Source organism: Alosa sapidissima, chromosome 2 (genome assembly GCF_018492685.1).
Source record: "Alosa sapidissima isolate fAloSap1 chromosome 2, fAloSap1.pri, whole genome shotgun sequence".
In the NCBI taxonomy this organism is placed as follows: Eukaryota; Metazoa; Chordata; class Actinopteri; order Clupeiformes; family Clupeidae; genus Alosa; species Alosa sapidissima.
In genome coordinates, this window is record NC_055958.1 from 6,859,316 (window position 1) to 7,002,798 (window position 143,483).

Here is a 143,483-nt window from a genome sequence, read left to right on the forward strand (position 1 = left end):
TTGGTCTGCAAAATGGAAATGCTCAGACTGTCTCCTTCATAGCATCTGGGAGGCTGGGCTCTTTGCTATGGGTCCAGGGTGGGGAGTGGACTCTGAGTCAAATGATTTTCACTGATTTTCACTAATTCACCGATTGGGTTAAATGCAGAGACCAAATTTCCCTCACGGGATCAAAAAAGTACTTATGATTTGACAGCAGGGTAGACTCTCTCTCTCTCTCTCACTCTCTGTGTCTCGTTCTCCAGTGAGTGCCTCGTGAAAGGTTCCTTTCCCCTATGTTTTACAATTGAACTGAACAGGCCAAACCAAAGACTGTATACTGTGACCTGTTTGTGAAAACAGAATAAGACAGAAAGTGAGATAGAGAGAGAGAGAAAGAGCGAGAGAGAGAGAGAGAGAGAGAGAGACATACTGGAGAGAGATAGCGCGAGAGATAGTGATAGATAACCAACGCATGTTTGTTTGTGGCTGTCAGTGTACGTTGACTTTGTCCGTGGTTCTACCGAAAAACAAAGTCCTCTGCCTTAATGAGAGGGTACCATGGCCTGGCTCCAGCAGTCTATTTAATTAACTACACTTATATCCTTGAGGAATCCTCGCTGCTCGCAGTAACTCACGGCTTCCAATCAATAACTTTCAACAAGATGACGATGACGTATGCCCTGTCTCGTTTGGAGGGCCTTATTTACAGCTGGTTGGGTGCCGTGTCTCTGCTGTCGGTGGGTCTGTCAGTGAAAACGAAGAGATGGCACCGATGGGAGTCCTAAAACAGAGCTGTGCTGTGCTGTCCTCCCCACATCAGCTGGAGACAGACACTGTGAATCAAACAACTCCAATGGTGCTTTGTCAAGCAGCTCAGAGGGCACTAAAGCAGGAGAGACTCGGGAACCAAAAATAATAACACAGGGTGTCTTTCATAAAGACAGCACAGAATGTGTGGTTCGTCGAGCGGATATATGAAAATAGTCAGAGGATATTGCCCATTGTGGGGTGATTACTAATTAATAATGTCTGCTCTTTGTCTCAGCAGGGGGGAAATACAGAGATTTTTTTTAAAAGGACAGTGTGCGATTCATCATGATTTCAATGGGTCCTGAATTAAATATAAAACACATTAGGGAGATGATATCTTACTTCTTGTCAATGTAAAAATAGCCATCTAATTGAAGAGTGAACATATTCAGTGTGTAATGAAGAGACCCACCAACCTGTGACTTCTCCCGCACTGAATCACTGTCAAGCCACTGACGGAATTAGTAACATCCTAGAGGGATGGCTCCCAGATCAATCTACTGTAGGCGTTCCTTCAGATGGTGCCTGACGACTTATGATCAGCGTTAAGTTCAAACCACCACTACATCTCACCCACTGGTCTACAGCAGTGGTACTTGAAATGGGGGTCACCAAAAATATTGGAGGGGTCGCAAAATGATTTGAAGTCTGGATTAAAGACATTTTTCTAAAGGTTTTTAGTCAAAGGCTGCCATTAACATAATGCCTTTGGTGTTGACATAGCCTACCTAGAGAAGACATTTTCTGCTTCTGCTTCCAATGGCCATCTTACAACATTTCAGAACCAAATTCCGCCGGTTAGAGAGAAAGGGGTCGCAAGACTTGGGCCATGTTTTTTGGGGGGTCGCCAGACAAAAAGTCTAAGAACCACTGGTCTACAGCACAATGGCTGTATATACAATCATTGCTGCAGGAGAACCATGGCCTTCATATTATCAGGCCTAGTGAAGTCCATTAAATGGTTATGTTTGAATTATGTATGAATGCATTTTTTAGAATGCAGTCATGTTGACACAATTACATTCTCATAAAGGCCCATTTGAAAAGAATTAGTCAGTGGCAAGACAGATAAACACTCGACTGTGTAAAAGTGCAGAGGATGTTGCTGCTTTGATGGGGCTTGGACTCTGCTGACGGGCCTTCAAAGCTGACAGACGTCTCCGCTCACACCACCACCAACACCACACGGCCATCGCCTCAGGCATTTTTCACTATCCAGACATAATTAAGGCCTACGTCTAAGTGAGTCACTACATTGTTTTCATGTACCCTGATCAAGTGTGGGACAATTATGTAAAAATTAAATATTGCATAATGATTACATAAGCAGGCTTTTGCTTTCTAGAAACAGAATTGGGACGGGTGAAAAGGCCTGCTCCTAACTGGTTTTAATTGTGCAGTCGAGAGGTTTACGAAACGGATAACCCTGTTATAGATAGATAGAGAGATAAATAGATAAATAATTTATTGATCCCCAAGGGGAAATTCAAGGGAATTCAAGTTATCGCACTCTCCCTAGGAGAAAAGTGACGACATCTAAAGAATCTGTGTCTATTTTCTTCCAGATACTTCTGTAAGGAGTGATGCGACAGCCATTCATCCAAGGGCTGATTTTGGGTGTGATTCACTGTCCACCTTGACGTCCAAATCAATCTTTTCCCATTTTTGCCTTCGCCCCAGGAGGGTGTAATCACCTCATTACTCCTGCAATTTGTTAGCGCCCTGGTCAAACCTTTGATTAAAATCCTGTTACACATCAGAATGGTTTAAAGGCCACCACTAATCCCCACGTGACCAGGCTTGCTTACGCTTCTTGATGACGCCACATGGAGAGAGATGGGGGGTGGGGGGTGGGTTGGGAAGGGGGGGGGGGGGGGGGGGGGGGGGTAGGTGTGTGTGGGGGTGAGGTGCTACAGAGAAAAATGAAGAGATAAGTTAATGAGTGTTTCATCTTGGATCAGCTGGGGGTGACTGGCTAATTCTGTCTTATTAAAGGAGCCGAAATGTCAAATGCTGAAGCACAGTTAGTCGGCATGAAGATACTGGGGAATTTTGTAGACCTACCCAGAGGATTAGAGTATAGTTCAGCACTGGACAAACATGATCTCCATGTTTCACCTACTGGAGACAGGAATGGATTACTGAATGGCCTACCGGGCCCAGGCTCAGGGGGCCCTCTGTGTGAAGTCACTACTACGTTCTCCACCCCTGATATCTGAATAGAGCCCCTCAGTCAAATAACACGGGTTATGTTATGTGATATGTCTTAATAGGGCCCCGCAATCATATACTATGGGGGATGTTATTCACTCCTGATATCTGAATGGGGCCCCTCAGTCAAATAACAATGGTCACACTGGGCCCTATCATGACATTCTAAAGTGCATTGTCACTAGTCAAAAGTTTATTCAAATTTAGTAGGATGTCCAGTTCATATTGGGAGGGGTTTCGTTATCAAACGTGGAGCACATGACGCAACAAGGTGTTCCTAGGTTTTTTAATCAGTCATATGGGTGTTTGGGGCTTAATATCAATTAAACCAATGAGAATGACAAAGCGCGATATGTGAAATAAATGCATCGGTATTTTGGCATTCAACAGCGCATTTGAAGGAGGCTGCTTGCGAGACCGTATGGAATAGTCATTCCTAAACCATGCTTTACTAAAACCTAGCATAGCCTTCACGCATTTGCACTCTATTATTTGAACTCATTGGCAAAGTGAAACTAACTTCGCCAAGGTGTCAGTCAATGACAAAACAGTTATATGCAGTTACTTTCACTATTGACTGACAATGGGTTACCATCGAAAACATAGGCTGGAAAAAGCAACACTTACCCTCCTAATATTGCTCAAATGACTGAATAAAACAACATTTATCCTGCAGAGGAGTTGCTTATATCTCGTGACAGTGCGTCTTCAGCTGTGCTCCATACGTGTCTCTCGCCTCTTCCCTAATCACTTTTAACCATCATTACCAATTTGAAAATGATGGTGAATAACTACTCATCATGAGATGTACAGTATTTCGTAATATCTTTATTCAAATTATGTTTCCCATTGTAATTGTGTAATTTGTAATGTTTTGCATGGACGTGCGCTGGTGTGCGTTCATGAATGATAGAAGGATGGTGCGTGCACCTGCCAATATGACAATGCGACAATATGACAATGCGCTCTTAAAATAACATATAAACAACTCGCCATAGACTTCTGACAAGGTGTACAATAGCGATTTTTAGACAATACGCCAGGCCCCTCCCTAGGTTGTTAATTGCCACACCCCTGGGTGCATTGTTTAAAAAATAAACGTGCAAAATACCGAATTAAACTTTGCGCGGGTGGAAAATTAGTTTTACGCCATGCGCCAGTGTGCAAAATACAGCCCACTATGTGTGATAATAGACGATGCAAAATCCAGAACGATCTGATTAAGGTCACTACCAAACTTTTCTCAATTGATTCTATAGTACTTTTTCACATAGAATCCATTTCTGCTTGGGACATTTTTATATCACGCTTGAGATAATTTGCATATTTGAATACCTTAGCGAATATAAATGCATAATAAAGAAATGTATTGATAATATGGCTAGGTTAATGGCTTTAGGCCCAAATACTGTAATATTCAAATTATATCAAATGTAACAAATGATCATACAAAAGTATGTTTTTAGATAGGATATTGCAGTTACATTATGTAAATTAGGTCATTTTTTACCTTTTTCGTTCATGTACAACTTCACCTTTACAAGAACATCATGGCAAAGCAATTATGGATGTTTTTACTTAATTAGTGTAAATATACACTATGTGCATTATTTTGTGAGAGCTAATTGCATATGGGTATCATTGTATCAACTAATTTGCATGCAGGATGGGTCTGTGAAGAAATAGATCCTAATTTTGAGGCTGTATTGTAACTGATCTTCTCCTGCAGTTGTCCACTGGTTTTAGAATAATAAATAGTATATAAAAATAGTATACAGTAATAGTAAAATAAAAAAATAAAACATTTTACTATTCAAGAGCTTGCTATGTGCTTACTATGAGTCTGCATTGGCATTTTTGTTATATGTGCATTATTTATGTAAATTCACTAATATGAACATGACCAGAATTTACACTGCAGATAACTTTACACCTGAAAGAGATAGAATATTCTTTAACTAATCAAAAAATTTCACCCAAACATAAATCCATACCCTTTATTTCTGCTAATTAGTCAAAATATGCAAAATAACTCATTAACTATGCGCGATATAAAAATGTGGATATAAAAGAATGGATATCTACTATTACTGTATACTATTTCTACAAGCTATTTACTATTACTAAATTAAGTGGACAACTGGAGGGGAAGATCAGTTACAACACAACATGAAAACAATATTTCTTCACAGACCCATTCTTGCATGCAAATTAGTCAACAAAATGATACCCATATGCAAATTAGCTCTCACAAAATAATGCACAGAGTGTATATTTGCAGTATAAGTAAAAACATTCATAACTGCTTTGCCATGATGTTCTTGTGAAGATGAAGTGGCACATGAACAAAAAAGGTTAAAAAAATCTAATTTGCATAATGTAACTGCAATATCCCATCTAAAAACATACTTTTGTATGATCAGATAGATAGATAGATAGATAGATACTTTATTGATCCTCAAGGGGAAATTCAAGATCATGAATCAAGATGATCATTTGTTATACAATTTGAATATTATTTGGCCACAAAGCCATTAACTTATCTACTTACAACCACATTATCAATACATTTCTTTATTATGCATTTATATTCACTAATTGCATATTCAAATATGCAAATTATCTCATTAACTATGCATGATATAAAAATGCCACAAGCGGAAATGGATTCTACACGAAAAAGTACTGTAGAATCAGAAAAAGTTTGGTAGTGACCTTAATCAGATCGTTCTGGGTTTTGCCCTGTCTATTATGCTTTGTAATTGGCATTTTTTTCCACCGCATGATGCCTTAAATCCATTTCCACAAAACTCACCAGAAGTCACCATTTAAGGGGTTTTCCCCCCCAAAATGTTCTTATGGGGGAGCATGCCCCCAGACCCCCCTATTACTGAGTTACTAACTTTCTGAGGTGGGCAGGGGGGCCCTTTTCATGTCTGTGCCCAGGGGCCCAATGGTTCATAATCCGTCCATGACTGGAGACCCTGCCATTCTTTTTGCTCTCTCACAGTCACATGGTGAAGAAACAGTATAGACCTACAGGACCCTTCGGAGTTACACTGAGAAGGATTTTCTTAACCATGAATATTGCTGAATGGAAACAACAATTGAAAAGTGTGTTAGGTATCATTATGTTAAAAACTGAAGAGTTGTGTGCAAAGTTTCAAATGTTACTGTGTTACATGTTACTCCAGCTAGTGTATCAGAGTCCGCACTCTATTGCAGACAAGTGAGAATTCCGAAGTCTCTTATGATTGAAGGGAGACACCTGGTGGGCAAAATGCAAACTGCAGTCTGTCAACCCTTCGATGCTCAGAACTATTTCTACTCATATACATCATAGCAGAGATACTAACATTCTGAGGGGCAGCCTGACAAACAGCTAATCAAATCGAGGATTGCATAGCATTTAGGCTATACCATATTTAAAATGAAGTTAATTCATTTTGATCAAATTCAGTTACTAAAATAAATGGGCAACACAGAAATATCTTCAGCAAAACCTACAAAGGATGTCCTCTGCTCCCTCAAGTGAAATAAAATGCAGGCAGAAATGAAACTCATAACTGTCAGACAGACACTGTTGTACCTTTTCTTTTTTAGACCTCACATCAAAAATACTCCACATCAAAACTATTTGGTCTTCGCTCAGAGTGGGAGAATGGGATCAGTGATGTCCAGTCAGCATCGCATGGATGATGATGACACTGAAATGGGCCTGTAAGACTGATGCTGATGCAATACCCCAAGTCCTACTTCCCCCTATGGACTCACACAAAAGAATAAGCCGCAGTACTGTCTGGCACAATTACCAGGCCTATTGTTCGAAGGGACTCTCCTGATCATAAAAGAAGATGACGTGGGTGGCTCTCACTTGGCACTTAAAAAAGAAAAAACTCTGTCTGCCATCACCTCACCTCTTATTTGTTTACTACCACAGTGAGGGTCCACTCATCATATAGCATACACATGCAGAGGTGCGTGTAAAATGGCGTGATGGAGTTCTCACTGAAGGTCATCAGCCACTAATCAACCCCTGACTGCGCTATAAGGTTGTCATGGAGGATGTGATGAGGGTGTGCTTGAGCACCCCAGCTAAATAAATAATTGCTCCGCCTGCGTCTCGGGCTTGTTGCACCTCCATCATGCACATCCCAGTGGACCTACAGAGTACAGGAATAGGCAGCGTGTGTTTGCAAGCAGGGTGTGTGTATGTGTGTGTGTGTGTGTGTGTGTGTGTGTGTGTGTGTGTGTGTGTGGCGTGACTCTTAAAGAGCACTAAATCTGACATGTACTCCGCACCTGGCAGCCTGACGTCTCACATGTACCGGCGGTAAGAGACAACCTCTAAATTACCCGTAAATACCCATATAGGTGGAGATCATTAACAACACCGAGACAGTCATTACTGCTAGCTGACCAAGTGTCGGTGATACTGAATAGATTGCAACATCAATTAACACAATCACATGAACGACACACAGACGCTATGTCCTGTCTTGATAACACTTGCGGTTGGGGTGTCTGGAGCGTGTGGGTATTTCTTGCTCAGACACTTTCCATTCATTAAGTCGTAGGATGGTGACAAAAGAGATTCAATGTTCCTGTTTTAACAGTGTAAAAAAGGGTCACAATTTACTTGTGGTTTCTTACTTATAAATACTTATAAATATATCTAAATGCTTAGTTTGAAGAGACACTCTGTTACTGTAACGACAATTGATCTGTTAACACTCTGTTAACAACAGTTTGTGTTTACGGTTAGGGTAAGGGGTTGGGTTTGATTAAAGCGATATTCAATAACTGTTCAACAACCATTTTAAAGACTGAACTTGGATTTCAACAAACCAGCTGTAAAGTCACTTGACAGACTATATCCATGTAAAGTGCAAGCAATCAAGCACAGAAAGATAAACATGTTTTTCTTTGGGCCTCAACGACATGCAACAGCGACAGCACAGACTACCACTACGGCTGAGGTGGCAAGTGATTTTGGTGGCACCTCCCTGGAAAAATACAGTGTAGATTGACCCTGCTGGCTCTTATGCTAATCTACCATCTAACAGCTCTTCACTATGATTGTGAAATAAAGGGCCCTGAATCCATGGCTCTTAATTATGCTTCATTTGGCTATAAGACAAAATCTTTAATTGCTTTCGTTGCAGCCATCCAACAGCTCTGGCAAGCAAAACAGAGGACAGCAAATTAGGGCTCCAATCTGCTGAGCACAATCTACTGCCCAAAGAGGCCTAATAATGAATTCCTCGGCTTTGTTCTGCCCACTCAACCGTGCGCTTCCAGGGGGCTTGAAACAAAATAGTAAGATTTGGTTATTATGATGCTCTCGCTGTTTAAAAAAAAGGATAACTGTGTCATAATAATATTCTGCTTTTTGAAAGCTTGTATGTTACCATAACAAGGGGTAATGTAAATGCTGACCTAGTGGCGTCATGCATCTCTTTCTGGTCCTACATAGTGTATGTAAAACAGCCCAGACTTGTCCTTCTGATGGAGAATAATTATTTTCTCAGCTGAAAGCTGACTTATTCTTGCATATGTCATTTAGTGCATAATGTGTGTTGGGATTCACAGGATGCTATGCAATGTAATTATATATAGGCTATTCATGATACAAATCCACAGTGATGTGTCAGTTGCAATATGTTTAATGCCAAGAGATAATGTGGTTACTATGAAAACTATTCAAACTTAAATGAGTATAGCTTTAGCCTATTTCAAATGTGTACAGTATAGTGATTTTTCTTCCTCCTGATGTCTGGCAATTCACTATTAGATTAAATCTTCGTTGCTTAAATTCAAAAACAGTACCCCAGAGATGATTTTCCTCAGTTCACTGTCACCAAAGTAAAGTCCACGAGCTCGCCAGCGATCAGCCTCCTATGAGATTTTATCGTATGTCTCTGAGGAGTGATACATTAGGTCCCCACTGTGATTCTGCCCCTACTCCCTAGCCAGTTTTAAGAGAACAGAACACTGTTAGAAGATACCGTAGAATACGACCAAAACTGCTAGTACTCTCCTTTAGTCCGAAAGAGACCGGGTCCCAGGTGACAGCCTCCCTGACGGAGCAACTAGGCTACTGAGAAAATAGTGGGGCTTTCTCGAGAGAGTAAACCACCTGTGAATAATCAATGCGAGATCCAACTATGTTTTTTGAAGATATGCTATTTGAATATTGCAAAAATATATCAATTATCAGTTTACGTTTATAAAAAAAATATCACTTTTGAGGTGTTTGGCAAAACACTAGGCTACTTCTGCGTAACACCTAATCCAGTATCAGATTTAACTGGAGAGTGGCCAAGATGCCCAAACAACTAACATGGAAGACAAACGAAATATGAAGCAATGAAAACGACGTTGGACACTTGCCTTCCTCTGAAATGAAAGACACCTTCTGAACTTCTCGGTTGACACTGCGAACATCATTTGTGATGACAGTGCTCTGCTTGTCAGCTACGTTGACGCTTGTTCGGCCATCCGGTGCCCTCTCTTTGACAGCAACTGATGCAACTTTCCTCCTTGCGAGCGTAGAAGAGAGAGTGCCCATGTAGAAACACAAATACCTCTCAAAACTGTCAACAGCATGAGAGCCGCAGCTGTTTAGATATACAGATTATACACCAAATATATGCTCTTCTTCATATTAGAGTCTTTTCTTTGCCCTTTTGCATCTAAAATAAAATCGCAGAGGGTGTGCGTGTGAGAGGCTTTGTCAGGTCGCCTACCACTCTCAGACGACTCCACGGTTGATGATGTAGATTAAATGCTGTTAGCATGTGCAACGCAGGAGGCACTGTAATACCAAATATCACGATATTGTAATCAAAAGTGCAAATTAATATTTTATGAGATAGGCCGACCAAGAGACTGTTAATACGCAAATTGTGGACGTGATGACGCACCAGAAGTTAAATCTGAAAATGCAATGCAACTATAAAACATTTAAACTGTTTTAATTTTAATCTTTTAAGCAATTCAGCTTTGAAAATTTGAGCATTTATACATTTTCTTTTTATGAAAATGTATAAATGCTCAAAAAGACTGTTGCAGAGTGCATAAAACAAAACCCAAATTACTCTATTCCAGTGCAGGCTAAAAAAAAAGCCCAGCTAAATAAACACACACACACACACACACACACACACACACACACACACACACACACAAATGCAACAATTAAGTCCACACAAGGCTGTTTTGTGTTATAACCTATAGGAACAAAATAAACTACAGTACAAGGCTATGTGACCGTGTTCATTTAACATTGGGGAATACACATAAACAGCTAAAGAAATAGGAATGGAAAATGGTAACTTTTAAATCTGTATATGCATGAAGCAGAGAATAGGGTTTCAGGATAGAGAATATAAGCAACAACTAACAGCCATTAGAGACTAGTTAAGGCTTCAGGACTAACAGCATTGTTCCTTTCACACATAATCAAAGATTTTGCAAAAGTGTAGTTCAAATGTTTTATGAGTGACAAACCAAATCAGTGAAACCCTTGTATCATAACACAGGATTAAAAATAACAACAACAAAGCCAATATCCAAAGTTGCTTAAAAACTTCCAAAATACTAAAGCAAATATAAAACAGTAAAAAGCCATTTGGTGCATTTGATTTGAATCCATCAACAATCAGTCCAGCTACAATTTATTATTAAATTACATTTCACAAGGTATGAAGAATTAATTTAAAAGACAGTTCAAAGCCCTATTCATTAATATATGAATAAAATCAACTTGAAACCAAATACACTCTTTAAGTTAGCATTGGTATTAAACTGGAATTGGAAAAGTCAAGAAACATGATCAAATATCTTTATGATTCACCTATACTTTAAAGTAGGCCTAAGCTGCGTGAATTTAGGAACAGAATGATTATTTGCAAAACATTACTAATGTATGCTAATACTTGCTTTGACCAAAGAACCATAGAAAGAATGGCAAGACTGCAGAGCTTAAATTCGGAAGAATATATTTGCAATATCCTAACACATTAGAATTATACCACTGTAAAACAAAAAAAAAGATACATTAAGCCATAAAGCCTACCAAAACTATGAACTGTTGCAAATAACAACATATCTACTTCTGTCAAGTGGCCTTACCCAGTATATAACATGGTATTTGTGCATTGTATGAATTATGCTATTTTCGAGCAGTTCAAACACAATAATGCAACTCTGCACACTCATGCTGGCAACATGTGTGCATCATGAATAGACTGTCAAGCTACAGAAACACATAGAATGTTCAGTGACCATTTATATGTGTGCTTGCTTGTGGTTTATAACTTCTCAGTTGTTCCATGAAGCCTGGGTTTGGACAGGAGGCCGCTCGCGCTGACTTCACAAGGGCAAGTGCGTCATTAAATGCCTGGCCCTCTCTGGACATGAGGTATCCAATGACCACAGCAGCACAGCGAGAAACGCCAGAGTTGCAGTGGACCAACACAACTCCTCTCTAAAAAATGGGAAAAAGAAGACTCAGTGGCAGGGATGTCTAATGTATGCGCACTTGCACATTGCGATGACACTATACCCAGGACATCAGCAAGAGCCAGAGCACTCCGCTTCATTGAGCCTCTCAGGTTGGGGAAAAAACTATATTCAGTGCCAGTGATGCCCGATCCGATAAACTATATGGTATGGAAATTCATGAAACAAACACCACTAAAGGTTAGTCACTCACAAGGTAAGAGAATGGGTCCCCTCTCAACTAAAAGCCTCATAGTTTGATTAATTAAGGGAAAGCTACTCTCCGTATCACGGGTGAAACGGGAGGCAAGAGAGCAAAGAAACTACTCACTCATTTTATCCCAGGAATGGAAACTTACTTTGAATAGGCGCTGTAATCATAAACCCTTGTGAATTTGCATCATGTGACAGTGTCAGGTTGTGGGTGACTGCCTCATCTATTTGGTAAAGAGGTTGTATGACAAACAATGGCCGGTAGTGATATAATCTTTCTACAACGTGCTAAATAATGCATTGTGAAAACTCAACATTCATTATTCACAATGCAGTGTGGTTACCTAGAATAAGGGATGCTGGCCATTGGCTAGCTTTTGAGTATCAGGTAGGCATTAAAATCAAACACTCAGGAAATTCAGGAAACTCAGAACACTTTCATGGAATAAAACATCCCTTATATGATACACTCGAAGAGCGGATAAGATCTTTAGCCGAGCGTACGGAGGCAAATATATTTCATTCTAACCATAAGCTCTACCTTGTCACAAGAAACACCATAGTACAGTATCAAAACTTACCTCTGCTTTGGCTTGTTCTATAAACTGTGTGCACTCCTGAAGATATGATATGATGTCTGTGTCAGGCAGATCCAATATGCTTAGCGTTTTATACACAAACAGATCTGGAAAAGCATTCTCAACACCATAGGCCACATTCAATATATGTGTGACCTGAAAGACAAGAAATGAACATAGACAAATCCATGTGATGTGTTTGATATAATGAACTACATACAACATCCTATTTAGAACAAATTTAACATGAACTAATTTTGACTTGCATCCTTCGTATGATGGCAAAGTAAGAACAGTTACTCGTACCTTGAATTTCATCATAGTCCCAAAGTCATGTGCTGCATCTTGGGAGCCTGAGAGAATAAACAGACCACCCCAAATAAACATAACCGAACTCACAACTTTAGATAGCATAATAACCCATTGGATATGGACATGTTATAGACTACAGGTTAAGAAATGATTTAATCTATAATGTCCTTTAGCCTATTCTTGGTTTACAGAGTGAAAAATAAACAGGTGTTTGTCCATGTAAAGAGTATGAATATCACAAACTCACCCAGCAATAAGTGTGGTTTAATAACACCAACTTGAAGGTCCCAGTTGGTGTCCTGCACATAACCAAATGTTGTCTCTGGCTGTACAGTATCTTCAACAACATGCACAGTGGATCCTTTCCAGGTCTCAATAATCCGCCTTCCACTCAGAGTTGTCACCCTGGTGCATTGTTTTCTCAAATTAGTTTTAGAGAAGGATTTTATTTCTTGGGCAAGAGACTGCATCACATGTGTCTGATGGTTTCCCCACGGCAGAAAAGTGAAGACCCTCTGATGCTTGCTTGTCCTTCGACGGAGCTGCGTGCTCTATCACTGATACCGGTCAGCTGATACTGATGTTCACTTAGCCTGCATTCCTTTCTTAGGCTTTACTGCCTGCAACCCAACCTGTAACTGAGAGCACCTCTTAGCCTACCTGAAAAAAGGGTCACTATTAGCTTTGCCACCCATAGTGGGAATTGTAACATCAGCAGCACCTATTGGTGATGTTGTGTCTGTTGCTGTTGGGTTTGGGTTTGGGTTTGGGTAGCCTATAGTCACAAGTATTTCTTCACTTTTAATTGTTTATCCCATATGTGTTTTTTATCAACCTAACACAATTTTCTAAACTGGTCACATTATTTTATGTAAAGTACATGAACAAGGTTTGCTCTTTTGGGGAGAATTTGGGGAAAGTATAATTCAACTTTTTGGTATTGTTGTATAGGCCGACAGGGGCATTCTACCAGAAACTTACATTTTCACTTCTAAAATTGTGTTTGTGTTAGGAAATCATTCTAACATGTAATTTGTACATGTTAGAATGATTTCCTAACACATTTCTGTGACACAAATAACATTATCTTATTGATCACATGTCCCTGATTGTAACAGTGTTTTTGTAACCCCCATAAGAAATATAAGCAATTTTACAAACATAGAGGATGTTAAGCACATAATAACTGTCAGACACTCATATTGTTGCAAAATAACCTTTACAAATAAGATTTTTACAAACACACAATATGTGGATATATACCCCCATCTTCATCATACACAGTTGATGAAATGAATTCATCAATATTTTATCAAAGTCAATTTTATATCATAATGTTTCGTGTGACAGGGCTGACTGTGGTGTGACAGAATTTACTTGAAATTGAATTATTTAATTATTTTAATTATTTAAACAGGGAGACCTGTTTAGTTTTGAAATGCATTAAATGCATTTTCCATGCAATAAAGGTAATACAAAGTAAAAATAACATTTAATTGTCAGGCCGTGTCACATAGGGCAGTGACACAACCTGATGTGACAGGAACTGACAGTCAGCCAATTTCAGCTGCCATTTCTCTGTCTGTAAACATGCTAGCATCAACTTTTAGTAGCTACGTCAAGATACTCTTCATTGACTTCAGCTCAGCCTTTAACACAATAATACTGGGTCCTCACCTCTCCTCCTCCCGCACTCTCAGCACTGCAGGCTCTCCCCAGGGCTGTGTGCTGAGCCCACTCTACTCCCTTTACACATCCGACTACCGTCCCACCCATCCAGAGAACATCATTGTCAAATTTGCTGATGACCACGGTGGGGCTGATTACAGGGGGAAATGAGGCGACCTACAGCGATGAGGTCCTGAAACTTGGGGAGTGTGCATCAAACAACTTGGCACTACCCATCAACAAGACCAAGGAACCACAGCGCTGGTCAAGAAGGCCCAGCAGCGGTTTCACATCCTGAGGGTGCTCAGGAAGGAGCAACTAAACACTCATCTGCTGGTGACCTTCTACTGTTCCACCATCGAGAGCTTGTTGACCTACGCTCTGACAGTGTGGCACTCCAGCTGCACGGAGGCCGACAGGAAGAGACTGCAGAGGGGGGCAAACACCACACAAAAGATCATCGGCTGCCCTCTGCCTTCCTTGCCTCAGCAGGGCCAGAAACATCTTGAAGGACACCACCCACCCCGGCTTCCATCTCTTTAACCTGTTGTCCTCTGGCAGGCGCTTCAGGTCCATACGGGCCAGAACAGACTTCCCCAAAGCTGTCACCATACTTAATGCAAATTTGCACTAATGTAAACTGCACCGACAATATTTGCACTGACCACTGCACCACCAGACATACCTCTATCGTCAATACTCATTCAGTCGCTCTTTGGACTCAAGTCTGTGCTCATTATATTCTGTTTGTCTGTTTGTGTTTTTTATATTAAATACTGTGTATTTATATTATTAATTAGTCTTTTGTGCTAATTATGTGTGCACTTTTACCAAGATGATGTTTTTGTTTCACATATTTTAATGACATGGCCTGAGTCGTAAGCTTGTCCTTCTAATATATATATATATATATATATATATATATATATATATATATATATATATATATATAAATCATCTAGTCAGTTGAAGACTTTTTTGATAATACAAGTTGTATTCATTTTAACAATTACAGCCTAATGGTACAATGTCCAATGTCCATGTACAAAAATCCTGACCAAAGCTGAATCACAGAAAAACCTTAACATTAAATTATTTGACATTGTAAAAAAAACGTATACCTATCGTGAAATACATTTGAACTAAAACAATATTTTATTCTCTGCCTAGCATGAATTTGGCCAATAGGTCAAGTATGAAATGCCTTCCAACGCACAAATCTTAAGGATCAATGTGTTTAATGGGTTGTGTGTATGAACACCAATCAAATATAAAGAGAACTTGCGTTTGGTGTCCAGGTACTCAAATGAGAATGAACCTGATGTTATAAAACAAATATCTGGGAAAAATATGACTGGGAATATTAGGCGGAAATACTGTCTCTGCTGGAGGAGGATGCTAGTCACGTGACGTGCGTTGGTGTTGCAGGAAACAGCCTCGTTCTGATAGTTAGGGCAACACCTAGAAAAAAAACAGGGAGTCGGAGGAGGGGAGTGTGGAGTTGACTAGGATTTTAGCCCATAATATGGGCAAATTTTAACACTAAAACATTTGTCTGCGTCTTTATTTTGTAACACTACATTAAGAGTTTTTCGATCCGTTTGGATTCGTGAAGCACATTAGCTAAATTGTCAGCATGTCGCGGGGTGTGTTACAACCAAGCCAGCAAAAGCTGGCGGAGAAATTGACCATTTTAAACGACAGGGGCATCGGGATGCTCACCCGCATCTACAATATCAAAAAGGTAAGGTGTTTGGAATTGAGGTTAGAGACTGATTTCGTCAAGGTTTAATGATATCTTAGTGCCCTAATAATAATGTAAGCTATCATCATCTACCTAAACGACACAATTCCCAGTGAAAGATGACTGCAGCGATAGCATACAGGACAGCAACAGACAGGAATTCAGGGAAGGCCCTGACAGAAAGGCTTCAATATCGACCTTATCGTTAATTTGGATATTCTAATGATGACTTGGTTATTGTGTCTGAAATATACATATACATAAACGTTGAATTAAGTGTTCTTTTCTGGAGATATTATAGCAAAATGGTGGTCCATGCTATTCTTCCCTAGGTTTTGGTTGTGGACATTTCTCCCAGACGTTTGACGATAACGTTAGCCTGCTCGCTAACTGGTTAGCAAGCCAACTTAACCTTTACAGCAGCAGCTTTTCATAAATTGGTAGTTATATTTAAACTACTGCACCATTCATTCTGCGTCAGCTCAAACATTGCCATTGCCAGGGATAAGCAAAGAAACAACAGATATTCGGACGCTATGACATGCCTCTAGCGCTCTATCGCTAGCTGCTAACAAGTTAGCTTGCTGGGTAGGTTTCCTTTTCAGACAGTCAATCCACTTACACACCGTGCTAACGCAAAGGATAGTAGTATAGTAGTAGTGAGTCATTGCTAACCTGCTTGTCCGCTAGCAAGGAATTCTATTGGCATTTACACCACTTCCACAAAGAGGATGCCTGCACTTCGGCACAAGGGTATTTTATTCATGTCCGTTTTGTGCGTTTTCTGTTGACATTGTGCATGTGGTGTTAACGTTATATCCAGCAGGATTGTTGTAGCTCCAGGGCACCAACGTTCTGCGCCCTGTCAAATAGCGAGCAACAGCATAATCAGAGGTAACAGGGATAATCCCGCCCAGACACCTCAGCTCTGAGAGTTAGCTAAGCTTCCCCTGAAATCAATTATTTGGACAGTTCGTGTCAAAATAGAGTTGCCAGCCAATTTTGCGTGGACTGCACGCATTAAAGGTGCGTCAGGTCTCATGGTCTGCTGACTGGAGCGGGCGTTAACGTGAACATGATTGACCACAGAATGATTTAGCAATGTTGTTTTCCTCACGCTTCATACATCAATTGTACCTCCCTTTGCTGCCACAATTGAAGGCACGTTTTGAAGCCTGAGTTCCTGGGCACCATCATAAATCTGCTATTTATCTGATGTTTTTTTTGGAGACGTACAGTGCTGTTTGAATGTCTTATGAATGCCTTATTCATTATAGACACGTATTTCTAAATAATCCCCGCAAGGGCATTAACAAGTGTTCATGAAGCACACTGATTGCTTAGTTGCTCAGAAATGAGTACATGGACAGCGATGTTGAAATAATTTGACCATAATAATGTTTGATGAGATACTAAGTCAGTTGTTGCTTTTCGTAGTTTCCTTGTGGTAGCCTAGATTTCTAGTCTGTTGGTAATTGTGGTTTATATTAAAATATGTTCCTCAGAGGTGTTGCTCTCAATATCCAAGGTTCAAACACCTTCCAATTCCTCCAAAAGTAGAGTTTTGTGTTTGGATGTGCTGTGACTGTGGTCTGTGATGCAGGTGGTTGACAGCATCCTAGAGCTGGCATAAACCCTCAGCTGCACACAAAGCAGAACCTGTCACACCTCCTCTCCTGCTGGACCTGTCAGTGTCATCCCTTTGTAGCTGTGCTCGCTGTGAGCATAGGGAATAATATTCCTTCCCTGGGTTTGACACTCATCTCAAAGATGGAGGCTTCACAGTAAACGCTTTGGCAGCCTGTGAAACTGGCAGTGAGCGTGCTGGAAGCTGTCCAGCGTCAGCCAGCAGTAGAAAAGGAGGCTAGCTGAGAACTGTGCTAGGCTATCTGTTCGCATCCTTTTCTCCCGCCCCCCTCCCCCTGCTCTGACAGCCCACCCCCTAGTCCCTCACCCTACTTGCTCTGAAGGCCTACTTTCCCTCTAGGTCCCCCCCCCCCCCCCTTCTTCCTGCTGTCCCATCTCGCACATTGTCACCCCGAATCGGGTGGCAGTGCACCCCGCTCCAATGAGGGATGCATATTCATTGCAGTGTGTCCCTCTGCCAATTAGGGCACAGAAGTGGCTCTATGCTGCGAAAATGGGGGGAGTCCACCACCACAGAAGTTTCAGTCTCAACTTGAGGACACTGAACAAATAACTACACAGTCACTCACTCTCACTCACTCTCTCTCTCTCGTTTTCCCTCCCCATCCAAAGGCATCCGACCTCATGCATTCAGTCAGCACCACCGACAAGTCTCCAACCAAGTAGTGATTCTCATGTGTTCCATTTCTGTGTATCCCCATGAACGCCATGCCCCATCCCCGCATTCCGCCGTGTTAATCAGGGCTGTTTGATTGCAGATAGGGCTGGTCCATGTGGACGAGAGTCGGCATTTCAGCAGAGCGTGAGCGAGCAGAGCGTTACATTTAGGTTTTTCTGTTGCTTAGCAACTGTAAAGACATTGACATCAGCACTGTCTAGATGCATTGGAAATTGCAGCAATCTCATTCAGTTGTTGCTGTAAATCAAGTGGTTTGCCTGCATTCAGTCATTGCCTGCCTTAGCCAGTGAGATATTTCATCAAAGCATTTAAAAATGAGATGCTTTGATTGAAAAAAAAAAAAAGAGCCAGATCGTTGATTAGGACCATTCTGATGTAACATTGCCACATTTATAACTCGCTGTTCTATTCATGCTTAATGGAGGAAGTGCATTTTGCGCATACAATGACCATTTTGCCCAGAGAAATAATGTTATCATTAGATAGTTTAGTGCCAGAATGACGTATGTGAATATGGGAGCGGAGTTAAAAAAAACTCCACAGGAAATGACACTAGGAATCCTCAGAATAAGAGCGGAAGTGCATGTTGCTTATCTCACTGGCATTTAGACTAACTACCCAGCCCTAGGGAAGGGAGTCTTATTCACCATGGCCATGGAAGTATCATTGAAGATCTGCACTGAAATATCAGTGTTTTAGGTTTTCACTGAGAGTAGGATGCACCATGTTTAGTGGACCCACATAGTAGTACATACAATGCAATAGCCTAAATACAATGCATAGCCTGGACAGTGCCTCATATAGGCCAATGTATTTTTTATGGTGTGGTAGGCTAAACGACAACAATAGGCAGGCATTAACCTTTCTGTATGAAGCCTTTCTGCAAGACTTCATCTAAAGGCCACGGGGAGTGTGTCTCATGAGGACCAAGTCCTGCATATCCTTGACCTCAATCTGTTACTTCCAGCCATCTCTCGCTCTCTCTGGTTGGCCCAGGGCAAGTCTCCACTGAATGGCAGTCTTGCGGATCAGAGCCATAATTAATTGTGGAGAAAACATTTGGGCTACCCATGGCCCGTTGATGTCACTGTTAGTGAGACTCAGGTGTTTGATAGCTCGGATCACTCCGATCAGTTTGTGGTGCCCGCTAGTTTATGGCCCATGCTAGCATGCTAGTTTGTGGTGCCCGGATACCTTGTGTGATCCAGACATTGCTAAAGCTTTACATGTTTTGTGTTCCGGTGTATTCCCGTAGTGGGATCATCCAACTGGCTGCCCTTTTTTGTAGCGAGGTTGAGTTGGGAGCCCACCTAACGTGTAGCGGAATTGTCACTGCAGATATTGCATGGGGTGTTTCCAACATTTGATCTGCCTGGTGTTTTTTCCTTTTCTAATTCCCTGTTAAATTCAGTTTCAATATCCTTTTTTTTTTTTTTTTTTTGGTTCAGTTTATTTGGTTTCAAACAGTCCGCTGTGAAATACGTTGGTTTATGTTGCATTTCTTGTTTAATTAAATTTTAAAAATAATTTTGTTTATTTATTTATTTATTTATTTATTTATTTATTTGGCTTGCATGACTATTTTTTCCTTTGAACTAATCACATAATTCCTGGTCTTTTCTGAAAAACGTGAAACTTGAATCCTTGTAGTAGCCTCCTGTCTCCCTACCCCTGGAGGAGTGGACTCTGCATGGTGTGTATGTTAGCTCTGGGAACGCCTCGCAGCACTTTTAACAGATAGCCACCCAGTAACCCCAACAATGTCCCTCTCAAGGAGAACTTACCTGTATGAGAACTTACCTGTATGCGAAACCCGCTATAGGACCGTAACAACAACTGACTAAGCTGAATCTTCAAATGACTTATAAAGCAAAATATATATATATATATATATATGCAGTAGTTATATAAGAGGAGAAATATACTCACACATTAGTTCCCAAAGCTAATCTTTATTTTGGACGTTAGACATGCATGGTAGACATTTGGAAACCTGTGTTTTATGTGTAATTTTCTCTCTTTCTGTTACAATGCTTCCCCCCAGCAAGGACAAGTTTGGAAGGTTTGCACAGCTTTTCACCTTCCCTACACCCCTCCCCACCCCGAAATCTCAGTCCTCCGTCTCCCCCACCCCCTTTTTTCTGCTTTCCTTACCAGCTCATGATCCCATAAACTCTGTATCAACTCACAATGCTGTAGCACAGTTCAAAGAAAAGGCCGTTCCCCTTTCCCCTCCAAAAAAAAAAAAAAAAGTATGTTAGTGCTATCAGGGATTGATTTGTTATAATTGATTTGTTTGTTTGTTTTAATTTATTTCCATTTATTGGTTTTGTGTTTGTTTGTTTTGACGTTCAGTACACATGCATACATAATGTAGTAGGTTCCATGATTGCTCTAGGCTACTCTTATTATGGGTCTTTGGAATTTTTATTTACTTTTTAAGACACAGCTTTAAAGAGCACCCAGCTAGTAGAATTATTTATTGACCCTAGCAGTTATGTAGCAAGCACTTATGTAGTAGCCTTATGCCTCTGTTTTACAGGTGTAACAGTTAATTGGTGACCTCTGTATTTGTATGATATTTGTATTTAAATGTTTCAGATAATTACCACTGCTTACAGTTGTATTACCATACTCCATTACCCTCTCATTCAGTTTTGGCAGTGGGAGTGCTATAACCAGGCTTTTGTGTTTGCTGGTAAGCAGTGGAGTTCCAAAAAATTGAAGGAGTGAACTTTCTGGAAATTTTGTTGGGCATTTTGTTTTGTAGGCTACTCGCACTGAAGGCCCTTTAGTTACAAACTCTAATGGGGTTATGATGGGAACTCTAACTAGACATCAGTCCTAGAAGTATGTATAAAAGTAGCTTTTTGTTTTGTACCCTGTAATTCAATAAAATAGAATATCCCAGCATGGACATCTATTGTTGTGTAGTTCAGGATTTATTTGATTTGACCATTAGGAGGACGCTTTTTGAAGGTGTTACCAGGCATACTGTAGGTGCATGCCTTGCATCATGTTAACCATGTAATCATTCAACACACCGCCCTACCTCAAATTGCACGTCTGCCGACTTCCTCTAGCCCCGTCTAACCTCTGTAAGCCCCTCACCGCTTACAGAGTGACCAAGGCAAACGCACCGGCCAGTGGCTCACCTTTCTGTCCCTCCCACCCCCCACCCGTAGGAGTGCATCCGCCCATGCACTGCCGTCTCACTAACTGCCCTCCAACTTATCATGCAGCACCTTGTCCGTCGACAGAACATGTCTCTCTCTCTCTCTCTATCTTTCTATCTCTCTCTCTCTCTCTATCTATCTCTCTCTCTATCTTTCTATCTCTATCTATCTCTCATTCTCTCTTTTTCTTTCTTTCTCCTTTTTTCTATCTATCTTTCTCTATCTATCTATCTATCTCTCTATCTCTCTATCTCTCTCTTTCTATCTATCTATCTCTCTCTTTCTCTCTATCTTTCTATCTCTCTCTCTCTCCTCTCTCTTTTACATTGCATTTTTTAGCTGTGACAAATTCAAATCAATTCCCTGCACTTTGCCTTCTCATCCTGTTCACCTGTCGTCTGAAAATGTTCCTTCTGTTTAGTTGTTTATTTTTTGTAATCTCTGGCCTGTCGGATGTTTTCTGTGTTTACCATTTTGTCAGTGGCAGCTGTAGCATTTTGAGTTATCCCTTTTTCTCTCTCTCTCTCGCTCTCTCTCTCTCTCCCTCTCGCTTTCTTCTCTCCTCCATCACAGGCATGCGGGGACCCCAAAGCAAAGCCCTCGTACCTGATCGACAAAAACCTGGAGTCCGCGGTCAAGTTCATCGTCCGAAAGTTCCCGGCCGTCGAGACACGTAACAACAACGTAAGTGTTCGTCAAGTATGTCAGTGCAGGCAATTCAATGAGAGAGGCCAATGTGTGCTAGAGTGTCCAGAGAGACCTGGTCATCAACAGTGTTTGAGGCATCTGATGAGAAGGCCTAAATGCACCTCTTAGTGACATAAAAATCAATGTCAGTTACTGTGTCTCTTGTGTAATTAGGTGTCATTGTATTTGGGTGACCATGACTGTGCTTCGACGTTTCAGCAAGTTATGCTAAAGGAGGACAGTGACAATGACTATGTTTAGAGTCAGCTTGTGAAATTGAGCTGTGCGAGTATACTGAGTGATGGAGTGTGTGTGGAGGAGTGGCTGCTGAGTGTGTGTGTGTGTGTGTGTGGAGAGAAGCGGCTGCTCAGTGTGTGTGTGTGTAGAAGCGGCTGCTCAGTGTGTGTGTGTGTGTGTGTGTGTGTGGAGAGAAGCGGCTGCTCAGTGTGTGTGTGTGTGTGTAGAAGCGGCTGCTCAGTGTGTGTGTGTGTGTGGAGAAGCGGCTGCTCAGTGTGTGTGTGTGGAGAAGCGGCTGCTCAGTGTGTGTGTGTGTGTGTGGAGAAGCGGCTGCTCAGTGTGTGTGTGTGTGTGTGTGGAGAAGCGGCTGCTCAGTGTGTGTGTGTGTGTGTGTGGAGAAGCGGCTGCTCAGTGTGTGTGTGTGGAGGAGCAGCTGCTGAGTGTGTGTGTGTGGAGGAGCGGCTGCTGAGTGTGTGTGTGTGTGTGTGGAGAAGCGGCTGCTCAGTGTGTGTGTGTGGAGGAGCAGCTGCTGAGTGTGTGTGTGTGGAGGAGCGGCTGCTGAGTGTGTGTGTGTGTGTGTGTGTGTGTGTGTGTGTGTGTGGAGAAGCGGCTGCTGAGTGTGTGTGTGTGTGTGTGTGTGTGTGGAGAAGCGGCTGCTGAGTGTGTGTGTGTGTGGAGGAGCGGCTGCTGAGTGAGTGAGTCTGTGTGTGTGTGTGTGTGTGGAGGAGCGACTGCTGAGTCAGTCTGTATGTGTGTGTGTGGAGGAGCGGCTGCTGAGTGTGTGTGTGTGTGTGTGTGGAGGAGCGGCTGCTGAGTGAGTCTGTGTGTGTGTGTGTGTGTGGAGGAGCGGAGCCCTGCTGAGTGAGTGTGTGTGCGTGCGTGTGTGTGTGTGTGGAGGAGCGGCTGCTGAGTGTGTGTTTCAGGTTCAGGAGCGTGTGTGGTGTGGCTCAGAGAGGAGTTGTCTGTCTGAGTCAGTCGCTCCGCTCCTCTGCGCCCCTCTAAGCCACCTGTGTGTGTGTGTGTGTGTGTGTGTGTGTGTAGAAGCGGCTGCTCAGTGTGTGTGTGTGTGTGTGTGTGGAGGAGCGGCTGCTGAGTGTGTGTGTGTGTGTGTGTGTGTGTGTGTGTGTGTGGAGGAGCGGCTGCTGAGTGTGTGTGTGTGTGTGTGGAGGAGCGGCTGCTGAGTGTGTGTGTGTGTGTGGAGGAGCGGCTGCTGAGTGTGTGTGTGTGTGTGTGTGTGTGTGTGTGTGTGGAGGAGCGGCTGCTGAGTGTGTGTGTGTGTGTGTGTGTGTGGAGGAGCGGCTGCTGAGTGTGTGTGTGTGTGTGTGTGTGTGTGTGTGTGTGTGTGGAGGAGCGGCTGCTGAGTGTGTGTGTGTGTGTGTGTGGAGGAGCGGCTGCTGAGTGTGTGTGTGTGTGTGTGTGGAGGAGCGGCTGCTGAGTGTGTGTGTGTGTGTGTGTGTGTGTGTGTGTGGCGGAGCGGCTGCTGAGTGTGTGTGTGTGTGTGTGTGTCTGAGTCAGTCGCTCCGCTCCTCTGCGCCCCTCTAAGCCACCAGTGTGTGTGATGCAAACGGCCTCACACAGGAATGTAGGCGTGTGGGGTGGCTCTCTCTCTCTCTCTCGCTCTCTCTGAAATTCACTCTTCTCTCTGGCTCTCTCTGACTGACTCTCTCTCTCTCTCTCTCCCCCTCCATCTCTCTCTCCCTCCCTCCCTCTCTCTTTCTCCCTCTTCCTAAACTCTGTTCTATCTCTCTTTGATTCTCTTTATCTCTCTCTCGCTCACACACACACACACACACACACACGCTCTCTCCCTCACTCTTTGGTCTTATCATCCCCTCTCCAGGCTCAGTGCCTCTCCCTTTCATTGCTGTTTGTCTCTACACCCTCTAATGATGAAGGTGCCCCATCCCCACCCTAAACCCCCACCCCTCCTCTAAACTATGTCCTTCTGTCAAATCTCTCTCGAAGCCAAAAACTGATTGTGATTTTTGCCCAGTAATATCCCATCATGGTGTTCTTAAACACGCATTTCATGACTCCAGTGTAACATGTCTGTTCTCTGTGTGTGTGTGTCTCAATAGTTATCAGTCACCATTCCTGTGTAAAAACAAATGCTTCTTTTTAAGCTTTCTACTTTTAGTCTCTGCTGTGTGTTTGTGTTTTAAAATGTTTTTTCAAACTGCTACTTGGAATGACGTACAGCTTCCTCATGTTTAACTGTGTTTGAGTTCTTTCTTTTTGTGTTGTTTTGTATTTTTATGTTGTGCATTTTTGTTTTCTTGCATGCTTAACATGGCTATTTTCTGGATTATTCTTTTTGGTAAGTTTTGGACTCCACCGGAGCCCATTTGCTTTGTTTGAGCGCCTTAAACCACTTACTCATGGGTTTGAACATTTTAGTTGTTCTCACATATATATCTGTATTCAATCTTAAATACTGGGCAAAGGAATCTAAGAATAACACTTTTGATTTCATAAGAGGAAACACAAAAATGAGAGATATGACCGTTAACGCTGTGGGGTATCCAGACCATTGTCAACAACAGGCTAACTAATAACATACAAGTCTAGTCCAAATCACTATTGAATGTCTATTCTGAGATTCCTCAATAGGGAATTGCATGCCTATACCTTTCTAGACCCTCAACACTCTCTTTGTATGTAGTGTGTAGTTTCTGTTCAGGAACAAGGTGATTTCATTGAAAAAGAGTACAGCGGATGTTGTAATAAGCATTAAGAGAACACTGCAGCAAACTCTTTTTCTCTGTCTTGAACCAATTATAGACTACATTAGTAAAACTTTGAAATGGGGTGTTATGTGTGTGAGTAAAGGGATGTAATGGGTATTTCTAGAAATTATGCTCACTCTCTTTCTTGAAAGCATTGAATGGTAGTGATGGTATTTCTTGGTTGCTATAGCCCTTTTTAACATAGAGAACTTGCAGTGATTTGTGTAGTGAAGTAGATACTAACTTGGTTCCAGGGCAAATCTGTACTGCTTTACAAGGGAAGAGATGGGGACACAGCTCATGTGAAGTAAAGCGTGTCAGTGTAAAGGCACTGCATGCACAGGATTCATGTTTTAACAGTGTAGCTCCCAGGGACCCTCTTAGACCATGATGCACATGCTTGGAATTCCTTATGCAAATCTGGCTCATCCACTTTGCAGTTTGACATGGGGTTCATTGATTGACTGATCGGCTATCACATTCTATCAATGCATTAAATTCAATGAACACAACGTTTAGCATTCAACAATGCACTGGCAAACATTCAGTAACATAGCTGGTAGACTAAAATAGCCATGATCCATTGTATAGCAATACCAGCAAATTATCAACAAATAAAGCATTCGAAACATAAAAATACCGAAGACAAATATGACAAAACATGATGTTCAAATGGCTGTGTCCAAGTTGAGACCATTGAGTCTCTTGCAGTGCATATTTGTTCTGTGGTCGCAAATCTCATGCAAGTACCAACAGGGAGAGGAATAGGGGGCTTGTCAAGACTTGATGCAAGGTTCATTCATTTTAACGTCAAACCTGATGTTTGTATTTGAAATCTCGGGGCTCACTGACATTTACACGTTTTAAAACGGCCATCACAATTTTGTTTAGGTCTTTTCCTTTCATAAAAATGCACACATTTATGTGATACTGTAGTTTTTCCAAAATGCAGACTCCCACAGTAGACACAGGCCTTAGAGAGGATTAGAGAATACTTCTGGCCGACCACAGTGAATTAGTCTTGTTTGCAACATGGACAAAGTTGAGACATTCTAGACCACTAATGAGTCTATAGTGAATGAACCTTGCTGACAGGATTTACAATAAAAAAACATTGTATGGTCGTATGGTTTTCTGTTTACCAGCATTTACATTGTCGTCATTGTTTTCCTTCCACAGCAACAGCTTGCACAACTACAAAAAGAAAAGTCTGAAATACTAAAGAATCTAGCTTTGTACTACTTCACATTTGTGGATGTTATGGAATTTAAGGTAAGACTGAATTGTGTTATGTTTTTTTTTTACGTACTGTAAAAAATACAGGCATCTAAACCTTGGTTTAGAAATCTGGTTTCATAGTTCAACCATCACTTAATTGGCTTAAATAATTTGTGTTTGGACTTTTTGGTCATTTATTCTGCTCATTCTTAATTGAATTCCTTTTTGATTCCTGATTGTAATATCTTCTCTTTTAGAAGATATTACAATGCTCATTTTCTTGGTAAAGAGATACAAAAGTAAACAATGAAATAAACAACTCATCAGAAAAGTGGACATTATGCCTAGTAACATTTCATTAGCTATTCATTAGCATTTCATTACCTCTTAAAGGTGCTCTAAGTGATGTTGGGTAACGTCACTTCTGTTGACTTTTGAACAAAACAGAGAACTAGCTCACCCCTCCCTCCCCCTCTCTCCCTTGCAACTGAAACTCTCCTGAACGCGCATCTCGTCGGTGATTGGCTGGAAGAGTTTGTTATGTTTCATGGTCCAGGCTGGACCATGCTGTTTTTGCTGCTGTTTTTGGAGCCTGGGCAGTCCACAGAGACCACGTTTTTTTACAGTGTATTCAGCGGACAGGCAGCTAGTGGATGTTGAGGAGATGTTTGCTGTATGTGAGAAAAAATGTTTTAGCTTAGAAATGGCGTAACATCGCTTGGAGCACCTTTAAAGGGAATAAGGGGAAGGGAAGTTGGAGACCGATATAAAATTACCAATTATTCTGCCGAATGAGAAGCATGTCAGGCTACACTCATAGGTCTGGGCATCCAGAAGAGTTCAATATTAGACCTGCACACATTTGTAATATTGGAACACACGCTTTTATTTCATCTGAACTGCATTAGAATCCTGTTTGCTCTCCTTGAAAGCATCATAGGCCTAGAAGAACAAATGTCAAGCATGTTTGATACAGTATGTGGTCTGCATGATGTCACTGCAGTGTTCTGTGATTAATTATGCTAATCTTAGCCTAGTTAGCGTTATCCATCCAATGAAGCCAGCTTATCAATGCTGATGAGATTCCAATACAGTCATGGTTGAAATACTTGTTATCCCAAAGTAAAAAGATCACAAAATGATAATTTAGTCTCAGTTTTTTTTATTATAGCCATCAGTGTGCAAATTATGGGGAGCTGTGGACAAATTTCCACACTTTATACCCAAACTTGCACACAAACTGATTAAACTGGTACAACTGCTGGTCTGTTGTTGATTTATCACGCATGATGACATATAAAAGAATCCGTGAAAGGAATCGGTGACCTCTGAGGCGTACAACTTTGATGATTCATACAATGGAACTGGTTCTCCATAGGAACCGGTTCTCGATTTCCATACCTTATCATTGTTTGTAATTGTTTGTGTTTGTTCATATTCATAAGATCAAATGTGAAAGTCCTGCTTATGAAGCTAGTGCTGTCCAGACATTTGAAAGCAAACCTCTCTTCTAAACTGCTTCAGCTCTACTCAGCTATTGATTTTATTTTTACTTTGATTGACATCCTGGGAGGCCAATCCCTGATTTTTTTCTGAGTCTATGATTGATTAAAACTTAAGGCTTGCTATGCAACTTAAGCAGGAAGTACGTCTGCTAGCTTGCTTGGGGTGTTCACTGACACTAGATGAAGGCAACCTTTAGGATCTGTTTCCTTATTGATAGTTGGAGCACATTTCATACTGTAACATAACCTTACTTTATCCTAGATGTTATATGTAATAAAAGTTTCCTAATTGTCTGTCATTTCTCTTTTTTTCTCCAAGGACCATGTTTGTGAACTGCTGAACACTATTGACGTTTGCCAAGTTTTCTTTGACATTGTAAGCAGAGACTAAAACCCTATTTCCCTCATTGTTAACATTTAACAGAAATAAGCAGAAAATTAACAAAGTTTCAATGTTTACTCAAATAGAGCAGATGTCGTCATTAATGTTTATGTTAAACAAGGTTTTCCTGAATATTCTGCACAAATTATTGTACTATGAAAAGTATATACTTGAAAATAATACCGGTATTTGAAATTTTGTTTTGAAATAAAACATTATCTTTGCTATGACAATTGTGCATATCTACCATAGTTCTACAAAACAACCCTATTTTTACATGTCCTCCTTTTTTTTCTCTACAGACTGTAAATTTTGATCTCACAAAGAACTACCTTGACTTAGTCGTGACCTACACTACATTAATGATACTGCTATCCCGAATCGAGGAACGCAAAGCAATCATTGGCCTTTACAACTACGCACATGAAATGACACATGGCTCAAGGTAATGGAAGCATGCTTGTGATGATTTAATAGACAATACTGATATGCAGTTTACAAAATGTTTTTTTTCTAGTCACAGTGTTGTAAGACGGCCTCAAGTCTCACACTTCTTTCACCTGAGGCCCGGTCATGTCAGACAATTAAAACATTTTTCACAAAAAGTTTTCAATGAAAACATGCACTTGATGTCTGATGGTTCATTCTAATTGCCAATGCAGTTACAGTGCTTTCGGTGCATTGCTCGGCATGGTTGCATGATGAAAACTCCCCAAAACCATGGCATCAGTGATATGGGAGCAGTCTAGACTGCAGCCATTGTTTTGGGAAGCTGTCTTCATGCAAGCATCACACACTGATTGGAAAATGGAGAAAATATTATGCTTTTTATTAAGTTTTTGTTTGAAAAAAAAAGCAGCAAACAAATTACCAGCTTTTGTATAACTTAAACAGCAGAGCCAGTTGCCGGTTTCATGATGCCATTCATTTGTGCCGCAAATGATCAGGTGTGACAGAAGCACCGGGCATAATTAGACTTTGTGCCGGTCCATTGCCCATAGTTTGAGAAACACTGTTGTAAGAGACTATTTTCTTTTTTTTATTCCCACAATTTTATGGCTTGTGTCTCTGTTTTTCGGTTTCAGTGACAGAGAATACCCCAGGCTTGGACAGATGATTGTGGACTATGAAAACCCATTTAAGAAGATGATGGAGGAGTTTGTCCCTCATGGAAAGGTGAGGAGAAATGAGATGGCCGCATTGCACCACAGCACTACAACTTGACACATCCTGCCAGACTCATTGTGCATTTGCCTTGACTCATCGGTGGGTGTGTGGTGTTTTTTTGTGGCTGCAGTCCTTGTCGGACGCCCTGATCTCCCTGCAGATGGTGTACCCTCGGCGCAACCTGTCCGCTGACCAGTGGAGGAACGCTCAGCTGCTGAGCCTCATCAGCGCCCCCAGCACTATGCTCAACCCCGCACAGTCAGACACGGTGAGGACGACACACACACACACACACACACACACACACACACTCAACCCCGCACAGTCAGCCACGGTGAGGACGGCACACACACTCATTCAACCCCGCACAGTCGGACACGGTGAGGACCACACACACACTCACACTCACTCAACCCCGCACAGTCAGACGGTGAGGACGGCACATGCGCACACACACTCACACTCACGCTCACACACTCAAACAACCCCGTACAGTCAGACACGGTGAGGACCACACACACACTCACACTCACACTCACACACTCACTCAATCCTGCACAGTTAGACACGATGAGGACAACACACACACACACACACACACACTCACACACACTCTCACACTCACACACTCACTCAATCCTGCACAGTTAGACACGATGAGGACAACACACACACACACACACACACACACACAGTCACACTCAACATGAAGAACATAAACATACAAATGCGCACACTTTTATGCTCAACTCAACACCCCCCTCCCTACCCCCACCCACCCCCACACACATACATGCAATCTTAATAATTATTCTTAAATACTATCCAAGATAAATGTATGACCATAAACTGTCAAACCCTTTAAAAGTTTGGCTAGCATCTGTAAGGAGGTTATACTGTTCACTTACACAATGCAGTTTTTTTGTTTTTGTTTTTCATTTTTTGTTTTCATACTCAGGAACTGGTCTGGCTAGAATTGAAATTCTTTCTTCTTAATTATCAAATGAACCCAGATCTAATGAACACATCATCCATCTGCACTGACAATGATTCAAAAAGCTATTTGACCAAGTGCTATGAAGAACAAACAGTGCCTCAAATTTAGTGTAATAAGAGCTTGTAGGCTGCAGATCACTAGCATTTTCATTGCTGACAAGCAGTGACAACATATTTGCTTAACAAAATTGATTGAGTTTATACCATGTGGTGAAATTGTGACCCCATGTGGGGGAAAAGGGTACTTGACCAGTTGTGCTTACTGCTGGTGCATGAAGGACAGACCAATGTATTGCCTGCCCTGCACATCTTGCCCGTCTGGCGTCCGCCGTAAAGCGTATGTATTTTTATTGGGAATCTACACAGCAAGCAAAACCATAAGCAAGAGTGAAACGTTGCCTCTGTCTCTTAAGGTGACGTAACAATGTGTTTAACCCCGTGTTTCTCTATGTGTATGCTTCATATATAATCTAAAATTAGAAGTTAAGCATAAAAATATGTATATATATATACCTCTACTTTTAACTGCTGTAATACGAGCGTAAATTGATACTCTGATTTTAATGGAATTTTGTTGCTGACAATAGACAGGTGTCAGGCGGGCGTCTGAAAAACCCTTGAAAAACGCTCCCCCTGTCTAAATTCCCAGTGAGGGTCAGAGAGCAGACCCAATGATGAGCTGAACGAGCCCCAAAGGTGTCTGAGATGAACCTAACGCTTTGCTCTTATGTTTGTTGTAGATGCCCTGTGAATACCTGTCCTTGGACGCCATGGAGAAGTGGATTGTGTGTAAGTTTGTGCTTTAAACACTTCTGGACAACATGTCTGTTTCAGTCTGCTGTCATCAGGGTACGTCACTGGTGGTGATAATATACAGATCTCTGTTACCCGTGGGTTAGGCAGATGTCCTCATTTGGACTTCTGTCGTACCTGGGTGGCTTTTTTTTTTTTGACTTGGGATTGCCGTATCCCATTTTATGTTGGGTGTTGTAAGGCTTAAGCTCCTCCATGAACATGATATTAATTTGCATGAAACATGCTAAATGGTAAATCACCCCAAACAAAGCATCGATCTCCATCTTGTAGGCATGGGCAGTTCGCGACTGATTCGGTCAGAAAGAATCAATCCCGAAGGTGAACGACGAGAACTGATTCCCAAAACAAGAGAACTGGTTCTTTTTAACATACAAAAATATGGTCACCTAATAAAAGATACAAACGAACAGAGCTTCATCTCCCTCGACCGTATATCGCGATTGAGTCTAAAACGTGAATGAGAGTACTACAGCTGGTGGCAACCGCGTTGCTATGGGTAAACAAATGATAGGCCTGGCTTTACTTACGTGCCTGCCTGCCTGCCAGCGCTAGAACTTGGAAAAACGCCATATGATTCTTACTGAATTCCATTCAGTATATTTATGAAAAAAGGCACTTTTGTGCTTAATATTAAGCTTGATATTTACATAAATGATGTAACACACCATATGAGATGGTGTTTTAAAGGATATTTGACTTAAGACAACCAAGACGGTGCTGAAAGGAACTGAAAGAACGAATCAAACGAACGATTTGTGAAGGTGAAGGGAACTGAAAGAACTGATTCCCGGAATAGAATCATTTGGCCCATGCCTACCATCTTGACAGTGTATTACTGAATTGCTCATTGTACTTTGGTGAGAAATGTTAAACTGTTTTTTTGTGTGTGTGTTTGTGTTTGTATGCATGTGTGCATGCATTTGTGTGTGTGGTTGTTTGTTTGTGTGTGTGTGTTTTGTGTTTTGTATGCGTGTGTGCGCGTGCGTGTGTGTGCGTGTGTGTGTGTGTGTGTGTGTGTGTGTGTGTGTGCGTACGTGCGTGCGTGCGTCCGTCCGTCTCCCGTCTTTCAGTCGGGTTCCTGCTGTGCCACGGCACCCTAAACAGTGACCCAGCGGCGCTGAGCCTGTGGAAGCTGGCCCTGCAGAGCAGCTCGTGCCTCTGCCTCTTCAGAGACGAGGTCTTTCATATCCACAAGGCCGCCGAGGACCTCTTCGTCAACCTCCGCGGGTAAGGCCTTCCACCAAGGGCAAGACCACACTCATACACACACACACAGTCCGCATACAAACAAACACACACATATATACACAGACACATACACTCCCACAAACAAAAACACACACAAACATGCACACATACTCACTCCATTACTTTGATACACACATGCATTCTATTTTTGTCTTTGTCGCTCTCTCTGTTGTCTCCCACACACTCACACACATAGTTCCACATAATCTAATTCAGAACAGTAAGCAGATGTTTATTGAGGGAACCTTGCAGTTGTACCATAGATCAAACTTTTCTTTGCTCAAAATAAACACACTCTGGTTTGCATTTCATTTATAATCTGTTATTTTTTTCCCCTCTCCAGCTACAACAAACGTGTCAATGACATACGAGAGTGCAAAGAATCGGCCCTTTCTCACGCGTAAGTACATCTGTTGCATATTGCATTGCCAGCTGGACAGACTCGCATATTTTTCTGTCAATTGGGGACTCGGCCTGAATTTCAACTGTCAAATGTTTCACCAACGTGTTTTGTGTTATCGTTTTCTTTAAAGGGGCTCCATGCACCGAGAGCGCCGTAAGTTCCTGCGGTCCGCCCTCAAGGAGCTGGCTACGGTGTTGGCCGATCAGCCCGGCCTGCTGGGCCCAAAGGTATCGCAATGTTCCGCTTCTGTTCACATTTTAGGTTCGGTATGTCTGTCGTGTGTATATCAGTGGGTTGAAGGAGACAAGCAAGTTCTTTGCTCACTGTCATTCTCTTTTTTCTGTGTGTGTGCGTGTGCGTGTGCGTGTGTGTGTGTGTGTGTGTGTGCGTGTGCGCGCGTGTCTGTATGTTGCCAGGCGCTGTTTGTTTTCATGGCCCTGTCCTTTGCCCGAGATGAGATCATATGGCTGCTCAGGCACGCAGACAACATCCAGAAGAAGAGCACAGATGATTTTATCGATAAGTAAGAATCCCGCGCCTTCCCATCTTCCCCTCTCACACGCTCTCTCTCTTTCTCCCTGTCTTCGGTCGGAAACTCCTGAATACACCTTGCGAAAACGCAAAGTCTGTGCAGAACTGTAAACTGTTGAACATATGAAATGGAATTCAAAGCGTTGTACTTCAGTTTACGGTTACTTACTGTAGATAGATAAAATATATGATATGTATGTAAACATTTATTATTGTAAACATGCAGAACAGCAGCATTGCGTCCCTATGCTTCTGCAGTTAACCCTGGCATTGTTTATGTACAGTAAGAGCCATCTGACTTTGCGTGTCCATTGTAAATCAGCCCTGTTCCTGAACCAAGAGGTGGAACTAATGATTTGTAATAAACTGTCTGGTTGTTCTGGGGGGGGGATGAGTCACGGTAGAAAAACCTGTATTTTCAGAACACTTTGTTGTTGTTGTGTCCCCCCCCTTCCTCGCATCACTGGACGAGGAATCCATGCTCAATGTGTACCGCTGTGTGCGTGTGTGCGTGCGTCTGCGTGTGTCCCTCAGGCACATTGCAGAGTTGATCTTTTATATGGAGGAGCTGAGGGCCCACGTGCGAAAGTACGGCCCAGTCATGCAGAGGTACTACGTGCAGTACCTGTCTGGGTTCGACGCTGTGGTCCTGAACGAGCTGGTGCAGGTGAGTGCCCTACGGTTATCGTCTCCAACACAGCTGTGGATGGGAAACCGTGTAAGTCGCATCCCTGAAGCAATAGCTTTTATCTTTAGCCATGTGTTTGGGATGACATTTTAGTGTGCCTTGGGGATGTTTTGTTGATCTCTAGCTGAGCCAGAGTGGCGTTTTGTCTAATTGTGTTGTGAGTGACAGCGCTAGGTGATAGTACCGGGCCTGGCCAGTAGATGGAGCCCAAGTATTTTGACATTGTCTCAGCCGTTGCCGTGTGCTGGATACTCATTGAGAGAGATGGTAGTGTGAATTTAGCCGATTTGCAGAGGCCTTTGGGTCACAGACTGTTCTGTTTGTCCCCTTCTGCTTCCCTTCCAGAACCTGTCTGTCTGCCCTGAGGATGAGTCCATCATCATGTCCTCCTTTGTGAACACCATGACTTCTCTCAGTGTGAAGCAAGGTACTCACTCTTTCATCTCTCAATGTCACTGGACTACTCTCTTATTAGTGTTCCTCATGTTCTTTCTTTCTTTCTGTCTTTCTTTCTTTCTTTCTTTCTTTCTTCATCCCTTTATTGTCTTTCTATTCAAGGATCTGCATGTCATCTTCATCTTAAATTAAGTTCAATTAAATGAAATTAAGCTTCGCTCTTTTATCTTGGGACAAAAATGTTGTTTTTGTTTTTTGATGATGATTAATAATTCATTTTCAATCCCATTTCACAGTGGTGCCAACACAGACTTTCAGTTTGCCTTTGTCTTCTAATCAACCAAGATGTGAAATGAATTGAGTAAATGCCACTATGCTTAAGTCTGTTCAAGTGTAACTGTTGTCAGTTAGCAGCAATGTGTTAAGTTGTAACCCCCATGTAACCCCCTCCCTCTCTTTCATCTTCTCTCTCCCTTTCTTTCTCTCTCTTTCAGTGGAGGACGGAGAGGTGTTTGATTTCAGGGGCATGAGGCTGGACTGGTTCAGATTGCAGGTAAGCCACCACGAGCAACCTGAGCCCTGACCTTTTGGGGGATAGGTGGACATGATGGCCGGTAGTGCTGGTGTCCCTTTTCCCCTTGGCCCCTCGACTGCCCTGACTGTCACCCCGTTCCCCGGTCCAGACCACACCGAACTGCACCACACCACACCACACCACACCAGACTGCGCCGGCGACCAGGCCGTGGCCTTCGACATGCGAGCCCTGCCAGCACTCAGTTCTCTGGGCCAGCGAGTGCAGTGTGAGGCCTCACAGAGAGGATGAACTTCCCCCTCCAAGGTTTTAATGGGGAAAAGATGTTCTTCAACACGAACACGACACATGGCCCTCGTCATTGGTGATAAATGACTGTCAGGTTTTGTTTTTTTTGTTCGGGGTTGTGTACGCAACGCGAGGCTGGTCACACGACGACGAATGGCGTCCAGAGCGGAGTTGTGTCAGGGGTGGAGAGTTTGGATACACAAGATATTATGGCGGATCAGCCCCGGGACACGCAGGGCTTTGGCCCCGAGAAACGTTTGGGGTGAAAACCACAGTCCTTTTTGAAGGCCCGGGTCTGATTATTTAAACCGTTGCCCCAGCCTTTTCATCACGACCGAGACCAAGCATAAGCGGCTCATTATTGTGGAGTGCGGTACTGGCTCGGACCTGGGTTTACGGAACTGGGCTAGCGGTAGCGGCGTTCCCGGCGATGCCACAGATCCGCTGCGCTCCCCGTGACCCGTCTCCGCGTCCGGCTGAGCGCGCCCACAGCGTTGTTCCCGACGCGCCACACCCGTGTTCGCTTCCAGGCCCCGAACTAGCGTTTGATCTCCGTGGGCGCGTCCCACTCCCGCTTGGAGGAGATTCCTCAGTTTTAGGTTTTTCGGTGGAGACTAGAGGCAAAGAAGGGAAGAAGGGATGGGTGGAGAGGTCCGTGGTGGTGGCGGTGGTGATGGTGGTGGGGTGGTTGTCGAGGGGTGCAGAAGGGGGGGGGGGGCGGAAGGGAGGTTCTGAGAGTGCGAGGAGAAAATCTGCCATGCATGCAATGGGAACTGTTCTTACAGCTGAACAACTATTTTCTCAAGTCCTGAAAGCTTTCTCGACTAGCTTCCCTCTTTCACAGCCGACCCCATCCCCACCCCACCCCACCCCTCCTTTTGTGAGATACACGGCGCAGACACAAACCCGGCGGAAAGCGCAGACGTTTATTTGCCGCGTGTGCACACTCGCGTTCACTGTTTGCTGGGCCTGAGCAAATTCTGGAAGTATTTAAACAGCTGGTTATGGAGCAGCTGACAGAAGTGTGCACATGTGTGCGACGGCACGCAGCAGTGTGTGTGTGCCATACATTTTTCATTTCTTTTGTCACGTCCTAAAAATAAGCCCTCGAGTTAAATGTCAGAGAACTCTTTGTTGCCCCCCCCAGCACACACACACACACACACACACACACACACACACACACACACACACACACACACACACACACTCCCATATTGAAACCAGTTGCCATTAAGTCCACATGTTTTGGTCGGAGAAGAATCTTTATCTGTTACACAACCATGCTTTGGTCAGAAGGCACACATTCATATTCTCCTCAGAGCTCTGCTCAGAGACATAATCCCATGGAAACCATCGTCGCGGCTCAAGAATCCTGCTCTGTTTTTGTTTTTTGGAGCAATTTTGGCCATGGAAATGTATTTTTTTCTGTGTGTGCGTTTGCGTTTCTCGTTTAGTCCAACAGTCCTCTCGCGGGGGGTGATGGCCGAGCCGTTAACAATATGAGAAGGACAGTTACCCAACCTCCCCACCCCCTCATCTCAGTTCATTCAGTTCATGTCTGTCTATCTGAAGTGAAGGATTTCCTTAAGCTTAAAGGGCTGCCTGACCGAGACAAATTATGCCACCAACAGTCTATAGAGTAAGCAGGGGTGGGGAGTCTAAAAATATGCCATGTATTTCAGCGCTCTCCTTTTTCCTCACTCTTAATTTGACTTTAATGCCTTCTGGTATGTTTATTGTCCTGCCCTTGACTCTTGAACCGCAGGCTTTGTGAGTTTAGCACCTGCTGAATGTCTTTATGTGGCGTGTGGTACCATCCTGGCACAGGCTGTTCTTTGACTTGGCAGCAGTTTAGATGATGAAAGCGGAGAGGGCCGCGCTTCAAAAAGTCAACGCTTTCACAGCGTTCTCGCACACTCGCGTAGTGGTCTGCACTTCCAAGAGAGACGGAAAGGGGAAAAAAGTGTGTGTGTGTGTGTGTGTTTTAAAGGCATTTCATGCCGTATTTTCAGGATCTTCGTCAGATTCTCCCAGGTCAAGGATTGTACAGGCTCGGGCAGCTGTTTTGTCAGCCCAGAAATCACTCTGTGGGCTGGTAGAAGCTATGTGTAGCTGCAGAGCGGTGGCCGGGCCCCTCTAATGTACCTCACTTCTTCAAAGTGCTCTTTCGCCCCACAACACCAGTGTTTTGCATACTGTCTTCATTTTATCCCACGTCTCAGGGAAGGAAACTGTGTAGCTTGGCCATTGTCTGAATCAACAGTATCAAGTTAAAAAACAGAATACTTCCCAGAAAACGTCCTCAGAAGTTAACGATATGGTGGAGCATCAAACCACACGTTTGCCTCTAAACCCCGAAGTCCAATTTCCATTTGGATCGGATTCTCTTTATTGCCTGAGGTTTTTCTCCTGGTGCAGTCTAGGCCAGATAATTTTTCGTTGTTTCTTGTTTTGTTTTTCCAAGCCCTCCGTAGAGTTCACGGGACACATTTTGGCTCGACTAGGTCGGCTCGGTTAACGTCGACGTGGCTAACGGTGCATGTTTCCGCAGGCCTACACCAGCGTGTCCAAGGCCTCGCTGGGCCTCGCTGACCACCGGGAGCTGGGCAAGATGCTCAACACCATCATCTTCCACACCAAGATGGTGGACTCGCTGGTGGAGATGCTGGTGGAAACCTCGGATCTCTCCATCTTCTGGTAAGTGGCTCCCCACACGGCTGTCCCCTTGTCAAATAAAAGCCGTTTACGGTAATTCCCCTCTGGTTAATTGCTTGCATAAAAAGGCCTTTCAAGCCCTTATATTTGATTGCCAGAAGCTCACTTAGCAACTGTCTGTTGTGTCTGTTTGGAGGGTTCTGGCAAGCTGTCTGGACAGGATGTGTATAGGCGAGCTTGGACAGATAAGATTGGAAAGAAAAGACGAGTTGCCAGTACATTCATCTCAACCCCCCTCCCCACCCTCTCTTTCTCTCTTTCTTTCTTTCTCTCTGTCATCTGTCCTCGGTCTCTATCTATCTATCTATCTATCTATCTGTCTTTCCCTATCTGTCTGTCTGTGTCTTTGGGGTTTGCCTGATAGCTTTTACAGTCGCGCATTTGAGAAGATGTTCCAGCAGTGCTTGGAGTTGCCGTCGCAGTCGCGTTACTCCATCTCCTTCCCCCTGCTCTGTACGCACTTCATGAGCTGCACCCACGAGCTGTGCCCAGAGGAGGTGAGTCACACACCACACACACACACACACATTCACAGTCTCACATATACACACCGCACACACAGTCTCTCTCTCACACACAGACACACACACACACACACACACACACACACACACACACACACACACACACATATACACACGCTCTCACAGTCTCATATTATACACACACACACACACACACACACACACATACACTCATACACCTGGGACCAGTGTCATGGAAGGGGAAAGTTTCCTGTGGCCAACATAAGAAAAATAACATTAACATTTTGGGGCGGTTTGGTGTTGTTTTAGAGCAAGCCTGAAGTGTTTTTCAAATCAGTTTGTATCCATTCATGGCAGAGTCGCTTAAAGAGTGCACTTTCACGCTGTTTCACCACCGATGTCCACTCCAAGTCATGTAGATCAGGAGAACATATTTATTTACTGTCTAGTTAGGCCGCTCACAAGGGTGCCCTGTAAGAGTGCCTCTAAAATCAACAACGACAAAGACCAGGTGGGTGGGGGGAGTAATCCCTGCAGGTTAATGCTTTAAGACATGCCCCAGTGAATTTAGTCTGTGGAGCTCCTGTGTGTGTGTGTGTGTGTGTGTGTGTGTGTGTGTGTGTGTGTGTGTGTGTGGTGCTGAATGCTGGGAAAGTAGGTGCTCTCTCACCCGAAGATCTCCTCCGCCGAGCAGGAGGGCCCTTGTGGAGGAGATCGGGCAGGATGGAGTCACACTGAGAATTCGGAAAATGGTGCAAATTCTCCACCTCCACCCGACCCCTTCCCCCTCCTCTACCCCTATCCTGGAATGTGGGTCCGTGTGCTGCGGTCCGTGTATCAGGATGTGTACGGAAGGCCAGACGCTGAAAAGCATGATTTATTAAATATGTAATTGAACCATACACCGGTGCGACTGCGGCCCTCCCTTCTGACCCTTGCTACCGCTCCGTCCATCCCCCCCACCCCCGCTCTCGCTCTCCTTAGACCCCAAGGGGAGTTAGAAGGCCTCGAGCAGCACACACACGCCACACAACAGATTCCTGTTCTGTCGGCTGAAATACGCCAGGTGCATTCATGAAGTGTTTGTTCCTGCAAAACATCCATGGCGTCCCCCTCCTCGTCCACCTCCGCCTTCCCCCTGTCCAATATCCCGTTTAATTTTTTGGTAAATAACCACGTATTTATGTACCTAATTGGTCGACAAAATGGTCCCCCCAAAATAAAGTGGCACAATGAGACTTCTTATGTGGGTGTGCTTCCCTGGTCAAAGGAAAGCCTTAGCACAGTGCTGTCTGAGAGCACTTAGAGGAATAAAAGAGATTTATTGAGCTATAGAAGGCTTGGATTTCCCTTATTCAAACATGAAACTCCCTCTCTCAGCATGTCTCTGAAATGTTCCTCTTCCTACGTCCACTACGCGCAGCTTTGAACAGCTGCAAGCTATATTTATGTTGGAAAAGCACTAAAAGTTTCCAAGAATATTTCCATCCCTTGCACAGATTTTTTTGTTGTTTTTTTACAGCGGTTTATAGTAACAGTAAAAAGATCAGGGCAGCGACAGAAAAGGTCAGTATTGGCATCGTGGTCCTCGATCTCCGACGCACAGGACAATACAAAAGAGGCAAACTCAACAGTTGCGTTTTATTTTCGTTCTTCGGGTCACTGTTTGAGGGGTATGATGCCATTTGAGTAATATCCAAATGACAAAGGGGTCGGTAATTGGAATCTGCTGTGCGGGAGTACACAGCTGAGGCCTGACGTGGCATGTCTAAGCGCTGGCCCTCAATGCACACGCAACCCGATCGCCGATGCTCTAACTAACCGTCAGTGTTCATCTCCTCCTCCGTGAATGAAGAAAGGCTCGCCTCTCCCCATCTATGGAGTCTGTCCAAGGGACACACAAACACCATACTCAACGTGAATGACACTCCACCCCCCCCTCTCTTTACGCTCCCCCTCACACAGGGGCAAACTTGTTTTGGATTCGTCGTTTTTGAGAGTTTGCTCTATTTGCTCGGCCGGGGGGCCTGCAAAGGAAGCTTGTGTGTCTCACAAAGAGGCTCGCTTGTCCTGTCTGCTGCTGCTGCTGGACGGTCACAAACAGCCCTTCAGATGGGACCTGCCGCACCGCACCACGCCGCACCGTGCCACGCTCTGTGCCACAGCCACAGCCACAGCCACAGCCCATCCTGCCGCGCCGTTGCTGAGGCCTCTGGGCACAAGTTGCAGAAATGACCAAATTAAACGTCCGACCTCCAAAAACCTAGCTGTGGGCTAACTTCAATGTGTGTGTCTGTGTGTGTGTCTGCGTGTGTGTGTGTGTCGGTGTGTGTTGTGTCTCTCCAACAGCGTCACCACATTGGCGACCGCAGCCTGTCCCTGTGCAACATGTTCCTGGACGAGATGGCCAAGCAAGCACGCAACCTCATCACAGACATCTGCACGGAGCAGTGCACACTCAGTGACCAGGTGAGGGCAAGACAGGAGAATGGCTGTTGAACCCCCCCCGCACACACACACACACACACACACACACACACACACACACACACACACACACACACACACACACACACACACACATTCTGCACATTTTTGGGTGTGGACTACTTCTTGACAGTTTAGATTGGTTGCCAACACTTCAGAGGCATTCACACCAAGAACGATAACTATAACGATAACTATAGCCATAACGATAAACCCGTCCACACTGACCAACGATAAGAAAAGTCTCTCCTTGTGTTAATGAATGTGATGGCTGAAATGTAATGGGTTCTGATTGGCTGTTAGCTTTTTATCATTCACAAAATCGGTCTGAAAGTGATCCCCAACGATATTGTTCTTCACGACGTTATCGTTATAGTTTTGTGTGAACGTCGTCATTCATATTAATGAGAACAATATTTTTTTTATAGTTATCGTTCTTTGTGTGAATGCCCCTTTGATACATTAGTTTCTCTGACCTGTATTACCAAGGTTACAATGACATGACATAGTTGACAGAAATAACAGAAATCACGTTTCTGACATGTTGACCAGGTAACAGAACTTCCGTGTCTGACATGTTGACCAAGTAACAGAAATCACGTTTCTTTTGACCAAGTCACAGAAATCACATTTCTGACATATTGACCAAGTAACAGAACGCATGTTCCTGACATGTTGACATATCAGAGGATAGACACACATGGGCTTCCAGCAAAGTGTGAAGTCATTTAAGCGTTGCGTGTTTATACGAAATCTGTGTCCTTAAAGATGAGCTCACTTAGCATGAGAGCAGAGTTGTTGTGTGCAAGAACCCAAGCTGGAAAGGCCACTTCGCACGATTCACTCATCAACAGCCCCCAATGTGTGAGCTGATAAACTACTGCCTTTGTACAAGGCTATATTTTAGGAAACTTTCCTCGCGCAGGAAGATGAAATGTTCCTCTCCACAGCAACAGTAAATTATTCGTTTGCTTAATTATGCCCTCTTGCCATTCACTGACTAAACCAACAGCTTGTTGCACACATGGAGTTTGTTTAAAGTCCAGCTGTTCAGCATTAGGTCTATTTAGAGTTTAATCCCATGCTAATGTTTTTTTTTATTTTATTTTATTTTTTTTATAAAAAGACAATAGATGGTATTCTGTCCAACTTTTCAATTCAAATATTGACCATTCAAATAGGAAATCCTAAATGGAAACACTTTAAATATGCATTAAAAGTCAAATTAGAATTTGATTCGGTCAAGTGGGATTACCTACCGATGTACCTAGGGTTTAATGCAAGAAAGGTTGATGGAAATGGGTTTGTTTGCATAAATTAGCATTTGTTTTGTTTTTTGCAATTTTTTTTTTTTTTTAGCAATTTTTATCCGGCATATCCATGAAACCTTAACATATCGATCCCACATCTGTTCACATTTAATCCCTTGATTAGAAGAGTGGTCTTGATTAAAACCAAAATACACAGTCAAGGCGAACAAAGACTCGTATAGTCCTCAGCCAAATGCTCATGAATAAGTTTCAAAATATGAGTTGGATAGACACCCAACTTAAAATCAATACTGTAGAAAAGCAGTTGTTCCTCCGCGCTTCTGTAATTAACTATCTGGTGCGTCAACGGGAAAGGACTAATTACTACTAGACTCTGATGACGTGGCAGAACGTCGAAACGTTAGTCCCTTATGTTGGCACATTTAACAATATATATTCAATATGCAAACACTAGTATCATTTTATGAAAACTCATTGATAGAATTAGATAATGTATATCACAGTTAGATGTCATGTTATCCCATAGTAAACCTTGTCCGTGTGCTCTGTTCTGTCCTGTTCTAAGGACAATGTTCCCTACATTAAGCAGTCCGTGTGTTTTGTTCTGTCCTGTTCTAAGGACAATGTTCCCTACAGTAAGCAGTTGGAGCCAGGCTGTTGGGGAGGAGGTTCTAGCCCCATGCTTTTATGATGTCATGACGTAGCCTCTCTCGTCTCTTGGGCGGCATATGTGCACGTTTTACGGCCACACACACACACACACACACACACACACACACTGTTCCCGTTGGCATAAGCGTCTCTGTAGGATAGAGTGAGGGGCGTTTTGTCACCTTTTTCCTTGTTTGCTTATTGGTGTTAAGAAAAGGATTTCCCCCTCTTCCTCAATGTGCACAGCTCCTGCCAAAACACTGTGCCAAAACCATCAGTCAGGCCGTGAACAAGAAGTCCAAAAAGCAGACGGGGAAGAAAGGCGAGCCGGAGCGCGAGAAGCCAGGCGTGGAAAGCATGAGGAAGAACCGGCTCCTGGTCACCAAGTAAGTTCCTCCTGTGCCTCTCACTGACTACTGAAGACCAATGTCCAGATGTGCCGGCATCAGGCCTAAGGATTATGCCGTTTTGTGCTTCTTGCTTAATAGAACTTTAGGACTTCTATCACAAATAGATGAATCCACATTGCCCTCTAACTCGGTGGTTCTTAAACATTTTGTCTGGCGACCCCCCAAAAAACATGGCCCAAGTCTTGCGACCCCCCTTCTCTCTCTAACCGGCGGAATTTGGTTTGAAAATGTTGTGAGATGGGCATTGGAAGCAGAGGCAGAAAATGTCTTCTCTCATAGGCAGGCTATGTCAACATCAAAGGCATTATGTCAATGGCAGCCTTTGACTAAAAACCTTTACAATGCAAATCATTTCGTAACCCCTCCAATATTTTTGGCGTCCCCCCTGGGCGTCCCGACCCCCAGTTTTGAGAACCGCTGCTCTAGCTGAACGTTGCAGTACAGCTCCCAGCTGTCTTGCACAGTAGCACCACACACAGCCCTACTCCTTTAGCAAGCTGCCTTTCACTTGTTGTCTTGTGAGTTTTCTGGTCTGAACTGCCATATTTGAACTTTCTGCCTCTGTCGGTGTCAGTCCTGGATTAGGATCAATTCAGGATTCAATTTTTGATCGTTGCTAAAAGATCACATCGTCACATCCAGTTCAGATATACAAGTACATCTGCAGAGTTGCATGTTTGTTTACAGACCACCCTCATGGTGTTGACCACCTCAAGCCAGCCTCTCCGTCTAGCCATCATCTGTTTTAACATCATTTGTATCTCTCACGCAGAGACGTCTCCTATCATAAATTGGATATAAATCTAACCCTAGTCCCAGTGCATTAAGTACATGTCTGAAGAGCAGTAACATCAATTGTGTGTGTCTGTGGTTGAGGTGATGTTGGTCTGTGCCAAAAAGAAAAACATTGGCAGTAGTATATTGGAGGTTAAGCTGTCTGCCTAGTCACTGATCCACCTCTTTAATCTCGAGGAAATGAGTTTCTAAATACCTGCGTGTGTGTGTGTGTGTGTGTGTGTGTGTGTGTGTGTGTGTGTGTGTGTGTGTGTGTGTGTGTGTGTGTGTGTGTGTGTGTGTGTGTGTGTGTGTGTGTGTGTGTGTGTGTGTGTGTGTGTGTGTGTGTGTGTGTGTGTGTGTTCAACCCCCTCCAGCTTGGACAAGCTGCACACTGCCCTGTCAGAGCTGTGCTTCTCCATCAACTACGTGCCCAACATGGTGGTGTGGGAGCACACGTTCACCCCGCGGGAGTACCTCACCTCCCACCTGGAGATCCGCTTCACCAAGTAAGTATAGCCACACAACACACACACGACCACCAACAGCCACTTACAGGCAGCTCTTATATTAAAATAGCACTCTCACTCCATCTGTCTGTCTGTTTCTCTCTCTCTCTCTCTCTCTCTCTCTCTCTCTCTCACACACACACTCTCTCTCTCTCTCTCTCTCTCTCTCTCTCTCTCTCTCTCTCTCTCAATAAGTCAGCATTTTCTCTCACACAGCCCATCTTTCTCTTTCCCTTTCACTCAGATTCTCTTTCTATGTTTGTCCCCTTAGCTCTTATGTGCCGTACTGTGCGGCACATCTGAAAGGCCTCTCTGCAGAGCAGCATAAACTCTTGCGTCCTTTGCGTTCCTTTTCACACACACACACCACCACACAGGCACACAATCTCCCATGATATCAATCAACTGATGGGCCAATAGACAGGAGGGGTATGTTTTCCTTTCATGTCGGGCAAAGCTGTCATCCAATTCTCTGCCCGCCTATTAATTAAACTAAAGATTGGGGGGAAAATGAAAATAAAATAGAGGCCCTCGCGGGTTTATTATTTGATTTCTTGTGATTTATTGGTCCAGCGGACGGAGTTTGGGTTAGAGCGATTCTTGAAGCCGTTCCAGATTCGAGCCCCGTCCAACTAAATAAACATCAGGGCCTGAGGAATAACAGGTATTTTCCACTGTGGGAGTCAGGACTCTGACGCGGGTTGCCTTGGCCGAGCCCCGTGCTTCCCATGCCGTGAACCCCCCCAAAAATGGCCGCCCCTCTCCCGGCGATGAGAGGGGGTGCCTATTAGCAACGCTCGCTCGCCCGAACCGCATCAGGGTCCAGGTCAGCGGAGGATAAAACTTTTACTGCCCTTTGGTTCCCAGCTTTTCCTCCTGCGCTTCGGACGCAAATGCGGAGACGGAATTAAATATGTGCCATGTTTTTGTTTTGGAGTAAACCGCCTTTAATGACCGATCAGAGTGTGAAGAACCTCTGCATCCTTGTGAAACGCCTGGTTAAACGCCGGTTACGTTTGATGGCGAAAGCACCGCTGCCCAAAACAACACCACCACCACCACAACTCTCCACTACCGTCGTTTGCCACTACCATTAACGCCAAACAATTAACCAAGAGTGGAAAAGTTCTCACAGCAACAATACAGAGTGTTCAACTCAAATGCCATTGCTCTTTGTCCAGTGCTTTGATTCGCCTAACCCCACTTCTGACCAGATGGCCATTGAGTTGAGCCGTAGCGTGACTTTAGTGGTAGCCCAGGAGGGCCCAGGTTTGGGTCCGACCTCAGGTCATTTCCTGTACCCATTCCCCATCTCCCTCTCCCACTCATTTCCTGTCCCATCAGATAGTTAAAGACGAAATGCCCAAAAATGCAACTTTGTAACCAAAATGTAAAATGTAACCAAAGGTCATTGCGTCACATTCTTCTTCGATGACCCTTTCAGGTCTATCGTCGGCATGACCATGTACAACCAGGCCACGCAGGAGATCGCCAAGCCCTCAGAGCTGCTGACCAGCGTGCGTGCCTACATGACGGTGCTCCAATCGGTGGAGAACTACGTGCAGATCGACATCACACGCGTCTTCAACAACGTGCTCCTACAGCAGACCCAGCACCTGGACAGCCACGGAGAGCCCACCATTACCAGCCTCTACACCAACTGGTCAGTCAGAGTCACTCAATTACCAACCTCTACACCAACTGGTCAGTCAGGGTCACTCAATTAGAAGCCTCTACACCAACTGGTCAGTCAGGGTCACTCAATTAGAAGCAGGATTGACAATTGGTCTAGAGGATGTCTTCAGCAAAGCTTTTTGAAAATATCTAATTATGCTTACTGGCTTCATTTAAACTAATATTTCACCGTTTGACAGTTTCTCTGTGTACTGACCTGTTTTGCAGTGTGCTTGTTTTGATCACATGGTTGTGTTATCCTAAGGGCGTGTCACTTAGTGCACTTCTTGCTGAATCTTACAGGTATCTGGAAACACTACTGCGACAAGTCAGCAATGGACACATAGCCTACTTCCCAGCAATGAAGGCCTTTGTCAACCTCCCTACAGAAAATGAACTGACCTTCAATGCAGAGGAGTACTCTGATATATCTGGTGAGTACCCTCAGATGCGATATTCTTTTGTTGGGTATGATGATATTGCAAGTGAGGGTTGTGCTAAAGCTATAAACCCCAAGAACAGCAAAAGGGTGTTATTAGGCAGGACATGAAGACAGATTGATTTTCCTCCATGTTTACCAGGATATGCAAACTCGTAGACAGGCCATGAGTGACGCCTACACAAGTCAATTGCCAGATCTTATGAATATTCCAAATAAATATGGCTAGATGATTGCGAGTGATATGTGTGCTACATTAATTCCCTTTTTTCAAAGCCCCTTTTCGTCCAAAGAAGTTGAAAAGAAAAATGTTCTGATGACATACTGTTCACAACATTTTTTGGTTCCTAACAGAAGAGTTGATTGAGGATGATTGTGATTGTGATGAATGTCTATCCGTCTGACTGTCTGAATGGCGCCTTCTTCCTCAGAGATGCGGTCACTGTCGGAGCTGCTGGGGCCGTACGGGATGAAGTTTCTCAGCGAGAGCCTCATGTGGCACATCTCCTCCCAGGTGGCAGAGCTCAAGGTGAGGGGTCAAGGTCATAGGTCAAACCAGCAGTTTACTAGTGAGATAGGGATGGTGGTGTTTGGTGTTTATCTTAAATGTGTTTGGTTTATTACAGACGGGCTGTTTCATGTGAAAACGCTTGACATACCAAAAAGGATTTTTCATACGTAGGTGCTCATTAGAGCACCTTGGACATTTTTCTTTCTTGACTCATGCATGAAGCCAAAGCCAATTGTTGCAAAACTCCCTAGTATGAGTCTGCCTTGAATGTGGCCGTTCTGTACATTACAGAAGCACGCAGCCCTTTCCTCAGAAACTGAAACCTCGCATTTAACATCACCTCTGTACTGACCCTACTGGAATATGAGCGTTAGAGGTCAAAAGGTCGCTGCCGTAGGTCACAAGGCGCACGCACTCACTTGGCTCAGACTGCTGGCAGGCCGAAGCGGTGGGAGCTTCCAGTAACGCACTGTTAGCCGGGAAACAGCCTGAGAGCAATTATGCTGGAATCTTTTGTTTTGTTTTGTTTTTTTTTGCGTATTACTTCTTAATGAGGTGATTCCCAGGGCCCGTGTGAGGCACTTACTGGTAACTGGGTTTGGACCGTGCTCTCTAATTTAGTATGATGGAACAGACTGAGACAGGAAGGAGATGGGGTTTCTCTCTCTCTCTGTCTTCCCACCCATATTGTACTGTAAACTAATGTAATTCGTAGCTGAAGGACTGAGATTGCGAAATGGTAAGGCCAAAGAGCTTGTTTCTTTGGTGATGGAGAAAAGGTCGTGGTATAGACCTCTGAAGTTCGCCTACAAAAAGACTACCATCTTTGCCCAAATAAGGAGGTCCGGTATCTTGAGATTTTTTCTAGGGGAAAATAACATGGGGATTTTGAATTATCGGAACTGTTAAACTCTCGCTGGGACGAAGAAATTGGAAATGCAGACGTTTTGCTCCACACAGTTTTGTCCTCTGACTTCGAGTGGATACTGTGATCTTCGGTATGTGAAGACACTTTGATCTTTGCTACCCCAGAGCTAACTTACAATGCAACTTGCCATAGGTAGTTAGCTTCAATTAACACCCGGATCTCCTTATATGGCCAACGATGGCAGCTTTCGATCCTTTTTGTAGGTGAACTTCAGAGGTCTATCTGTTCAGGTAGGCATGAGGTATGATCCCTCTAAAGGCCATTTACTGATGAAAGTCGGTCATAACACATGATCAGCCGTAGACCATAACAAGCTGTGGATTATGAAGGTGCTTGAAATAGTCCTGCACAGTTCTAATAGTTTCTTTGTTGCCCTGTGTAAGAAACAGCTCTTGGCTTCGGCGTGTGATGCTCCAGCATGCGAAGCTCACCCCCATCTGAAAACAATTTGAGTGAGAAAATAAAATCTCCTATCTGACTCACAATCAGCTGTGGCCTGAAACATGATTTTTTCCCCCCTTTTTTTTAAAAATCGATCCAAGTCCACACTTTGTCATGTTCATCAAATGGCTTAACGTGGAACATGTTTCCCTCAAAGCATCACACACATACCATCCACTCTGTGGTTTCAAAGCCTCCTGAAACAAGCCCCCCTTTTTGCCAAGACGTCAAAGTAGCAATTGCACAGCATTAATTGACTTTTTTTAAGTGCAGAATAATGGAAACATCTGGTGGTCATGCTTGTTTCTTCCTGTGTGTGCCTGTGTGTGTGTGTGTGTGCGTGTGTGCGTGTGCCGCCTGAGTGTGTGTGTGTGTGAGCATGTGAGTGTAGTTGAAAGACATGGAAACGTTGGGGCATAGCTTGGTTTTGGATCCACTGTAGCTTCATGATTGACTCCACTCTTCCCCAAACAGAAACTGGTGGTGGAGAACGTGGAGGTGCTGACCCAGATGAGGACCAGCTTTGACAAGCCGGAGCAGATGGCTGCCCTGTTCAAGAAGCTTACATGTGGGTACCGCGCCAGCCTGTCGGCGCTCCTTTTCCTCCCCCCGGCAACATTGGTTTTGAAACAGTTGTTTGGAAGAGTTACAGTCCTGCTTTGATGGCCAGGAGAAAAACACACAAGTCGCTTTCCTCTGGAGGGGTCAGGGGGTGGGGGGGTGGAGGGGTGGGGGGGTGGAGGGGTTGGAGGGGGCGCTTGTGGTTTCTCTCATGGCTGCTGTTAAAAACCTGCTGCCTCTAAAAAGCAAACAAGCGAATGACCGCCATCAAGTTAGCGGTCATTCGAGAGGTTTGTCAGAGGACAAGGAACAGTCAGCTCACCCACAAGGTTATGAGATTATGTAAGCGTGACTTTTCTCTCGCTTTCTCTCTCTTTCTTGCTCTCTCTTTCTCTCTGTTGGTCTTTGCCTTTGGCTCTTTCTCCAGCGGTCGACAGCGTCCTGAAACGAATGACCATCATTGGAGTCATCCTCTCATTCCGCTCACTAGCACAGGAGGCTCTCCGAGACGTACGTTACCCCTCGCCTCACCTCTGCACGATCACCCAACACCTTTGTGTCACATGATTTCATCGCTCTCTTATGTTCTACTTCACAGATTCTTTTTTTCTCTCTTACCATTTTCGGCGTTTAAATGAAGTGTTTGTGTAGCATGGCGTCATTCTCTAAGCAAGCTTTGGATATTGTGAGCTCAGCCTTTTCACACACACACTCTCTCCCTCTCTCCCTCTCTCTTCCAGGTGCTGTCCTGTCACATTCCTTTCCTGGTGAGCTCAGTAGAAGACTTCAAGGACCACATTCCCCGAGAGACGGACATGAAGGTAGGAGACTGCCTTCCTGGTCTGGCCTCCCTCCCAAGGGTGTGTGTGTGTGGGGTTGGAGGGGGGGGGGGGGGGGGGGTTGACATGGCTGGTGGCACGAGGAAATGACTTGGATCTGTGTTCACTTCTCTCCCACCCTTCCCATGCCCACCCTCTTTTCTCCTTTTGGCTCTTCTCTTCTCATCTCCGCTCTCTTACCTCTTCGTCACTCTCCTCTCCTCTTCTCTTGTCTTCCAGGTGGCCATGAACGTGTACGAGCTCTCGTCCGCAGCAGGCTTGCCCTGTGAGATTGACCCCGCACTGGTGGTGGCGCTCTCCTCTCAGAAATCGGGTAAGGCCTAGACACTCACAGCCCCAACCCCATCTCACCCGTTGTATTTGTCTCCCAATACCAAAGCTTGAAGGAGCAACACAGAACATATGCTATCGCAATGCCGTTAGATGTTGATCTATCGGGCATTAGTCTGGTAGTGGGCGTACAGTAAACATTCAGCAAATACCAGTGGTAGGTTATCTAACGAATTACACTTTAAAAAGTGCTCATCTGGACAGCCAGTGAGGATAGATGAGTTTCTCTCCACTGGAGGTTTAGGCCTCTGTTTTCTGTGTGACTCATACTTGGGCTATGACTGAATCAAAACCTAAATGAATCAAAACTCCAGCTGAACTTATCAAAACGCCAGTCGGAATTTGCTACTTAAACAGCCCTGGCAGACAGATATGTTTATGTAGGAGTAGTGCAATGTCAACTCCTCTTTGCCGTTTCCCACACTGCGGTGTCCACTTCGGTCTCTCCGCTGTATCTTGGCTCCATCTCGTTCTGAAGAGAAAACATCATTACACTGCTTGGACACCATCAAAGGGCTCGGGGGCGGATGGGCTCTTCGCCCAAACACATATTTCTCTTACATCCTCACGATAACGTTCGACTGTTTGCTGTCAAAACAGCGCAGCGACTCCAGCGCGGGCTTAATTGAATCACTCTTCCCAGTGTTGGGGTCTGTTAACACAAATACGACTTAATTGTTGGGCTGTGCTACCGTTTTTCTTGGCTATTCTCTCACTGCAAGCCCAAAATGTCTCCGCTAGTTGTGTTTTGTTTTTAATTATTATTATTTTGCTTGAGCTCCGTGTCATGTCAAAATAAGCTTTGCCTGTGTAACTCACCAAGTCACCGTCGTCTTGTTCATCATAGAGAACATAAGTCCAGAGGAGGAGTACAAGATCGCCTGCCTGCTCATGGTGTTCGTGGCCGTCTCCCTGCCGACCCTGGCCAGCAATGTCATGTCCCAGTACAGCCCTGCCATCGAAGGTATCCACCGTCCAGCCCTCATGTATATTTGACCCTTGTGTATAGTATACTAATAATACATGTAAACTTAATAGATGTAAATATGTGTGGACACATGGTACAGGTACATAGTGGATTATAGCCACAGGGTTACTGTTTACTGAAGATTTCTTTCACCATCTCATTGTGCTCCTGTAGGTCACTGCAACAACATACACTGTCTGGCTAAGGCCATCAACCAAATAGCTGCCGCCCTCTTCACCATTCACAAGGGGAGCATTGAGGACCGACTCAAAGAATTCCTTGCTGTAAGTTCTTTCTTTCTCTCTCACTTACACTCTCACACACACACACACACACACACACACACACACACACACTCGCTCTCCCCCACAACATTATTTTGTGTAATTTTCTTCGCATAAATAAATCATATTTGCATCATAATAAACTGTGCTGTCACTCGAGCCCTGTGACTTTGCCCCGTTGTGGCGTGGGAAGCCCTCACAATTTATTTGTGTGGTTATTTGTGTAAAATGCAAATATTTGTCTTCAAAAGGGAAAACCGTAAAGGGCATGTCAATCTCAAATGGACAGACAAACACAGACAGACTGGCCCTTGGAGTTGTGGTCTGCTTTGGTCTCTAAGAGAACCATCTTTTAACAGCTGCCCTGAAACACATTATTTGCCCATAAATCATTTTGTGACGTAAAAGAAAAAGGCACAACAACAAATCAAACATGAATAGTCTTTTGTCTTTTGCACACTTGGCTTGTGCAGTCAAAGAGCAGCAGTATTATCTGCTAACTGGCCGAGCTGTTGCAAGAATGTATTCATGCGAAGTCCATGCCTGGACTGACCCTCACCTCCAGCCACACCACCATTACGCTCCATCCCCCATCGGCAGGACCAGATCTCGGCCACTGTTCAGAGCACTGTCTGTGGGCCCCGATTTGGCTGATCGTTTAGGGTGGAAATGAGAAGGCCTAGGTCTAGGGGCCTATCCATTTAGTGCCCTTGTCATTCCTACTGAATCCCAACTGGTGACACCCTTAGCCATTAACAAATGTTGCCAAAGGTCATGTGTACTGAGGGACCTATCTACAGATATTTGTAGTGGAAGAATTTTGATTAAAGCATGTTATTGACCGTTTCAAGAGAGTTCCATTATCACCATCATAGTGGTTCCCACAAGGCTTCCGTTTTAACATTCCATATGTAAGGGATAATGAATGCTGGTCATTATTGGGAAAATAAGTCCCGACAGGGCGAACCGGACCCCGACGCATTAGTGGAGGGGTCTTGCTTCGCCCTGAAGGGACTTATTTTCCCAATAATGACCGGCGTTCTATACATTATCCCGCTTATTATACGGCTACTTGCCAAAACGAAAAAATAAACTCCATGATATGTCTCTTTACATTTATTTGTTATCGTTTCGTTGTGGCTTTTGCTGAGAAACAAATAATTCTCAACACACACTGAACTTCTTCAAACGTTCTTTAGAACACAGCTGATCAACCGTCTGCCTTCACTTTCTTTTGAATGAGATCCGTTGCCATTGACCGCGGTCATTATTTAGAGGTCTTTAGGCGAAAATAATGACCAGTAGAACTTTGGGAAATCCCATTCAACTCAATAGAGCGTTCTACCTGCATTGTAAAGAGCCATATACTGTAATAAGTTATCTTAATGAAGCGTAAGTAGATTGGGAACAAAATAGAACGTTCAATCATTGTTTTTGTTTTTCTTGTTGAAAGGTCTATAATGTTTTAGATGGCATTGGCCCCTATAGACCGGTTCTATCTAACCACTCTCAGCAGGAGATTTAGGCAAGGGTGAGACTGTGACATCAGCGTTTTCAAAAAGTTGTGATTTTTGGCTATCTACACAGCAATGCCTGAGTGGCATTTCAAAGAAGTGTCCACTCTGAAACCGTTTTTTGCAAAAGTGTGTTACAGAGCTCCCAAAACACTGATGTGGTGTGGACGAAAGGCCAAAACGATACAAAACTCTTGTGCTACGTTTTGACCTAAGATATCGTTTTCATGGTTTTCGTGTGGATGGTTCCTTAGAGCCTCATACACCATCTCTAGCCCCCCTCTGGATACGGTCGCCCCCTTCAGAACAGGGCTGTGGATTGTGCTTCAACAGTTCCCCCTATTTAGACGCCCCAAGCCCCATCAGCAAGTGTGTGTAGAGGTGATTATCACTGATGGTCCTATTAAGATGTCTGGGAGATATCTAAATAAGCCATTTTTTGCTAACCTTCGGGAAGGTTAACTTTAGCTCATAAGCTAGGATTACATTCACATCATTACAAGCCATTCTTTTATTCCAGTTAACATTTTATTTCTGTTCTTTGCCAGGAGCTGTGTATAGGTGGTTGTCATGTGGGGTCTGTCTCCTGATGCCTGTAGTGGATTGTTTTTTGTGCGTGTGTGTGTAAGTGTGGCGAGCATCTAAACTTGAGATCAATCTGTCAGACTTCATATATTTTCCCATTTACATGAACACCTTCAAAATATGTTGAGCTAAGATGGCCGCCGGTTGAATTGTAAGCACAGAACAGAACCCTGGGCCTTGCTGCTGCTACCGCCAGTAGTCGAGTAGGGAGGAACAACTTGCTTTGTACAAGCCTGGGAACTTCTGTGAAGAGCATTTCATGACTGAATTGCAGTCAATTGTGCAGTAGCTGTTTCCCCGAGTGACCAGGCCTGGATTAGCAAAGCAGGTGTGGGACAAGGAGGCTGAGGAGCCATAACTCACCTATCTTTCCATGACCACTGGCACAGGAGGACTTTAATTTAATTAATGCTTCAGTGGTCAAACCACAACACTTTTATTGCGCGTGTGCGCGCGTGTGTGTGTGTGTGGAAACGTCTCGTTGACGTGGTGTTGCTGTTTCCCCTCCTCCCTCACAGTTGGCCTCCTCCAGCCTGTTGAAGATCGGCCAAGAGACCGATAAGACCACGACGAGGAACAGGGAATCGGTGTACTTGCTCCTTGATATGGTGAGTCAACGCAGCAGGCAGGAACACTTAGGCATTTCCTCTCCAAAGCTTTTATCTCACTCCCTGTCTCTTTCACTCCACCTCAGTTCATAGGAGAAACATGAATACCTTCCCTTTATGGGAATTTCTAATGCGATATTTAAAAACTGTTGTGAAGAAAAATATGAAAATCTGACCTGTATCCTACTTTTGAGCAGCAAAGACAAAAGATTTCTCAGAAAGTATTCTCACTGTGGTCTGAAGTTCATATTCTGTTTTCTGACTGTCAAAAGTCTGTCTAGACCAATACATAAGGAAAAAGGGAAGGGAAAAAAAAACCCTGATGTAAGATGCGATCAGCATTGGACTTGTGCGCATGCAGTCATGCATATCTGTACTCAGGGGAGCCTGTGTGCGAAGATTTGTCTGTGGGATTTTTTTGGGCGTCTTTGAAGAATAATCCGCAGCAGTCAGTGCTGTGAGTGCAGCGCGCCGTAATGGAAAGGAGGAGCCCTCTTTATCTCGTGCGGGACAGATGCCTTCCCAGCCGTGCCGCCAGGGCTGGCTTCAGCAACAAAAGTTAGCTTTTAATGCCACAGGCTAGGCGAAGCTCACTGAAATTGCTCTTTGGAAAAACTTGTTCTCTGCTCTCACACTGTTTTGTGTGTGTGTGTGTGTGTGTGTGTGTGTGTGTTTTCTAGATTGTGCAAGAATCTCCATTCCTGACCATGGATCTGCTGGAATCATGCTTCCCTTACGTCCTGCTTCGAAACGCATACCACGCTGTCTATAAGCAGTCAGTGTCTGCCTCTGCATAAGACCCCCCCCCCCTCCTCTTCTTCTCCCCCCGCCTGGTGCACCCTTGGCATGTCGAGCGGGCAACGCAACTTGGCTCCCATTCCATAGACCTGTGTAGTTGTCTTTTAACCTTATAGTCTTAAGGCTTTTTGTGGGATCAGACCTTTCATAAAGAAAAAAAAAACACCAACACAAACAAAAAAAATAACATAATTGTATAAACAACCTGTTTATTGAACATTGAAGGTAAACAAGTTTGGTTGTCAGGGACTAGTCGCACTACTTAAAAAAAAAAAAAGAGAGAGAGTTTTTGCGCATTTTTGTTTCTCAATTTGACATGGAAATGATGGAAATATGAAATCTGTATCTGTGTGTGTGTTTGGGATGGGCTGGGGTGAAATCATAAGTAATCTACATCATGCTAAAAAAATGCTTGTTTAATGACAGATGCCTCTATGATACACAGTGATTCTTTTAGATGTCGTTCTAGATTTAATCTGTGTGGGTTACTGCGTGCTTTTCTTTCTGTGAATTTGCATTTTATTTTTACACTTTGAGTTTCTTTTGAATTATTTGCCAAAATATTGAAATAATAGCATCTCATTTGGTTTGAAACAGCAGAACTGTGGTTAACTACATGTTATTAAAAAAAAACAACCAATAGCGTTGTTTGTACAAAGCATAGTATAATTTTTTAACTAACTCATAATGCCAAATCGGCATTACCACTCCAGTGTACCTGTCTATGCGATATAATAAACATTCGTACATATTTATTGAATGTTTATCAGTTGTTCTCCCCTAACCAGTTTTATATGTTTTGAATTTTTGGAAATGACCATGTATCTTCCATAACATGAATAAACATCAGGTCATATGCATTAACGAGTTCCGTCTGGAGTCGAAGTCCTGTACCGTGAAATGAGACACCATTTGAAAGCCAAATGCATTTCACGTAGACTGGCAACACCAGCTGTGATCGTTCTCTGAAGTTATCCGTTCTGACGTTCTCTTATTAGATTAAGCTCGCTCAGCTGTGTTCACATGAGGTCTGCGCTATATCTTAGTCCAAGAAATCACGCTGTCTGGAGACATTTGTGGGGAGAGGGCGGCCACACATTGAATGCGCAATACAAGTCATCTCATAAACTCCACTTAGCGACGGAGGAACACCTGCAACGGAATTCAAGTGAAGTACGCAGTCACACTTGGATACATCAACCGTGTTGCCGCACTGGTTGCGTAGGATAACAATTACTATGATGACTGGCACGATTAATCACGAATCTCTTTGATCAGATTCGGGTGCTGTTTAAATCTGTGTTCCCCTTCGCCTTTACAAGAGGAGCGGATTTAAACGGTATTTAAAGCTAAGGCGCTCATGCGAGTTGCTACAGTTTTGTGCCTTATATTAACCTCCCCCTTACACGAAAGGGAATGGGAATTAACCACTGCCGGGCGAAAAAAAAGTAGTACATGCCAAGAACTTGCAGTCCTGTTCCAAATGTTCATTTGAACCTTTCAGATACTGACACTTCGAACCTGATGCCCTCTGTTGCTGTCAGTGCACTAAGACTTTGGTTTAGAGATGTTTACCCTCCTATCTGTTGGCTATAGAGACATTTGTAACAATTAACATGTATTTCTACTTGCGCTAATTAAACAAGTGGAGTCCTCTTAACTGAGTTCAGGGGCGCGTAAAAGGCTGATGCACACTGATCGGTCTTATGTGGGACATGTTTAGCCAAGTGTTTCTTCCACACTACTGAAAAGGCAAGTCTGCGCGTAATGACAAACCCCGATAGACACACCTTTCCAAAAATGTCAGCGAAATAAATTCATCGCTGTTTTTAAAAAAGAGGTAATAGCCTGCTGGTCTTCATCTCTGCCTCGACCCTCGCGGTGAAGTCCGTGTGTGTGTGTGAGTGAGAGAGAGAGGGTGGGCAGTGGCTGCAGCTCCCAGGCTAAAAAGGAGCTGATCCTGCACGGTGAGGTCACTTAACTATTGGTACAGCTGCAGGCGCTTGCAATCACCGAATCGGGCACGGGCAGACGTGGAGAAAGTAGTACTGCCCACCTACAGTCAAGAAGCATGAAGGAGTATGCACGCACTGAGTGAGGAACAAGCTATCAAGTCTACCGCATCGGGCTCTCCTTGAGGAATTTTTTCGTTTGCGAAACAGAAAAGATGACCTATTTTCTCCAGGTGAATGACGCAAATCTCAACATGTCAAAATAGGCAGTTTCAGAACTTTTTGTGGCTGTGCACACAAGGCTTTTTTAAGAGCTGGGTTGAGTCCTTCACGGAGTCTTATCTATGCTGACAACATAAATAGGCTCAACTATCCAATCTCTTGCAACTGATTATCGCGCCAAGATGTTTTCTCAAAAGCTGTACATTTATTTCCTCGCGCTGGCCTATTTGGTGAGGATCCCGCGCGCCACATCCGCGGCATGTGAGCCTATCCGCATCCCGATGTGCAAGTCCATGCCATGGAACATGACCAAAATGCCTAACCATCTTCACCACAGCACCCAGGCGAACGCTGTCCTGGCCATCGAGCAGTTCGAGGGCTTGCTGGGCACCGGGTGCAGCCAGGACCTACTCTTCTTCCTGTGCGCCATGTACGCGCCCATATGCACGATAGACTTCCAGCACGACCCGATCAAGCCTTGCAAGTCGGTGTGCGAGAGAGCCAAGTGCGGCTGCGAACCCGTCATGAAAAGATATAACCATACCTGGCCGGAAAGTCTAGCGTGCGAGGATTTACCAGTCTATGACCGAGGAGTTTGCATATCTCCGGAGGCTATCGTAAAAGCGGAGGGACCAGGTAAATTATTAGAAGTGTAGTATCGGCTAAATTAGTGGTAGTAGTAGCCTAATGTTAGTTTTATTATAGGTTAAATATCTGAGCTAAATAAATACCTAATATCCCCTTAAAAATATTTTTATGCTCATTTTTAAGACAATCCATACCAAGACCCCTCCAAGTGCTCCCATGGTAAGAGTTCTGATGTGAAGAGTTTTTGTCCCCTTTAGGGGACTTTTAAAACATAAACGCTGCACTGCTAATTAGAGACTAACACCAGTCCTGTTTTAATTTAGAATCAAATCCTGACTTTCCAATGGACTCTCACAATGGTAACTGTAAGGGGGCCGGTGGTGAGTCTTTAAGTTTTTTAAAAGCAGCCTGTGATGTATTATGGAGTAGTCATTTACCTGTCCGTCACAGGGCTATGTGATGTATTATGGAGTAGTCATTTACCTGTCCGTCACAGGGCTATGTGATGCATTATGGAGTAGTCATTTACCTGTCTGTCACAGGGGCCTATGGTGTATTGCCCTGGCTGGTGTCTGGTTGGTTGTTACTAATAGTGGATGTATAATTTGTATTTCAGATCGATGCAAGTGCAAGACTGTCAGACTTGGTTTAAAAACCTATTTGAAGAATAATTACAATTATGGTGAGTAAGTGCTCTACGTTGACTCCTTAAGAAAGACACATTTTATATTTTCTGTGAGAAGATATGAAATCAAAACATTAACAGATAAACAACTGTCAGATTTATGAGATATGAATTGTAGACACATATTAATTAATTAATGGCCAATTGTGTGTGGTGAAATTAATGATGTGATTTAAAAATGAATTATGCTCTTTACAGTTATCCGTGCAAGAGTCAAAGAGATTCGGAATACTCGGAATCATGACCTGAGTGCCCTTGTTGAGGTCAAAGACATTCTGAAGTCATCGCTGGTGAACATTCCCCGTGATGTTGTACCCCTGCACTACAATTCTGGGTGTCTGTGCCCTGAACTGGTAGCCAATGAGGAGTACATAATCATGGGCTATGAGAATGAGGAACGCTCAAGGTAAAAAGCCTTGCCACTGGATTGGATGGTTGCTGGTTGTATATGGATACATTTTGTATTCATATTCAGAATCTTAGATCATTTTTTTTGTATTTGGTTTATTTTTCATTGACCAATTTTTGTATTTGTTTTCTTTTGTATAGGCTACTGCTCATAGAGGGTTCAATTGCACAAAAGTGGAAGGACAAGATGGGGCGGAAAGTAAAGGTAAGGTCAAACCTTCAAAAGCTACATTCTCATTGTAATTATGAAGGTCAGATGTGACTGAAGTGTGTCCTATTTGGGGGAAAAGGGCTACAAAATCAACTTGTACTGAATCAGGTATACTGATTATGCACTCTTGCAATGACCATGTTGAAAATTAAAATAATACATTTTTGGAATACCCTTGTATTTGCCAGCTTTTCCATGACCCTTATTTAATTAACATTAGCGTGTGCATAAGAGAGGAAATTATCCTCAGTGTCCTCTCTGACACATGGCTGGAAAGGCACTAAAGAACAGAAGTGTTTCCCACAGTCGGGAGATTTACACAAGGGTTACTTACTCTGGGACACTTGAGGCCTAACCGTGATTTCTTTCTCTACGCTCGGTTGCCGTTTAAGTAGTATAACCTTTAGCACAGAGCGAAACAGGATGCCAGGAAAGAGGAAATTGGCTCAGTTCAGTGAAATGTCACTTTTGTGGGGAAAATGTGTGAAAAGCAAAAGGAAGGTCAACTTTGAGGGGGGGGGGGGGGGTTCTGTGCATCTGTCTCGCAGTCAAGTTTCTGATGCAGCAAACGTTCCTATGACTAACATCTTGTGGAAGTGAGCTGTTTTCATTATATTTCCCTTATACTCACTCTCTTTCCTCTCTCTCTCTCTCTCTCTCTCTCTCTCTCTCTCTCTCTCTCTCTCTCTCTCTCTCTCTCTCTCTCTCTCTCTCTCTCTCTCTCTCTCCATCCATCCTGTCAGCGTTGGGACCAGGTCCTCCGCGAGACGAGCAGAGGAAACTCGGGCAGGAGTAACTCAAGACGAAGCAAGCACTGATCCAAGCAGGCCCAGAGCTGGTGAGACCCACAGAGAGGAGGAGAAGTGTTCCATACAACTGAACAAAAAAAATTGCACTATTGTATGTTCTTTTCATTGTTGTCATTTATGAGTTGTACCCCTAAAAAAAAAAGTAGGTTTATTTTAGTTTGTCGCTTTTTTGTATTATATTGTTTTATATTCTTTTTTACGACTCATTGCCTTTGCAATTGTGAATGGTTTACGTAGCAGTGCTCTCTGCATACTTGTGGAGTGACTCCGTGTGTGAGGTTTGCTGGAAAGGGGAGCTGTTTGTGGATCAAAATTAAATGGAATGAGCAGGCTTTTTTTTTCTTTTGAAAAACGAGAGGGACGGATATTTATCTAGCACCGACACAATGGGATGGAGTCCGATGCCTTTTCGAGATGCCAAAGTACTTTGTTTGATGCTATGCAGTGCTCCGTCTACAGCTTTACACTTTGAAAGAGGGGGACGAACACGCTTTAATGGCGCTGCAGCTGCATCTCTCGCGCTCGCTCTCAGTCCTCCAGAGGATTGGAAAGACTCTTCAAAGGCGGAGCAAGTCGGCAAAGGGTGAACCATCTTTTGGCAAGCCATGGAGAAGTGTCAGGATGATCCAAGGCTGTGGAGGGAATGCCATCAAGGAAGGAAGAAAGAAAAGAGTGTGGGGTAAAAACAGTTGTTGGGGAGCTCATTAAAAAATTATGTTCATTTTATTGGAGCATTATAATGCATAACATGTCTGTAGTGCTGTTGTTAGATGTCCCTGATTTGATTGATTATTTTTCTCTTTCATTTGTTCATTTTTAATTAACTGCTCTTTGAATTTTGTTTCTGTTGTTTTTTGTTGTTGTTTTGTTTTGTTTTTTTGTTTTGTTTTTTCCCCTCTAAAGATGGTTCATACAGCCATCTTTTGAGCATCTGCATTTTTCAATGTGCCTGGACTTTGTCAGACTGGTCATATAAACTATACACTACATATTACAGGAAAAGCATCAACCATTTGCTGTTTGTTAACCAGTTTTCATCCTCCATTAAACACTTCTGGACCATGTCAAGAGCCAGTTATTCCCCTCTACCCGCCTGCCTGCCTACCCTTTGCGATAGCTCCAGCCCATTAGCCCCCATGACAGATTTGTCTTGTCCTGTCAGTGGACAGCATCAGTGGCTTGTCAGTGAGTTAGCAGCTATCTGACCAGGCCAGCTACAGAAGTGCAGTGAATCTGGCCTCTGTCAAATCAATCTCACTCTCTCGCGCGCGCGCTCTTGCTCTCTCTCTGAAAGCATTCCTCCCAGCAAGAGCGAGAGTCTGTTTATCCTCTCATAGCTCTCAGCCAGAGCTCTGGCCTGATGCAGAGTGTTGTCTGTTCAAGCTTAAAGCGGGGTTTCTCTTTGTAAACACTGGTATCTATTTCGACCCCCTCCATGCCAATGGGAGATTGCGGCAGGGACGGACAGAGAGTGAGGGAGTATAGTTGGAATGGGGGTGGGGGGGATTTGGGCCTTGGAAAAGCGTGGATTTATGGGCTGTCTCTGCATCTCCGAACATGCATATCTAATTCGCCTTTGAGTTTATTGGACCACACAGTGATGAGACATCACTTTGAGCACTGCTTTATGCTCTCCATCAGAAGTGAGAGATGGGCTGAGAAATTAGTTTGGGGAACAAATTTATGGCTGTGTGTGGGGGTAGGGGGAGAGAGGGGGTTAGGGGGCTTGAGGGACAGGGAGCACCGAGGGACAAGCTTCATCATGGATCAGGGAGTTTATGGCAGAATTGACTCAAAATGGGATATTTATTATGGCATAAAAAATGGAGCGACCAGCCTCGTCCACGTTTTATTTGCCTGCGGCCCGGGCCTGTCTTCGCCGCTCCTCTGAGCACAGTGCGGTGTTTTACAGCCACCTGACATGCAGAATAAAACACCTCCACAATCAATCTGTCTCGCCACCCGCACATTTAAACTCACTGAAATTATGCACCATGTGGGAGCCATCAAACAAGCTCGGTGTGGATGTACATCTCCCTCCTCTCTCACTCTCTCCCTTTATCCCTCCTTTCCTTTTTCTCTCTCTCCCCTCGTCCCTCCTCTCTTTCTTCTCTGGGGCCAGCAGAAGACATGGGTACCTCTCTGTTCAATCAGCATCTGGTTTTGCATCAGACCCACGGCTGCCCCCTTAACAGGGCCTTGACTTCATAAAACATATTTAATGACTTCCATAAGAGTGCGCTTGTGGTCGTAACGTTAAGCCTTAGTCAGTGTCTCTCGGTCAAGGTCTGAGAGCTCCAGGTCAGTTAATGCTCATTACTAATGACTACATATATTTCTCAGCCTTTAAATCAATATTGCCAAGTAGCTCAAGACTTCTTTCACATATATTTTCTTTCATATATATATATATATATTTAGTGAGTAGTGCTGCTTCTAGAATGGACCGGACATAGACTTACTCTTCATCCATACAGTCTCCCTGACCCTAGATGTCTGACCATCTGAGGTGGCTTGGTGAGTCTGCCTCTCCTGGGAGTCGACCTGCTGTCCGGTCTACTAATGCCTGGGAAAATCTGCTGATGACAGTGGGCCTGGTTCCCCAGGACACCAAACCCCCCCCCCCCCCCCACACACCCACACACACACACACACATACACTCACACACCATTCTCAGTGGACATCCCCTGCTCTGCCACAGCCAACGATGAGAAAGTGCCTGAAAGAATAACTGACCTGTGTATTTCACACCGTACGGAACTGCTGACAAGAAATACTGTCCTTCTGGGTCTCTTTTCTTCTCTTTGCTTTCATTTCCTGTGACAGGCCCGGGTAAGCTTTCATGAATATGAGGCGTGATCAAAAACACATGTTTCAACGTGTATGAGAAAACCTGCGGATATGGTTCATATTTGAGGTGTACAGTAAAACTAACACGGAGACAAAAAAATCATCCCCTTAATTGTTTGCTGATAATATTTCAAATAATGAATGCACTCCGTTCCAACAAAAGCATATGCAAAATGCTCAACGATGTAGTTTGTGAAATGAAATCAGAAAAGATAAAGTACAACCTAATTAGTATAATTCACTGTAATCTGCATTGAGGTTATGTTACCATAACATTCATCAACATTTTCCCCAAACTGAATTCAGAACAAACCACATGTTATGGATAATCTGCGGAGCTCTATGTTCCTCCGACCTCATTTACGTGTTTGCATGGGCTTGTGTAATCTTATATTTTTCTAGTGGTTTGACTGATGTGATCTTGTGATGTGACATATAGACATATATATATATATATATATATATATATAGAGAGAGAGAGAGAGAGAGAGAGAGAGAGAGAGATGTATTTAGAGATGTCACAAACAAATGTGAAGATGTATTTAAAGATGCCACAAACAAAATGCTATTCAAAGTTAACTTAAGCCAATGCTAAGACACTGGTAACAATTACATTAGGACAATTTCCACAGAAAGTTTCACCATCCCAGACCTCGGAACTCACAGGAAGTTCATTGACGTTGGAGAGGTTTTTATTAAAAGTACTGTTGACCTCCAAAAGATAACTGCAGTAATTGTTAGCACCCGAGTACAGCTTTATCATCTGTGTCTCTGCCTCCATGTCTGCTTCGGCACTGATGTATTTGTTCTGGTCATGATGGCCACACCGTGAAAAGGAATACGTAGCACAGGGATTGGCACGCCATGAAACAAAAGGTCATGAGTGGGGAAACCGAGAGGAAAAAAGAAATACTTTCATGATCTCCCTCCAATTAGGCATCAAAGAAATCCCCCTGAATGTACAAATTGTTTGCGGTTATGAAACTGTTTGTGAAAGTGCTGAGTGAGGGAAAAGGGGCACTGGAGAAGAAGTGGAAAGAGAGAAACAGGAGAGCGAGAGACAGTGAGGGAGTGAAGGGAAGACGGGGGGAAAGCAAAACAGGGGAGAAATGGAGAGGAGCAGAGGAAAAAAGGAGACCGCAAAAGAGACGAGCAAGGGGATAGCAGGGCATTGGAGAATGTGTGTGTGTGTGTGTGTGTGTGTGTGTGTGTGTGTGTGTGTGTGTGTGTGTGTGTGTGCGCGCGTGCGCACATGTACATGCGTGTGTTTGTGTGTGTGTGTCTGTGCGTATCTAAATCCAGTCATATGGCACGAGGAAAAGGCCTCCCAGTGCAGGCAGGTGCATATCAGACATGATGAAAGGCCGCCTAGCTCTTGGGCACCTGGCTCAAACACATCACAGATGTCCACTGCTTCTCGCCACGCCAAGGAATGGCCAAACAGCTGCCTAGGCAGAGCTGGATGAGGACGTGCGGGCAGAGGCATGGGCAGCAGCACAACAACCCGTCCCTCAAATGAGGTAAAAGGCCAGTGTGGGTTTTACTGAGTTCTTCCCCTCCTCTGCAAGGCCTGCACGAATATTTTGTGAGTAAAGATGGACATTTTATTGACCGGCAGAGCCAGGACAGGACAGGACAGGGCAGGGCAGGACAGGGCAGAGCAGGGCAGAGCTCGGGCGCGCTACAGGATATGGTCAGTGTGCCAGGCTGAGAAATTACGTGCTCTGGCTCACGCAGGTGCTGCGCTTTGCTGTGCTGTGCTCTGCTGTTCTGCAGGCAGGCAGGCAAGGTCCGGGGAGACATTAGAAGTATGCCAAAGGAGGAGAAGGAGAGAAGGAAGATGAGAGAGAAAGTGAGAGAGTGTGAGAGAGAGAGAGAGAGAGAGAGAGTGAGTAATGAGGGAGGGAGGTAGTGTGAAGCCCCAAAGAGGGAGAGAGATATGTGAGACCCAAAAAGAGTAGGATTGACAGTTGTGATGTGAGACTGAAATGAAGAGAGAGGATTAAGATATGTGAGATAGTGTAAAAAAATGTAACAGAACATCGAGTGAGTGAGACAGAGAGAGAGAGAGAGAGAGAGAGAGAGAAAGTGTGTGTGTATGTGTGTGTTGTGTGCCTCGAGAAGAAGAGACACTGAATGAGAAAAAAGAGAAATGAGAGTATTGAAGAGGGGATAGCACTTGGGGGGCCCTGGGAGACAGTTCCTCATCTCCTTCTCCTGTAAAGGATTTGCTACAGCCGCTCCATCCATGCCCCTCCACCCCACCTCCACAGAACTCCCACTGAGGACTTTGTGACGACGTCTCTCTCCTGCAAAACAAATCAGAGCAGGCCGGTCTCCAACATTGACCCGCTAACAATGGCTCGTTTGTTGCCTGCCAGCCACCGCAAACTAATTGAATTATCAGCAGAGGACAAGCACACGCCCAACCCTGTGTCAAGATGTTGCTAATTACTGATTAACAAAACATCACAATGAGTGGCTGGCACCTTAAGCACTCTGGTAAACTCTGCACCTAGCCATGGGCAACCCTATAACTGGCCACTGAGCAGAGACGCAGTCACTGTTAACTGTTTACACAGTCTTAATTATATGTTTGCTAACGTCTGGCTCCTAAAAAGGTAACTATGGCTAAATGTTTTATCAGATGGCATGTTCTTAGACGGCCTGAAAGCTGACTGACACATTAGTCCCCTGGTGGGCAACAGAGAAAATATTTGCTCACAGGTTGTTGCAGTGTGTAAATAAGTGCACTGGTCAAACATTCTTTCTGTATTTTGCTGTTTTTATTTTTTTTATTTCTTACTGTAACCATGCACAGTGCTGTGTTTGTGTATGCTTGTGTGTGTATTTTAACTATTTGCTTTGCTTCCTATAGGTTGAAATAAACAGAATAAAAGGAGTTATATCCTAGTTGTCACTTGGCATTATAGGACCTCATCCAGCCATCCCCTTTTCCATTACAGTATAAGGATGTAACTTTAATTTTGTACTCCCATGCAAAGGACATGTGACTTGTCAGTGAAGTGATATAAACATAAGCGCTCAGTGATTGCCTGGGCTAATTTTGTATATTTAGACAAATGCCCGTGTGAGTAGGCCTAGGCCTCCACAGTGAGGCTGAAAGTTCCATTTTAAAACCAAAGACGTAAGAACATAAGATGTTGTGTCCTTCCTAGAGACAGAGTCATTTTAAATGTGAAATCGCTCAGCCTCTAAGACATTTGGCTACAACAGACCTGACAAATACCTGACTGATGGTGAACCAGCAAACCAACCCCCACCGCCCACATTCACGTCGTTTTTGAAGACCTGTATATAAACGCCTATGATATTGCTGTCAGTCACTCACTGGCTTTTTAATTATAAAGTAAGCCTGGCACCTGGAGGGAAACCATTAGGTTTGCCTGAGGACTCCCGGGTAGCAACCGGTGAGACACATTTAACAGATAGAATAAAGGCCACAGGGGACTCCTAAAACGCTTTTGCCTGTGTTTGTTACCCCCACCACACACTGTTCCATGCGAACTATATTATTTTCCACAAATGGCAACAAAACATGATCAAAATGAACTAAACCGGCGGGGAATGAGAGCGTGTGAGTGTTTCCCCTGCTCTTTTTTTGGTCGGTGTGATATTTCATGTAATGGACCTTTAATAACAATATAAATTACAAAATGCATCTTTTGTTATTGTTTCATATGACGTGCGCATTTTAAAGTGTATTGTGTGTTTTCCGTGAACTCCAGTGTTCCCCTCGTAAAAACCACACTGCGGTTACAAGGTGTTACAACTCGCTGACGCCAGAACTGGTGGACGCGCTGCCAGCCGCGAACCTCTTCCAGTGGCCCCAGGTGGGATTTTTCCACCTCGGAGTGGAGGAAAATAAACACAGTGCAATCATTCAGTCACCCTGAACTCGGGCCGCACCAGCGGGAACTGGAGTTCTTGGAGCCGAGTTGCACATGGGCAGTGAACGAGTCCACAGGGGACCTTCTACAAGTCTTTTCACAGGACTTCTCAGTAGTAACATCCTGTCTTTTATATTTTCAAGATAAACGTTTCTGTTTCTCAAAACGCTCGTCCCATTTGGGAGTGCGTTTTATCCCGCCTGCCTTGTTTTTGGTCACTCTCCATCCACTCTTGCCCTGCTTGACCCATAATTTCGCAGATGAAAAGGTTGGAAGCTGATCACCCCGCTGATGTCAGTAGGGTCCAGTGCGGTCATTCTGCTGGAGGAGTTTGTTCCAGTGGGTGTGAGCGAAAAAGGCCTGTGTGATCCCTTGTCCAGTGCAAGCAGCCTTGGTGTCAGCGATGTGGCCACCACGGGTCGTGTCCTGTTCCATCCGCCGTGCCAGGACACACACTAAGCGCGCCCAGGGCTACGAGGAGAGTTCCTGACGGCGGGGGAAACGGGGGCTAAAGGTGGCGGTGGTGGGGGGTGGGGCTTAAGGTGGTGGTCGTGGAGGGTAAAGGGTGAGCTAATGTGTTGTTGCCGCGGCACTCTCATCTCTGTGTTTTTTCATCCGACCCACATCTTCAACTTTCAGGCAGAGGAGAGAACCCCCTTCACCCCACCTCTCTGGCCTGTCAGCAGAGATTCCCATGCTATGGGGTCATCAAAGGGAAGAAAGAGAGAGAAGAGAGCGAGATGAGCAGAGCGAGTCAGGGATGTGAGTGAGTGTGTGTGTGTGTGTGTGCGCGCGCGAGCGCAAGGAAGGCATAAAAAGAGAAAGGGACTGAGTGATTACCTGAGAGACGGAGTTGACTAGATGACAGAAGATGGTGTGCAAAGATTCGAGATGGAACACACCGCGCAGGCACTGTCAGAGATCACTTACTGTATATGCTCTGCTCAAGATCAGACCCTTCCATGCAAATGACAGCAGGAATTATTCATGCGCACAGTGCCGCCTCCCACAGGAGACAGTAGCACTGCGCGACAGGTCTGGGAAGAACAGCTGTGTCTGGCTTTTAGAAGAAACTTTACAGGGTCGTTGGAAAGCGACGTCAAAGTTAGCTTCATGCCCATTGCTGTCTGGAATCGAAGCCCTTTCATCTCTCTACAAAAAGTTTAGCTTTTGAATTGAACATATAATACAAATACTTTGACGATATCTTAACTAGAAAATGTAATTTCGAGGAAATTACCAGTGCATGAAAATATAAACATACTGTATATTAACATAAAATGCAAAACAAACTTTTATTTGATAACAGTTGGCAGAAGTCATAGTTGATAACAACTGACAGTTGAAATGGCTAAATAGTTGAGTAGTTTGAATAGTTAAATTATTTAATAGTGAATTATTGTAGTGAGGACATTTATTTTGAAACAGTTGTGGGCAGAGGAAATAGTAGTCTTAAGAGAGCCAGATTGTATGCTTAAAGCCTGAGACCGAGTATATAGTTTAAAAGTTGAATGTAGATAGTGTAATGGATGTTGATAGACAGAAAGTTGAATGGATGTTGATATGCAGATTGTTTAATGGATGTTGATGTATAGTTTAATGGGTGGATGAGTGAATGGTTTGAAGAGGATGAATGGATAGAAAGTTGGATGGAATGTGCCTTATATCCTTGTAGAATGGAGAGACACAGAGAGAGTTGGCCTAGTTAAGCAGAAAGCAGTTGATACAGGTGCAATCAGTTTAATTGGCCCTTTGATGGGTCCTAGTAGTGAGCAGCTGGAAGTTGATACAGGTGCAAATCAAGTTAATTAGCCCATTGTGATGTCATCAGCCCATGTTAAAGGGGTGGTTCAGGATTTTGGACATAGGACCTCATTTCCAAGTGAGCAAGTGTGATATTTATCAGTGGAGACCGTTTTCAACACGTTTCATCCAGTCCTTCTAATTGCAGAGTTCGCAGGTGCTAGGCTAGCGCAAGTCAACGGTATGTGCTAGCCTGCCACTAAAGACAGTCTTACCCACTCCAAAGTACACCCGAGGCAAATAAATTATAACGCCAGACTATCGATGTAAATGTCTGTATTGACAGTGTTATTTCTAACGTTATTCTATCCTTGCATTTCAACGATCGCATTACATTTTGAGGGACTAGTTTCTTAGCAGCGGCGGAATTATACTTGCTCCGGTTAGTAGTACTGCGCCGAAAAGTAAACAGTAAAGCGCACTCCAATGGGGATACCTAGTAGTAGCCTTGGTAATATCAGTCCGCCGCTGAGTTGCAAAATGACTACTAACAACTTTAGAGACCAAAGTATAACTATTGCAACGCGATGCAAGGGTAGTTGTATTTCTTACACTATTCTATCAACACAGACATTTACATCGATTGTCTGGAATTTGCCTCAGGTGTACTTTGGAGTGGGTAAGACTGTCTTTAGTGGCAGGCTAGCACATACCGTTGACTTGCGCTAGCCTAGCACCTGCGAACTCTGCAATTAGAAGGACTGGATGAAACGTGCTGAAAACGGTCTCCACTGATAAATATCACACTTGCTTACTTGGAAATAAGGTCTTATGTCCAAAATCCTGAACCACCCCTTTAAGTCTATGGGGAAAAATAAGCTTGTTTTTTATTAATATCTCAAAGTATAAAAGTTTACAAAAGTGAAAAATACATTCCCCACGTGTCCTTTTCAAGACCTATGTTACAAAGTTTGAACAAAGTTTCTACGTTAAGCGGTTAAAGCTGAATTAGATGCAGAAATTTGGTGATTTGGTGAAATTTGGCTAGGATAGACATGGTGGTTGCATAGCTTAATAAAAGTTGATAGTTTAAAAGTAGACTGTTTAAAAGCTGAATGTAGATAGTTTAAAAGTTGTTGATAGACAGCTAGTTTAATAGATAGTTTAATGATAGTTTAAAAGTAGACGGTTTAAAAGTTGAAGGTAAATAGTTTAAAAGTTGTCGACAGACTGGAAGTTTAATGAATGTTGATATTTAAATAGTTTAATGGCTATGTATAGGTAGATATTTGACGATAACTGAAAGTTGGAATGGCTCTAATGTTTGCTAGCAGTTATGCTAAGATTTTTAACTATGCTAACCATGCTACTTAGCTAATGCTTTATAGCAGTGCTAGCAATGCTAACATGCTAACCATGCTACTTAGCTAACTTAGCTAACGTTTTCTAGCAGTTTTGCTAAACATGTTAGCAATGCTAACTATGTTAACCATGCTACTTAGCTAACTTAACTAATGTTTTCTAACAGTTTTGCTAAACATGCTAACTATGCTAGCAATGTTAACTGTTAACCATGTGACTTAGCTAACCTAGCTAATCATTTTTAGTAGTTATGTTAACTATGCTAACTAACATGCTAACAATGTTAACATGCTAAGTATGCTAACCATGTGACTTAGCTAACCTAGCTAATCATTTTTAGTAGTTATGTTAACTATGTTAACTAACATACTAACAATGCTAACATGTTAAGTATGCTAACCATATGACTTAGCTAACCTAGCTAATCATTTTTATCAGTTTTGCTAAAAATGCTAACAATGTTAGCAATGCTAACATGCTAACCATGTCAACTAGCTACAGTGGGTAGGAGTCATAGTTGATGACAAGTGTTGACATAGTTGATGACAAGTTAAAAGTCGTTGATAGACAGCTAGTTTAATAGATAGTTTAATAATAGTTTAAAAGTAGACTGTTTAAAAGTTGAATGTATATAGTTTAAAAGTTTAAAAGTTGAATGTAGATAGTTTAAACGTTGTTGATAGACAGCTAGTTTAATAGATAGATAGTTTAAAAGTAGACCGTTTAAAAGTTGAATGTAAAAAGTTCAGTAGTTTAATGGGTTACATTGTTTGACAGTGGATTATTGTAGTAAGGACTTTTATTTTGAAACAATTTTGGGCAGAGGAAACAGTTGAATAGGATGTGTAGTCCTAATTGACCCAGATTGTACACCCTGAGGCTGCAGGTGGCCTGAACACCTGCCATAGGATTCTAATTGCTTAATGGCCGTATTATGATGTCATAATCGGCAATGTTAAGTCTATGGGGATTTTTAAAAAGTTTTTCTTTAATAGTTTAAAAAGTATAAAAGTTTCAAAGTTGAAAAGACATAGCAACCCGATCTGTTTGAAGACCTACGTTACAAAGTTTGAATGAAGTTTCTAAGTTAAACTGTTCAAGAGAAATTGCGTGCGGAAAAAGTGGTAAGCGGAATAATAATAAGAAGCCTAGGAAGAACAGTACAGTGCATTTTCATGCACTGTAATAAGAAGAAGAAGAAGACTTCGGATAACAGAATAGTGCATTTTCATGCACTGTAATAAGTGTTCGATAACTTCAAAAGGCCAGCCTAACATGTCACTTGCAGTAGGCAAATTTAAGGTAGGGCATAATTAAAAATAACACACATTATATCATACTGTGTGTCCTAGTAAAAGCAGTATTATACTGCACTGCCCCCCAGTGGAACAGACAAGGAACTGATGCTTCACTGAGAAGCATTTAGGCTGAAGAGACATGGCCATGATGACCAATTCAATATAACCACAAAAGACATTTTTGTTTTTAAATGTTTTTTTTTTTTTCACTAAAAAGCTCTGTGCAAGTAAACCGAAATAACTAAGTGATATCTAAGAGTGTTCTGTAAAAGTGACACAGAAGACTGTAGCCTATAGCTTATGTTAACATGTTTCTACATAGAGGTGTCACATTTTAATAACCAGCGTTATGGTAGACAACCTTTAATAAGCTTAGGCACACTGGGGTGTGTTCTGGATTCTTCATGCCAAATAAATAGTGGTTCCTGTAAAAAAAAAAAAGTAACGTTGTGTAGTTCTGTGCATTATGGTAACAAATCTCATTTTTCCATTTTCACACACAGTATTCACTTCTCAACTTCATTACAACACTAAAGCCAGTTGAGATCCTCAGATAAAAAAAAAAACACTTACAGTTATCAGATAAAAATGACAGTAGCTTTTGCCCATCATTGTTGTACAAACTCATAAATATATCACGACATGATCAAACAGTACATTCAGATTATAAGGACAGATGTCCAGTGATTTGGACAGGCATTGTATGAAACACTGGCATCCTCTTCCTCAACCAATAACGTTTTTTTGGTGAGACGTCTTCTGCTAGGCGAGGTGTGTCAATTCTAGGAAACGCTTGCTCCCAGATGATGTTGGAACAGACAAGAATTCAAATGGAGGATTCTTATCCCATGATCCTTTGCGGTAAACCATAAACAAACCTCTGAGCAGAGTCTTTTGTTTGAATGTGTGCATTTGTGACTTCTTTTTTTCATCTCTAATCCATTCTGTCCCTAGGTGTCTTATAGTTCATCCTGTAAAGTGTAAAAAAAGACAAATGTTTAAAAAAATATTACATACAGTACACTTCAAAACAACATGTCCAAACGAACAGAAGAACTCAGCACATGCTACACAACAGCTCTTACTCCAATGACCTAGCAAAATGAAAGCGCTGTACAACATAACTTAGTAAAAATGTCAGGAAAAAAATAAAAATAAAAAAATAAAATCAACATTGCTCTTGATGTGAATGTGATATTTACCAAGTCATTTAAATCCAAGACTTTGCTAACTGCTTACGAGCCTTTACTTTCCCCGCTCTATTTTTATCCCTAGTATGAGGCTCAAAGAGCTCCAGCACCACTTGTCTTCACCTTACTTCACCCTGCCCCATCCCCTCCACCAGCACCGCACTGGCTCGTCATCTCCTTCATTAGCATGCTAAGCCCTGAGAGTAGCGGCCTGACACAAACTTATAACACCCGCGCTCCGCCGCACACAGTCCTAGATTTAAGGAGCCACCAGTTATTGCAAAAAGAAAATTAAAAATAATATGAAAAAAAAAAAAATCCTGTAAGAAGCTTATACCTTGAGTTTGGAAGACTTGTCCTGTAACCATGGCGATAGCTGCTGCAGGCGCTGCCGCAGAATGTCGGCGATGACGCCAGCGTCGCGGCTGTTGATGTGCTCGCCGCCCTGGTCCCGCTGTTGGAGAAACACACACAGAGGGGAGAGGAGGGGGATAGTGGATTAGCGATGCTACACTACGCACACTGGCAGCACCACAAAAAAAAAAAAATGTAAAAAAAATCACCACGCCACAGCCAGTCGGTAATAAAGCTAACAGGGGCCATTTTGGGCTTCTCTGGGTCCTAAAAGAGGATTTACAATGAAAATGCAGGCCTGGCTGAGCAAAAATTACAGCCAATTATACAAATATTGGCAGAGGAGTGAGTGCCAAAAAAGCAGTTAAAAAAAAGAAAAAAAAACCTTTTCAAACTTACCGTAATTATTACAAACAACTGAACCAAAAGAGCAGTTGTGACAAATACAAATACTACTTGGGAGGTTTACAAAAAAAAAAAAAAAAAACATTTAGCAAAAATCAAAAACTGGCTGGAGACTAGTCAGAACATTGCATGTGACATTAACATGGCAGCTCACCCTCTTGGTGCCCAGGTGTGGGTAGAAGCGGACGGTCGGGTAGGCCTTGACTCCGGCGCTGTGGCAGGTCTGATAGTGGGCCTGACAGTCCACTTTCCCAGCTCTCACTGTGCCCTTCATCATCTGCAAAACACCCAAAAGACCCAGATGTCAGACACCCTCCTAGCAGAGAGCCACCTAATCACTGGTTCACACTGCAGTGTCCCACCCCCACCCACCCCCTATCCCTTCTAGCTCAGACATGGCCAACATGCTGAGACAAGACAAGACATTTTTCTTAGCCACTTAGCCTCAGGGAGACATGTGGCCTTTTACAGTGGGTAAATGATAGCAGGTTTTGAGTTGGAAGAGGGAGGGAAGTAGAGAGGATGCCATACCCGTGCGAGAGACTCAAACTCGGGGGCGAAGTGCTGGCAGGGCCCACACCATGGGGCGTAAAAGTCCACCACCCAGTGCTCTGCACCCCCCAGCACATAGTTCTTAAAGTCCTCCGGGGACAAGTCCACTGACGCTCTGGGCAGGAACCTGTAGAACAGGAGCAGGGGACACTTAGTATTACATGACATTATTAGGTATGAATGGCTTTCTGAGGGAAGGACTGGACTAGTAAACAAACACATGCACTTGCCACATCATAATAAAATAAAACTGAATTAATTACCCCATTGCCCAAGTGCGAAGAGAGTGTGCATCTCTGTGCCAGCCATTGTAACTACTGTTTTTGAAAAGAAATGAACAAAAACACAATTAAACCGACTCATTACACACACTTAGGCCTCTGAACATGTTTGTGTAAGTGGAGAACAGGGGCACGTACTGGTACTGGTCGCGGCGGTTGCTGCCGTGCGAGTAAAGGCGGATCTCAGGATAGGCCCGGACACCCTCCCCCTGGCAGAAGGAGTGGTGCTTCTGACAGTCCACTGTGCCCACGCTAACCATCCCGTTCAGCATCTGAGGGGGAAAACACAATTTAGTTGACCCGTTTTTCTTATTCATTCATGGTTCTATTAGCATACACAAACATCACTTATTAACTCATCTGGGGGGGGGGGGGGGGGGGGGGGGGGGGGGGGCGCTGCCATCGGTAAACAATAGAGAAACTCATTTGAGCACTCTCCATGATTACCATCGTAGTGGAATTTAATTATTTTATTCTTAACAATGTTTTTAGAAAGACCATGGTAGTTGCTCAACAACAGTCCTTGATAGAAGCTGAATCAACTTCTAACAGACATCTGCAAAGGTGGAGAACATCAAACACAGAAAACGCCTTGTGTCAACCAACTCAACTTGCCAACAAACACACACTTACAGAAACAGGAAGTTAAGCAACCCAGCTGCACACCTATTTCACAAAACCTAGAGCAGATTAAGATGGGATTTTTTGGTTATCCTGGCTGAATTTCGCCTTGACTTGGTTTCACAAAAGCAAAGGCACACATGTTACCATGGGGATTTATTCTATGCAGCTAGTTTTTTTTTGTTTTTGTTTTTTAAATTTCATTCCATGTACCTATGCATACTATTTGCCATTTTGACTTGTAGACACCATAAATAGTTTACATATTAGGGATATTATTTTAATTGGGATAGTTATTTTATAATTATTTACGGTATATTCATTGCTTGCTTCTTTTGTTGATAGATGTTTGAAGAATAGCCTACTGCAGTGGTTGACTGGACATGGAGTTTTCAAAGGTGTTTTCAAATAATTTAGAGATAAAGATGGTATAGTCATATAGTGTCATACTGTATGTATTCCTTTATAGTGCCATGCTCTTTTTTCAATGACAAAGCATTCCTAGACGGGGAAACACTCACACGTGGATCAGGTGGGTGCACACGTAAATCTGCATTCAGTTGGTCTGCCACGTCTACACTCGCCGTTTTAAAAGGCACACTATGCAGGTTTGTTAGCTTAATATGAACGTTTTTTTTTAGCTTAATTTACCTCATTTAACAGCTTCAGAGTCATTGGAATGGTTATATGACTGATGACGGGTTGAATGGTGGCCGTCTCGCTTCCCTCTAGAGCCTGTGAGCGGAAAAAAACACCCTTGCAACTGTGGGCTGGCGGGCCGACGGCCTCAGTGTCAGGAAGTATAACGAGTGTAACGAATTGCTTTACTGCATTCAAATAAACATATACGCCAGGCACCGGCTAGAAAAAGGTAGCGATGGAGTTTCTCAGACATTCGTCATGACAGAGCCAGTGAAAAAGAAGCAAAAACCAAGAAAACAGTAAGGAAATTGCCAATACTGCATAGTTTACCTTTAAAAAAAAAACTGCCGTTTCCTCAATAAAAAAGTATTCACTTCACTTCCTTCTATCAAAAGCATTTGCTCACTTGGTGTGAATTATGCTATTTTCTGCGTCTTTGTTATTCCAAGAAATCTATGCATTCTTCTGAGGAAACCCGAGAATGTGCATGTATCCTGAATTAATTACATCTGGCCTGAGCTAGTCACTCCTACTCATCCTGACTTGGCATTCATGAAACATGTTGAGCTAGGATGACGAGACAACACTAGCCTCACTTTATCTCTTATCTTGGATTTTGTAATTCTGCTTTTGTGAAATAGACCTCTGGGCTGAATCAACTCAAAACAATTACATGGTTTACTGCCCACCTCAGAATGTCTGGTTGCAGACAAGTGTTTTACAGTTGTAAACAGTTAAACCAATTTTATACAATATAAATAACAAAATCTATTCCATTTCTTCCATCACTGCAAATGTGCACCAATAATGCAGAGGTGCATTTCATGACAATAAGTTACATTAAAATAAACAAAAGTGGCAGTCTTTTGGTAACCTGATCAGGGACTGGAATATCCAACTTGCTCTTTCCAATTCTATGACTAAATGCATTATTCCATCTGTGTCACCAGTTCTGTGCCCGTTCCCTCTCCCATACGCACCCTTGCCCCTCTCCCATACGCACCCATACGCACCCTTGCCCCTCTCCCACCCTTGCCCCTCTCCCACCCTTGCCCCTCTCCCATACGCACCCTTACCACTCTCCCACCCTTGCCCCTCTCCCATACGCACCCTTGCCCCTCTCCCATATGCACCCTTGCCCCTCTCCCATACGCACCCTTGCCCCTCTCCCATACGCACCCTTGCCCCTCTCCCATACGCACCCTTGCCACTCTCCCACCCTTGCCCCCTCTCCCATACGCACCCTTGCCACTCTCCCACCCTTGCCCCTCTCCCATACGCACCCTTGCCCCTCTCCCATACGCACCCATGCCACTCTCCCACCCTTGCCCCTCTCCCATACGCACCCATGCCACTCTCCCACCCTTGCCCCTCTCCCATACGCACCCTTGCCACTCTCCCATACGCACCCTTGCCACTCTCCCATACGCACCCTTGCCCCTCTCCCATACCCTTGCCCCTCTCCCATACGCACCCTTGCCCCTCTCCCATACGCACCCTTGCCACTCTCCCACCCTTGCCCCTCTCCCATACGCACCCTTGCCCCTCTCCCATACGCACCCTTGCCCCTCTCCCATACGCACCCTTGCCACTCTCCCACCCTTGCCCCTCTCCCATACGCACCCTTGCCCCTCTCCCATACGCACCCTTGCCCCTCTCCCATACGCACCCTTGCCCCTCTCCCATACGCACCCTTGCCCCTCTCCCATACGCACCCATGCCCCTCTCCCACCCTTGCCCCTCTCCCATACGCACCCTTGCCACTCTCCTCCACTCAGGCAGCAGGGCCTGGCAGGGGCCACACCATGGAGCGTAGAAGTCCACCATCCACAGCTCGTCAGACTTCCTCCTCTTCACCAGCTCAGAGAAGGTGTCCGGGTTCAGGGTGACCACTACTGGGTTGACCAAGTCCTGTGTGGGTACAGATAGGCCACAGGGAGAGGAGTTAGGGATGGGTAGTGGGGAAAACGAAAGAAAGAAAGAAAGAAAGAAAGAAAGAAAGAAAGAAAGAAAGAAAGAAATCAATGCAAGTGATTGAATACAAAAGAAAGGCAGATGAAGGGAAAAGGGCATCATTGCAAACACAAGGGCAGAAGCCACAGAGATCTTCAAGGCCTCTCAGTGCCAGTTAGTGTGGCGGAGCGAGACTGAGTCAGACATTAAGCGCAAGCTGCACTGCCCTCACCTCAATAAACTCAAGGATGCCATCTGCCGAATGGTGGCCCTCATACTCGTGGATGCTGGTCTTGTTGAAGATGACGGTGGTTGGGTAGGCTTGGATATTATACTGCAAACAAATAAATAAATAAAATAAAACAAAAACAACACTTCACGGACCAATATCACTGCGGTGACTCTCCCCATTATCTCCATAGGGGAGCCCATAAACACACTCTCACAGGGAGGCGTTAAACACCGGATCTGTTTACGGTATTAATATACAATTAACCATCACGACAGGAGCCATTCACTAGTAAATGAAGGCTGCAATTACCAGACGCCTCGAAATTTATTATTATACTATTTATATGAATAAAAAAAAAAAAACACAACACTGACTACAGAAGCGCCCAGCAGTTTGCAGTTCAATTATCTCGCCGCGGCTTCCGGCGTGTTCCCCCAGCTCCTCGGCCTGATCGTGTGGCCATCTGTGCCTGTGCTCTCAGGCTGGGGCCGAGCAGAAGGCCGGCCGCCACCATCACAAACTGCTCCATCCTGCCTCCATTCACCCCCACCTCAACCACCCACCAAGCTCACCATCACAAAGGCACAGAGATGACTCAATCAATCACTCACTCTCCCTTGCAGGGCAGCAGGTGGTTGGGTGTGGAGGGTTGTTTGGGGGGGGGGGGGTTAACCAGAGGCGACCCACAACAAATCGCTGCTCATTCTATCACAAGGGGTGGTCATTTGTGGCCCCTGGTTTACAGCTCACATCGCTATTGGCTAAACAAATGTTTCCCAAAATACAACCGCCCACACAAAAACAAAAAAAACACATGAGATTCTGGAAAGCCGTGTCGTGATCAAGCTCTGTGTTTACTGGAAGTTGAGCTTGAACTGGGAGGCTGGCAGTGGCTCTCGCGTCCTCACACTCACCGTGCTGCATAGTCCATCGTGAATGGTGCAGTCCAGCGTCCCAAACTTGAGCTGCCCCGCCAGCTGAATGGAGGCCTTCCTCAGCTCAGGCAGCAGAGCGCGGCAAGGAGGACACCACTGCAGGGGGACAAACACGTGAGTCAAACGTGCACACTCAAACAAGATCTTATCTGGCACTGCAACCAACAGTAATGTTTCCACAAGCTTGGCAGATTCCTCCAAAGAGACCAGCACTGACATCAAACCCAACCCAATCCCAAGAGACTACACAGTAATCCAAGGACTCACTAAGTAAATACGCACATAGTGGCATCACCCTTGCTAAGTGCTGAAACACTCAACACTCTTGAGGGGCAGCCGTGGCCTACTGGTTAGCGCTTCGGACTTGTAACCGGAGGGTTGCCGGTTCGAACCCCGACCAGTAGGCATGGCTGAAGTGCCCTTGAGCAAGGCACCTAACCCCTCACTGCTCCCCGAGCGCTGTTGTTGCAGGCAGCTCACTGCGCCGGGATTAGTGTGTGCTTCACCTCACTGTGTGTTCACTGTGTACCGAGTGTGTTTCACTAATTCACGGAATGGGATAAATGCAGAGACCAAATTTCCCTCACGGGATCAAAAGAGTATATATACTTATACTTATACTCAAATAAGAATTCACCCTTACTGTTACAGAAAAATAGTCATTAGACATGTGAGACTCACGGGGGCAAAGAAGTCCACCAGCCAGGGCTCCTTCTCGTGGCTGGGGAAGTTCTCTGGTCTCAGTGTGGTGACGTGGGCCTTCACGCTCTCCTTGGCGAAGGCCACAATGTTGTACAGCACATCCTTGCCTATGAAGCGGAAAGCATTAGCGCTAAGCTGGCCGTAGTCATGGAAAAAAAAACAACAACATGTGCATGACACAAGCTAAGACCCTGCCTATCCGGTTTTATGGTCGCTATGACTGCTAAAAGGGACAGCATCTTCTCACCATGGTGAATCTCGAAGTCATGGATGCCAAGGCCTTTGAAGACGGCGATGCTGGGCTTCTGAATGTAAATGGAACTGCACAGCTCCGCCTCAGCGAGGCAGTCGACCTTACCGACCTGTGCAAAGTCAAAAGTCACCGTTTAATAATTAAATCACCCTCCCATACAGTTAACACTTAACATAAATCACGGAAACAGCTATCTCCACAAACAACCTGTTATTCTCCATAAATACATGACAGATACAATGACATTTAGATCTGAGGTAACATCAATAACAGTGAACTATTAATACACACATTTTCAGCACATCTGCTTCCATGGAAACAGAAAACTCTTACATAGCACCTTTATGCAACTTCTCTAAATATTCTGTGTGTGTGTGTGTGTGTGTGTGTGTGTGTGTGTGTGTGTGTGTGTGTGTGTGAATATACAGCGTTCAGTTCACTCATATATTTCAACCAAATATTTATTTACTTATTTAATATTTCATTTACCTGAATATGATCATCTTTCAGAAGAGCATTTAGCTTCTTGTATTCATGAGAGGCCAACCCAGTCTGTCCAAATGTGAAGCTAACCAGCCAACGATGATGGGCCAGCTTTGCCTATCAATCATGAAAACAGATTGCAAATGACTCAGAAGGCTAATTCACAAATCAAACATTTTCACTGTGGCCCTGTGCATGAGGACAAGCTACTCGTGAAAGACACATGAAAAGAGTAAAAGAAGAATAATGAAAAGAAAGAGAGTGAAAGAGATTGTCACCTCAAAGGAATCCTTTGAGAGGGTCTCAAGGTCGGGGAGATGCTGCAGCACCTGGGCATAAATCTCCCTCGCGTCCAAACTCTGGAGATACTGTGCACAGATTGAACATGGTGAGTGACTACATCTGTGCGTGCTGTACACATTCTTCACTTTGTAAGGGCCTTGGACATTTTTAAGAGCTTTACAGGCTCAATCAAAGGGACAAGTGAAACACTTGTAAATATGTTGGCATTGTCAGCCATGGCATTGGTTTTACCTACATTTTAAGATGATTGCTAGAGTCACAACATTTTAAAACCAAATAAAAGGCTGAAACAAAAGTAGGCATGCAAAAGCAGTCTACATGTTACCTTTTAAGGTACTCAACCATTTGTAGCAGCGCCACGTCAGTGGATTTTTTTTCTCATCCGGTTGAGCCTTAGGTGTTAAAACTAGCTACCCAGATGCATCAATAAACAGACAAAACAGTCCTTACCAGCACACTGCCTTTGTCTTTCAGCATGCTTCCAGGCGGGAAAAATGCTGTTGTGCTCGAGGTCACCTCGAAGCTCTCACACAGCTCGGCCTGTGTGGAGCAGTCCATCCAGCCAACATGAACTAGACCCTCCTGCAGTGAGCAGAAACGCAAACAAGGGAAACTTGTTTCTGAATTCTCAGCGCACAAACCAGAATCACCACTTCAATAATAGTCAAATAGTTCGATGGTCTCGTGCCACTTACCAACATTCCAGCTAATTTCTGCCTTGTTTGAGACTCTAGGCAATCTGCAGAAGAAATATGCACAAACGGCCATTGTGACAGCGTTACATGTGGAATACCTGCTAAGATGGTTTTTGGTACTGTTGACATTTTCAGTGCACTGTGCCTTACATCTGAGACTTTCTTACCTCCCGTGTCTGCACAAAAAGTAATCAGCCACCCTATTCGGGCTGCAAATGCACGGTCGATCTCATTGAAGATGTTTCCTGCGAAAGGAAATTAAAGCCCCTTGAGGTTAGACAAGCAAGACACCGAGAACACTATACTCAGATACTTATCAGATGAAAACGTTGACATTTATCAAGCATTTGATGTAAATTTACGAGTGGGGAATATACAGATACAAACTCTGACACCCAGAAAGCACGGGCACGCAAACAGACAGTTTGCTTGTGCTCACCTTGCCAAAGCTCAGTGACTCTGCTCTTCACAAACTGCATGGCAAACTTAGTCAAGCTCTCTTTCGACCGGTCTCCAAAGTACTTCTCGGCATTCTGTTTGGAAGAAGAGCATCTCATCAAATGAAAATCCTCACCACAAAATGAAAGAACTCCACTTGAACACCCCGTATAATGTGCTTCACTCTCACCATTCCAGCTTTGAATATGTAAAGGCTAGGATAGCTGTTGACGCCTTTGCTGCGGCAGAGTCTCCCATTATCGCCACAGTTTACAGCACCGATCCTAATGACTCCATCCATTTCTTTGGCAAACTCCCTCCACTGTAGAGGCGGCAATACATGTGAATTAATGCAAACAACACATTCAAATAAACAATATAGAGTCAGCATGTGAATACATGCCCTGAACATCTCAAACAACACATCTCAATTCATTCTCACCGTGGGGGCTAGATCATGGCAGTGGGAACAACGAGGGAAGTAGAAATTTACGAACCACAGCTCCCCAGAACTGACAGCCGCATCTGAAAAAATAAAACAAGGAAGCACGACAGACAAAGCAGCAGGGATGATGAATTCACATTCAGGTGAAATCTCTCTCTTGCATTTCTTTAGCTTTTGGGCGTGAAGGCCAAATATCTCGTAAGAATATGAACTCACATAATAGATATACGAGATGGGGAGGTGAGAAAGAACTTACCGAAGTCTCTGTCTAAAGTGATGATCTCCAGATCATCATCATAGATACCTGCAAAGTGCACATACAGAAAGATGCAATTGTGTCACACAATACCCCATTCCTACCCATTATCTGGCATTCTCTGAGAGAGGATGTCTCCTGGTGAAATTACCAAAATCGTATCTGTAAAAGTTCCAGCTTTCATATCGTCCCCCCTGTTGCTCGTCCAGTCCCTTCTCTCCGTACTTGTCATACTTCTTCCTCAGGTCCTCATCCTTCAGCACCTCATAAGCACGGTTGATCTTCAGGAACTTATCATGGGCAGTTTCATCATTCTGTGGGAATGGACCACGTTATGAATACAACAACTAGGCCTACACAGACGGGATCATCTTATCAATTACTAAATTAGCCTAGGCATACACTTACTGGATTTTTGTCAGGGTGCATGGTGAGGGCTAGCTTCTTGAAAGCCTGTCGAATCTCTCTAGTACTTGCTTCTTTGGATACACCAAGTAATTTATAATAATCCTCATCAGACGAAATTGTAGCAACGAGGCATAGTACAATGCAAGATACAAGCAGCACTCTGCTCCAGGATGTCTGACTTAACTGGAACTGCTGGCGGCTTATCTGCTTGCTGTTCATCTTTGCAGTCTTCACAAACGACTCAGACTCAAACTTTGTGTATTTCAAACTCGTTCATCTTCAGGAAGTGTATCCTGAAGAAACACCGTATTTTAGATTTCCTGGTAGAATGAAAAAAAACAACAACAAAAAACAGTTTAAAAACAGACATACGATACGATATAAGTTGTCGCACAAAAACAGTTGATCAAACACAGTCCTAACAACTTATTTGTAAGTATTTACATTAACAGTGATTTTTCAGGACAGGACTGGCGTTAATTGACCAACCTCTGCTTCCTAAATCCAAATAGCAACCCTTGATATATCACAAATCACATTAACATCAGCAACAGTGGTTAACCTATTCAGCGTCAAAGGTATGATATCGTAACGCCCAACTTAGAGGAATTAGCCCCTTAGCAGAACAATGAGTGAGAAACAGAGGCATTGGAATGCTTTAAATGTACAGCCAGACATTACGCTTTACCATTACAGCTCCAAAACCGATTATGCAAACATTGCTCAAAGTTATGTTAGGTAACGATAATTGGCTGGCTAACATGGGCTAACTTTTCAATCTAGCAAGCTAGCTAACACTGTTAACAATAAGGCATGCACATTCACCTTTAACACCTCAAGAAGCTCCTAAAATTCTTAAATGAGTAATGCAACTTAATGCTATTCAACCAATATCCCTATGATGAACCAGACTTCTATCCGGGTTTAAATCCGGGAGCAGTACAACTGCTGACGCTTGATAAGGTTTATTGGCTATGTTAAACGCCGGTGGTTCCTGCCTATCCAAAGTTGCGTGTGTGAACGAAATGCCACCATATGACATGACGTAGACTAGAGCAGGACTCGCCACGTTTCCCCCAATTTGCAAAATAAGCCAATTACAAACTCAGATCATATTCTTATCTAATAATGACATTGAACCGATTTAACAGGATGAATATGTTCTGAACATTTGCGCTGCAGTGTCCATCTGTTTATCAAACATGGAGCAACACAGTCAAGCTTGTAGTATCGACTGATATTAGATACAAACTGATCGGTTAATTATCAATAAATATAACGCCAATGCATGTGTTCCATTTAGGTTCAATGAAATCGTAAACAAGCGACATTGTATGCTTTCTGTTTTCAACGATTTTATTATGCAGATTTCACGTTACGTGCCCAGTTGCGTTTGGTTCGCTGCGTAACGTGTGTAGGCCGCACCCCCGTGATTTTTTCAGCACGCGCAATTTCCGCCATTATTTGAAAATTTTGCACCAGTGAAGAAGACAGAGCAGGTCCCACGTTAGTTCCCGGGGATTTTAGATTGTCACTCGTCTTTGTCTCAAGCTATGGAATTTCAAGGTTGGTAGATTGCTAATCAGTTTGAAAGAAAAGTGTTTTGGTGCCAAGATCGCTAGTTGACAGTGGTGACAAGCTAACTAGATAGCTAACTAGCTAGCAAGCAGCTAGCAGAACCACCAAGTTTCAGATGGAGTTATCTAGCTAGCCTCATAGCCGGTACAATATTAACCTAACCACGTCCAGAAAAGACGAATAGAACGATTGTTGATTCAATTACAGAAACCTTGAACATGATTAAAACAAATCGGTCCGAGGCCTATAAGTAAACGTTAGCGCAATGTTGAAATACTCTCTAACGTTAACTTACCTCAGTTAGCCCGAAGTCATTGCTTCTAGGTTCTAGCTAGTTCTAGGTTAACTGCCTAACGTTATGTGAACGTAAACGCCTTGCTAGCAAGCTAAAAGCTAACTACAAGTGTTGGACTGTCTATGTGTCAGCTGAATTTCCACTTAGTCATATACATTTAGATCATGAACAAGAGAATGAACGTTTAGCGATATCTGGCCAGTATATGAAATGTCGTTTATTGGTAGGCGACTAATTTGATGCCATTTTTTACTGAAGTAGGCACAGAACCAATGACGCTTGGCTCACCCACTTCCCCCAAGCCCGGAACAGGCGCCCAGTTTTTACCCGGGTTTCTGATGGGAGACCTGCCAGCACCTGTCACACCCCAGCCTCGCACTTTTGGGGTCAGCGGTGTTGGAACCGAGACGAGATCGCCTCTTATGGCAGGTATGGAAAATATGCTCCTGATATCAGTCATGTAACGTTAGGCCTACTATTACTAACGAGCAGTGTGTTGATTGATTTGAACTCCTCTGTACAATAGGAGGCTCTCCACCTCAGCCTGTGGTCCCTACTCCCAAAGACAAGAGTGGGGCACCTCCAGTCAGAAGTATATATGACGACCTAGCCAGCCCAGGGGTTGGCATGTCCCCTCTCAGTGCACGGAGACAAGTGAGTACATCTTTACAACAATTCTGATTTCAAACAGAATCTGAAAAAGTTGTGCCTGAAAACTGCTCATACCTTTTGTTGTCTTCCACAGCCATTTTCTGTCTTGCAGTCTCCTTTGCCAAGTTTTCCAGGAACCCCAGGAACAGGTGAGCCTCTTAGCATCGTTGTATTAGCAGATTGTTTCTTTGCTACCCTGTCTTGTAGACCTAACCCCTACGTATGTGTGTCTTTTATAGTCTCTAGTGTGTTTAGTCCCGCCAGTTTAAGCCAACAGAGGAAGTCCGTACTTTCTCCAGCACAGATTGACCCCTTTTTCACTCAAGGTGATGCACTTTCGTCTGAGGACCAGCTTGATGACACATGGGTCACTGTATTTGGGTAAGTGTTTTGGCGGCATGGCTTTTCAGTATGGTATACAGTAAGTTTCATAGACCATGTGAGTAGGATATGCTTGTTATGTGAGGTTTATGAAACGGCTTGAAAGAGGTGTGTAGAATCATCCTGTTAGTTTTTCATGTCCTCATGGACATATTCCCAGTTAGGAGCATTCCCACGCTTGTCAATCCAGTATTGCTCTCAAGACCACAATAGCAAATAGGTTTTGGCTTTATACAGTGCACAGTACACTGTTGTTTGATCTTCATCTGTGTGGTGTGTATAGGTTTTACTTTGGAGTTGTTATGAAGTGTCCGGTAATGCATTTCTACATGATTTTCTTCCTTTTTACACAGGTTTCCTCCTGCTTCTGCCTCCTACATTCTTTTACAGTTTGCTCAGTATGGGAACGTTCTGAAACATGTGGTGAGAACCCTGGTCTATTTGTTAATGCATAATCCCTGTTAATGTATTGTATATATTACAGAATATATATATGTATATATGTGTGTGTGTGTGTGTGTGTGTGTGTGTGTGTGTGTGTGTGTGTGTGTATGTGTATATATATATATATATATATATATATATATATATATAATCACACACACACACATATATATATATATATATATATATATATATATATATATATATATATATATATATATATATATATATATATATATATATATATATATACACATACACACACACACACACACACAGATGCTTTTGTCCAAAGCGAAATACAAAACAATATAATACTTAAATTTAACAGGGAACAATTTAAGATGTTGGTCAGACTATATTAAGGAGACTAGCAATAATAAACAAACAATGCCAATTCAGTCAATAGCCTAATGAAATAACACACACTATATTTATATATATTATATAATATATTCTGCCATGTGAGTGGGAGAGAGGGATGCGGTGGGATTCGGGAAACGAGCCAGACTCGAGTATATTTCTATATTATGTACTGTTCTGTACTGTACACATGGATAACTGTAGAAATAGATAAATAAATAGTTTTAAAACAAAACTGGGGAAATGACTTGTTTTATTTTCACTGAAGGATATCCACATTTAAATGTTTTGACAGATGATTTCCCAGAGTCTTAGGCTGAGCTTTATTTCATTTGATTTGACAACCAAAATCAGTGCCAACTGCTCATTTTACCAGATGTCTGTGTGTCTTCAATTACAGATGTCCAACACCGGCAACTGGATGCACATTCAGTATCAGTCCAAACTCCAAGCAAGGAAAGCACTCAGTAAAGATGGAAGGATTTTTGGCGAGGCCATTATGATTGGTGTAAAGCCTTGTATTGATAAGGTGGGCCACTTTTAATCAGACATGTTGTGGTTGTTCCTGTGTCTTGATGGTGATTTTGATACCACAGATGAATAGAGACCCAGTCAGATCAATAGTATGAAAAATCAGGAACAGTTTATTTACAATGATGCGCATCAAGGGAGAGACAGCATGACTTCACCTAAAGATCTATCAGCTGCTCTAACTAGACAAGGAAATAGTTACGGTTTAAGTATACTTCCAGGCTGACGGGAGATGGTGTTGGTCATCCCATCTCACGTGGACTACACCGAATCTGATTAGTGGAACCTGGCAATCCGGAGCAGATAGCTACTGACGCAGCCATGCAGAACAGTGAAACACTGCAAAGTCATAATATTCCCGCTTATCTCTAAGTACAGTCACACACAGATATACACAGGGACAGTACATATAATCATACAGTCATTACATAGACTCATACTTTTAGTGTCAAAGTGACCCACTAATGAGAAATGCAGAACATTAAACCACATATTGGAATAATGGACATACTGTATTCCACTTTCTCTCAGTCTATATGCATATCTCTGTATGTTTTCATATCTTTTTACTTTAAGCAGCCTTACAATAACTAGTATCAGTATGTTAGTATGGTTGTTGGTACTGGTATTTTGATATTCTGTCAAAGTTATTGAATGAGTTTCAAGGGTTGTATAAGCACTGCAAAGTAGTTTTCTTGTTCATGCTGTCACTTGGGTAAAACTCTCAGATAATAAAAACCAGTTTCATACAGTTCATAAACAGTATAAAAGTGCTCGTCACTGCATGACCAATATTGAACTGCGTGACTCCTATTGATTCATGCGTCATAGTCAGCACCTTGGGTTACAAGCATTTGCATGTTTGTTTGTTCCCCTCCTTCTCACATATTGAGCGTGTGTGTATGTGTTTTGTTGCTCCCTGTGCAGAATGTGATGGAAGGTTCTGCTGAGCGGGGCAGCTCCTCGGCCTCTGTGTTTAGCACCCCGGCGAAGGCCAACGGCACCCCCAGCCATCCCGTCTCCACCCCCCGCTCCGCTATGAGGCCCCTCAGCGCTGCCTACAAGGCCTCCAGCAGCGATTACCAGGTACAACACAGCCTTGGAATGGAGCTCGAACACATAAGTGGAGTGGAGCATGGAGCTTGGGACTAGTTTGTGTGTGTGGGGAGTAGGGATCGACTGATATGTTTTTTTCAGGGCCGATATCAATTATTACCAAAACAGGAGGCCGATAACCGATATGTAAAACCGATATGTCAGTTGTCAAAAAGGAGGGTAGAGGGCCTAAGGGGTAACGTCCGCCAAGGTGTCCCGTTATTCACAATTAATGGACGAGGCGGAGGCAAAGAACTCTCGATGCGCACACCCGAGTTTGTAACTAGTAGGCTAAACGGCATACTAACGATGAACTAACGTGCATCAATCGGGAATTCGCTAAATGAAGGAAGTGGGAGCCTTACTTATTGATCCGGATCAAAGAGACAATAGCTTACAAAGTGGTGTTTTTGTAACTTCACTGTAGATGATTGTGATTCATTGCAACTTCAGCAATGTAAGATACCTTCCTTAGGCTACCTTCGAAAAATAGCTCCGTACAGCTTAAGCCCAGTCAGTCTGCCTCAGTGAGAATCCTAAACTTTCAATGTGTTCAGTCAAAGTCCTGATTGGCTGCATTCGTGCTAACTAACAAATCAGACTGTGTAGTGGGCGGGACAAATGCTCTTGACCACAGATTAGCAAATGCAGGGAGTGAGAGATGCTTTACAGACAAAGTAGCACGTTTCATTCTTTATCCATTTCAATATCGGCTTATCGGTGGGAAAAATGACCGATACCGATTATTATAAAAATGCTAAATATCGGCCCTAATAATCGGCCCGGCCGATAATTGGTCGACCCCTAGTGGGGAGGGGTGTGTGTGGTGCAACACACAAATGAAATGAGTGCAGATTGTATTCTGCAGTAAGCAACTCTTCTATTGGCTCTGCATCTATTGACTTTGAAGGTATTGCCCCTAATTGATTCAGCAAAGCACAATGACCGTCAAAGATTCACCTCACACTGGAAGCTTGTGTTGAATGCATTCACTGTACTTTGCTGATATGTATGAACTACCCTCTCAAGACCTGTCTCATAAATGTATGTTCTATCTATAGGTTGTTGCGGACCGACAGACCCCAAGAAAAGACGATACTTTTGTGTCCAAAGCCATGGAGTACATGTTCGGCTGGTGAGCGTCTGCCTTTCTGTGTAACGTTAGGACTTGACCACCGCCGCCACTACTACTAGCTACTAGCCTTCAGTGGCCCAACTAAGGGCTTGGGACTGGGCACCTGGACAATGAGAACACAATACGTGGGGTGAAAGCAAAAGCACTTTATCAGGTGAATGACTTTAAACAAGTCTCTAGGTATTTTTGGGTTCAGAATGCTCTTGGAGGAAACACCGTCTACGGGGGGTTGGAGTGCTACAAAGCTCTCGATTATGTCTTGATAACCGTCACAAACACAAAAAGAGACTGCTGTGATGTCTTTAAAAAGATCTGTTGGCTTGAAGTTTGCAACACTGCAGGGCTGTCCTAAGTCTATTAGTTAATTATGCACTGGCAGTTCTCTGCGAATGATTCATTTCAGATTCTTGAATATGTAAGAGCCTACATTTCTTTGGCCTGAAGTAGTGCTTAACATTCAGTCTTTTCTAGCAAATAATCAGGGTGCTATGTTTTAACAGCGCACTAACTCGGTGATGAAATATTCCTACATGGCCATAGATGAGGTTGAAATGTCAGTCTGCTGTGATTGACGTTTTAAGTGGCTGTAATGGTATTGGTTTTGAGTCCTTTGACCAGAGACATTGGACAGCTTTCTGAAAGACTGTCCTTCTTGAGATCCAAGCCTTACATTGAAAACAAGTTTGAAAGGAGCTTTCATTTATTGTGTGGGGTTGTTTTAGGTTGTAGGGTTTGATACAGACATTTTTTATACAAATATAGCAAAAGACAAAATCAGTTTTTAAAAGGGTGTGTGCTGGCCAAAAAAAACTCCAACAATATTGTACAGAGAGAAAATGTGAATTCCTTCCCTTCACTGTTTGAGTGATGTCTTGATTGAAAGAAAGGCAGTTATCAGTGTGTTCATGACCCTTCACCCCATTCAAATACTGTGCTTTTTTTGTTGTGTGTTTTTTTTTTTTTTTTTTTTTTAAACTTACCCCTTTCTTGTCATAACAATAAATAAACAGGATTGTTTTCTCTGATAACTTCACGCGCCTCTGTCGTCCTCGGTCTGTGCACCACTTGAAATCTCCAGTTATTAGTTTGTTTTGTGCGTGAAGGCTGTTCATTGTGCAGGTTGCCACAATTGATTGGCTGTGACAGAAAGAGTGATGAGGTTGTAGGTGTGAAGGGGTGCTACTGCAGCTGCAGGAGGAGAGTGAGTCAGGGGCTGAATGCCGAGCTGATTAGACTGCCAGGTGGCGGTTAAGTGCAGACTGGAAGTGCTAAAGTCTTCACTTAAAATGCTCAATTAAAGATCCACTAACGAGCCCGCTGATTGCTGTGTGTGTGTGTGTGTGTCTTTCTGTCTGTCTATCTGAAGACAAAGCTTAGCCATGCTAAAAGGCAAGTCTTTTTCCATGGTGATTTCCTATAATGATCCTTAATTACACACAGGATAACTGGCTGGTCTGACTTGATTTCTGATGTGTTGGCTACTGGGTTTAGAGAGACCTCCACTCTAGCTGAGCTTCAGTCAGTCGCAATCCTGAGCCGAGTTGCTTTATGTTGACCATCACAGTGGAGTCATTACACGAGAGGCTTACTCACTGTCTCAGCAGTGTGTTTCACTGAGTCCTGGATTTGGAGATGACTTGTGTTGAGCCTGACTTTAACCTCTTAAGATTGAAAGATTTGTAGTGTAGGAAAGTGTTTCTCACCTGTACTGCCTGCAGATGTGTCTCATCTAGAGTGCATACAACCCAAATCCCAGAGTCCGTGAAATTAATGAGTGCCTTGGATTTCTGCAATTATATGGGGAATTATACAATTATACTTGCTGGTATTAGCTCCAGATTGAGGACACAAAGGTTGAACACTTCTCTACATTAAAATTCTGAGCATCTGGCATCTAAATAAACACCAAATCGGAGAACAAAACAACAGCAGTAGTAGCCAGCTATACAGCACAGTGGGCCAGATGTCAGTAGCATAAGTAAAGTGTTCTCACAAACCTCCATAGGTGCGAGGAAAGCACCGGGGTGACAAACACGAAGAGGTGCTACTACTCCCACTTCAGTACTAAGGTGCTCTCTCTCTCTCTCTCTCTCCCTCCCCAATATGCTATGCTACATTAGGGTCCGTTGTTTTCCACCCCTGTGCTGCTCGCTGCTTTTGAAGGTCAGGCAGGTAAGTCTGCAGGCGTCAGTGGAAGCGAAGAGAGAAAAAAAAAATCCCCGAGACGGACGTCGGGGATAGGAGCCAGCCTTGCCTTGCCCCCCCCCCCGCTCCCTGGCACAAGGTGACATGGATCCGTGCTCCGGAGGTGAAGTTGGCCTCACCTCTGGCTCCACTGAGGCTGATGCGAAGTGCCAGCGTGCTGTCTGGCCGATGAGGCTCAGGGATGCAGGGTGCCCCCAGGGTCGGCCCAGACATAATCCATCCTGATCAACTGGGCCTCTCCTCAGGCGTGATAGACCTGTAACCTTGGAGGAGACGAGGAGAAAAAACAACAACTCTTTTTTTTTTTTTGTTCTCTCCGTGTGTGTGTGTGTGTGTTTTTGTTCCCCAGCTCCCGCTAGCCCTTGGTGTGAATGCCAAGGCAGATGAGAAGTTGTGTTGGGTTTTAGGTGTAACCTGCTGACGGGTGATTCAGCCCTTTCTTTTTCAGATAGATGCACCTGATTATAGCCACATAGGTGGACACAGATGAAGGTGATTTTATCTTGATGCTAGCTAGATGTTAACCATACGGGAGCATGTGCATTGCCAGTAAGACACTTTGACTAGATTTCTGTTTATTATTACACTGGACACAATGAATCATTTCTATCATATCAGTGGATAATATAGCCTTGGTTGTCTGTCTATCAGCATGTTTATTGCATTTTTATTATTGTGCAGTAACATAATAGAGAACCACAGGGCCCTCCAATGAAGATGATAGAATTGGCTGACATGCTGGAAGTACAAGGCCATACTGGTAAGTCTTCCATATCACACAAAAGCGGAGACTGCTACTTTGGCAGGCCCGATCCACAAGATGGCAGTGTTTACTTTATCTATTAGTGATATGCATTCCTCTGCCTCTCTCTCTGACAACACACACACACACACACACACACACACACACACATCTCCAGTTGCACTTAGAAAGGAGTTTGTAAGTATAGCTAAGTAAATCAGCATCTGGCTAAAATATGTATTCCCAGCTGTCCTACTTTTTCCGCTCACTTTTGCTAGTTGCTCATTTACTTTTCAAACAAGTAAACAAGGTGATGGAGGCGCATAGAGAGCAAGATCAAAAAAGCACCTGAACAACTGTGGAGATGCTACCTTCTGTTTTGTTGGATGCTGTGCTAATTCTCCTGGGAAAATATAGCAAAATATGAGTGAATGGGGGGGGGGGGGGGGGGGTAAACATTTATACTGCAAATGGTTTGTGTGTAAGCACATATTCCTCTGCAGTCAGAAATGGTGTTGAAGCACAGGCCCACAGAAATGAATTATGATGAATCTCCTTGATCAGCACACTTGCAATTTTGTGGAGAGTCAAGTTTATTTCAGAAGGAACACCTTTTTCCTTAACTGTCGTACTTTCACTTTATGGAGCAACAGGAATTTTGTTCAGTGTGTTGCCTTTTTTCTCTGCTCAACAATTGTTTTTTTTTTTTTTTTTTTGGTTTTGGTTTTTAATCATAGTAAGTCTGTCAACTCTGTGTGGTGCGCTGAACGCACTGCTGAAGTCATCTCGTTAAATAATCGTATCTATTTACGCCCTCAAAAGTTGAGTGATTATTTAAAGTGCTGCTAGCTGTGATCCTCCCCAAACTCCCCCAAACGCATTTTAATTCCCTGAGATGCTCAGCCTAGTTACCCAATGCCGGCACATCACCAAGGAATAAAGGCACTTGGGCACGTTGAATCAACACTAAGCTTGATTGGCAACCTACGCTGACTGCACTTTGAGCTCAAAGAGATTCTAAGAGGTACTAATTAACCAGCCTGCCTCCATCTCTCTCTCTCTCTCTCTCTGGCTTAGGGGCCACACTCCGCGCCTAGTGCTGTCAGAGGCGAATCCACCTCCTTAACGGAATCACAAGTGTAAGGAGGAGGGGGAAAAGGAAAATTCTTCTCCGTTTTTCCTCATTTGAAAAAAAAAAAGCCTTTGTTGGCAGTACAGTTGAAGTGCTCTCTCTCGACATCTTTTTACGTAGCCTACTGTGAGACAAGGACGCGAGTGACCCACCGACGCCAGCTGAGCGGACAGTAATTGACTCGGACTCTTCAAAGAGCGCGGCCGTTTTGCTTTGAGATACACGGGGGCTAATTCAAAACAGCCAGGATGCAGGCCCTTGTTAGTGACTGTGTAATCTTGTATTAGAGGGAGGGATCAGGATGGAATTAAAGGAGAATGTGACCCGCGGAATAGGATTTACGCCATCCCTCCACATTACTGTCATTAATTTATAGATTGAATTAAATCAGGAAATGGCAGTTCCTGGAGGAAGAAGGAAAGATGAAGAGGAGGAGGGGGAGAGAGTCACCTGTTATTCGATCATGCGGTTCTGTGGCTGTGCAGAGCAGAGACCATGTCAATAGGTCTCTCGATGGAAATGCCACAGCAGCCCTGGCCTAGGTAATGAGTTCAAAAGTGAATTAAGGCCGGGCCTGGCCAGTACCAGAGGGTAGCGGGGATGGAGAGCGCTGCCATGGAATGAAATGATCCTTTATTTAGCACACAGTGGAAAAAAGAGAGTCGGGGGGCTCCAGAGGAAAATCAATAATAATCTCTCCTGATTACAATCATCAAGGTTTACTTCTCTTTTGAAATGATTCTCAGCAATTCCCTTAAGGGCACCAGCCTGTGTGAAGGATCAATAAAACAATGGTGCTGTGGTTTTGCTTAATGCATTCAGCCTGGGGTGTGTGTGTGTCAGCTTGGGTGCCATGCTGCACAGATCTCTATTCCCAGTGAATTAAGCGAGAGAAAAGGTTGGGATGGAGCTCTTGCCATCTCTTATTCATTCACTGGGGCTCGGCAGTGGCCTTGGGGGGAATGAGGTGCTGTGCGTTAGGCCTCGGCGCTCCAGGTGTCCAACGGCAAGCACATCTGGGAGGAAAGCAATGTGCCTCCATCTGGCTGCAGGGAAGGGGTGTGTGTGCAGAGGGTGACACACCTTTTCTGATGGGCAGGGGGGGATTGGGGGGGGGGGGGCAGGGGCAGCGGAGACGACATCCCATCGAAGGTGCGACAGCGTGAATCACAGCTCCAACAACCCCTGTGCCCCTGTCACCCCCAGTCACAGCGTGGTGACTGATGTAGAGTGACACCCCCTTACAAAAAAAAAATAGAATAACAGAAGAGGTGGAGGGGCCTCAAGAGTGTTTAGCCAAGTGCAAACAGAGGAGAACGGGGGGGGGGGTGGATATGCCAGACAAACAGCCACACACACACAAACAGACTGGGTGGGCTGCGGGCTGGAGGTCGGTGAACTGGAACGGGGGAGATTCTGCTCAGGTGTGTGCATCCAGTGATCTGATGGGAGCGGAATGCCAGCGGACTGTCACACAGCATCAGGGCCTGCGTCACCTGGGATTATGCGCCTGTGTTGACAGTGGCAGCCGGAGAGGGGGGGGGGGGGGGGGGGTGTATTGTTTTGGAGGACAGGGCATGCTTGTGTGCGGAGAGGCTAGTAGCTCGATAAACAAGACAGGAAATGAGATTATTTGTTCTTTTATTGCCGAAACAAAAAGGTTTTGTCGTTCAGGGGTTTGCGTTTCCTGAAAGCATAGTTCTGTGCAGCAACCATTGTGAGCTGATGGAGACTATCATTTTGAACACTTCTTCAAATCATCATCATCTTTGCAAGGACATTCTGTTGAAATGTGTGTCTGGGTAGTAGTGGGTATGAGCAGAATTGTTACATTATATCCCACGTTATAGCACTAGGTATATAGGCTATTATTAAAAATCCATGCCCATCTATGTTTTTGTCTCACATCTAGCAAATTGTCATGTTTTAAAGGAGATTAGACCATTGCCTTAGATGACATACGCCGTGCAATGCTACGGAGAATCTTCCATTTAGTAGGCAACACTTGTACCAAATGATCCTTCCAAAATGCCACCCCATCGAATCACTTGAGCCGATCGTTAGCAGTGTGTGGACAATATTCGTTCACTGCAGTCTGAATTCACTCAGTGCCTTTTCTGTGCGTGCGTGATTGTGTGTGTCTCTGTGTCTGTGTGTGTGGGTCTCATGATTATCCGCACATCCGTACCAATAATGAAGTACATCATGTGAGTCATGGGCATGGACATGGCTCTCCAGATGAAGAAGGATAATAAGAAGAAAAAGGTGGGGGTGCAAAATAAAAATAAGTACCAAACATGAGTCAGAGAGGCCTTATCCACTCTTAATGTCATGTCTCCAAATGTCAGGTCTCACCCCGCGAGTTCCTGCATTTATCGCCATCTCCGTTCACACATCCCCCCCCCCACATACACACACACACACACACACACACCACCACCACCTCTAGTTCCCTGTCACTAGACCAGACACGACTGAACTCTTGTTCATCTGTATTCGGCAGGAACGAATGAACAAGCAAGAGGAGTGGAGGAGAAGAAAAAAAAAAGGAATGAGAGCTGTTTCTCCTTGAATGATAATGTCCTCCTCCTTGTTCAGACCTGTGGCAATGAGAGGGACAATACACACTTCTGTCTCTGCCTCCCGAGACTTGCAGCAACAAGAGCAACAAAGCACACACACTTGTGTATATCCGTCCGCAAGCCTGAGGGATGAAATTTGTGGAAATGGAGAGTCGGAGCCCCACTGCTTGGACAAGCAGGCCCCACACTGCGCCAGCTTACATATACACAACCTACAAGCGACTAGAGGGAGAGCAAGAGAGATGAGCAGAGAAGAGGCAGACTTAAAAACCTTGCGTTCTGCTAGGGCATCACGGCACGTATTTGTATACCAAAGCGGTGTGTTTTGACAAGGAAGACTATACTCAAGCTGCGTTTCCAATGTATTTATACGCATGCACCATGTTAGTATGCATTTAGCGTTTCATCATGTGATGAAGCGTTTTTATCTCGGTAGTCTAGCTGCACCTCTTTGTATGTAAGCCACTGAAACACTGTAGGGAACCGAAATGGGTTCTTTCAGGGGTTTTTTGAATGCCATTTAAGGTTTGTGTGCATCATGCTGACGGCTGGCTCTGGTGGGGGATTTGGGGTTTTGTTGACAGCCTTGGGGTCGGCGTTCTTGCCTGAGGGGGATAATATCCAGGCCCTGGTGTCCCCGGTGCTGCTACGCCGTTACATGCGGCCGTCTGTTCCCCGGAACGCAAACAGCTGCGCCCTCTTACTGACCAGCTGCCTCCTATCCCTCTGCAACTGACGGAGAAGGTCACTGTGTCTCTCTCATGCACGCACACACACGATTACACACTAACCCACTCACATGCGCACACACACTGTTGTGTTATTTGTGGCTGTAGTCTGCTTACACAACAGCATCAACTCTCTTGCTCCCTGTGGCTGTGTGTAAAAGTAATTCTGAGAGTGAATGTAAAGGCATTGGGGTCAACAGCGCTGTATAAGTAAGGTGAGGAGAGGCGGTTGAGGCACAGCTGCGGTCACACTGTTAACTATTCACTGTACTTCTAAAGCCAGGGCATCCTGCTAGGTGCACAATTAGAGCAGGGGGCATGTGGGGCCTTCTCAAGATAAAAAGAAAATTATGTAATTTCCTGCATTTTCACATATATATTCATTGTTGGGGGGGGGGGGGGGGGGGGCACCGTTGCTTCCTTAATTGGAAAATAACAAAATGTTCACTCAAACTTAAACTAAGTTTCTTATTTTATTACTATAACTGTAGCTGGCACTACTAAACTATCCTGGGACATTAGGGATGTCCTTTCCTGTAGAGTGTGCTTGGAAAGAGGAGTTCCACTCCACAGTACTGGTGTGTGCTGACTGGTGAGTTTCCTGGGGTGATTTATGGAGGAGTGGAGAAATGACATTATCTCCTTCCTTGTTTGATCACCTGAATGACAAGTGGTAGCCACCCAGGGGAACTTGTTATCGTGGACCTCACCAAAAAGTGCGCACGCTGCCTGCCAGCGGCCTACCCGCTCTATCAGTCAGATGTTCAGTCATCCCTGCCTGGTCCAAGCCCTTCAACAGAGACAAGGGGGTCTCTAAGAAGAGAAGAGATGAGAGGAAAGGAAGGAGGAAGAGAAGGGGGGGAAAAAGGATTGATTAGAGGAAGAAGGGAGGAGAGGCAAGAACGCTCTCGTTGCGTGGTATCTGAACTCGCCTGGGCTTTGCTCCAAGTTCACAGGTCGATCGACTGAGCGGTAGAACTCTACACATGCTGGCATAAATAAACTCAGGCGATGAAATGAAATATTTCCTTATTATCTGCATGGGTATATATGCTCCTTCCCTACACATACTCACACACACACACCCATACACCTTCCCTACAGCACCTCATCTTCATCTTACATTCAATATCCTCCTGTTTATTATGTAAATGTTTAAACTAGATACACTTTCTGGCTGCACCTCCGGCATCCCCCTTGCTGTACCCCTCTTAGTTTTGCATGGCGGAGAGTATCATAGCAAACATTCCCCTCTAAGTAATAATTTCCGATGGCAGTAAGATTCCCCTTCCCTGATACAGTGCCTAGACCCGGCCATCCTTTCGGATGAAGGCAGCCACCCCCCACCCCCCACCCCTCACCTTCAGCCCTGTGCGGTTCCCCTTCCCCGTAGCCTCTTGTTTGTGCTGTATTTACTGGCTGACCTGTGTCATCCATCTTGTGCCCATTTCTCAAGCGCTCAGCGCGAGGCGAGATGGCCTTCAGCCAGTGCTGTTGGGGCCTCGCTCTCGTTATAAATTTAACAGCATTGTTTGCAGCCGATGCACAGCCTCGAGCCGTCTGTCATCGCGTGCGGGCCGCTCACAGCTTGAGGGGATTGGGGGGCGGTTGGTTTAGAGGAAGTGATGTGCTTCCCCCTTAGCGCTCCTCTCCACTCCTCTCTGCTATCCTCTTCTCCTCACAGCCTCACCCCTGGATTCCACTCCACATTAACTGAGGCGAACAGATGGAAAGTGAAACATCAGATCGGAGACCTGGCAGCCTTGTTTCCTGAGCCCTCTCCCTCCCCCCTCTCTCTATCTCGTTTCACTGCAGCAACTGTCTGTCTCTGCTCTGCCTTTGCTCGGGGTGTTAGAGGTCACTGGTAATCGCTGCTTTGTTCATGTAACCCGTCAAGATAACAGAGGTCACAGTCTCACAGAGCTCCCCTCCTCCTCAACCTCCCTTCACAAGAGGACCCCAGGGGCCCCTGGCTGCTTTAGAAAGCGCCAGAGGAAAAGTGTCAGGTGGAGACCAATCAATGCACATTTGCAGATATCTCTCTTTCTCTCTCTCTCTGTCTCCCTCTCTCTTTCTATTCTTTCTTCTCTTTCTCTTTCATAATTTCTAATGGATATACATTTCACCCAGCCTCCGAGAAGACTCTGGAAGAAGCACGAAACTGAAACCTCAGTGGAGCTTGTTAGTTTTTTCTTTTCACTCTCTCTTTCTCTCTCTCTTTTTCTTTCTTTCTCTCTCTTTGTCTTCCTCCCACCTTTTATCATTAGGCTATCCGTGCTCCTAACATGTAGATGAAATACCCCGTTTGACCTTAGTGTAGGTGGCACAGCTCCTGCTGCCTTCCCAAAGCCTTTTGCAGTGAGGAGTTAGGAAGGTGTATGACATTGATTGATTGGTGTCTCATAGGGATTGCTGGAGTGGAAAGCGAAAAAAAGCCTTGCTTCATCCCTAAGAAACCCATGGAGTGGAGGATAAAGGAGGAAATAGATTTCCACCAGCGGCGGATGATGACAGTCAGCAGAAAATGAAGCTGGTGTTCGAAATGGAATGAAGGAGGGAGGCTGACACTCTCTCCCGACCCCATCACTGCCCTTCTCTTGGGAGGACAGAAGGACAGAAAGAGAGAGAGAGAAAGAGAGAGGGAGGGAGAGAGAGAAGGACATAGGAAACAGAAAGACTGAGAGAGCAAAGAGCAAGTGGCAGAGAGAAGGACAGACAAAGAAAGACAGGTGAAATGTGTGTGTGTGAGAGAGAGAGAGAGAGAGAGGAATGTGGTACGAGGATGAGCAAGCATTTCTTCTCAGGGAAACAGTAACAGTCTTCAATCCAAATCCATTTCTGCCCACACTTTAGTTATTCAGAGCATTTGTCATTGTTGCTCTGTCTCTCGGAGGACTTTTATTTTTATGATCTTTTTTTGTTTTTTCCTGATGCATTCCACAGCCAAGCACTCTGTACACGGTGTGTAATTATGACGAAGCGAAGCGAAGCGGCGGTCATAGAGGTTTAGTCAGATTTTTTTTTGGTTTTGTTTTTCTTTTTCGCATGTCCAAATTTCCGTCAAGGATTTCCGGGACACTGAAAGACCGGGGTACACGAAACTTGGTGGGCATGTAACCCCACATGGATAGCATGGAACCATAGTTTTTCGTTTTGTAAGATACAGATACACACGCACACACATACATTCACAGTAATCATACGTATGACACATACTCACACAGTAGACATATGTACGCATGCATGCACATGCACAAACACACATACGCAGACAAACACACAATCACGCACACACACATAAACATAAACGTGTGCACGCACACATGCACACAATTCAAGAATTTCTCAGAATTATGAACAGGCAAGATGGGGGTGGGGTTGTATAAAATGAATTTTACATGTGAAATCTATGAACTAATCATGTTTTGGTACTTGTTGTCTAGCAGATACCAGTGAGAATTGAGTGTAGATAATGCAATTTAGTGAGATAGTTAGAATCATATAGGCCTTTCAGCGTGATTTATTTTTGTGGAAAAAATGTGCTGGACTGGGCGGCGGTCATATTTTGTACCGCTCTGCGGTACATCTAGTTTAACAATAATCTTGTAAACATTCCCAGCAAGCATGTTTAAATTTAAACTCCATTGCAAACATGTTGCTCCATTAATGAAACAGAAAAATTATGGCTTTTTTGTTTTTCTTTTGTACTTAATCCACTTACTCTAAGCTTTACTGTAGACAGTACCTATAGTCTATGATGATATTTTATGTTTCATGTTTATTCTCTCTCTCTCACACACACACACACACAGAGACACAATAATTGCTAAGTCTAAAATCTGATTTGATTCCACTGACTGCTGTGGGTTTCCTGTGATCAGACAAATTGCTATTCGAAATACCCGCAGCCATCAAATACAGCTGCCAGATAAAAACCCTGTTTATCCCAGTTAGAGGGAAGCCTTCCGCGTTAGAGGCCCCTACCAGGCAAGAGAAAGAGAGAGAGAGAAAAAAAACACTTATCGCACCGAGCCAGAAATACCTGTGTTCGCAAGCACAGGATGCGTGCGCGGCTGCAGGATTAGCTGAATTGATCCCATCAGACGGGCAGAAACTATTTGAAAGTCAGAACAATCACGGCGCGTGTCCAGGCTGGGCACACAGGTAAGGGCAGTGAAGTTGGGGGTTGTAATATCTTGTTGTGGGGGGAGCCTGAGCTGTTGGTCTGCCTATCCAGCAGTAGCAGCAGCACCCTCCCGTACTGATAAAGAAAGAAAAAAAACCCAGTCGGGATTTAGCATTATCGTAGCCTGGTGCTCATGGCACGTTCATCCTCTTTACTTTGTCTCCTTCCCGACCTTTGGCCCATCTTTTGAGCTATCCGCAGTGGTGCGTCGTGTCGGAAAGGGGGTGCAGGTGCACTGGTGTGTGGGAATTCTCTGGGAAAGGGTCTGTAATTGTTGTGTGTTACCATGATGTGAAAAATAAACCTGCATTTTATGGCCTGACATTTTACATAGATTTTTATGATTTTTTTTAATGAAGTGGATTGTTTTTTATAGGCTTGTGCTCTACTTTTGCAGATAATATGTCCTAAGTGACTGCTGCGGTAAAAGATTTCTTTTCTGGTGAAATGGACAGCTGGGGAGGAGAGGCCTCAGAGCTCATGTAAGATTGAGTCTCTCACACGCACCGTATTGATTTGTGATATGTTCAATCTGCAAAGCCTTGTCTTCAGTTTAAATCCCGGAGTCCAAAAGAGAAGTTCGTGCCAAGACATCGCCCTTGTTCGACCAGGCCCTTTTGCACATCCAGTATTTTACAAGTGGGCAAAACGAAACCGTGTTTCCACTGAATCCCTAGAAATCTCTAAGGTGTTTCACCCCATAATCAGATGACAGAGCCTTTGTTGTTCTCATCAACCCAACACCTTCCTTCTCTGTTTGAGGAGACAGCGAGATTCTCTTGAGGGATGTCGGGAGGAAATTAAACGTACCATCTGGCTGTAACCACAAAAGGAAGAGCCTACTTACTCGGGATGACAGGATGCGCACAGTAACAAAAAAACATGCCTCTCCGCACTTCTCCACTTTGGCCTTAGAAGAACTCCTTACTGTCTTCCTAGAGATGTAATAATAAAGGATCACATACATTGAGATTCCACGCTCCCCTCCCCCTGCCTGCCGCTCTCTCTTTGGAGTTGTTTGTGAAACTGATTATTTAGAATATAATATTATATATATATATATATATATATATATATATATATATATATATATGTTTTGTGGCACAGATAGCATAAGTATAGTTCCATTGCACTCTGGCCAACCACTGATGCTCTACCTGTCTGCAGATAATGCATAAGAAGAGGCTTGCGGATGCTTTGAAGATGTGGAATAACCTATTCATTAGCATTTACAGCACTTCAATCTAAAGGGCCTTACAGTATAAAATCAGGGTAACCATTTATCTGTGTGTGTGTTCTAGTCTTGTCCTTCTACAGGAGGAGCTTCAGGGAGAGTCTAAAGGGAACTTTGGCAGTGCCTCTGTATGTGACCTGTTTCTCCCTGCAGCACACCGCTGTGGTAACCTTCATTGGGTGATTCGCCGAAATGTGCTCCTGACCTCAGTCTCCCACTTATAGATAAATATCACATCATATTTTATGCCCGGTACATTCTGAGAGTCTGTTTAGACAGACACGGCATATAGGACAGGAGAGAGGCCTGAGTTCACTCCCAGCCGCCGGATAGCTCGTTCCCAAAGTCCTACGCGTCACAAAAGTGCATTAATGATGTGCTATTGACGTGCCATCGGTGGTAATGCTTTATATGGATTCAGTCCGTCACTTAACAACAAGCCCTCCGCTCCACCTGGGGAGGGGGCAAAAAAGGCACGGCAATTTTCCCTTCAGACATCCTACTGTCATCTCTCTCTTCCTCCCTCCCTCCCTCTTCCTCTCCATTCAACAGGGGCCTTTTTGCGCACAGAGTCCTGTCCAGACCTCCTCTCCTGCAGTGATTCCTCTAAAAGCATGACTGTTCCCGCCTGCACTTAGGGGATGTCACTCGCCGTGCTTTTCCCTGACTCAGCAGCACCTGCACTTTTTGCCCATGTTTGTGTTTGTGCTGATGGCAGTGGGGTTGGAGGGGTGAGAGGGATGTTGGTTGGTGGTGGTGGTGGTGGTGGCAGGAGGAGGGGGTGCCGTTAATTCCCCACGAGGCCGCAGCTAAAGTGGGGCCAGACTCAGCTGGAGTGCTGACTGACCAGCCATCAGGGGCAAAAGGGGACTGCAGTCACCAGCAGACCCACCCACCCACCCACCCACCCCTATCCGCCACCTTTCTCCCCTTCTGTCTCAGTCGTGGTATTTGAGTGTAGCCGAGACAAAAAGGCCACAAAGAGCGCCGTCGGAGCCACTGGGCCTGATAATGTGCTGCCAAGTAGCGAGGAGCCATTCTGGCCCACTTCAGAGCAGCAGGCCCCTTGCTCCCCTCTCTCTTTCTCTCTCTCTCTCTCTCTCTCTTTCTCTCTCTCTCTCTCTCTGTCTCTCACTCGATGGCGCGCAGTGACCTTGGGCCTTTTGTGTGGCTCGGTCCTGTTCTCGGCCCATTTTACCCCCCGAGCTTCTGAGAGGCTTTCTTTGTGATTTCCGTTCGCCATGGTTCACACCCATTTGGTTGGACGGGGACGCTTCCCAGCAAATTAGGCGCCAAGCGAGGGACCTGTCATCCTGTCAGACAGTTGTTTTCTATTTACTTTTTTATTTATTTATCTTTTTTGTTGTCTCCTGATTGAACTGAATGGTTTCTCAAGGCTTGAATGCACTTTAAATGCCAAGTGTTCAGCAACACGGGCTCTAAAAGGCATAGTGAACTTCAGAGTCAGCCTGTCAAATAAGGCTTTTACCTCTTTGAGGAGCTAAGTAATTATTTCTTCAAATTACTTCAACCTGTCATTCGATCTCAGAAAACAAGTACATTGTCACAAGGATGTCACTGTGAATCTCAAAAGATGTCCTGGTTTACTCTCTGACTACAAATTGCTGACACATGTTATGTTGTAGCAAATCTCACGTTTAATCTTAAAGATTTAGATTTAGAATGTAGTTTGCATTTGATCTGTAGCATAATGGTTGCACATGGTTGACAGGTTCAACCAAAGCACATTTCTAACTTCTAATGTTTAAAATGAATTGAAAATGTGGTCCAAAATTACGTTTGATTATGAAGAGTTGCCTTTGTTGTCTGTGAATATTCAATTCTTCTTAAGCTTTACAAATGGGTTCACTTGAGGCTTGGCAGCTCCATTTGGGAGCTTGAGGTGCATTGATTGTAAAAACTCCAGTTATGAGCTGGCTTTGCAGATCTTTTGGGTTCTAAGATGTTACACTAGTAAACGCACTAGTGTGAGACAGCAGCTTTTGATTTCATTAGTTCCGTGCCTTGTCAAACAAAAAATAGTTTATTTAGGATGCAAATAGAGGTCTATCATGTTGCCAAGTGACATATTAAAACCTGCCGGTTAGCTCTATAAAGCAGACTGCGCCGAGTCATAAACGTATTGCATTGCTGTTATACAGCATATCTGCACTCATGCAGTGTCTCTTGTCCAATCAAATTACTCGAGTAGAACTAACTGCGGTATAATACACATCCAAACTTCAGTACACCGAAATACACACATTGCCTTACACAAATTAACGAGGGAATGATGACAGTGAAATGAGGACAGACAAAACCTCAATAAAATAAGACCGTGGACACAACAGACACCCGGTCCTTTTTATTAGGACATGGCTGTTCAGTTGTTCAACGAGCCTTAGCCCCAGTTAAAAGAGGCAACATGAAGTTCTACAGGGCCTGTTCCGTTTTTTCACAAAGTAACACCAGTTTTCATTTTGTCAGCGATACTCGTGAAATCGCCAGCCTCCTAATAAAGACTTTCCTAATAAAGACAGTTGTGTCGATTCCAGACTAGTTTACTCCACTGATGTCATATGCAATGATGCAGCAAGGTATGCTGAAACTCGAGGAGTTTGAGCTGAGGTGTGATTTCATGATGAAGAAATGGGGAAAAGTCAATGGGGGGTGGGGGGGTCAAAAGCAGGTCAAAAGCTGTGATCCAAAGCGGATTGCCTTTAGTTCATTCATCACAACCACAATGGAGCACGCGTTTCAGAGACAGTTGGGAAAGAAGAAAACACATACACACAGCTCCTTTCCCCTGCATTGTAATGATCTATTTTAATAGAAGTCAGCAGCTTGCCTCGGTGAAATGTGAGACCATTGGAAGTGACAGAATCAATTGCTGCTTGCCTTAAGGCGAAGAATTAGACTATTGGCGCTTGTGTGATTTCGTTAATGGCTTGCTGGCACAGTGATCACTTAATTAGCTTGAAATGGTAAAGAAATTCTTGGCTGGATATTTGTGTTGCATGTAAGGATGAAGTAATTATATGGATTTTATATGTGTTCTCTTTTTCTCTGTTATTAAATTATGAAAAACAAAATCACATCTGTGATTAATATTACAAGTGTCGTTGCCACAGCAACCAACTTTCAGTAAGCAAATGTGCGACAGGTTCGCAAGCATTGCATTTAATTTCCCTCCTGCAAAAGCAATTTGGCATACAGAGCCATATATTAACCTGAGTTACAGATGCTGTTGTTCTTCATTGCAAACCATAACTCCAAAGAGAAGCCACACAGATAATTCACTACATATCCAAGGCATGCCTCCTTAGGAGTCCTCCACTGAGCTTGCTCATTACCACTTCTCCTTAGATACACTTTCTCATTGTTCTCAGGGGAAGAAACGGCATGAGGCATGGGTGCATATTTACTTTTTAATTCTCGCGTTGCCACTGTTTTCCTACTCTTTTCGTGCTTCACTTTTACAGTCTGCTCGGATGCTGTCATAAACGCTCAAATGGCTCGCAGAAGTGGGCTTGGCAGTGGAGGCACCTTATTCTATTATGGATGACATTATTAATGAGCGTGCCTAAGCCCTTTCACATCATATCCCGCCATGACGAGGCACGCGGTGGATTGCCATGGTGACGGCCAGCATGTCAATCACACTGAAGACAGGCGTGGAGAAGAATATGACGCAGATTTGTGGAAACGAGCGGCAGGGTGCCTGTGCCTTTTTTAGGTAAACAAATGTGTTATTTTAACTTAGGACACAGTATTAGCTGAGTGGATCAAAGAGAGGCACAGGTTTTTGAAGCATTATGATACTGGCTGGTGAATGGTGTCATCATAGTATACATATGCCTGTGATTCATTAAATGTGAGTGTGCGTGTGAGGTGTGTATGTGTGTGAGGTGTGTATGTATGTATGTACAGCAATTCTCTGTGTATTAGCCGCCTTGTGTATAAGCCGCAGGACAGTGTTTTATGCAAGTTAAAAAAAACAAAAGGTTACACTTTACTTGACAGTATCGACATAAGAGTGACATGACACTGACATGAACGTGTCATAAACGAGTAAAAAACGTTTATGACGTAACGCTTCTGTTATTAAGTGTCATTCAGTTTTTGTCATAACAAGTTAGGGTTAGGTGTGTGTGTGTGTGTGTCTGTGTGTGAATGTCGCATTCCCTCTCTTCCACAGGGGCCAACCTTGAGGGCAGCCAGGAGTAGATTTGAGAAAAATCCCTCCAGGCTGGCCCTCCCGCGTCCGGCTGCCGGCTAAGCCAGACCTGGAAGCTGTTAGACAGATTGTGCCGTCAGTCTATGTGCTGCACCCCTTGAAAAACCGTAATTTGGGAGAGATTTGGACGCTTTACTTTAACCCTTTCCTTTCCTTGTCCAGTCTGCAAGGATGCGGGCTCTTGTCGTGAGGGGGCCGATGCTTGTTGTTCTTGCATCATTTTTGCTGTCCCCCCCCACTCTCAGATATCTTGTACCTTAAACACACACACACACACACACACTCGGGGTTTCTGCATTGCACTTTATTTTTCTTGCTGCGACAGGCGGATGGGGTATTTATGTGGACAAGCGTCAGTGAACTGTGAAAGTGAAATGGAAACCTATTTGCAGGCGCATGAAGTCGGAGGGCCGTTATCTGCGGCGACTTTCTCTCTCTTTCTCTCTCTCTCTCTCTCTCTCTCTCTCTCTCTCTCTCTCTCTCTCTCTCTCTCTCTGCACTGGCGCTCCCACTCTGGCTTGGTTGTGTGCTGTTTTCCCCCCCCTTCCCTTTGCGCCGCTGTCTGCTGGTTCCCTACATCCTGATAAGTGAATTACATCTCCGCAGGCGTGGTCACCACGGGCAAACAGCTCGGGGAGATGTAGCCGATTTGGGGGAAATGCCTGCGTGTGTGCGCCGCCGCCGCCGCCGCACCGCTTCTTATCTGTACTCCCGGCGTGTTTGTGCCTCGCCACAAAGCTACTGCACAACCAAATGGGAAAGAATGAAGTCATTCAAAAGACAAAAATGATGTACAGGCAAACAAGCGATGTTTGCCGCACGCCACCCAGCTCCACTTGCCTGACTCGTCCACGATAACTCTCCACAATGGCACAAGTGCCCTTGTCTCGAAGGCCATTGCTATGACTTATATTTACTGCATATTGCCTCAAAAAAAAAAAAAAAACACTCCCCTTCTTTCCTTATCTTTCAAACACTTTTTGCATATTTCGTTTTATCTTTCCCTTTTCATGGTGACAGTTTGGAAGAAACTTTTCAGACTTAATTTCTTTCTAAAACATCTCTTAGGTCCATTCAGGACATGCACTGTCAAAAACCCTCTACATTTTGCGTAACACTGAAAGCTCTGCTTGCACAATTTCAAGAATGTAAGAAACTCCCTGCATTAAAATACTCCAGACAGCACTTCAGAGTCCTTGAACTGAGGCTAATCCCATTGAATAACAATATTTAAGTCTTGCTGGATGTCACATGTAACCCTGCAGGCCTATCTATAAAAACAAAAGGAAATCTAATTGAATTTCACCACAATGCAATGCACTGTATCTGGCATGTGATGAGCATAATCCACCCTGGTTTGTTTTGTACTTAATAGCGGGAGCCTCATTGTTTTGTTTTTTTCTACTCTAATGGGAATTAATTGTCCAGCCATTGTCAGACACAGTATAGGGATTAACTGGAAATTCATTTCTCCATACTGCCACCTAGACAGACCTGGAGGGGGAGCATGTAGCCTGGTGCTGTGCAGCATCACTGTGGATCTACACTGAGGCAATGGTCCCCACGCACACACACAAACACACACACACTTTTGTGTTGTTGTTGTGCTGCCACTTTGTGTGTTCAGTATTCAGGGAGCCTGATGTGGAGAAGGGCCCCTGGGGGGGTTGAGGGGGGCATGTGTGTGTGTGTGTGTGTGCGTCGTGGTGTGGGTTATGGCTTCTTGTGGCATTTCAACTTTGCATAAATTGTTAGCGGAGCTCCTCCAGCCATGGCTGTTCTACTTTAACCTATTACGGAAATGGAGAAGCTGTCACAGAATTACATGTACATAATGATGAAGTAATAAATAATTTAGCTCTTGCCTGATGCTCGCTCGCAGCAAATTGCAAAAACAAAAAAAAAAGAAAAACACTCAAAAGAACGGCTAGTTTTAACCTGAAGTGACACCGACATTGTGTTTGTCACTTACAAAGAGGCCTCTCAGTTTGTTTGTTTTTTGAGACGCAACAGTATCTGTCCTCTGTAAGGATTTATTCACAAGACGACATGCACTGAAGGTGCTACCAACCATCTCAGCCTACTGTGAGGTGTTAACAGGCTGAACAGCCTCTGCTGTGCTATCATCCAGGCAGGTCCCTTTCTGCAACAGAATACAGTGGAGAGGGCCTCCGGGTTCTAGGGCCGTGTCTGCGTTTCCAAATTGCCGGAGTGTCTTTGGCCCAATGAACATGTCACATCTTTTCTCATTGTCAGAGATACGTGAAGTTCAACACAGCTTCCTGTGGAATGGTTACCAAGCATTAGTCACCATAGCAACACAGGGAAGCAGAGCAGAGAAATCTTTGAAAGAGTAGGCTGCTCAATTTTATATAGTAATGACAAAGAGAGTAGTTATTGATAAAGGCAGAATTCCAAATTAAATGCATGTTCAATGAAGGTAAATACAGAATTATAGGTAATTCTTTAATAGAGAAATTGAATACAGTGTAGGCCCACAGTGAAAAAAGATGCGAATAATCCTGTAATGACATCATATCAAAATAGTATGAAGAATGTTCTACAGTGCCATTACAATGTCTCGCCTCACTATGCAACTTAAGAGCTGTACAATGAGAGCAAAATTATACACTACTGTTTTGCACAGCTCACACTGCAGTGATTTTAAGAGACTGGTGAGATGTGATTTATATCTGAGTGTTGTACTAATTGTTTGATTTAAAGTGGGTGGCACACACACACAGAGAGAATTAAGTTAACCTTTTGGTCGCTTTTATTCAGCATCCCCGGAGGAAATAAGCATGGCTAAGTGGACTTGATTATCATTAATCTTACCCATGCATTACCCCGAAGGAGACTTGTTACGTAGCTGCTCACTAATCCACATTCACTGGGACAGAAAAAGCACACATCTTCTGACGATGGTGGATTTTTTCCCCCTTCTGCGCTGATTGCTCTTGCTCTTGCGTTCATATCCACAGTGGCTAGTTTCCTCCATCACCAACAGGGGAAAAGGTAGACTTGACACTCAAACTTGACAAATTGTGAATGTAAGACACACATTTGCATGTTGTTGATTTAAAGTTTATGGCTTTATGTATCAAGATAAGTGGATATTTTTTTTCCTAGACAAGGAGGTAAGCCTCTTTCACTCTCGGGCAGTTTCTTTGGCTCTCTCTTTGGTGTTGCGAGTGGGTGTTTAGTGACCAAGTTTATGATGAGCTTTTCCAAACAGACCACTGAGTTCTCAGTTTTGCGTCTAAGCTACTTACATGTCTCCTCTCATCTTCTTTTTTCCATTGGTAGTTGTGAGGAGGCGGGTGGTGGTGGGGGGTGAGGGTGGAGGGGTAGCAAATAGACTGACTGGCACGTCTTTGTTGGACGTTTGAGTGGCTTTAATGACTTCAGCTGAAGGTGAGAGGGTCGCCTGCACAGACAATGTGTTTAATTAGATCAGCCTTCTCTTAAAGCCGAAAATTATGGAGGCATTTTTCTCCCGTTCTTTTCTTCTGTTGGTTCTCTCTTTCTTTATTGCTTTCCTCGCCAGGAATGATTTATGATGGCGTCGAAGAGAAGGCTGATGAACTGAGACTTTTTTGTCTGCTGGATATTGTCCCTTTTTATCTTTCCTTTCTTTAATGCTCCCATCAAAGTGCCCATCATACGACTCTCTCATGTGTGTGTGTCTGTTTGGAGGCAAGAGGACAAAGGGCCTCATTTCAGCATTGACAATATTAAGAAAGCCCAGAGAAATAAGCCTAGAAAATAGAATACAAAAGCACATTTTAAAAAAGACACATAATCGGTGCATCCTCTCACTCTTTGCTAGTCACATGTTGGCGCACATACCCTTGCCTTATAATGTGTGTTGCCCAATTAGCCTCTCTGTGCTCTGTGTTCTATTGTCTACACACACCTACTTGTTCTTCATTTACCTGTCTGTGCCCTCCAGGAGAGAGGGGCATTATGGAGAGGCCACCGCAGCCTCCTCATTCAGTGTTTCTTCATTATCTGATGTCCTCGAAGCAGCCCTGTTCATCATGGCTTGAATGGCCGCAGAGCAGGAAGGAGCAGGAATAGCGGCCGGCTGGGGCCCCCATGTGTTCCGACCGCAACTCTCGTTCACCCTCCTCCTCCTCATCTTGCGTAGCCACGTAATGGAGTCATAAACCTTGAGCCCTGATTGATTGAATCACATCAGACATAAAGACGGGAAGCCTAATGGCATTACAGAGCCCTCCACACTGCCTCCCACCATTGCCGGGGTGGGGAGACTTGGTTAAGTTTTTATGAGATATCATTGAACAATTACGGGAACTTATCTTTTTGACCTCAAGATTTCTTTTGCGGAGAGGGAAGAAAAAAAACACAAGTGGCAGAGGCAGTGATTTGATCAACTTTCAGCAGAGTGCATTTACCATTTGCAGAAACCTTGAGCATTATGCAAAAAATCTGAAAATAAATGACACATAAACTGTAGCCTACTGATATTTATCATAAAGCAATGTATTTCCAGAATTGTACAAGAAAATGAAGTTCAATACATTGCCTTAATGTAATACTGCCTACTTCATACATCTGAAATCCAAACCATAATGTCCATAATGTTCTTATATTCAACAAATCAACAGAAACACAATCTCAGATGTCCTAAGATACCCTCTAATATATTGCATCTGCCATGGTTTGAATTCCTTTAATTCCTGAGACAGTTTTTTTTTTCCCAGGCTGTGAGCAGACAGTATTCAAAGGCCTGTGCCCGTGGCATTGAACTCACATCTGTCAAAATGAGGGAGCAGAATAAGGAACTCGGTTCTCTAATGGTATGACTCTAAATCTTATTTGTTTTCCTTTGCATTCTCATCTGGCTGTAGTCTGTTTTCAAAAAAAGCTGTACATTTTCTTTCCCCTTTGTCTGAAACGTGTCAACCTTTGCAAGCATAATAATGGAATGATCCATCTTTGATATCAAGATAAGTGCTTAAAACTGAGGAGGAGTTATTTTGACAGAGGTAGAGAACTACTCTGTTTGGTTTGAAACTTTTTCCGACAGCCTTCTCTAAAGATTTTTTTTGTGTGATGTGATGTCTTAGCAGGTAAAGCAGATTTCATTGTTTAAGAGCAATGACACTGACTAGTTATGATTTATGTGGGAAAACCCATAGACTTAACACCTCTATAACATCTCAATCTAAAACACATGTCTCATATCTTTGTTGGTTTTCTTTTTTCACACGGCTGTTTAAATTGGATGTGGAGCTAAGAGATGGTAAAGTAATGACATTAATCTCATCCAATACTCGGCCTAACTGTTGACCTTTTCCTCTCATCTAGGATCAAGCATTTTAAAATTGCATTCCGTCAAGTACAGAGGGAAATGATAAAACCACAATGAATCAAGCAGATCACATTTACATTATGTGGGAGGAAGAGGGTAAAAAGTGCTAAAAAGTGAATAATTTGAAGGAGAACTCCCCGGCAGCATATTACACAGTGAACTCTGAGGCCATTCATCTTTGCTTTGTGGGTGCAGAATATCTCCCTTTTGCAGAAGGTGAAAGGGGAGGGAGACGGTCTTCTTGCCTCGGTCTTGGACCCCCCACCCATTTCCCTGTGAAAACAAAACAGAATCTCTTCTCTCTTGTTCCAAGACTTAGCAGATACCCCCCACACCCATACCCCGCCGTATGCACACACACAGTCACACAGTCACACACACACACACACACACACATACATTTCTCCTGGAAAGCACACTTTAAATCACCAGTATCACAATGTGCAGCATACACCCAAACACAAGGTTTCCCAGATATTGTTTCTGCATAAAGGCGTATCTGCATAACCCAGTAGCGGAGAGCTGCCGTTTGCCTTATTAACATAAGGAGATGTTGTGTTTACATTACTGCTGCCTACAGCTGCTTTACACTGCACAACATTGGCACCACACCATGCTAATGGTTTAGCAGATTTGAACATGGGTATTCATACTGAGGATATTTGCTATACATACTGAGCCATTCCAACAGACACTGAGGAAATCCTCTCATTTCTAAAGAGCAATGTTTTGTCTGCTAGTGGAGCCGTATGGCTTTGTTTGGAAATGATTGACTTTGAACTGAGTTAAATAGGCTAGTTAGATAAATAGGACAGTAAGGCCATATGTGTGCAATAACTGAAATGGTATCAATCTATCTTTATTCACAAGTTATTTTTCAATACCCAATGCACATCTTTCTCCCACTCATTGTTTATCCAGACAGAGCAGTGTCTGAACTAGATGTACCGCAGAGCGGTACAAAATATGACCGCCGCCCAGTCCAGCACATTTTTTCCACAAAAATAAATCACGCTGAAAGGCCTATATGATTCTAACTGTCTCACTAAATTGCATTATCCACACTCAATTCTCACTGGTATCTGCTAGACAACAAGTACCAAAACATGATTAGTTCATAGATTTCACATGTAAAATTCATTTTATACAACCCCACCTCCATCTTGCCTGTTCATAATTCTGAGAAATTCTTGATTGTTTGTGTTATGTTTATGTTATGTGTGTGGGTGTGTGTGTGTGTGTGCGTGCTTGTGTGTTTGCCTGCGTATGTGTGTTTGTGCATGTGCATGCATGCGTACATATGTCTACTGTGTGAGTATGTGTCATACGTATGATTACTGTGAATGTATGTGTGTGCGTGTGTATCTGTTTATGCACATGTGTGCACATGGAATGGGTTAACATGACCCCTGGAGGCAAACATACGGAAAAAAATGGTCATCCTAGGCCCTACGGTTCTCAAGATATTCACAGAGAACTGTGTCTGCCCTACCCTCCTTTCGGGGGGTCCAGTCCAGCGGGGGGGGCTACAGATCAAAACGGAAAATGACGGTTCCATGCTATCCATGTGGGGGTACATGCCCACCAAGTTTTGTGTACCCCGGTCTTTCGTCCCGGGAATCCTTGTTGGTGTACGTCACTAAATGTACACATAAATTATTTTATTGTAAGGCCCCCCATGAACGAAAGTACACAAAACTTGGCATGCATTCGGAGGGTGTCATAATGATCCTACACTTTTAATTTTGTGCAGTTTTGACCTTGTCAGCCAGAGATATTGTGATGAAAACACCTAATTTTTTGCTTTTTAATTTTTAACTAGGTGGCGCTATACATGAAATAAGTGGTAATGGGATGGGTTGACATGCCCCCTAAAGACCAACATACATAAAAAAGGTGGACCTCCTAGGCCCTAAGGTTCTCGAGATATTCACAGAAAACTGTCTCCGGCCACCTACAGGGTGTATAGTAACATAAATTAATTTATTGTGTGGCCCCCCATGAACGGAATTCCACAAAACTTGGCGTGCATACAGAGGGTGTCATAATGATCCTACACTTCCAATTTCGTGCAGTTTTGACTATGTTAGGTCACAGATACCTTCAATTACAACACCTCATTTTTACTTTTTTGTGTTTAACTAGGCGCTATACATGAAATGAGTGGTTATGGAATAGGTTGACATGGCCCCTTGAGATCAACATACAAAAAAAAAATGGTCCTCCTAAACCCTAAGGTTTTCGAGATATTCACAGAAAACTGTGTCTGCCCTACCCTCCTTTCGGGGGGTCCAGTCTAGCGGGGGGGCTACAGATCAAAACGAAAAACGATGGTTCCATGCTATCCATGTGGGGTTACATGCCCACCAAGTTTCGTGTACCCCGGTCTTTCAGTGTCCCGGGAATCATTGACGGAAATTTGGGCATGCGAAAAAGAAAAAAAACAAATCTGACTAAACCGCTGCGCGGCGGTCATAATAAAGGCAACAGAAAGTCCAAAAATGAACTCAAAACAATGCTTTGTGCTCTCCCTCCCAGTTGTCCCTTTGTGTTCGCCCTTACTATTCTAAGACCACTTGACTTGACTTGGTCTTACAGAAGGGCAAAATAAACACAGTGAATGTGGATGATTCACGTGATGATGTACTAAAAAGCAAAAAAAATGCACGCATCCGATTACTTCCTGACATCTTCTCTCTTTGTTGTCGTTACTTTAAAAACGAACAAGTCTCCATCTGCCCAAACCGAGGGAAGAGGCGCAATCTGTGAGCGGGAGATGAGAGAGAGAGAGCGCTCTGCCTTGAAATCTGCCTGCTTGATGATGTCAATTGCGAAGCCGGTGATGAAACCCTATGAACAGAGACTCCAATAAATCAAGAGCTTGTCAGAGCAATAACCGGTCCGGCGGAGACTTCACACACCGCAGCCCTAACGAGGCATGCAGAGGGCCTGGCAGAGCGAGCTGCGATGTCAGCTCCACGCATCATTCCAAGACAACAGCAGCACATCTTAGCGAAAGGCACAGAGGCCATCCAAAAAAAAAAACACGAGGGAGGAGAGGGTATTGGAAGTGGAGGGCAGTAGAAGGAGAAATAAACAGGAGGAACAATCTTGGGGGATGTCTTGTGGCTAACAAAGGGGGGAGTGAGATGTTTGGCCCCGCAGAATCATCCACACGAGTGGGCGGGCGGCCGTGCATTTCAGTTACTCTGGATGTCTGGGGCCGCGGTGCAGCCAGGCATGGCTTAGGTGTCAGATAGGAACTTGATGTGGAGGTAGAGATTGTGTGTGTGTGTGTGTGGGTGTGTGTGACGCGCAGACAGGTCAGAAGCATCTGCCCACCGCTAAAGCCCTTTCAGCTACAATCACTGTGAACATTCATATGGAGCGGTGACAAATGTGTCTACATACACACGCACACAGACACTGGCACACACACACACACATACACACGCACACGCACACAGACACTCACCCATACACACACAGATGGGCGCACACATACACACACGTCCACACTGCTGTTAATTTTTTATTTAACTGACAGAAAAATGTGTAGGTTACATCTACTAAGGCATACAGTGATATGTATATATATAATATGGTAGTCTGTTCCCCTGTACAAAATAAGATGGTTAAAATTACATCTTCCAAATGTAAAGGACCAAATGATAATTCACATAAACACTCTTTATTAAAGAGCATTGTAGATTAAGCATTCATCTCGTCTAAATCCTCTCTTCACATCCCTGTGTTCATCAAGGGAATGAGAGCTGTACGCGTCCAGCCCACAAGCGTCATGTCTACACAACCCCCACAAAAATTGACATTACTGCTGTATTATCAGGGGGTTGCAACAACTCTGCATTAATACTTAATATCCCCCAAAGCACCTGATGTAAAACACACACACAGTCAATTTGATGATGCTCTGTTTGCCTTTAAATAACAAGGAGTGCGCTGGCACGTCAGGAAATCCGCCCGCGCCAGTAAAGGTTACAGCGTGGAAATGGCTCTACATGCTGACAATAAGAAGATGAAAGATGGTTATAAGCCGCAAATTAGATTTTTTTTTTCTCTCTCTGCCTTTTTCTTCTCCGTCCCCCCTCTGTTTCTTTTACATAGATCAGCGTCTCAGATGAAGGAAAGAAAGAGAGAGAGAACCGTGAGAAAGAGAGAACCGTGGCCAAGGCCAAACGAAGGACATCTGTCAAGCCTTCCCTGACCCACCCTCATATGTTGCTCCTCTCTCTCTCTCTCTCTCTTTAAGCCAGGGGTTGAGAGAGGACAGCTACCACGATCCACCAGAATGGACGGCCCCTGATGACTCACCGTGGGCCCATTTTTTTTTAAAGAGTGGTGACTCCGAACGCCAGTGTCCATAATATGAATCACAAGACATTCGCACTAATGAGTCAGCTCCTCACTTACAACAACAAAAAGAAAAATCTAATTGCGCTTCCACTTCAATCCATAATGGGTGGTGGGTCTGGTACATGGGTTATGTTATTTTTTTTTACATCCCTTAGAGGTGGGAGAGGTAGTTTAATGTGACACATCGGACATGTGAAATCACCAGGGGAGTGATTTCTGCTGCATGTCAGGGACTCCTCTCCCCTGTGCTGACCTTCTGACATACATAACGGCCCGCCAGCAGTTTGGTACACGGAAGTCATGCTCCCTTTATTCCGTATATTGACCACAGGCCTGTTTACCTATTATTCACTAATCTTCGACCTTCATAAATAATGAAGCTTTTCATAAATGTGTGCTGTTATGTGTGGGGATGTTATTGATAAGGACTGTGAGGTGTGCAGCACGAGCAAATGACCCAGACAGTGCAGTGCAGCAGCTCTCTTCTAAATGAGCTGTGTTTAATGGAAAAGATGTGTTCTCTCTCTCTCTCTCTCTCTCTCTGGAGGAGCTGGCAAACTCCATCTGCTTTCTCAATCATTACCTCCGATGATCAGCACTGCACTGCCATATAATGGTGACAAATTTGTTTCAATCTCGCCACAATCAGTCAAAAACTGTCGGACTGTTCTGGTTCACGAGAGCCAACCACCTCAAAAGTCCTCATTCATTTACATAATGTTTCAGGCAAAAAACTTCTGAGAGTCATGTTCAACACAGAATGGTGCTTGGGGGTGGGGTGGGGGTTGGGAGGCTCGTGCCATTTCAGATTTTTTTCACTTTTTTGAACAAGTTGAAGACACGGCATAAATTGCTCTTGACACTGAACAGATGCAGACGATCTGTCCATTACCGGGTCAGCGGTGGAATTATTATTATTATTTTCTCTCTCTCTCTTTTCCAGACGTGAAGTGGTAATTCATTATGGTTGAGGGGATTATCTGGGAAGTCATGCATGTCGTAGCCATCTGGTGTGGAGCACGAAGCATCCATCACGGAGGTCGCAGGCACAGTCAGAGCCCGGGTTCATCTTCACCTTCTCTTAAGACCGCTGTTGATCAGCAGTTCACGACAACATTGCAGTCTTACAATGGCAATGAATGATACCGCGCACAGCCAAAGAGCTATTCTGAAAGCTGAGTGAGTGCACTTTGACCGTGTTTATTGCCCTCAATCAATCATATTACACTATCTACGATCAGTTGCTTTTCTCTGCCTACTAAAGGATCAATTGAGTCAATTACTACCTAATAGCACTCAAAGTTCACCTGATTTCTAACAAACGCATTGATTTTAATTAGAAGCTCTGTTCTTAGCTTTTTGGAAGCAAAAGAAAATGCTCTTAATTGAGTTTGGAAGTCATTGCAGTGGATGGATAATGGTAATGGCATTCTAGGATCCTCTTTGAAAGCACTCCAATCAAGATGGTACACAAATGGGTTGGGTGGTAATGGGATGACCTTTTTTGTGGCCTTTTGACTCGTATGATTGCTAATGAAGCACTGAGTGCATGGGTCCACCCCTTCTCTGGGAATGGTGTGGTCACCACGGGACTGGTCACTGGAAAGAGAGAAGGACGAAAATAAAATCGCTTGCAAAAGATCTCATCTAGTTATTTTTTTATGACACGATGATGGCACATATCTCTGCAATCACCTTTACACAAAAAAGTGTGAATGTTCTTTCTTGTTATAAGATCTCATTAACGAGTGTCATACAGGCCTAATTGATGCTTCTCTTCCCTAGAGTTGGACTTCCACTGCAGCCCCCTGGTCTCGCAAGCCTTCCTCCGCATCATGTTCAGTTAATGAGGTTGAAATGTGATGGATGTGTGCCTTTGGAGTTATGTTAAGCTGTGTTTGGTGTGTGTGTGTGTGTGTGTGTGTCAGATTGAGAGTGTGCACTGGAATGTAGTGGACCGATGTCTTGCCAGAGTCTAGGATTGATTTGTCAATGATTTGGGGCACATCTTGTTATCTTGTCATCACGGTTATTTTTCACATGCCATCAGCGAACCGTTGCCTTCGACTGACTGCTTTGCGTCGGACTGCAGATGATTGGACTGACGTGGAGATGGGTCGGTTGCTTCTGAGATACGTGCGCATATTGTTCAGAAACATCTCATTTCCTGTTGCCTTTTTGATTAAACTTCCACCAGTGCAAGGGAAATCACAGAGGATATTAACGCCTTTTCATGAAATAGTAATATCATACATATAAATGCTTTATAATGAGCTTCTCGTGTTTATTATTATTTATTTTTTGTATTTATTTATTTTTATCTAGCTGACATCGGTAGTTGTGTGAAGACGTTTATTGCTGTCTCTTAAGAGGAATGATGGCTGCTATTGGTATTGCATATCTGGTGTGGAAACAACCCTGAAGGATAAGCAAAATGAGCTTCCTGTCTGTCATGGGAGAGGGGAACGAGTATCTTCATTTTGAGTTCTTTTCCCACACGCCTTATAATTTATTCACACAACAATCTGAACAGTCACCATTCTACATTCCCCCAAGGACGGGCTGGCCCAGCGAGTGGGTTTAACTGACTTATATTTATAAACATCCTCGCCTGTTCATTCACAAGAAATTTGTGACTCATTCCCGTAAGTGCTAGAAAGGAAAATCTCCAACGTGATCGACTGCATTCCAATTTGGTAGAATTCCTGAAACTCCATAACGCTGATTTTTCAAAAACAATCATAACGATTTACAGCTGGGTAGCCACACTTCTGTTGCATTCATATGACTGTGTGCCAAATGTTTATTTATATATATATATTTATTTGTTTATTTCAATCAAAGGCACAAGCCAAGGCATGTGGCCTTGGTCATATGGCTCATGGTCTGATAAAGTGAAGTGCGTATTATTCGTTAAGGGAATAAACACAGAATAACCAAGTGACTCCAATATGCTAATTGAAACTGACCTCAGGGCCCTTTTTTTCTGTCCCCGCAATCGATGACCCCACGAAGCTCAAAATGCTAATATAAACAAATCAATATCCATCTCATTTATACAGGTGATTAGACTCAGAAAGGATTTTATAACCGTCCGCCTCTGCCAAAAACTACCCCTGCATCTTTCCGCTGCCGCACTCTTAATATAATTTGAACTGGGTCCAGGGCCAGCGCTTTTCTCTCCTTTTGTTTTTACCAGGCCTCTTTAATTTCCTCATTCAAGGTATGCAGGAAATGGCCGCATTGGAGCGCAGAGGTGCCTGCATAAACATATTCATTATTTCAATTGATCCGTGTGCTGAGAGGCTCTCTGAGGAGCGAACCGTAAGAGCAGGAGCTCTGGGGGCTGTGAAAGCCTTGATAACATAACTCTTTGTCAGACCGACTGCAGGTTCTCCACACATCTTACTAAAGGGAGGAGGGGGGTGGAAAAAAAAGTGTTACCACAGCAGCAGAGGAGTTCATTAAGTCCTCCTCCTCTTTGCTTGCTTGAAAATGTCACTCCGTGCTGTAAATGTGTTGTGTACGCCATATGTGATAGTGGAAGTGGTGGTTTCTATCGTGATGTATTTGAAGCATGACAGAGCACATTTTTTTGTTGTTTTGGAAACCTTTTATCCTTTAATTACATTAGCAGATGTGCCGCAGGGGAATTCTGTGGAGCAGTCCAAGAATCCCAGCACATCTTAGTCAGCAGATTCAATTGGAGAAATACTGTGCTACTTATGACTATTAAGTCCAATGCAGACAGAAAGGAGAGAGGAGAAGGAGGGAGAGAGAGGGAGAAACATATCTGCAGTGTGTGAACCCTGGGCCGTTCTGCAAACGCCAGCTCTGCATTAACCAGAGGACTTATCAAGCCCCTTTTAAAATATTACCGTGGATGCATTAGACCTCATTTGCCATTGATACTCCTGCCAGGCCATTGGCAGGGTTGGGGGTGGAGGGGGAGTGTGGGAGGGGGCAGAGACAGGCACGGGGCAGGAAGTGTGGAGTCATCATATTCAGGCGCTGGCCAAGAGCGTGAGGCAAAAGCCCCCCTCTCTCTTCACCGTGCCGTCCTTCACTCCTCTTTGACCCCCCACTAACTGCTCCGCACTGCTCTCTCTTAATGACTCCCTTGCTCACACATCCCACCTGCATTCAACCCTCCAGGGACACATCCCTCGCCTGCAGCCGCGTCCGGACACTAAAATCCCCCCTGTGCCCGAGGGCCAGCCAGACCTCAGCAGGTCAAGCGTCACTTAGAGTTTGAGTAAATGTAAAGTGCTAGAAATGGTTATATGCAGGGTTTTTTTTTTCTGTTGACATTTGTCTCAGGGAGGAACTATTTTTTGTGAACAAAAGCCTCTCTTGTTTTGGCAAGACAGCGAAATCATGAAGCTATGATTTGAATTATTTAAAGGATTCGTGGCTGAATCCATTTTCTTTATCTACATGTTGGACCCACTTCTCAGAGATGAGCAATGCATTAATAAAGACTGTTATGCAAAACAGCCAGTCTGACATTTACATTTTCTCCGCCTGTCATCCACTTAGACCCATCACTCTATATGTCAGGGCTTTGATTCCTAATTTGTCTGCAGCCGCCACTACCCGCCACAATTCACCAAAAAAAAAAAGAAAAGGAAAAGGAAAAACTGTCGGAGCATGTCTGGCACAGAAGGGAGTGGAGGGCTCATGGTCATGGAGGGGACCCAGGAAATGAGATGTCTGCCTCGTCATGATTTGGCCCCTCTGCTGCGAGAGCCTGCCGGGGTAACAATGGGCAATCAGGTAGTGCAGCTGCCGCAGGGCCTCTACACTTCCACTTTTCCTGAGCAAAAGTTGAGTCAACCCCTCCAGCCCTCCTCTCCTGGCTCTGACCGCTGCCAATCTCCCAGCCCACCCCCTCCCCCCCAGTCTGCAGTCCTAATGTCTCACTCAGGCCCGTAGCAGAGGGAGAGAGAGAGAGAGAGAGAGAGAGAGATAGTGAGAGAGATGGAATGAGAGAAAGAGATAGGAAGAGACATGGATTGAGAGAGAGGAGGGCAGATGGATAGAGAGAGAGAGAGAGAGAGAGAGAGAGAGAGAGAGAGGGACAGAGAGAGAGAGGAGGGGTGGAGTAGCTGTGCCAGAGGATTACTATGTCTGGTCACTGGCACCTCTCCACCATGGCAAATTAAAATGAAATCCTTCAGCACGCTCATCCAATCTAGATTGTCCATGTGTAGCTTAAAGGCAGCATCCTGTGTTATACCATTTCAAAACCCATTAAAAAGAAGATGTGTTTGGTGGATTGTCACCATATGTATTATATGTAATGTTTGCGTGTAGTTTAAAGGCTGAAATATCTCCCAATTGTTTAGTTTTGTCTTTGCCAGCATAACCAAATGTGATTAGAGGTCCCACAGAGATGGAATAAGTTCCAGGAATTTATGCTGTGCTTATCTTAATAATTATTATGTGTTGTGTAGTAAATGCCTTGCTCGCTTCCCAAATAATGGAGCTTGACTGATCGGTTCACCCGGCATCGGGAGCCTGGCTGCTGCGACCACAAAGCTAAATAGCCCATTACATTCAAAGATGATGCATTCACAAGCAATGAGCTGCTTAGGTGGATTTCACAGGCCTATTGGCAAGGCCTGATTGGCGCCCCTCACCCATTGATCTTGAACAAGCTGACATGAATGCATTTATGATTGCTTATTAGTCATCTCCTTTGCCGGGTTTGTCCTGTGCTCTTTGTGTGTGTGTGTGTGTGTGTGTGAGACTAAAGAAGTTCAGCACGAGGTCAAGGATTGGTGTGTGTGTGTGTGTAGTGGGGTGCTCATTCAGACTCTGAAGATAATTAGCTATTGCCAATAATGTGTTTTGGATCAAAGATGAACCGCTCATGAGCTTGTCCATAATATTCCAAAACCGCGATTATGACATATAATTAACATCTGTGACTAATTAACGTCTACTTAACATAGCACGATTAAATTAGCACATAGACTACAAGTCGTTCCTGGCATCCTTACTGGTATAACACTGCTGGGAAAGAGTATCTGATGATTTCTCTTCCGGGGTGGGGGGTATGGAAGGGAGACCTCGGTGACGATATATCAATATTAAATCAACCAAATTAACCAGAATCCTCAGAGAAAGTGGATCATTTCTCATCGTTAGCTGACAAAAAAGGGAAGGCTAATTCACAACGGCTAAATGAGAATTAATGACAGTGCCTTGAGTCACATGCCTGTCAGGGTCTCGCTTCCTGAAACAAATCCGCGCCGCTGGATTTTGGGGACATTTATGCTGCATGGGGTGAGCTCGAGCCCCGGAATACCTCCACTTTCCTTAATGTCCCTCTCGTCACCATGGGAGCCCTCTAAACAGCCTGCTGGGAATAGCACTGGGGCGGGGGGAGACAAATATTTGAACTTATATTTCCATGAAGGTGACATTTAGTCTTCCTTCCAACCGTGCTTTTTTCCCTTTGGACTGTCACACACACACAAAAAAAGAGAATTTCTATATCATCTTCACGCAGTCCATATCCTCTTAAGATAAAGATCGGTTCAGTGCCTCTCCCTGCGCCACTTAATAGGGTTGACTAATGGAGAGTGGATTTCCGATGGCACCGCAAGTGTGTGGTAATGCTTGCCACCAAACCTGCTTTTATGAAACATTTGCCTCTTTGAAAATGTGCAATTAGGGCACTTTAATATGTCAATGCACACCAGCATTGGACTAGTGGCTTAGCTTCACTTCTGCGAGTGTGTGGTTTGAGCTCTCTCTCCCTGCCTCTCTCTCTCTCTCTCTCTCTCTCTCCATTTTTAGTGCAGTGAAGATGAAGACTTTTACTTTCCTCCTTTTTCTGGTAAAAAACCCTTCCTTTTTGTCCTCCTATACAAGGATGGCAACCTCAGCGCTGTCAAGGACACTTTGTGTGCAAACCACGGTCACATCTGACCAATGCCGCTGTAGAGAATTTGTCCTTGAGGACTATCTTTTTTTGTTATCATTTTATTTTATTTCTTATCGCTTATCATTCCCCATTACAATAAATGCACTGAACACTTTCACTGGCATTGTTTTTGGAAGGAGGATGGAGGGAGGGAGGGGGCTGGATGTAGGCAGCTTATTGAAACAGGCAATGCCTTCATGAAGAGGAGGATGAAGAACAGGAAGAAAAAGAAGGGGAAAAAAGCCTCTATATTTATTTGTCAAAAAAACTCCCCTGCAATTGACAGATGAAAGGAATCCAATAAGACTACCCCTCCTGCATCATTTAACCAAATTACTCCTCACACACACACTTCCTCCTTGAGGTCAACAGAGGATCAGCCACAGACTGATGAGCCATTAGAGCTGTGTGTGTGTGTGTGTGTGGGGGTATGTGTGTTTCCCCTGCTCTCGTAGCCATTGCTGATACGCATGCAAAACAGCCATGTAAAAACTCCATTAAAAAGCATTAACATGTGGAACGCTGCCTAACCAAGCAGAGCTGGGAGGCTTTGGCTCCCGGAACCACTGGCTACAATCAGGGAAATTAAGCTTTACCTGGGGAAAAAATGCTTATTTAGCACGACGGTGCTAGCGAAGTGTGAGCGGGCGCCCTTTTTTATTGAATTTAACTCTTTCCCTTTCAAGGAGCAGAGCGAAGCACTCTCTTTCTTGCTTGTGGGGGAAACACAAATCACTTTAAAGAGAAACAAAGAAAGCAAAACTTTTTTTAATTCTTGCTTTCGCAAAATGTGGTGTGATGCAGAGAGATACTGCAGTCGTAACATAACCTAACGAGCTTTCAGACTCCTGGTACTTTAGGAACATTATTATTCATGGTGATGCTCTGCTATGAAACATTGATATAGCAGAACAACCCCAATTAAGTTGAATTTATAAGGCATAATGCCAATGACCTCCCTCCAAATGATCTTAAAATTTTATGTGCAGTATGCTGCATCGAATGTACCTCAGAATAATTGACTTTCATATGACTATTTTGATTAATTTAAGAGTTCAAATACTTCATTGCTGTGTTGGGAGCTGCATGCATGTGGTCTGTGTGTATAAGTGTGTGTGTGTGTGTGTATAAGTGTGTGTGTGTGTGTGTTGGAGTTGAGAGAATATGCTCAGTCATGTGTCTGCAATGTGTGTGTTTGTTGTTGTGTCCTTTTATAAACATCCACATGGCTCCAAATATCCACATCAAACCAGCTCATTTGATAAAATGACTCAAAAGACACAGACAAAAAAAAACGTCACTGAACGACATCCACAACATTTTTTCGACATGGCCTCCTCCGGGACAATTACTCTCTGTGTTCAAAGTCCAACACAGCTTGAGAGCGGCCCATTAGCCAGTCACTGCTCCACGTCTCTGTGCTTTTGTGCTCGTCACGCCATTATCATCACAGGCCTCGTCTGATAACGCTAGCCCATCTGGATAACAGTGGACTAGATTATTCCTTTGATAAGCCTCAACCGGAACACCTCATTACATGTGATAGGATTTCCCCCCCGAGTGAAGGAGGCAGACACGCGGGGGGAGAGTGAAACGTCAAAACAATTGATATGCAGCTCTTGATGGGGTCAGGTGGGGGCATCTGCTGCCTCGTGAAGAAGATATTTTAATTATCTCTCGGCGGGTTTGTTTACCGTTTTCTCTCCGATGCCGGCGCAGAATATCGGTTGGAGCCGAAAACAACTAAGAAAGAAACAGGAGATAATAAATGGTTGTTATTAATCCCATGTGGGGATGGGTCATCACTGAAAGACTTGTTGAGGAGAGAGGCTGTCATGTTGGCGGTGTTCAGATACACGCTGAATAACATGCTTCACATGCTAGGGGGCTGTGAGCACCACACCTGTGGGGTAGGCCTATACGAATCTCGATTAGTGGGTTAGCGAGGTATGTTGCGCTCAAAGCCAGGGTATGCTGTGACACGAAAGTGGATCTGTTTTAGTGTCACTATATCACCATGGTATCTTATGCTGTCAACCAAACCAGGGGCCTGTACTACGAAGCGGGGTTACTGGCTTATCTGGTTAACTTCGAGAGTAACTTGATCACGTGTGGCGTAACATCCCGATTAACCCGTACTACGAAAGGTGGATAGGTTTTAACCGAGGTATGCTGCCATGGCAATTTACGCTGCATCTCAAACCTGCTCCGAGCAGGTTATGTTCTTGGTTAACCCGAGGTTTCCGTTAACCACACCCTTTATAAGTACCACCCCTCCACTATTCGAGACTATGTCGGCGTAGGCTACCTGGATGATCCATACGACACGAGCGCAAATCGTGAGGTGCTCTCTTCGAGGGGTTTTAGAGACCGCTATATATATATATATATTCTCTATGAAGATATAGATTGTCAGCCGAGGGAATTCGTTATCTTTGTCAGATGATCTAGGCGTCTCTAATGTCACCCGTCATAGCAATGCCCTTACGTGGACATTCATGTTTTCCATCTAATCGGTGATGCTAAACATCTGAGCAAGAATAGCCTAAAATAAATCGGACATAGCCTAGGCCTAATAAATTAAAATCACCATTTTAACAAACTTGTTGAATTGAATGGCATATTACTGTGCCCTGCACATAAAGGCTACACATTTCCACAGCACCAGAATCCGACCGAATGCCTCCCTCAACCCCTTCCACAATCGGCCTTCCACTATTATTTGCGATGGCCAACTCCTCTGCTACTGTAAAACACTCCTTACAGTAATGTTCAAAGACACCTTTTTCTTGTTAGCTGTAAAACAGAGGCCAAGTGAAGGCTAAGCATACTAGGCCTACATGTTTTCAAAATTAAGAAATATTAATGCAAGCTATAACTATATAAACCTACTATTCTGAATAATGTGTTTGTGTTTCATTTTCACCTGCTGCCATGTGCGTTTGGCAATGGTGTTGCATCTGAAATGTTCACAGGATTAGGCATACACTAAATCAGTCAATGGGGGCTACTTAAACATTCAATTATCCTATTACTGTAATCTATATGCCCACTTCTAAATTGTGTTGTGTAGGCATTTCTATGAACTCAAAATAGGCAATTTAATTATTTCAACTCATTTCAGACATTCCACAAGCTATTAATCCTCCGTAACACATATTTGAAGAACATGTGGAAATAAAACTTTACTTTTAGGCATTTAGGCTACCCAATCTGCAATACGTTGCCAACAGCCTTGCCTTGCTTTGTTCACTGCCGACATATTTGATTTTTGTCGTAGAGAGAATTTTAATTCCTCATAACTTGGCATAATAATTGTGCATTCCTCATCCGTAAAATAAGGTGATCGCGTCATCATTGAAAGTGGTGACTTGCGCTGTAACCCACCCCTTTTATTAACCTAACTCCAATTAGGTTAACCCCAGCTCAACAAATTAACTTCATAATCAGCGTCGTAGTACCGATTAACACCACAAGATAACCAGGTTTTGTCAACCCCGGTTTAACAAAGTAACCCTGGGTTACATCTGGGTAGGTTAAGCTCCCTTCGTAGTACAGGCCCCTGGTCGGGAGGAGGTTATGTGCTAAATTATAGCTCAAATTGTGTAATCTACCGCCCACTGACCAATCAATTGTCTTAAAAATGAAGTTCTATATATCTTAGTATCTTATATATCTCTAGTTCATATTTCTTACAGGTGGAGCTCCGCCTCTACTAACATTTTGGACCTCGAATGTGCTTTAATAGTGCTGTGCGTGCAAATATCCCACTATGGACGTGCATACCATACAACAACTGATGACAATTGATTTATTTGATGTTATAGGTTAGACACAGAAAATTACCGCAGTGTAGATTAAGCTATCACTCAAGAATGCGGAAGTAATTGTTTTTAAATAGAGGCAGTCTTGCATCTCCACGTTTCACGATTGGCCAACGTCATCCCAACACCGAGAACGTGCACAGATCTGAGCTGAAAGCCTAGCTTAACAAATATATCACATAACTGCTATCGTAGTATCACCTAACGTATACCCCTGAGTCAAGGCTTTGTCAAGCCTCGATATGTCTAACATGCTTCGTAGTATACCCCTGGTGTGGCGTAAACTCATGGAATTTATCATACTGACACAACGCAGTTATTCACTCACACCCTATTTGAGAGGACTCAATGAAAAATATACCTTGTTCAAGCATGTGAAACAAATTGTTCTTTTAAACTGTTGAGTTTGTGTTTTTTGTAAGCTTTGAAATAATCTTTTCTGCCTCAAAGGTTTTTTTTTTAAATTTGAATCAAGGTCCTGTTTTTCACAAAAATATGCTTTCTGAGGTGAGGAATAAAACTGGATCATTTCTTGATTTTTTAACTGGATTCTGGCAAAGATCTCTCATACTCCTGTTTCCTGCTGCTAGCTTCGGTGCCACAGTGACGCGAATGGTGAAGCAGGAAACAATGTTTTCACAACGGATAATGCACGGACCAAAACTCAGCAAAGCAGCAGTGAGCACAATGCACGTCCAGATGACTTAGGCCCACAACACCTACAATGCACGACAAAAATAAGATTAAAACCAGACAAACATGAGAAACGAGTTAAATACCTCAATAGGCTACATACCAGTGTAGCAACTCATCACTTGAGACAGGGTGTAAGTTACTGAGAGTGCACCGTGGCGGAACAAGCCATGCACCAAGACAGCACGGAGGCCAGTGAGGCAAGCATGTGTAGCAGAATGAAGTGGTGCAGTGCCCACTTTTTATTCAAGCACAGGTGGCGGCATCGTGAGTGGCTCTCGGTAGCCAGATATGGGCCAATCAGTACAACAGTGCCTCTATTTAAATTCAAGGACCCTCATTGTGTTATGCCAGACGTCAAAGGCCCGCCCCTTTTTACCGCCCTGACAATTGCCATCGCCGCAGGTATGATCACGCTTCCTGTGCTATTTTACTGGTAAAGTCTTTTTATATTGTTACTCACACTTAGTGCTTTGTCGTAGAGTCTCCCCCTCCCTGTGCAGCATTGGCCTCCCGCTGGCTGGATGTGCGTCCAGTGCAGTCCCCGGGTATGTTATATCCATTTGTACGAAGTGAAGTACTCAAGTAGTTCCCGTTTTAAGTGAGTATTTTGTGTGTTCCAGGGATCACTATGTAGCAGGGGAGCGGCTGTCAATTGGCTACATTGATAAGAACTCTGCTGCTTTGCCTACGTAATTTTTAGCCTACGACTTCTTCATGTGCCCGTCTAATCAGCACCACTGGTCCCGCTGTTAACGTGGCCTGCAGCTAGCTTGTCGTAGCCTACGCTAGTGGACTACGCATAGAGGCCTTGGACTAGAAAGCCACTGGAACTCATTCGGGTGCTATAGCGCTCGTTAGGAAGGAATGGGTGCTTGATGAACGGACCCTATTTTATTGATTGTTTTTCTCTGTTCTGCGTTGCATCCTGTTATTGTCTGTGTTGTTTGTAGCCTACGTTTGTCTGTCTGTTTCTTTGTTTCTTATACACTTGACTGGAGGCCGTTTCCCCTAGTGCTGTTGATCGCCAAAGTGTTGACCTTTGTTTTGTGATTTGTCTTTCTGTTTGCACTAATCTTTGTTAATTTGTTTTGTCCTCACTAAGGGGAGGCTGTGAAGCTGCGGATCCTTAGTGTGACTGTTTGTTTTATTGGTTGTTGTTTGATTTACTTTGTTACACTTTATGTGAGCTGTCTGTAATCCTTGTCCGTCCCCTCTGTTTAGGTGCTGAGAGCCGAAAGTGGGAGCAGTTCCTGGTGGTGATGGGTTCCCATCTTTGTGTGCTGTGACATTTGTCTCTCACTGAGTGTATTATTGCCGTGTGTGTGTGTGTGTGTGTGTGTGTGTGTGTGTGACCAAACACGTGTGATTGGGTGCCTCCTTCGGATACTCATTATTATCCACTGCCCTCCCACCGGTAAGCCTCAGCCCTCTTCCTGTTTTATGTGTATGTGAATTTACAGTGTAAAAATAAATAATTGTTTTTTATGGAACCATGTCTCTGTCAGTTCTACGAACCTGAGTGCCTTACTGGGTTAAGGATGTTAATCTCTGAATTATATCTTTGGGTGCAAGTCCCATCGTGGCGTAGTCAGCTATTGTGTAAAATCTCTACCACTTGCCACACATGGATGGTGCTGGAAAACCAGGATTGCAGATATTAACCTCCTGAAACAAGTAAAAACGGTAGCGCAAGAGGGAGAAAAACACAGAGATCTCATACCGGCGGCCGGCAGGAAGGCGTGCGTTGGGAAGTGACAGAGGCAGGTTTCCAGGTGTCCACCTGGGCAAACGCTACCTACCATTTTATATGGTAGCCAGGTAAACTTATTGGCTAAGCAATTAGGGAGTGATTATGGGGCCCTCCACCCCTTAATCCTGCTACACAGGAATGGGGGGACGAGAGACTGAAACGTTCAAAGCAATTATGCCGGAATTGTTTCAAGGCAAACACTGAAGTGTAGCATTCGAATTATGTTCGCATAGCACACCAATTCAAAAGTAGCCTATGTGTTTTCTGTCGGCTAGCTTCTACGTGTCCAGCTACTATAGTCCTATAAATGAACAGAATATCAAACCTTTTTCAGTAGCCTACAATTGTTGCAGATATCACATAGGTATCCCTTACATACATTGCATGTTGCATATTCCAACATAAGGAAGCAGTTAAGAAACTTCTAACTCCCTGTCTTAAACCAACGTGATATCAGCTTCAAACAAGCGGCAGCAGCCATCAGTGATGTTTTTTTTTTTTAAATAACCGGCTTCTTCAACAGGGTGCGCTATCGTCTTTGTGTAAAGCCCGCCTCAAGGGTTCTGATTGGTGCTTCGATCTAGGAAAATTGGAAATAGGGCTGCACAGTCCCGCCCACAGCCGATGCCGGAAGTAAAAATTCAATGCAATTTCTCCATTGACAATTGCGGTATAAGCCATAAAAACTTAACTGCACGTGGTAGACTTAAAACCAGCTACGGCTGTACTAAGTGATTGTATATGCTTATATAGACGCCAAAAGTTCATGGGGTACTAACCTTGTTTTGAAATAAATGTCTTTTAATCGCGATGTCTTGGATAAGTACTTCATTACCCACAATCCTAAAGGGTCCAGTGATGCCTCTGATTGGTGGAAAGGCCGTTATGGTCATAGTTTGAAACTTCTCAGCGAAAATTATTGACAAAGATGGCGATAGATAGATAGAAACAAAATGCTCGTTTGAACGTGAACGGTTTTGTTCAGAGCTGAAAATGCAATTGTCTTTGACAGAGGGCAGATGTAATAGTGACAAAATATTAGCTTTCAGTGTGGCACGACGTCTTTGTAAATTAGCCTACAAAGAGTCTTTTACTGCCTTTTACTTTTACTGCGAAAATCTTAATGTGATTAAAAAATTTCTTGACGAATATTGGTACTTGTATCAACAAGTGTTGTGGTTTATACATCACACAAACTTAGTCAGGGCCAATACACTATCAAATAGACCACTGTAAATGTTAGTTTAAACACTCCAACTTTTCAGGTAGCCGACAGGCTAACCTGTAGCATTTCCGACATTGTATGTCATTACATAATGCAGCTAACATTAGCCTACATGCTGCAACACATGTATGAAATATATTATGTTTTAGTGAGTGTCCAAAGTGGTGAAAGCCACTTTAAATCGGGTCACATTGACTGTTGTCAGCTTGTGGGTTTTGTAAGGGCCAGCATGAGGGACAAGACCTACAAAGTTGTGGTGAGTTAAGCAGGGAGGTTGGTAACGTTAATGCTGCTAGTTAACATTAGCTAGGCTACTGTAGCCTTCATACTGTATGATTCATATCAATCATTAACCTAGGAATACTTCTTCGTGCATTTAATAAACATTTTGTGTAATAATTCACAGCAAATTAATAAACCGAATATGGTGGTCTAAGAGCAGACCATGCACCAGTCCATGCATCAGCCCGACTGAGCAGTGATGACAGCATAGGATGACAGTCAGGTACGAAGCACTGCACCATGTTGCTAACGTTAACGTTAACCACTTTCACACACACATGATATAAAATACACAATGATAAATATAAAATTAAATATCAAAACACTATTATTTACACGATTACTCCTCATATAACTGCTATTAACTGCCCATTCACTATATAAAAATCACTGGAGGAAAAAGTTTGCATGGCCGTCATCAGATTTGGAAGTCGCTCAAGAGACTTTTTCGCGGTTCTTGCCTTGCTTATATATTATTCAGTGAGGCGCGGTGGTTTATGGGATGAGTAGTTCCTTCTCTCGGAAATGAAAATATGTACACAGTCTTGTACTTTTGACTTTTTTTGGATTTTCTCTTCGTTTTTTCACTCAAAATGATATGTTGTATGCTTATGAGTTATGCCGTAGCTGGTAAGCCTAAGACATGCTGTAAAACTCTTTAGATACGGATTTTTCCAAAACGTCAATGGGACAAATGAATGGGAATCTTACTTCCGGCACCTAACTGCATTTTGGCTGTGGGCGGGACTGTGCAGCCCTATGGGTTAGAATGGGTTCTAGGCCAGACGGACTTACAGAGCGAATCTCGAATTTGCTGGGAGTACGTCTGGGTTTTTCCCAGGCTAGTTACAACTGTTATTTTCATTTAATTGCATTATAGCCATAATAATAATAATAATAATAATAAACTAGATGTACCGCAGAGCGGTACAAAATATGACCACCGCCCAGTCCAGCACATTTTTTCCACAAAAAGAAATCATGCTGAAAGGCCTATATGATTCTAACTGTCTCACTAAATTGCATTATCCACACTCAATTCTCACTGGTATCTGCTAGACAACAAGTACCAAAACATGATTAGTTCATAGATTTCACATGTAAAATTCATTTTATACAACCCCACCTCCATCTTGCCTGTTCATAATTCTGAGAAATTCTTGATGGTTTGTGTTATGTTATGTGTGTGGGTGTGTGTGTGTGTGAGTGTGTGCGTGCTTGTGTGTGTGCCTGCGTATGTGCTTGTGCATGCAAGCGTACATATGTCTACTGTGTGAGTATGTGTCATACATATGATTACTGTGAATGTATGTGTGTGTGTGTGTGTGTATCTGTTTGTGCACATGTGTGCACATGAAATGGGTTAACATGACCCCTGGAGGCAAACATACGGAAAAAAATGGTCATCCTAGGCCCTACAGTTCTCAAGATATTCACAGAGAACTGTGTCTGCCCTACCCTCCTTTCGGGGGTCCAGTTCAGCGTGGGGGCAACAGATCAAAACGAAAAATGACGGTTCCATGCTATCCATGCCCACCAAGTTTTGTGTACCCCGGTCTTTCAGTGTCCCGGGAATCCTTGTTGGTGTATGTCACTAAATGTACACATAAATTATTTTATTGTAAGGCCCCCCATGAACGAAAGTACACAAAACTTGGCATGCATTCGGAGGGTGTCATAATGATCCTACACTTTTAATTTCGTGCAGTTTTGACCTTGTCAGCCAGAGATATTGTGATGAAAACACCTAATTTTTTGCTTTTTAATTTTTAACTAGGTGGTGCTATACATGAAATAAGTGGTAATGGGATGGGTTGACATGCCCCCTTAAGACCAACATACATAAAAAAGGTGGACCTCCTAGGCCCTACGGTTCTCGAGATATTCACAGAAAACTGTCTCCGGCCATCTACAGGTCAGTTGGGGTATAGTAACATAAATTAATTTATTGTGTGGCCCCCCATGAACGGAATTCCACAAAACTTGGCGTGCATACAGAGGGTGTCATAATGATCCTACACTTCCAATTTCGTGCAGTTTTGACTATGTTAGGTCACAGATACCTTCAATTACAACACCTCATTTTTACTTTTTTGTGTTTAACTAGGTGGCGCTATACATGAAATGAGTGGTTATGGAATGGGTTGACATGGCCCCTTGAGATCAACATACAAAAAAAAATGGTCCTCCTAAACCCTACGGTTTTCGAGATATTCACAGAAAACTGTGTCTGCCCTACCCTCCTTTCGGGGGGTCCAGTCCAGCGGGGGGGCTACAGATCAAAACGAAAAACGATGGTTCCATGCTATCCATGTGGGGTTACATGTCCACCAAGTTTCGTGTACCCCGGTCTTTCAGTGTCCCGGGAATCATTGACGGAAATTTGGGCATGCGGAAAAAAAAGAAAAAAAAAAAAAAAATCTGACTAAACCTATATGACCGCCGCGCAGCGAAGTGGTTCATAATAGCCTACCAGTTCTCCCCTACACATTATAGGCTACCCTACCCAGTAAGCCTAACAGCGAGAGTCTAACCTCCATGTTTTTTTCTCTTGAAGCCGAGGAAATGCTTTTATAGATTTAAGCATTCTTCCTAGAGATTATGTTGAGAAATATAACTTGGACAGTAGGAAACAAGGTAGGCCCTACGGACATTGTCAGCGTAAGAAGACGTGGTGAAGGTGGGCTGAGCTCAACGTTGCGCTCAGCCCCATATTGAGCCCAGCCCCGATCTGCAACCTGCAGCCAGGGGCTTCTCACTCAAGTAGATGTTTTAGATATTTTTACTTTAGGCTACTTCACTACTTTAGATTTTTTACTTTTACTCCTTACATTTTAACACGAATATCGGTACTTTCTACTCCTTACATTTTACAAAACTGGCTCGTTACTTCAGTTTAAAATAATTTCAGTGGAGTTACCGTTATTATTTTTCGTGTCATCAATAGCAGATGGGAATAGGCTATACGTTGCACTTGACGCACCAAAGATGACTCGACAGATTTGGGCGGCATTCATTCGCGGCAAATTGCAGCTTGATGGCAGTAACGTTAATGTTAGCACATAGCCTAGTATGTCTCAATTAAATGTAGTCAAAAATGCCCTCCTCTTCTCCTCTCCTTTGGTGCTTCCCTAACTTCTAGCTGCAGTGTATATCCTTAGCAATAAGTAGATGCAGCATTGGGTCTTGAACAGGGATGTAGTGGAGGCTAAACGCAAGTAAACAACTTTTAAAAATCACATTGTATTATCCACAATAACAACATGTACACTCATCAACACTCTATGAACCACTTAATGTCACTTGTATTATGTAAACATTGGACAATAACCTCCACCATCATCAAACATGTTATTTTCTAAAAATCTGTTACCGCATGGCGCAGTCCACCTCGTGATCACAGAATTCATAGTTTACCCACCTCTTATTTTACCACTACATCCCTGGTCTTGAAATATTCACAGGAATCCATAGGAATTAAATATTCATATTGTTTTATCCAATATTAGTTGTGCAGATGTATAGTCCATCTTATACACACCCATGAAGCCAACAAAGAAAATGCAAAAATAGAGACTTCTGTAATTATTCCATTTTGTGTCTATATCAGAACCTGACATACAATCAAAATATTCTACAAGAAACCTCAGAAATGCATACTTTTATTGTCAGTATGCATTTTGGGTAACCAAAAGTCCTATGGGGAGTTTCCATATAGGGCATTACAAAACGCATGAGCATACCTTGGCAAATAATGGTCTAAAGTACTCATTTTTCATTCTATGTTGATCTACTTTTGCACACAGCTTCGAGTATTTTTTAACAGAAGCATTTGTACTTCTACTTGAGTACGGGAAGTGAGAGTTGCCATCTCTGGTGTGTATACTGATCATTTATGGTCACCCTGTGACTATGTGGGTGTGAATAAAATGAGTGAGCATAACACAAAAAATTACTATGAGATTTTGTTGTTATTTTCAACTCAATTTAATCATGACATATTATGTTTCATTCAAGTTTGATTGACTAATTCCCTGGTTTGCTGAAAAGAGAAGACAATGCAATTTACAGAGAGAAAACAATTAAATGTACATTCATACATGTAGTTACAGTTTACAGTCTGCTGTTTGTATATGCGCCAAGTTATCATTGATGAATATTCCCTTGATCATTCTATCTCTTCAAACTCAGTTGCACCCATCGCCTGACCTGCCTTGTCATGGAAGTTGTTCTTGTCATGAAATGATGGTGATGTACAGGGAAAGGTGACGCCATGATGGACCACAATATCACATCTCTTACTGCACTCCTGCAGAGCACTGCATGGATAATATGTTGATTTGGCTGTCCTACATACTCCACAGCAAAGGAAATTGTGAATTAATTAATGCCCCCGCAACATGCAAAAGCACACACTGATGAACTACTCGCATGTAGTGCCTGAGAGGCATGTAAAATGTAAACAAAGTTTCAAAGTCCATTCAGTGCCTTGTAACACCCATCAACGTAATAACTTCCCACCAACGTAATAAAAATCGGCACAAAATCAGCACGTTTCAAATGTAACAATCCTGCCAACGTAATAATTTCCCACCAACGTAATAACTCTTGCCTACTGCCAACGTTATAACCCAATTTCCCACCAACATAATAATTATTACGTTTGCAGGAAGTTATTACGTTGGTGGGAAGCAAAGATTCTAGAACAGAGCTCTGTTCTAGAATCTTTGGTGGGAAGGTTTACCTCCTACCAATGTAATAATTCACTGATTTAGTGTAGGGCTGTCAATCGATTAAAAAAAATTAATCTAATTAATTACATACTCTGTGATTAATTAATCTAAATTAATCGCATATATCATTTTTGCTGTGAAAGTATTTAAAATATTTAAATTCAAATGAATCATTGAATAATCAGCATTAGTGACATTAAAGTTCAAAAACTCTTTTATTATTATTTTCACTGTTCAAATAATGGCCTAATGACCTAATATGCTGAGGAAATAAATTCAAAAGTGCTTCGGGAAGAAGTTTTTTTTTCACATACAAGGCATTTCAGGCCACAGATATAACCTAGGGGACACAATGAAAATAAATTAACACTCCCCTCAATGTCAACACTTATTTATTTGCATTGATGTGCGACTATAGAGTTGATGAACTCCGGTGATATGAAAATTCCTTGCTGCAGACATTGCAAAGGACTTTATTTTTAACACTTTATTTTTATCAACACCATCAGGCCGTTTTTTAAAAGTATATGTTCCAATCAATGATCCAGGCAGCACGTTTTCTTCTCTCTCCTTCATTTTACAGTCAAATTTTTACTGACTAGAACGGCTCGGGGTCAAAGGTCATACAGAATCGATTAATGTGTACTAATTTTTTTAATCAGTTATTTTTTCTCAAATTAATTAATCGAAATTAATCAGTTATTTTGACAGTCCTAATTTAGTGATATTATATTTGTTTTATCAGTTGTAAGGGTATAGTTGTCAATAATTGTCACCATCTAAACCATCTCATGACCATAAAACTTTGTACCCCCCCCCCCCCCCATCCTTTACTTATACCTCAACTTATTATTCATCACCTTTACTAGGAGCCAAGCAAAGCTACATGGACACCCCTTCTTCTTTTGTTATTATTTCACTTACAGTAAATAAATGTCATAATTGCACTCTGTGACAGCCCTAGAACCGTATAGTAAATATTTTTTAAATGTGTATATATATAGAGACTCTTCATGCAAAGTTGATTTGTCATCTATTGTGTTTTTGCCTTACACAGTTCAACACCTTTAGTGGGGGCCAAGCAGATTACTGCATAGGATATCATTGTTTTTCTACCTTAAGTTATTTTCATCACCTTTTTACTGGGGGCCAAGCAGCCATGCACCCATTGTGTTTCTGCCTTCTCTTACTGGGGGCCAAGCAGTAAAGCTACAGTGTTTCTACTCTTCTGACTTTCTCTCTTCTGTTTTGTTAATAAATCGAGGTGTCCCAATATACAGAATTAATGGACAAGGCAGAGGCAGAGCAGATCTTCTTGACTTTAAGGAGATAGGTAAATTACTCCCAGAGCTTGAAAGGCATGATGGGACTGGCATACAGTAGAAGCCACACTCAGGAGCAAATGGACAAAGACCTGGCGAATAAAGTACAACCAAACAAAGCTACAGTGACGGCGCAAGTCATTAAAAATGGTGAAGGAAGCTGTGCCCATGCACCAATGGTCTGGTACAGTTTACACAGATCATTTTAGTCCAGGAAGATTTTACCCAAACCAAAACTAATTGCAACAGAAATATTTTTTGGAAATCCAAGTGGTGGAACATGGTCAAAATTGGCATAATTTGTGCATCTACAGTAGGTCAAAGGTAAAAGTTTTTACTTATGGCAGTTATACTGAACTTATTCTACATTGTGATATGCTAATTAAGTAATTTTTTCCATAAAAGGATGTAACTTGGTACACTTGTACAGTTTGAAGCACTGAACATTTTCAGATATAAATCCATTATCAAAAACCCTAATGGTCGCTGAGGTAACCAGGGACACATAGTTTTGAAAATACTGAGGTCCAAAAAACAAGGACCCCCATAATGATAATTGCACTAATGGACATTAAGTAGAGAGGGTGAAGGGAATGGAGGGTTGGCTATGGCCTCCGGAATTCTTGCCAAGTTACAGAAACATAAAAAAGAACCAATTTTGACTGGGCTATAAATTGCAGGCATTGAAAAGAAGTTGCTGCAGTGGTCTTTGACTTGTATCATTATGATTGCCTCGCTAACAAAGTGGTGGTCATATAGGTTTAGTCAGATTTCTTTTTCTTTCAGATTTTTTTTTTCCTTCAATGAGTTTCTGTCAACGATTTCCGGGACACATTGATCCGTTACCCACCTGCCACATTGGGCCCCCCAAAAGGAGGTAGGCCAGACACAGTTTTCTGTGAATATCTCGAGAATTTCTCCAGTGTAACTTGCTCTATACCAGACCTAATACAAAACATTTCTATATATATAGCAGTCACATACCCTGAAAATGAATTCGTTTTACAGTTGAATTGAATACTCATCTCACGTGACTGCGCTTGAAATGTTTTTGTCTTTTCTTTGCAAATTAATGTGAAGCCTCTTCACCATCACAGCGCCATCGACTGGCCTGGCATATGCACTACAGGGCTTTCTGTTGGTTTCACCTCTTCATGTGGACGCGAGTTTCTTTTTTTCCAGTGTTATTGAAGGCGTGAAAGCAGTAAGAAAAAATATACCCGTTGGTTTCTAAATGTCTAAGTTGATTTTGTTGTTGGATATGAACATATACAATGACTAACATAAAAAGAAAACCTTGTGAAAAGGATGTGGTCATGAGGATATAGCGTACAGCTGGAAACAGTGGCTGTGGACATGTAGCCAAAACAAGAGCCTATGATAAAGGAGTGGGAGCAATAACTTCTAACACAGTAGGCTAATATGTTCGTGCAGCACGATCACATGAAAATTAAGACAATTAACCCAATTATCCTACAGATCATACTATACAATAGCCTAGCTGACTGGCCTACAGTGTAGCCTACTGCCACAGCTCTGCTCGGTCCAAATGTAAAACCAAACAGAAGTCGCAGCATGCTCGCCGAAAACACGGTTGTGCAAACCGTGCAAAACAGTTGTGCAAAAGATGTCTTTATCATTACACAACTTTTCCAGCCTTTTGTTGCCCTTGTCCCAAATTTGTTCAGACTTGTTTCTGGCATCAAATTCAAAATGTGCTAATTATATAGTGAATTTTTTTTTTTTTTTTTTCGTCATCTACTTCCTGAGTTTTTGGTCAACAATACCCAGGACACCGGAACACCGGGGTACATGAAATTTGGTGGGTATGTAGCCCCACTAGACTTTTAGTCCCTGGGGCCACTCAAAAAAATGCAGTTTTTCCTCAATAACTACCTGAACCGTGGCACCCAGGATGAAGACATTTTTATGGTATGTTGGTCTCAACCTAGCCCATAATCACTCATTTTTGTGATTTGCACCCCCCCGGTAAAAAAATGAAAATGCAATATCATTCTGTTTTAATCACCCCTCTCTTCAGTTAAGATGTTCAGAACTGCACCAAATTGTATGATTAACCTGACATTCTCTGGGGGTATGCCAAGTTTTGTAGAATTTCATCCATGGGGGGGTCTAAAACAATTAAGTTATGTGTACATTTAGTGACTGTACACTCATTGGCCTGTAGATGGTGGTGCACATATATACACACGCACACACACACACAGGCACGCACATACCATCGGTATCGGCAATTAGAATGGCCAATACATAAAACCAAATATTCATCATAATAATAATTTGGCTGCATTTACAGTATTGGCGTTACGTAGTTGTTTGTCCACCAGATGGCGCATCGTTGCAGTGAGACATCATTTTGTTGGAAGTTAATCTAAAGTGGGTTGGAAAGACAATACGCTTCCTACAAGGACAAGACTAGTTTACTGCAGAGAACGTCTAATAAGGGTAGGATGATTTCTGCATGACATGTAATTCCCATTTCTTCTTGAAGCTGAAATAAATCTGAGAATGTTTATCGGACATGCTTGGTTTTTACTGTAGGTAGGCTACGTTAATCTTAAGTTATATCAATAGCCTAGGACGTAGGTAAAATAATGTTACTGTAAACACTGGTTGAGTGATGGAGGCCAATTTGATTATTGATGTATTTGTAGAAAACCATAAATGAGGTTATAGGCTACCAAGCAAATTGATAACAGCACTAATTGTATCTTTCGACTGTCATCTCATTTGCTTATGACCATAACCTAGGCTACTAACAGGAGCTAAGTGAGTTAGCCACAACACGTTCGCTATGCGATGGTTTTCTAATGGAAAATATATAGGCTACCTGAAAGATAACCTGTCTATGATGCATTCTAAACACCGGGCTGGGACATTTCTGCTCAAAGTCTTAAAAAGCATCTGAGTCAACGTTCATTCCCAAACACCCATATAGGCTACTTCAATCCTCTATTTTTAAAGGTGATTCAAGTAAGGAAGAGCATGGCTCAAAGTAAAGTAACTAGGACTGAAACTACATAAATTTGTCAAAGTGAATAATTGTGTCAACTCACCGCAATGTAGATTTATTAACGCACCCGTGATGATCTACATCTCCATTTAAACCAAATGTTTTAGAGCGCACGTTGAGAGATGTATCCAGGGCAGGGCTGTAGGCTACCTACACATATTTGTTGCACGTGCTACAAAAATCATTCTTTGGATGGATGATTTAGTACCAACGTTACACCGGTCCGATACAGTTTTGCCTATGGCTATACCGTGAGACTAAGACTCTTTGTTTGTTCGAAGTGCGTGTTTAGGGTGTGAGAGGGGAGTCGATGTGCTTTGATTCCAGCTTGGTAGTTGTAGTCTATGCGATTAAAAAAACACATGTGTGTGAAGTATCCAAACAATGATAACGCTTTCATTATGGCTGCTTTAGCCACAGACCTTGAGCTACTGTACAGTGGGTTGGGTTCCATTTAGAAGTGTCCACTTCATTCGCGCTTTCCGTGATTCACACAGCTGTGTGAAATGTATTACTACTGATATGCAAAACTATTAACTTTTCGCCAAGAGGTGGCAGCTTAAGTCCGCTTGATACTGTAAGCCATTGGTTCCCAATGGAGATTTTATTTTGGTCACCAGCATAGTCTAGTGACAATTTATGTTGTGGCCTAGTAATAGGCCTAGCATACAGTAGGGTCTACCTTATATAGCTTATATAGTTTAACAGTCACGGTTTTTTCATAACTCCCTCTATGCATTTTTGCATTTAGAATAGCTCTGAAACCGGGGGGCGAACACGTCGCAGGGAGGGGCGCCAGTGCGTGGATATCTCAATCGCAAAATTAAACAATATTTCTATCGGGCGCCTACCATGGACTAGGCTGGGTGAACTCAGCCAGGGCCCAGTTCCCCGAAAGCATCTTAAGCATAAGAGCGTCGTAAAGTCCCTCTTACGAACGTCTTAAGATTTGCCGACTGTTTCCCGAAACCATCGTAGCTTAAGAGCGTCGTGAAAACACTCGTAGATCTACAAGTGCTCCAGAGTTCTCGTTACCGGCTAAGAGCGTCTTAACAGTACTTCTCACTGAGGTCACCAACAGGACATACAGAGGAATTACAACTTAGAATACATAATTACAACTTACATTCCCATTCTTTATTGTGTTTACCTGTGATGAATCAGATTTTAGCGTGCAAAATAGCATAGCCTACATTTAATGGTCATAATAATGATGAAAAGCGGACAAAAATGCAAGCATTAAGTTATGAAACGAGACGTTGCCAGAATAGTTTGCCATTATCTTTGCTAAGTGAAGGCTATATTTTAGGCCTATGAGGTAAAAGCAGAGAAAGGAACATGTGGTTTAGTCTGTACAGCATATCAAAATCTAAGCCTACACATTTCCTCACTTTCTTACTCGACTTCTTTCTTATGTCCAAACGTGTTCTTAAGTGACACCGCGAAAAATTATTGCATGGTGCAACAATCTAATCTTAAATAATTATTATTTATGTCTGTGTGTGGTATATAGTCTACTTTGGATGCTTACATGCGGATGTCAAAGTTTTTTTATTTTCGTATTGATGTGAACTAAAGTGTAGATCCGAAGTTTAAACGGTAGGCCTATAGCTGTGACGTGCAGTCACCTGACATCACCATCAAATGAGAGGATATTTCAGAACTACTGTATTAACGTGGACAGCTCCTCTTAAGAGCATCTTAAGAGCAGTGCACGCGCGTTCACGCTACGAGCATGTTCGGGAAACAGTCGGAAGATGAATCGTAGAAAACCCTCTTAAGAGCGTGTCTCCGTCGTTATCGGGAAACTGGGCCCTGATCTGCCGGCGATTTCTTTTTTGATTTCTTAAAAGATTGACCTTGGTCTGGCGAAAGCCAGACTAACCATGGACCTCATAGTTGCAAAATGCAAGGGAACATTAATCAGCCTATTATTTGCACGAACAATAACGGACAGTAGCTCTTCAACTTGGCCCGTTAAAATGTGTATGAACAGTCTAGCAACGCATTTTTATAAAGGCCCTTTTGGACATGTCAGTTATTTGCATCAATGGGTGTTTTTTGGACATGTCAGTTATTTGCACCACTGGGTGTAGACTACTGGTATTTAATTTGTGCATTGACAATAAAGCTGAATTTCATATGAACTAGATGACTAAACTTATGCATATGTAGAAGAAGAAACATTCACAAAAATCCATGACATGACCTCTTTTCTTGATAGCTGTTGAAAATGGCATGGAACTGACAGGGATTGTTTTGTTTAATAATAAATAAATAAATACATTATGCTGCTCCCTACTGCTTTTCCCAAATACAATGCCTACAGGTGTACCTTTCATCAGTCCAGTTGCAATGGATGGACTGTGATGAACTGCCCTACTTGTGATTATTTAGAGATTTTAAAGGTTTTATAACAATGCTACAAATTTTTTGGCAAGTGCTACAAATCTATTCACCTTTGCAGCGCCAGTAGGCTACTTTGTGTGCGGCCCGCAAACACACATTCCAAACAAGCATACACAAAAGTTTCACGAGTGGGGGATGGAGTAGAAGATGGAGACAAATTCATTAATATGATTTATTTTCACAGAATGGATGTACAGGACTGAGCAGCGGTCATATTGTGTACCGCTATGCGGTACATCTAGTATTTTCCATAAAATAGTCAAATTTCTCTCCTTTAACAAATGATATGTTGTCTTTGAAGTTTGAACTATTCTCAATTAAATATAGTGTTGATATGAGTTGTAAATCATAGCATTCTTTTTTATTCACATTTTACAAAGCGTCCCAACTTTTTTGGAATTCAGGTTGTATAAGAATGTTGCCAACTAAATATTCCATTTGATGTCATAATGCACTCAAGCAGACATACCAGAGCCTTATTAAGGTTTTGCACCTACGTCATAATGTCATGTGACCGTTTGTTTACAACTAGAGTGGTAGGCAAGAATGGTAGGCAAGGCACTGCAGAGAGTGGTAGGCAAGCCTACAACAGTCGGGTTGCATAGGCTACACATAGTTACAAATAGCTTCAAAATTGAAATTTTAATATCAAATATTGACCGGGATACCGACCACTTGTGTATGGCCTAACAGTTGGTTTTAAAAGAAGCAAAAAGGCAACGAACGACTGTTTAGCCTACCTATCCTCGTGGTTGTGGAGGATGATCGTTAGCAGCTGTGAAGTCTTTTATTCTCAAGATGGCCTAATGGTGTAGCCTACTGTCTACGAAGACGTAGGCTAAAATACTATCTAACTATCTACAGTCATCCAAAAATGAATTGCCAGAGATAGGCTATGAAGGGAAAAAGTGCAACATTTTAAACATGGCAAGATTTTTTTTTACAGTTTGTTCTAATTTGTCTTGTGAAATTCATGCTTGTGGACATCAATCACCTATCTCCTGTCCTTCTATTTCACGTTATCATGAGTGTCATTTGATTATATAATCACAACAAATGTTAATAAATGAAAACAGAATAGGCTTATGTGCTATAGCCTACAGGTCAGTTAGGCTAACTCCCGTCTGTCAAAATAAACTGATTTGATCCTATGAATTGTTTAGCGATCACACACAACAACTTAACACAGCAACCTCAAACACCACTGTTGAACCTAGGCTACTGCTTCAGTCATGTAAGAAATAAGCAGTTTATGAATTATCTTTACCCGTTTAATCAAGTCCACATGAATAAAATAACAGCATATTTAAAGGCTGAGCTAGCATAACAGCCTAATATAGCCGATGCTGCAATGAACTAGTAAAAAGGTTTCATACAATGATGATCTTTATCACTCACATTCTGAGTTTTTCTGGGTGGTTATATATCCATGCAGATCGTCTTCGAATGAGTCATCGCTGTTATATGTTATAATATGTTACAGGATTCATGACTTTAACGACATAATGTTACATGATGCTGACTGACGCTGCATGGCTATGTAGGCTACCGTTTTAACATCTGCTGAGTCTACTGCCTACCAAAACCTGTTGCTGTTCAGTTCAAGTTAAATTATCAAATATTGTTTGATTTTGTGTCAACTTTCAGAGGGAAGACATGTTCCTTTCTGGCCAAATTTCACAGCTTCTAAGAAAGTCTATCGTCTTCGTGTAAACAGAGTTTTGA

The 143,483-nt window shown here is 43.4% G+C and overlaps 5 protein-coding genes and 1 long non-coding RNA gene across 13 annotated transcripts; 3 read left to right on the forward strand and 3 right to left on the reverse strand.

The window, feature by feature from the left end:
- Window positions 1-10,921: 10,921 nt before the first annotated feature.
- On the reverse strand, window positions 10,922-13,164 carry dusp19a (dual specificity phosphatase 19a). Its single transcript, XM_042067712.1, has 4 exons — window positions 12,859-13,164; window positions 12,606-12,652; window positions 12,303-12,455; window positions 10,922-11,494 (listed from the first exon to the last, which is right to left on the reverse strand). The coding sequence occupies exons 1-4, from the start codon at window positions 13,079-13,081 to the stop codon at window positions 11,285-11,287; spliced, it is 633 nt and encodes a 210-aa protein (XP_041923646.1). The 5' UTR covers window positions 13,082-13,164; the 3' UTR covers window positions 10,922-11,284.
- A 2,562-nt stretch (window positions 13,165-15,726) lies between these two features.
- On the forward strand, window positions 15,727-55,997 carry nckap1 (NCK-associated protein 1). Of its 4 annotated transcripts, none has more exons than XM_042067417.1 (32): window positions 15,727-16,023; window positions 20,394-20,411; window positions 22,099-22,209; window positions 26,355-26,447; window positions 28,218-28,274; window positions 28,583-28,725; window positions 29,366-29,456; window positions 29,578-29,715; window positions 31,184-31,232; window positions 32,330-32,486; window positions 32,851-32,907; window positions 33,041-33,137; window positions 33,327-33,433; window positions 33,976-34,108; window positions 34,475-34,556; window positions 35,020-35,078; window positions 37,901-38,046; window positions 38,429-38,561; window positions 40,899-41,018; window positions 43,205-43,344; window positions 44,520-44,651; window positions 46,096-46,314; window positions 46,629-46,759; window positions 47,196-47,293; window positions 49,119-49,212; window positions 49,633-49,715; window positions 49,946-50,026; window positions 50,264-50,357; window positions 51,222-51,338; window positions 51,516-51,625; window positions 54,243-54,332; window positions 55,013-55,997. In XM_042067417.1, exons 1-32 carry the CDS (start codon window positions 15,916-15,918, stop codon window positions 55,127-55,129), a joined length of 3,405 nt encoding a protein of 1,134 aa, XP_041923351.1. In that variant the 5' UTR covers window positions 15,727-15,915; the 3' UTR covers window positions 55,130-55,997. The 4 variants fall into 4 exon arrangements, with proteins under 4 accessions (XP_041923351.1, XP_041923362.1, XP_041923367.1 ...); XM_042067428.1 differs by having other exon boundaries at window positions 26,361-26,447; XM_042067433.1 differs by lacking the exon at window positions 20,394-20,411.
- A 978-nt stretch (window positions 55,998-56,975) lies between these two features.
- frzb (frizzled related protein) lies at window positions 56,976-61,069 on the forward strand. Of its 2 annotated transcripts, XM_042067644.1 has the most exons (7): window positions 56,980-57,940; window positions 58,076-58,111; window positions 58,216-58,272; window positions 58,509-58,574; window positions 58,776-58,983; window positions 59,127-59,190; window positions 59,940-61,069. In XM_042067644.1, the coding sequence occupies exons 1-7, from the start codon at window positions 57,487-57,489 to the stop codon at window positions 60,012-60,014; spliced, it is 960 nt and encodes a 319-aa protein (XP_041923578.1). In that variant the 5' UTR covers window positions 56,980-57,486; the 3' UTR covers window positions 60,015-61,069. The 2 variants fall into 2 exon arrangements, with proteins under 2 accessions (XP_041923582.1, XP_041923578.1); XM_042067648.1 differs by lacking the exons at window positions 58,076-58,111; window positions 58,216-58,272 and having other exon boundaries at window positions 56,976-57,940.
- Window positions 61,070-71,068: 9,999 nt separating this feature from the next.
- Window positions 71,069-83,554, reverse strand: dnajc10 (DnaJ (Hsp40) homolog, subfamily C, member 10). 2 transcript variants are annotated; one of them, XR_006024502.1, is made up of 24 exons: window positions 83,144-83,554; window positions 82,319-82,638; window positions 82,062-82,224; window positions 81,911-81,958; window positions 81,652-81,734; window positions 81,400-81,531; window positions 81,211-81,304; window positions 80,939-81,016; window positions 80,772-80,815; window positions 80,527-80,658; window positions 80,052-80,141; window positions 79,780-79,890; window positions 79,285-79,399; window positions 79,017-79,144; window positions 78,315-78,431; window positions 77,401-77,502; window positions 76,971-77,126; window positions 74,091-74,224; window positions 73,935-73,988; window positions 73,651-73,798; window positions 73,274-73,396; window positions 72,698-72,814; window positions 72,049-72,141; window positions 71,069-71,595 (listed from the first exon to the last, which is right to left on the reverse strand). XR_006024502.1 is itself a non-coding variant. In XM_042067474.1 (23 exons), exons 2-23 carry the CDS (start codon window positions 82,535-82,537, stop codon window positions 72,130-72,132), a joined length of 2,400 nt encoding a protein of 799 aa, XP_041923408.1. In that variant the 5' UTR covers window positions 82,538-82,638; window positions 83,144-83,554; the 3' UTR covers window positions 71,069-72,129. The 2 variants fall into 2 exon arrangements, 1 of the variants encoding a protein (XP_041923408.1); XM_042067474.1 differs by having other exon boundaries at window positions 71,069-72,141.
- A 176-nt stretch (window positions 83,555-83,730) lies between these two features.
- nup35 (nucleoporin 35) lies at window positions 83,731-89,798 on the forward strand. 3 transcript variants are annotated; one of them, XM_042067663.1, is made up of 9 exons: window positions 83,731-83,884; window positions 84,450-84,620; window positions 84,718-84,845; window positions 84,937-84,991; window positions 85,082-85,223; window positions 85,577-85,646; window positions 86,431-86,559; window positions 87,489-87,647; window positions 88,718-89,798. In XM_042067663.1, exons 1-9 carry the CDS (start codon window positions 83,872-83,874, stop codon window positions 88,793-88,795), a joined length of 945 nt encoding a protein of 314 aa, XP_041923597.1. In that variant the 5' UTR covers window positions 83,731-83,871; the 3' UTR covers window positions 88,796-89,798. The 3 variants fall into 3 exon arrangements, with proteins under 3 accessions (XP_041923597.1, XP_041923614.1, XP_041923605.1); XM_042067680.1 differs by having other exon boundaries at window positions 85,169-85,223; XM_042067671.1 differs by having other exon boundaries at window positions 83,749-83,884; window positions 84,453-84,620.
- A 38,108-nt stretch (window positions 89,799-127,906) lies between these two features.
- LOC121688280 lies at window positions 127,907-137,068 on the reverse strand. The gene is made up of 3 exons (XR_006024546.1): window positions 137,057-137,068; window positions 136,207-136,216; window positions 127,907-127,990 (listed from the first exon to the last, which is right to left on the reverse strand). It is a non-coding gene; the product is annotated as an uncharacterized LOC121688280 (long non-coding RNA).
- Window positions 137,069-143,483: the final 6,415 nt, after the last annotated feature.

Excerpts from the sequence above, each read along its gene's own strand:
- dusp19a (XM_042067712.1), bottom strand. The coding sequence starts at position 13,081 with ATGCAGTCTCTTGCCCAAGAAATAAAATCCTTCTCTAAAACTAATTTG. Across the intron at positions 12,653-12,858 it reads TAAACCACACTTATTGCTGG|GCTCCCAAGATGCAGCACAT; the intron begins GTGAGTTTGTGA and ends TTATTCTCTCAG. Across the intron at positions 11,495-12,302 it reads TAGAACAAGCCAAAGCAGAG|AGAGGAGTTGTGTTGGTCCA; the intron begins GTAAGTTTTGAT and ends CCCATTTTTTAG.
- nckap1 (XM_042067417.1), top strand. The coding sequence starts at position 15,916 with ATGTCGCGGGGTGTGTTACAACCAAGCCAGCAAAAGCTGGCGGAGAAA. Across the intron at positions 22,210-26,354 it reads TCGAGACACGTAACAACAAC|CAACAGCTTGCACAACTACA; the intron begins GTAAGTGTTCGT and ends TTCCTTCCACAG. Across the intron at positions 29,716-31,183 it reads ACCCCGCACAGTCAGACACG|ATGCCCTGTGAATACCTGTC; the intron begins GTGAGGACGACA and ends TGTTTGTTGTAG.
- frzb (XM_042067644.1), top strand. The coding sequence starts at position 57,487 with ATGTTTTCTCAAAAGCTGTACATTTATTTCCTCGCGCTGGCCTATTTG. Across the intron at positions 57,941-58,075 it reads CGTAAAAGCGGAGGGACCAG|ACAATCCATACCAAGACCCC; the intron begins GTAAATTATTAG and ends CTCATTTTTAAG. Across the intron at positions 58,984-59,126 it reads GAGAATGAGGAACGCTCAAG|GCTACTGCTCATAGAGGGTT; the intron begins GTAAAAAGCCTT and ends TCTTTTGTATAG.
- dnajc10 (XM_042067474.1), bottom strand. The coding sequence starts at position 82,537 with ATGAACAGCAAGCAGATAAGCCGCCAGCAGTTCCAGTTAAGTCAGACA. Across the intron at positions 79,145-79,284 it reads TGACTTCGAGATTCACCATG|GCAAGGATGTGCTGTACAAC; the intron begins GTGAGAAGATGC and ends TCCGCTTCATAG. Across the intron at positions 73,799-73,934 it reads CTTCGCACTTGGGCAATGGG|GTTCCTGCCCAGAGCGTCAG; the intron begins GTAATTAATTCA and ends CCTGTTCTACAG.
- nup35 (XM_042067663.1), top strand. Across the intron at positions 84,846-84,936 it reads CTCTCAGTGCACGGAGACAA|CCATTTTCTGTCTTGCAGTC; the intron begins GTGAGTACATCT and ends TGTCTTCCACAG. Across the intron at positions 85,647-86,430 it reads GGAACGTTCTGAAACATGTG|ATGTCCAACACCGGCAACTG; the intron begins GTGAGAACCCTG and ends CTTCAATTACAG.